The sequence below is a fragment of the Cucumis sativus genome, chromosome 3, assembly GCF_000004075.3.
Source record: "Cucumis sativus cultivar 9930 chromosome 3, Cucumber_9930_V3, whole genome shotgun sequence".
NCBI classification, from domain to species: domain Eukaryota; kingdom Viridiplantae; phylum Streptophyta; class Magnoliopsida; order Cucurbitales; family Cucurbitaceae; genus Cucumis; species Cucumis sativus.
The window spans coordinates 8778816-8892246 of NC_026657.2; the positions used below are offsets into that span (position 1 = coordinate 8778816).

Below are 113431 nucleotides of genomic sequence, written 5' to 3' on the forward strand. Positions count from 1 at the left end.
AGATGTGGGTATCTTGTTGGCTTGTTGTGAAGGTGAAACCAAAGTAAATGAATAATAATGTCTCAACGACTAATTTCCTTTACTTCCAAACCAAATTCAATACCTTCTTTAAGTATTGATATGTGCGTGTATTGACGTTAGAACGTTAAAAATTTTACTTGGCAAAAAAAGTATAATATGCTCTTCAATTCTAGTATATGGTCATTCAATAATTCTTAAATTTAGTTCATACTATTAGTTGATTGTAGATTTTATCATCACTTTTTATGTTTTATCAGCATTTTTATCGTACATTTTCAGAATACATGATAATTGTTATGAATAGCGTAAAAAAATAAAATTATTTACAATATATAGCAAAAATTTTAAACCAGCTGTAGAGAGTTTAATGATTTTTGCTATATTTTGTAAATAGTTTCAATGTTGTGTTATTTTTGAAATTATATCTATTAAAATTCTTAAGTATTGTGTGTTTTTTTTTTTCATGAAAATTATCATGGTTATTTAATCAATTTTAATAAAAATTAAGATTGGTGGATTAAATTTAAGATTTACTAAAAGTAAAATAGATGGGACAACAACATTACACAACCAAAGAAAAAAAATATGAGAGTCAAGAAAAGATACTCATAATTGAACCTCTTTCTACTGAACAATGTTGGTGTTACCTACATGAGGATCGGAACATGTATGCATATTCGCGAAAATACATTGAAAGTCTAGTTCTTAATTGAAGCCAAAAATTTTAAAACACAACCAAAGTAGTTTTTAAAACGTAATTTAATTTTGCTACAAATTCAACTACGAAAGAAGTACTTCGTATAACTAAAATATTATAAATGTTAGAAAAATATATAAATGTCTATTATCTATTAAAGCCATATGTCTTAGTCTCATACCCTAAAATCATCTCCTCTATATATGTTGAAATATACAATATTTCGTATAAATAGATAGCTTTGGTGATTTGTAGAGATACGCTTTAATTGGATCTCTAAACTAAGTAGATAGCAGAGAAATTTGAGATAGTTTTCTTAATTTTCAATATATATATTATATATATTATTTTAACATTATATTTTCTCTATTTTTGCATTATGATTGTGCCCCACTTCACAATATAAAATAATTTAGATTTTGAATTTGAATTATGTGAACCATTTTATACGTACCCAACCATTAACAAACAAAAAAATATAATACATAAGGTTAGAACCCAAAAACTCAATATTTTAAAGAGCCACAATCACTAAAACAAAGACGTAATATAATAAAAAAAATGATTTATTTTAAAAAAAATGTATAGTCTCTTAATAAATCCATTTATGTTCGTAAATGTTATAAATTTATAATTTTTTAAAAATATTGCAATAGATTCATTTTGTTAGTTACCTATTGTAGGTAAACATAGGGTCAATGTCCATCGGTATTTGGGCCCTAAAGGATCCAATGCAACTTAATTACCTGATAAAAGGCTTTAAAAGAAATAAAAAGAAAAAGGGAAATGGGGTGAGAGAGGCTCGAACTCTCGACCTCAGGATAACTCTTTAGCTATGAGACCTACGCGCTAGCCAACTGCGCCACCACCCCACGTTGACTGGAGCTTTAAATTTTACTTACTTACATCTTTCTACCACCAACATATAAATTTTCAAGTATTTAATCTAAAAAATAAATTGGTAAACATTCTCGATTGTTTTGAAGTATATTTGGAACATTTTTTTCAAATAAACTCTTAATTTCGTACTTTCAATATAGTTTTTCAAAATTAAGGTTTTTATCAAATATTTATAACTTTCATGCCAAAAACAAATAGTAATAGGTATATGTTTCCGACTTTTAAATTTTACATTCGAAAACTGAAGTCAAATATAATTTATACTATAATTTAATGAATAACATACTATAATATTAAAAAGAATTATTCTAAGAGACTGGAAATTTATAAAAGTGTTCAAAATTTTTGGAAGAATATTATTGAAAGACGGTACATCGCAGTGAAAAGATAATTTGAATGATGAAATTTATATAGGAAATCAATGAGAACAGCAAAAAATATGGACATTTTTATGAAAGTCAGAGTTTTATATGCTTCCTTTCAAGTCCAATTACCCCATCAGGCTCATGGAGTTCAACCACTCGGCACACGTAATATTTTGATTACTTTAATGACAAATTTTTAATGGAATTTGTTCGAGTAGTCAAATTGACACGCACCGACCCTCGGCGGAGATGATATATTTTTGCGTTTATTCCAACGATTACTTGGTCAGTTGACTTTCTAAGAGCGAAATCAAAACTAAAGAAGAAAAAAAAAAGCCAAATCGGAGATGGACATCAACCAGCTACCGGCGGAGTGCCTTTCTTCCATTTTAGCCTTCACATCACCAAAGGACGCCTGCAGATCTGCCGTCGCGTCCCCGGCTTTCAGATCCGCCGCGGATTCCGACGCTCTTTGGATCACTTTTCTGCCGTCCGATTACCGGCAGATTATTTCTCAGGCTTCGTCTTCATCTACGTCGTCGTTTCTGAATTCACTGTCCAAAAAGGCTCTCTACTTTCGTCTCTCCGATCATTTGCTTTTCATTGGCTCTGGAAATTCGGTAAATTCATACTGCTTCATTTATCCAAACCTTGACTTTGAAGACTTAAAACTAAATCTCTATTTTGAGTTCAAAAAATCTTGTGTTTGAAAAAACTTTCAATTACATGGATATAATGAGATATATAATTATATGAATTACTTATGGAATATAAGCTAAAACTCTTTCAAGGACCAATCAATAATAATGTAGGCTTACACTTTGATATTTAAGCCTTTTAAAAAATAGCAAATTATTGAAATTATTTACAAATTATTACAAAATCATCAAAACCCTCTACATCTATTAAAGTTTTTTTTTTTTTTGCTATATTTTTTTATTCAAAACTTTTGAAAGAATAATTAAAGATATAAATATTGTTTTCACACATATTGGTATTAAATGTTGTTGTTGTTATTTAGTTACTTATAAAATAGAGTTATTGAGAGTGAGATTAATGATTTGAAACAGAGTTTTGTGTTGGAGAAAGAGAGTGGGAAGAAATGTTATATGATAGGAGCAAGAGATCTGGACATTATTTGGGGGAATTCACCCCAATATTGGACTTGGAAATCCATTCCTACATCAAGGTCCCTATTTCTTTTGTTCCTCTCTCTATTACATAGTTTCATTTGGTAATTTCATAATTGTTTTTGTTTCTTACTGTAGCTTTTAAGTACTTTTTATTTAATTTAGAAGTAAACATTTGACAGGAAAAAATCATTTATTGGCACACTTGGAATGGGTTTAGTTTCAGTATTTGTACTGATCTCAAATAATATCCAAATTTGTTGATTTTGGAAACACGTATTCACATTTTGTTAGTGTAAAAAACAAATTATTATTACAGTTTTGATGACAATTTGAACTTATAACAAAATGTAACAACAAATAGAAGAAAAACACATGTGATAATAAGGTCTAAAGCTTATAAGCCTACAGGTTTCGTGAAGTGGCTGAGTTACAAGTTGTGTGGTGGCTTGAAATCAAAGGAAAAATAGAGGCCAGAAGTTTAAGTCCCAAAACCAAGTATGCAGCTTATTTTGTGTTCAAGCTTGTGGAAGACCGTTACAGCCGCCGTGGGTTTCAAATAAGACCTGTTTCTTTAGAGGTTCATTTTGAAGGGGCAGAGGTTGAAGAAGATGGAAGGAAAAGGGTAATTTTGGACCCTCCTGAAGGATCTCTCGTAGTTTGCGAAGAAAGAAGTGATGGATGGATGGAGGTTGAAATGGGTGAAATCTTCAATGAATTAGGAGACGATGGCACAATTATTTTCCACTTGAAGCAAATTGATAACTTTATAAGTAAAGGTGGGTTAATTGTCGAAGGAATTGAGATTAGGCCTAAATATGATTAATAATAATAGTTTAATATTGCATGAGAAACTATTTAATTTAATGTTCTTTGTTGTTGTAACCGAGCAATTAGAAAGAGATTATTGAAAGATTGATATACTTATTAAACTATATGTACTTTTTGATTGGTTGAATTATGAAAATTTGAGTTTGTATATGTTTATTTGTTGTCAAATCACTGTTAGATTCGTGATTGAGTCAGGAATTGATAGGAAAAATCTATTATATTATAAAAGAAAAAGAAATAATCGTGACAATATTATATATAAAAAGAAGATTTTCTAATATAGTAAAATAAAAAATATATTTATAAAGTATAACACAACATAATCTAAAATTTTGTTACGTACGTCAATTTGTTTAAAAAGAATGAGAAATGATTTCAAAGTCTTTTATAGATAAAATTTATATTTCAAATTTAGTTAGTTTACTTTGAAAATAATAAATTTAAATTGTACTAATTTAAATTATGAAGGTAGGTGTATTATACGTGTGTTTTTTTTAATACATTCGTAAATCATTTAGAGAAATAAAAAAAAAGGAGTGATTGACAACATTTAAAATAGCTTTTTTAGGTGTGTTTTAAAGGTTTTTAATAAACAAATATTTTTTTTTATTAAATTTAATCACTACCTTATTATTTATATTTTGTTTTTTAATTAATTAAATTAAAATTAGTTGCTAGTGTTGTAATTTAGTATATGAGTTTTAACTTTTTATAACCTCCTATGTATCATAAAAAATAATTATAATATTTAGTTATAAAAATCTCCACACATAAGATTGATTAACTATTAGGGTAATGTTTGTTAATTATGTATCATAAATTATTTAAGTCATGACATAATCAAAATTAACAATTAACCTTGATATGATTTTTAAGACTGAAAATCGTTACAAATTTGATAATAAATGTACAGTAAATAATTATGTGGATTAAATTGTTATAGATCAAAAAGAATTTAATTAAATTTATTATTACAGTTTTGATAACAAACTTAGGTTATAAAAAAATGTAACAAATAAAAGAAAACACATTTGATAATAATATTGAAATTGTGGAAGTCTAAGCTTATAAACCACAGGTTTCCTGAAGTGGCCGAGCTACGAGTCGTGTGGTGGCTTGAAATCAAAGAGAAAATAGAGGCAAGAAATTTAAGTCTCTCAAAACCAAATATGCAGCTTATTTTGTGTTCAAGCTTAAGGAAGACGGTTTCCAGCACGATGAGTTTGAAACAAGACCTGTTTCATTAGAAGTTCATTTTGAAGGAGAAGAGGTTGGAGAAGATGGAACGAAGAAAATGGTAATTTTGGACCCTCTTGAAGGATCTTTTGTAGTTTGTAGAGAAATAAATGATGGATGGATATGGAGGTTGAAATGGGTGAATTCTTCAATGAGTTAGGAGACGATGGCATAATTATTTTCCATTTGAAGCAGATTGATGGCATAGTCAAAGGTGGGTTAATTGTTGAAGGAATTGAGATTAGACCTAAATATGATTAGTAATAATGATTTAATATTGGCATGAGAAACTATTTAATGTAATTTTTCATTGTTGATTTGTAACTGAATAGCTAAAAAGAGAGGTTGGATGATTGATATACTTTGTTAAACCATATAATAAAATTTGATTATATGACAGAAGAAGAAAGGATTGTAACAATATTGTATAGAAAGAAAGAAGATTTTTAAATAGAGTAAAATTAAAAAAGAAAAATTTATGAAGGATAACAAAGTTTTAAAATTTAAATTATGAACTAATATAATCTAAAATTTTGCTATTTCATGCCAATTTATCTAAAAAGAAAAAAAAGGAATGAGAGGGAAAAGAGAGATGACTTAAGCTAATATCATATTAAATTTAGATTATAATCAAAATTTAGTTTAATTTGACAATATTTGAATCAAATTACTGGAATAAAAACATTTAAGAAAAATTTGTACCATAAATTTGAGTTGTTCTAATTTAAATCGCACCAAACTCCAAAATACAAAAAAATATTATATGAAAACTAAATCGAACCACATATTTGTATAAATTGTATTAAAATTGCTCCTCATAAACAATTCGGTTTAAATCCTAGAGAATCAGTTTCTAGGATTGCTAAAATTGCTCCACATATTTCTAAAATTGCTGCACATATTTACCTTATTGTTTGCAGTTGATTTTACAATCGATTTAAAACATTAAACTGAAGCATAAGAAGTGGTTTTAACATAACACAAACTGTATGCAATCTCGGTACTGTTTTGATTCAGTTCGATTTTCAAATATTTTATGAACACCCTTAAACGACTCTAATTGTAAGTGTGTTAAATGTTTATTTAAAATATATTTTTAAATGTTTAATTTAAAAACACAAGTCATTTTCGAGAGAAAAACAAAAAAAATTGTGACGATAACCTTTAAAAATAACTTTTTAAGTGTAATTTAAATAACTTTAATAAAAATGGTTATTTTGGAAAGCAGTTTTTATTAAGCCAATCAAAGTTAAACTCCTCCCTGTCTTTTACTTGAATAACAATTATTTAATCCTACCGTTTCACCGACCTCGGTGGAGAGGATACTTTTGGTAACACAGAAAACAAAACTAAAAAGAAAAAAAGGCCAAATCGGAGATGGACATCAACCAGCTACCGGCGGAGTGCATTTCTTCCATTTTGGCCTTCACATCACCGAAAGATGCCTGCAGATCTGCCGTCGCGTCCCCGGCTTTCAGATCCGCCGCTGATTCCGACGCTATTTGGACCACTTTTCTGCCGTCCGATTACCGACAGATTATTTCCCAGGCTTCCTCTTCATCTACGTCGTCGTTTCTGAATTCACTGTCCAAAAAGGCTCTCTACTTCCGTCTCTCCGATCATTTGCTTTTCATTGGCTCTGGAAATTCGGTAAATTCATAATGCCTCATTTATCCAAACCTTAATTTTGATTACTTAAAATTCAATTCAATTTCCTTTCGTCTTAAACTAAATATCTGTTTTTGATTACTCTACCAACTTTTAATTCCTATCTTATAGTACTCTAACTCATTCAAAATCTCGCGTTAGAACGAACTTTCAAATTACACACGGTGGATATGAGCAATATAATTATGGATTACAATATACTTTTGTTGTTGTTATTACTGACTTACTAATAAAATAGAGTTATTGAGAGTGGGATTAATGATTTGAAACAGAGTTTTGTGTTGGAGAAAGAGAGTGGGAAGAAATGTTATATGATAGGAGCAAGAGATCTGGAGATTGTTTGGGGGAGTTCACCCGCATATTGGACTTGGCAATCCATTCCTACATCAAGGTCCCTCTTTCTTTGCCCCCTCTCTCTATAAACATATATACTCTCATTTGTTAATTTCATCATTGTTTTTGTTTCTAAATTATGTGCTTCATTTTTTCCCCACAATTTTCTTATTGTAGGTTTTAAGTACTTTTTATTTATTTATTTTAGGAGTAAACATTTGACAGAAGAAAAAAAACATTAATTTATTCATTTACGTTTTCAGACCAAATTAATTTACGCCCTTGGAATGAGTTTAATTTCATTACTTAAATTTGGATCTTTTTAAAAAATAATCTAAAATTTAAAACATAAGTAAAAAAATAGGTTCGTTCGAGAACTAGTTTTAAAAATGAGTGAGTTGAGGTGAAGTTGTGTAGCACGTACCCGATTTCCATGAAGTGGACCCCACATCTTCTATTTTTTTCTTATTTTTATATATATACTACATTGTACCTCACATTTTTATTCTCTCATTATTTATATATGTGGGTCTCACACATTTTATTTTTTCTCATTATTTATATATATATATATATACTCACATATAATAATATATATATTAAACGTTCAAATTCTAAAAATATTTTTTTATTAAATTAATTTATTATTTTATTTTATTCTTTATTTATATTTAAATATCTCAATCTTTAATTTTTCTTATTAAATTCAATTTTTCTAATTTAATTTAATTATTACTTAATCGAAATTATACATTTTTTTTCATTTTTCAATATTTAAAAAAAATCAAAATATTAACAAAATATGTTATTAAAAATTATATTAAACAAATAAAAATGGTAATAATTTGAGTAATTTCAGCTTCTTTCAATTATTACTGTTACTACTTTTACTTGTTTAATATATTTTTAATAACATATTTTGTTAATATATGAGTTTTTTTTTTGTGATATTTAAATATAAAAAATAAAAAAATAAAAATTTAATTTAATAAAGAAATATATTGTTAGAATTTGAATGTTTAATATATATATTATTATATGTGGGTATATATATAAATAACGAGAAAAAGTAAAATGTGTGGGATCCACGTATATAAATAATGAGAAAATAAAAAAATGTGGGATGAGTGTAGTATATACGTAAAAATAAGAAAAAAATAGAAAAGGTGTCATGGAAGCCGTGTACCCCATACACGATTTCACCTCAACTCACCTATTTTTAAAAATAGTTTTGAAACTAACCTATTTTTGACATATGTTTCAAATTTTAAATTAATTTAAAAAAAGATCCTTTAAATTTAGGTTGTAATTTTAATAAATTGAACACCAAACCAACAATTTAGTCTATGGGTTTAACTTTTTACCCCTTCTTAAGAAAATATTTAATTAAAAAATTCTGCACACAGGTTTTAGAATTGGTTAACTATTAGTGGTAATGTTTGTTTATGAATCACTCGTATTTAAGGCGGCACAATTTTGACAATTTGATATACAAAGAAAAATTGTTAAAAATTGTTACAAATTTGATAATACATAGGTATAGTAAATAATTATACGTCGACTAAATTGTTATAAATAGAAAAAAAATTAATATTATTGTTATAGTTTTGATAAACAAATTTAACTTATAATGAAATGTAATAACAAATAAAAGAAAAACACACGAACACATTTGATAATGATATTGAAATTGTGGAAGTCTAAAGCTTATAAACCACAGGTTTCCTGAAGTGGCCGAGTTGCGAGTCGTGTGGTGGCTTGAAATCAAAGGAAAAATAGAGGGTAGAAATTTAAGTCCTAAAACCAAATATGCAGCTTACTTTGTGTTCAAGTTTAAGGAAGGCGATTTCCAGCACGATGGGTTTGGAACAAAACCTGTTTCATTAGAAGTTTATTTTGAAGGGGAGGAGGTTGGAGAAGATGGAACGAAAATGGTACTTTTGGACCCTCCCGAAGGATCTCCTGTAGTTTGTAAAGAAAGAAGTGATGGATGGATGGAGGTTGAAATGGGTGAATTCTTCAATGAGTTAGGAGACGATGGCATGGTTATTTTCCATTTGAAGCAGATTGATGGCATAATTAAAGGTGGGTTAATTGTTGAAGGAATTGAGATTAGACCTAAATATGATTAGTAATAATAATTTAATATTGGCATGAGAAACTACTTAATGTAATTTTCATTATTCTTCTTGCAACTGAATTACTAAAAAGAGATTGGATGATTATTTTGTTAAACAATACATGAAAATTTGAGTTTTCGTGAGATTCATGAACCATCAATTTTATGTCAAATTAGAAATTGATAGAAAAAACAATAATATTACTTAAAGTAGATTTACACCATAATTTTGAGTTGTATTAATTGAACTATGATAAATGCAAAATTTTGAAACTGTTTTAAACAAAAAATGATGGGGTGAGAGAGGCTCGAACTCTCGACCTCAGGATAACTCTTTAGCTATGAGACCTACGCGCTAGCCAACTGCGCCACCACCCCTAGATGCAAACAAAGCAAATTTTTAAATATTTTTCTATTAATCAAACATTTTTTTTCCTGAAAAATTACCTTAGACAACAACAAAATTGAGAAAAAAAACCATTTATTTGTTTAACATTACAAATTTGACAAATGTGATGTAGTTTTTTTTTAATTTGGTATTTTAACAATTTTGAAAATATAAGTGAGATAGACTTTATTATTATTGTTATTTTTTGCTATTTTTACAAACTTCCATTTTTTTCCTTTCTTTTTATGCTATTATTATGACCATACATTTTGTTTTCTACGTTATTTAAGTTTAATCTCATCCTAACGAGTAAAATATAATTCAATAATGTAATTATAAAACTTATCAATCTATTTTTACGATTTAAATTATTTAATAATAAAACAATAGTGTAACTAATAGTAAATGTGTTAAATGTATATTTGAAATACATTTTTAAATATTTAATTTATAAATTTAGAAAGCAAGTGATTTTCAATAGAGAGAAAATATTTGGGATTGATAACCTTTAAAAATAACTTTTAAGTATATTTTAAATAATTTTAATAAAAATGATAGTTTAGATAACGATAGATTTGTTGAAAAGCACTTTTTGGATAAGCCAATCATAGTTAAAATCCTCCTTGTCTTTTTCTTGAATAACAATGATTTAATTCTACTGTTTAAAGAAAATAAAGAAAGAAAAAGGGACTGTGGTCAAGTCAAGCTAACACCCACCAACCTTGGGTGGAGAGGATACTTTTGCTAACACAGAAATCAAAACTAAAAAGGAAAAAACCCAAATCAGAGATGGACATCAACCAGCTACCGGCGGAGTGCCTTTCTTGCATTTTGGCCTTCACATCACCAAAGGACGCCTGCAGATCTGCCGTCGTGTCGCCGGCTTTCAGATCAGCCGCGGATTCCGACGCTCTTTGGACCACTTTTCTGCCGTCCGATTACCGGCAGATCATTTCTCAGGCTTCGTCTTCATCTACGTCGTCGTTTCTGAATTCACTGTCCAAAAAGGCTCTCTACCTCCGTCTCTCCGATCATTTGCTTTTTATTGGCTCTGGAAATTCGGTAAATTTAAACTGCTTCATTTATCCAAACCTTAATTTTGATTACTTAAAACTAAATCTCTGTTTTTAATTTCCTATCTTATAGCACTCTAAACCATTTTATGAGTTCACAAAATCAAACTTTCAGTTACACATGGTGGATATGAGCAATGTAATTATGGATTACTTGGGTAATTGAATAAATCTGAAAATAAAATCTGTTGTTCTAATCAAGTAGTTTTGTTATTTACAATTGCTATTATTTAGTTACTTATAAATTAGTTCTTGAGAATGGGATTAATGATTTGAAACAGGGTTTTGTGTTGGAGAAAGGGAGTGGGAAGAAATGTTATATGATAGGAGCAAGAGATCTGGAGATTGTTTGGGGGAGTTCACCCGAATATTGGACTTGGCAATCCATTCCTACATCAAGGTCCCTCTTTCTTTTTCCCCTCTCTCTATAACATATATACTCTCATTTGTTAATTTTATCATTATTTTTATTTCTAAATTATGTTCTTGATTTTTTTTCTCACAAATTTCTTATGGATCTCATACCATAATTTGAAGATCCCATATAATTAATAATATAGATAGGTCCTAAAAATATAGAAATTTCTAATAAAAAAATAAATTTTAATTCAGTACATTTGTGGAATTTTGTAATAGATTTGAGTCATTTTTTAAAAATTTTGAATTACGGTAAGGTTTAAGTACTTTTTATTTATTTATTTTAGAAGTAAACATTTGACAGAAAAAAATACAAATTTAGTTCCTAATTTTAATAAGTTTTAAATTCAATCACTATTGATATTCTATCTTTAACTATTTAAATTAAAATTATTTAGTCTATGCGTTTAACTTTTTAGCTCTTATTATGAAAATATTTAATTAAAAAAATCTGCACATAGAATTGGTTAACTAGGAAGGGTTACAAATTTGATAATACATAGATATGATAAATAATTACATGTCGACTAAATTGTTACAAAAAAAAAAAAAAGGATTTAAAATTGTTATTACCGTTTTGATAAACAAATATAATAAAATATAATAACAAATAAAAGAAAAACACAAGAACACATATGGTAATGATATTGAAATTGTGGAAGTCTAAAGCTTATAAAACCACAGGTTTTCTGAAGTGGCTGAGTTACAATATGTGTGGTGGCTTGAAATCAAAGGGAAAATAGAGGGTAGAAATTTAAGTCCTAAAACCAAATATGCAGCTTACTTTGTGTTCAAGCTTGTGGAAGACAATTTTTGTCGCCATGTGTTTGAAACAACACCTGTTTCATTAGAAGTTCATTTTGAAGGGGCAGAGGTTGAAGAAGATAGAAGGAAAAGGGTAATTTTGGACCCTCTTGAAGGATCTTCTGTAGTTTGTGTAGAAAGAAGTGATGGATGGATGGAGGTTGAAATGGGTGAATTCTTCAATGAATGTGGAGACGATGGGTCGATTATTTTCCATTTGATGCAGATTGATAGGCTGAGAAAAGGTGGATTAATTGTTGAAGGAGTTGAGATTAGACCTAAATATGAGTAGAATAATAATTTAATATCATTGCATGAGAAACTATTTAATGTAATTTTCATTGTTGTTGTAACTGAATAACTAAAAAGAGATTGGATGATTGATATACTTTGTTAAACCATATGTGAAAATTTGAGTTTATGCGAGATTCATAAATTATTAATTTTATGTCAAATTAGGAATTGGGAGGAAAAAACTTTTATATTACAGAAGAAGAAATAATTGTAACAATATTATATAAAAATGGTTAAATAAATTTATGAATTGTAGTATCTAAAAAAATGAGATAAAAATAAATTAGTTCAAGATTAGAACAAGGTAAATTTATACCGTAAATTTGAGTTATATTAATTTAAATCAGAAACCTATTTATAAATAGTTTAAATGTGTTTTTAAAATACACTTTCAATTGTTTAATTTTAAAAGTAAGTTATTTTAAAAAAGAAAAAAAAAACGACCTTTATAATAGTTTTTCAACTTTATTTTGAATAATTTAAAGAAAAATAAGTTTTCCTTTTTAAACATTTTTTACAGGAAATCCCGTTTACAAAATGTTTTAAAAAACAAAAAACGATGGGGTGAGAGAGGCTCGAACTCTCGACCTCAGGATAACTCTTTAGCTATGAGACCTACGCGCTAGCCAACTGCGCCACCACCCCAAGATGAAGATCAAAATAATTTTTGAGTTATTGTTTTAATACTAAAATATTTGTTATTTGTCTTATAAGTTTTGACTATTTATATGGTGTTCTTTAGTTGAAACTCAATTATGTTAAATAGACTAAATTCTTTTGACAAATAATATATAAAAGATTGGAGTACGGTTTGAATTTCCAACCTTCGAATAACTTGTTAGCTAACTACACCACCACCCTCAAAATATTGGATATTTGAAATAAACAAGTTTATTGTATTCTTATGCTATTATTTTGTTCATTTTGGTATTTTGGTCTCCAAAATTTAACATAATAAAACATTTTGAACCTATTCGTTATTCTATCATTACTGTTTACATGATAAGAAACTGTGTGACTTCAATTTGGGAATAACGTGTTTATTATTTGGATGTATTTAAGCTACGTAGGTTAGGTGGCATGTGCATTAGATGAACATATATTAAATGCTATAACATTGTAGATTGAAAATCTTAATTCTTCATGGTTGAACAAATATTTTTAGACATTGAAGAAGTAAAACTATACATATTCCATATGATTTAATTATTTTTGCTTTTGGGTCAATATGAATCATAGTTTCTTTTCCAATTGTTAGACTTTTACAATAACGTCGAAATATCTATTATGATAAACTATCATGAATGAGTTTAGTGATAAAAAGAAAACGCAATCTCAAGATCAATTGTTTAATTTATAGTATCTATTTGCCAAGAAAATAAATTTCTATGAGTTTATTGCACAAAACTAGCAACACAACTATGTATTTGAGTTTATTTTAAAAAAAAATGATATGCTGTGTACAAGTTTTCTTTTAGTTTCATTCACTTCAAATGTTTTTATCTCTTTTAACATTCATTACTTTTAACCGAAGATCAAACTCCTCACCTCTAAAATGGAAGATTGTGTCATTTATCATTGAGTAACTACTCTTGCATTATTAATTTTTCATAGCGGTTGTCATAGCATATGTTTGTTCAATTTGGCTATTGCTTTTCATGTACCATATGAAACAAAGCAGTTAGAAATGGTAAATTCAGCACAAATCTATAAAATAGTTCTAAACTAATTTTTTATACGAAATTCCATCCTCAAACAATCTTTTATCATGGTACTGCACAATCACATAATAGAGGGAATACATCTTCACTTAGATGAGTACCATCTTTTGATGTAAATGATGCATGGAAATCGTTTATCCTCACATCTAAAGCTTCAAAAATTGTATAGAGATGTGTTTCCATTTCTACTTCTATCCTCATCCCACTTCCCTCAACCCAAACGTAGACATAGAGTTTAATATAAAAGGTCAATAACTAGCAGAAACATGGCTTTTTTTTCAAAAAGAACTTGAAAAAGATATTCAAACAGAAAGTGAATATTTACAGTGTTTCCAATGGGAAGAGAATGAAGCCCCCAAAAGAGTCAATGCCACTCTATTCCTCCAAGTGTCGTGGACCCAACTCCTTCCCATACTTCACCAAGGCCAACCTCTTCACTATCAACACCCTCCATGTTGCTGTCCCACCAGCCGGAGCCACTTGCATCTGCCCAACACGCAAAAACAAAATATTGACATGAATTACGATATCTTTCAGAATGATTTCGTTGAAAGAACTTAGAAGATGTCAAATACTTACAGTGATTGTAGAGGGGTTTAGGCTTTTTGTTTCTAGCAATAGGAATCGGCTCTGTCCCTTTTTGGTCGGGTTTTGGGTCGCCTCCTATAACTACCACATTCATCTTCCTCGTTTGGCTCTCACCTGATGATCCAAGTTAACGAAATTCAAGTTTCATCAGCAATTCAGACACAATAACTCCAAAGAATCAAACAATACAAAGTTACCGAATAAGCTTATTACATGGGGTGGTAGAAATAATCCCTTCATTTGATTTCTTTCTTTTTCTCGAGTCTAATATACCATCAGTATTGAAAATATCTCTTTCACTTGCACTGCCTGGAACTAAACATTCACATTGGTTTGGTTCAGAACGCTTGAACTGTTCGAAAAGCACCTTTGAAATAGCCGATTCGGTCTGGGAATCCGTCCCACAGTCAATAGCAATAGGTGCATTATTCGAATTCCTTGGACCCTGCAACGAGGAGAAGGGCGTGGACTTCCCCTGTGTATAAAGAAAATAATCAATAGCTATCACGATCCTTTAAAATTCGATTTTGCCCCTCTTACCCTTGTTTGTGTCTCGCATTATGCTGCAGTTGACATTTCCTTCGAGAAATAGTGTAGAAATCAAATCGTCAATGAAGCAGGAATCGCGAATTGCCATTAAATTCCATCAATTTCACCTCCTTATTTTGATTTTCTCGGTCGATTAGGACAACCAGACCAAACAGAATGCACTCTAAAACCCTAGTACTGACGAATTTTCAGCAGCAACCAGAGCAGAAAATGAAACAAACTCGTTACCTTCACCGTCCTCTGCGGAACGGAAGTCTCCGGCAGTTTCCGAGCGAGGAAGTCTGAGAGCGACAGTTGCGCATTCTTCTTCGACAATTTGCTTTGCGAATCATCGTTCGAACTCTTGAAACTATTTCGAGCAAAAGTTAAAGACGTACAACAAAATTAACAAGCGAATAAATTTGTGAAAAAAAAGAAAAGAAAAGGAGCTGTGATCGAGAGATTACGGATTTGAAGAACGGGAGAGAAAAGACGATGAAATTGAGCGCTGGCCGAAAACCCTAATCGGAGGACGTTCGTTGCTCATTTTGGAATGTCCCGTTTTCGAATTTCCCTCTTTCCTATCTTCACCTTTTTAGCGCCAATAATTTGAAATTTTCACTTTCATTAAGATATAAAAGAAATTAACATAATTATTAGAAAATAGAACTTTTCATTAAATATTTAGGTTCGTATAAAATTAGATGTAATGAAAATTTTGTATAAGCTATTTTTTATAGAGCGTAAATTGTTTGTTAATTTTTAAAATTTCGTGCAATATAATTTTCTATAAAAATAAATAGATATTTAATCTAATTTCATAATATTTTATAAAACACTACAAAAAAAAATATATTATGTTAGGTAAATAAATATTACTAAACTGAAATTTAACATATAGTTTGTACTATTTATTTGGATGATTAAGTTTTAACTTTCGAATATGTGTGAAATATTTTTTAAAAAAATCTTATTTCGTATTGTTTCGTTTTTAGTTGTTTTTTCAAGAAGCCAATTAGAGCTTTTGACCTCAAAATTATATATTTTTATAACAATATGATTTTTTTTATGAGTTGGGTCATAACTGTTTCTTTTCTTTTTTTCTTCCTACGTGTTGATGTAGAATGGTTGTTCATTCATATTTTTTTTAAAAATCCTTTTAAGACTAAGATCACACTATAAATATTTAACCAAGTACTACAAATTATGAAAATGATAAAAGTAATATTTGTAATCATCCAAAATAAAATTGTCACGATGCAAGTATCTCTTAATAATCTTTGGATGTACTGGACTAAAGCAATATAGCAATATGTATTTTTCTAACATTGAAAATTACTATAATAATTTTCTTTCATGATATCTTGTCATTAATCTATACGTTCATATTGAATTTTTAATGTACCGAAGAGTGTAGGGATCTCGATTCTTCCCTTTAATCTTATTCTTTTTATATAACATATATATATCTATAGATATACATAAATTCAGCTTAATATCAATATAGTAGTTAGCTAGATGGTAAATATATATCCTAATTACTCCTTTGGTTTGAGGATATGAGTTTGAACCTACTTAAACACATACTTAGTCTAAAGATTAATAGGGATGAATGAATGAATAAAAAAGATGATCAATATATAGATATATGAAATGACGATAGTAATTGGAATTGTGAAATGGCATAAGGAGAGAGAGAGAGAGAGAGAGAGAGGCAAAGCATGAAAAAAGGGAGGACGGCAGAATCTAAAATTAAGGGGAATTCTTCACCGTTCAAATAATTATCAAACTGATTCAACCTCGTCCTCTTTCTTCTTCCAAATTTCTATCACAAAATCCGACGTCCTCGATTCTTTTATCCTCATTTAGCGATATTGTCGATTTGCAAGCTGTTTTTACTTGCTTTGCAATTCAGAAATGGAAACTTTCATGTTGTTGCATCAATCTCCAATTCGACGCTGATGATGCATTTCTACCTGTAGCCAACAAAACAGGAAGAACAAACAATTACCTGTATATTTTCATATATATATATATAAATGGCGACTTCAAGCCCTAAGAAATCGGTTTCGAACTCACCGACTTCCTCCGGCCGACCACCGCAGGCAGTGAAATTTTCTCGCCGGACTGCAAGTGGCCGATTCGTAAGTCTTTCTCGCGACGAAGATCTAGACATGTCAGGCGATTACTCTGGCCAAACCGATTACATAAACTACACTGTATTGATGCCTCCGACTCCGGATAATCAGCCAGGGGGAGGCGGAACGGGTTCGGATTCGAAATCAGACGGTATGGCTAAGAGTCGATTCGGATCGGAGGCTCGAGGGTTGGTTAGGCGAGTAGGAGATCCAGAGCCGAATGGAGGAGATGGCGATGCGGGGAAGATGGATCGGAGAATGTCGGTAATGAAATCGTCGAATAATAATAATAAATCGATGCTGTTGAGAAGCCAAACTTCGGATTTTGATCACAATCGTTGGTTGTTTGAGTCGAAAGGAAAATACGGAATCGGAAATGCGTATTGGGAGGATGGTGAACAAGATCATGGGTATGTTAGTGAGGGGATGAGTATGGCGGATTTCTTGGACAAGCCATGGCGACCGCTCACTCGTAAAATCAAAGTTCCCCCCGCTGTTCTTAGCCCCTACAGGTATCTTCATGGTCCTCCCTAGCTACTTCATTAGTTTGTTAGCAATCTGAAATGTACCTTTAATAGCTTTAAACAAAAGCTATAGTTTTTTTTTTTTAAAAAAAAAAAACTCTTTCTCATTTAGATTGCAATATGAATTAAACAAAACCAATTGTCCTTTAAATCAGGCTGCTGGTGTTCATTCGAATGGTAGTATTGGCATTCTTCCTTGCATGGCGAATTCGAAACCCTAATCCTGATGCAGTATGGCTATGGGCAATGTCTATCGTTTGTGAGATATGGTTTGCTTTCTCATGGTTATTGGATATACTTCCCAAGCTCAACCCTATAAATCGAGCCACTGACCTCGGCGCGCTTCGAGAAAAGTTCGACCAAGCCACCCAGACCAACCCGACTGGGCGGTCTGACCTCCCCGGAGTCGACGTGTTTGTGTCAACAGCCGACCCGGAGAAGGAACCGCCACTCGTCACGGCCAACACCATCCTTTCAATCCTGGCCGCTGATTACCCAGTGGAAAAGCTCTCGTGCTACATTTCAGATGACGGTGGCGCCATACTTTCCTTTGAAGCCATGGCGGAGGCTGTTAAGTTTGCTGAGGTATATATGCCATTTCCTATTTTGAAATGAAATGTTTTAGTACTTTTGCATGGTGTCATTTTCTCTATCAATCATCCCTACTTTGACCAAAGAATATGCCCTAAAAAATTTGAAATTATTTATACCCAACATAAGTTTGAATTTAGTTCTTAGTTTCTACTGTTTGATAAAATCCAAAAAATAATTCTTAAAAGTATACTCTTCACAAGAATTTTATAATCGTAAAAAATTCAATTATTTTTTCACCAAATTTACAAATATAACCTTATTTCTATTATCTTAAGTACTTAGTTACTGATTTTTTTTTAAGAAAAGAAAGTGTGTGTGTGTATGAATTATGATTGTGAAATTGATATATTTTGATGAGAGATACAGGTATGGGTACCGTTCTGCCGGAAGCACAACATAGAACCGAGAAATCCAGACAGTTACTTCAACGTAAAAACGGATCCGACGAAGAACAAGAAGCGGCCGGATTTTGTGAAGGACCGGCGGTGGATAAAGAGGGAGTACGACGAGTTCAAGGTAAGGATCAACGGGCTACCGGATGCCATAAGGAAGAGGAGTGAAATGCACAACAAAAGAGAGGAAGACAAGGAGAAGAAACTAGCTCGAGATAAGAACGGCGGCGACACTCCGGCTGAGCCCGTCAACGTCCTTAAGGCCACGTGGATGGCCGATGGTACCCACTGGCCTGGAACTTGGCTTAACCCATCCCCTGACCATTCCAAGGGTGACCACGCTGGCATTTTGCAGGTTCCATATCGATCTTTAATTTTTTAATTTGATCATTCTTTTGGTCTATTTTTTAAAGTTTAAACATTAGATTTTTTTTTCTAAAGTAAACAGAATCAGAATTAAAATGAAATATACATGAAAAATGCAATTATCTGAATTGAATTTAAACAATTGATCGTTATTTTTTGTTGTTGAGTTATACTTTTAGTTTACACATTAGATGATGACCACTAAATTTTACTTCAAATTTGATTTGAGTTTATTTCTTGATTTTGAAATTTATTTTTCATGGTCACAAATATTTTAGTGTAACTTTTGACGGATATATTTAAATTCTTAACCCAACAAAAATATCTTTTATTTGATTTTTAGTTTTTTTGTTTTCGAAAATAAAGCTATTAACCACCACTTCCACTCTTAGTTTCTACTGTTTGCTTACAAATTATAGAATTGTTTTCAAAATTCATTAAAATTTTGAAAGCTACAAAATGTAGATTTTAGAAAAACTTACTTTTACTTTCGGTTTAGGTAAATATTCAAATATTTACATAGAAAATTCGATATACATGGTAGGAAAAACAAACACAAAATTTATAATACAAGTTATTATCAAACTGAGTTTTAGTATTTAAAATATTTATCAATATAACAAGTTCTCGTAGGTTATGTAACATTTTGCAATATATATAAATATTTGTTTTATCATTTAAAATATTTTTTTGATTTTAAATTTGGTTTGAATTATAAAAACAACATGCAATTGATTTATATATATACATATTTTAAAACCAATAATAAACTTTATTAATGTTATTGATAGTTAAAACTCTTAAAAATGAACATAGGTAATGACAAAGGTACCAGAAAACGACCCAGTACTGGGGCATCCAGATGAAAACAAGTTGGACTTCACAGGAGTTGACATTAGAGTTCCAATGTTTGCATACGTATCACGTGAGAAACGGCCTGGCTATGACCACAACAAGAAGGCTGGAGCCATGAATGCCATGGTTCGAGCCTCAGCAGTTCTATCAAACGGCCCTTTCATTCTCAATTTGGACTGTGACCATTATCTCTACAACTGTCAAGCTATGAGGGAAGGAATGTGTTTCATGATGGATAGAGGTGGAGACAGGATTTGCTATATTCAATTCCCTCAGAGATTTGAAGGAATTGATCCTTCAGATCGCTATGCCAACCACAACACTGTCTTCTTTGATGGTAATTCTATACTTACATTATAACCTTCCCTTCAATAAACTAAAATTTGAAGCTCGTGTTGATTTGGTTCACAAACTCATAAAATTGTGGTTATGATTTTGTGTCTAATCTTTGTCTCATAGTATTGATCCTAAAATTGTGGTTATGATTTTGTGTCTAATCTTTGTCTCATAGTATTGATCCTAGTCACAATTTTTTAGCAAAGAGTGATTTTGATTCTGAAAGAAGTTAAAAGTATTTATGAATACAACAAAATCACTTTAGAATAGAACTTTAGTTACATGTCTATTTGTGTATTTAGATAGTTTCATTTTAACAAGGAACTTTGACGTTTAGTCCCATCAAATACGCCTCCAGACTCTTGATTCTCATGGTCTTTATTCTAAACATGCATGTCAAATACCCTTTAAATGTTTAAAAAGTGTTTTAAAACGCTTAGAAAGCAACTCCAAACACACTCAATTTCCTATCTAGTTTCATTGCATATTTCCCTACTTGATTAAAAGCTTTTCAACATTTGTTTCAGGTAATATGAGGGCATTGGATGGTCTTCAAGGCCCAGTCTATGTGGGAACTGGCTGCATGTTTAGGCGATACGCATTGTATGGGTTCAACCCACCAAGAGCAAACGAATACACAGGCATGTTTGGCCAAGTCAAGTCTGTAGCCAGAACTAATTACCAACCACAATCTGAGGAAGATGATTCTGACTCTCAACCTTTGACTTCACACCCTGACTTGGACCTTCCAAAGAAATTTGGAAGCTCTACCATTTTTACAGAGTCGATCCCTGTGGCTGAGTTCCAAGGTCGTCCCCTTGCTGATCATATCTCTGTCAAGAATGGTCGGCCCCCTGGTGCCCTACTCATGGCTCGTCCACCACTTGATGCCCAAACTGTTGCTGAGGCTGTCGCTGTCATCTCATGCTGGTAAGCTTTTGAGTTTAATAGTAGTTTCTAGCAATGTCATATTCAATTCTCTAATACAAAGTGTCTAAACTTTCAATATTGTTTATATTAATTTTCCGAAATTTAAAAAGCATTCCATAAATGATAATGCCTTTTAAACTTTCTTTAATGCTCAAGAACCTATTATACTCGTTGAAACTTAGAAAACTTATGGAACACCAATTATACTCAACGCAACTTTCAAGCTAGTAATTTAACCTCTAAGATTAACTAATTCTCATTCTAGTTGAAGATGAAAGCTAAACAACCATAATAAATTAATGATAATGTCTTTTTTTTTTTTTGGAATATAGGTATGAAGACAAGACTGAATGGGGAGAAAGAATTGGATGGATTTATGGGTCCGTGACAGAAGATGTGGTAACTGGATATAGGATGCACAATCGTGGGTGGCGGTCAGTTTATTGTATCACCAAGCGTGACGCCTTTCGTGGCACTGCGCCAATTAATCTCACAGATCGTCTTCACCAAGTGCTTCGATGGGCCACTGGTTCAGTTGAAATCTTCTTCTCCAAAAACAATGCTTTTCTTGGAAGCAAACGCCTCAAATTCCTTCAACGTGTGGCCTATCTAAATGTTGGAATTTACCCATTCACTTCCATTTTCTTGGTCGTATACTGCTTTCTCCCAGCACTTTCCCTCTTCTCAGGACACTTCATAGTGCAAGGCTTAAACGTTGCCTTCCTTACCTATCTTCTCATCATCACCGTTTGCCTTTGCCTTCTATCTCTCCTTGAAGTAAAATGGTCAGGCATTGCCTTAGAAGAATGGTGGAGAAATGAGCAGTTCTGGGTCATTGGTGGAACCAGTGCCCACCTGGCTGCAGTCATTCAGGGACTTCTCAAAGTCGTAGCTGGGATCGAAATCTCCTTCACCCTTACATCCAAATCAGCAGGGGATGACGAAGATGACATTTATGCTGATCTATACTTAGTCAAATGGACGAGTCTGTTTATAATGCCACTAACAATCATGATTGTTAACATTATTGCAGTTGTAATTGGATTCTCAAGGACTGTGTACAGTGTGATACCACAATGGAGTAAGCTGGCTGGAGGTTTATTCTTTAGCTTTTGGGTGTTGGCTCATATGTACCCATTTGCCAAAGGGCTGATGGGCAGAAGAGGAAGGCTCCCAACTATTGTCTATGTGTGGTCAGGGCTACTTTCGATCACTGTCTCTTTGCTATGGATATCTATCAGCCCACCTGACGCTGATGGAACTACTCAGACATGATTTTTTTTTCTAATTTTAATCAATGGGGATATCAAGAACCATACGACTTACATTATACTCGTGGTTCACCCCTACTAATTTACGAGGTTTCCTCACTCCAAAGCTAGCTCCAAAAGATAACAAAAGTTTCCAAGTAATTAAATTTTCCACCTGCTTCTCTTCTCTTTAGTATTACCCAGTAATACTGCAAGAGAAGTGATGATTTATGTTCGGGACAAAGAATATAATTGTATTGTGTATATTAGTACTGGTTTAGCTGGAGCTTTTGTAGTGATAGACGTTTTGATCTATGATGTAAATTTTTAAAGATATGTTGAGATACAGAAGTGAAAAGTATGAATCAATACTAGCGTCTTCTCTCTTCTCTCTTCTCTCGTGGATTTTAGGTTTTTACTCACAATCTGTAATGTTCTAAAGGATAAGTGCGAAATTTATAATCATTAGGCCTTTGTCTCTCCCCAGAGACAAAAGAAGAAGAAAAATCAAATCGCTGCAAAAACTATTCTACTTCCAAAAAGTACAAGTTCTTCAAATTCATTTTCAAACAGGATCTGATATAGATTCCTAGAGAATATGCAAATATGTATATATACATATATGTAATTTAAAAGACAAATATTAACTATCAACCTTGCCAATAGTAAGTGTAAGAGGCCAAGAGCAGAGGATATGTTACAATTAAAGCTTATATATATGTTTCTTTTCCCTTTTCTATTTGTAGTGTAAAATTGAATAGGACTCTAACAGGATATAATGATTGATATACAAGATAAACAAACTGGAAACTTACGTGCACTGCTACCATAAAATAGCCGCTGGATAGGATGAGTAAGTTATTTATCATAGAAGAAAATCACGAACCCGAACCGGTCTCTTTATTGCATTCGTGAAACCCTACACATGAGATCTTTCAATAAAAACACGTCGCAACAACTAAAGATAGAAAATTAATTTTCAAAACTTCCAAGCAAAGGAATTTTATTATACACAACTTTTGCTTCAATTTCTTTGAGACCTCAAAAACATGTCCATGAAATCAAAGACTTCACGTTTCAATATGCATTTGAAATTAAGGGGCGAATGATAATAAAATTAGATAACAAGTCTAATAAAAGGCACAAGATATCACTGAAGAAGATTTGGAGGGAATATTATCATATTTAAACCATAATTGTTACCTCGTTAAATTTAAACAGCAATGGACGAAGATCTCTTTGCAACGTAATTTCCTTCTTGTCGATGGAATCGGTAGTTTGAGAGCCTTTACTGCCTGGTTTTCGGAACCTGGTTTCAGAAACTATATAGGTTAAGGTCCTTCTATGAAACATTAAGCTTACAAATGATAATAATTTACAACTTGATACAGTAACGTTAGTCAAAACAAAGCTTCAGAATTTACTTAACAAGGACAAAATAAAAGGTACAAGTTTACAAAAGCACTGCAGGAAAATCGATTTCAGCTTCTACATCAAAATTGTTTTCTTTCATCGAGAAATAGAAAAAAAATGACTAAGCAGAGCTTTTTGTTATCAATACCAAAAAATCAATGCTTAATCAAAATTAAATATAAAGCATAAACCACCATATTACAAACAATTAGAAAAGAATTTACTGCATCTTTCTTTATCAAAGATAATCTTGCCAGAAAATAAAAAAGAAATAGAAAGTTATAAAGCACGAATCAAGTTCTCTATTCTAGATTTCCAGAAAACAGTAGTAGGCTCAGAAAACATTATATACCTATCAAAAAAACTTGAGGATCCCAAGGAGGGGTTTTTCCGGACACCGGAGGACTTTAGATTAACACCTGGAGCAGAGTTCCCATCGGAAGCTGAAGTTGAGGTACTTGGATGGTGCTGCGTTGAATATGATTTTTGACCTTCTGTGTTGTTTTTAGCCGATAAAGCTACGCATTCCGTTTTCGTGAGTCCACCTTTTGAAGATTTGTCCCTGGTGCCTTCGTGGTTTACCTGCTTGGCATCTGATAGAGGCTCCAATTTTCCATTGCTCCCTTGCAAGATTTTTTTATTCTCAACCTATGCATGCAATAGATGTGTCAATCAATCAGTCTCAAAAGGCTAATCGCTAGACTAGGTACAAAGTTTTATAGTGAACACTTTTAAAGGTAATTCTAAAAAAAATGCTTTCAGTTATACTAGCTGGTAAAAATAACCACCCAATCCTAATTTTACAGAAATTTAAGACGCCAAATGATGATTCAGAGAAGCTTATCCCAGACAATTTGTGAATATATGAAGAGAGGACTACCAAGAAGAAACAAATAAATATTTAATTATATACTATTTTGAACATTACGATCAAGTTTGCAAATGCAATGGGGAAAGTAAAGGATATAAAGAATTTCAGTAGACAATTATACGTAGAATAGTTTATCTCACCTCATGAACCAATAATTGCTTCACAGCTAATGCAAGTACGTTATGGCAGCTTTCATAGTCCTGAATGATCGAGAAAATAAAAAAATTTAGACCAACAACGATAAATTAAAAAGAAAATAAGCCACCAAGAGTATGACAATAACTCGGACCTTAAAGCAAACAAATCCATCTATGGGGGGATCTAAAGCAAAAACTGAACCATCTAATGTTGCTTCATGTCTGGAGCTATTGGAATGAGGATCTGTTTTTATTTGCTTGTACGAGATAGCATAAGACACCATGACATTAACTAACTGAGTGAAATCATCCTTCTCTTTTTCCGACAGTAGGTGCATTGCCCTCTGTAAAGATAGACCACATGTTACCAAAAAGTAATAGCAATGAAGAGAACATAAAGTACCAGCAAAAATTAGAGATAAAATTGTTATGTACTATTTTTATCAATAAGAACATGGATAATAACAATATTTAAACAAAATAAATAAATATCCAAGAAAACCACTTCAAGAATAACAAATACAAGAACCCTGGTAAAGGCTACAGAGATCGATACAAAAGGAAGGGAAAAAATTTTCAATGTGTCAACAAAAAAATCATTGGAATATTTTGTTAGACAAGAAATAGATTTGTGAGATGTAAAAATAACTGTAAATAAAGTGCGACTAACAATGTCACACAAGATGAATATAGTTCCAAAACTCCCTCACGTCCCTCTTCTTCTTAGTATTTTTCAATCCTCTTCTTCCATGTTTCCCTAAAGCAGTCACTATTGTAATTTGTAATCAAATAAGGCCCTCGCCCTTTTAAATTTAAACTATGTGGTCACAGCATTCATGGAGATGTTTGGGGAAAGCATTTTGATTGGTGGGATTCAAATCCTATTTATGTTTGAGGCAAGGTTTATGGCAGTTGGCAATAAATCTTGTCTTTACACCCAATTTGATAAAACTCTATGGCATTTTAATCCCCCTCTTCATTATCTTTCATACTACTCTCACAAATTCTCTCCTTTCTGGAGACATGGTAAGCAAAAACATCAAAAAGAGATAAAATGTCAGTTAATTTTGAGAAAAAGAAAAAATATATAGTTTCGCAGAAAAAATATAGAATGCAAACACCAAAATAAAATGTCAGCAATTACCGGTTTAAGAGTTCGAGGTGATATAATATGCAATAAAGGCGAAACCAAGTCTTCCACAAATGTCTTAGAGTTAATATGCCTTGAAATAAGTGGAGGAACTCTGCAATGCCAAGACCTCAAATTTTCCATCTTTTCCAATACCAGTGCCCGACATCTGGTAGCACAAGAAGTAAATCACCACTGATTTATAAGACCAAAGTGTCCTACATTTTTATCATTATTGAGTAGACTCGACGATACCTTTGATAAGATTTAGGCCATTCAATATTTGGTCTTTGAACTTGAGCCACCAACCGATGTATGGTAATTATGGAAGAAGGCTGATAAACTATAATGATTTACATACACACACACATATATAAAGGGTTAGAGTGTAAGATAAATAATTATAAGGGCTAAAACTTTGCGTTGCATTATAAATTAAAAGAAACTTGAGATGCTAAAAGCTTTTCACCATTAAGGATCATTTGATGAGTCTGCATGATATACTGGTTCATGAGATCTGAAACTTCAAGCATTTCAAGGCATTTGACCTTCAAAGTTCAAATATCATAGCATATTTTCAGAAATCATCTTCGTAGTTGCAAAAACAGAAATAACTTTTTTAAAAAATATAAAGAATTTCTTTAACTTACAGTCTTATGCATCACTGGGTCATGATAATTAAGCTGCAAAATATTTTCATGAATCCCATCCAAAATCAACTCATAGTCACCACTGCATATTTAAGGACCAAAAATTACAGCATGTTCTAAACATGAGATCAAAAACACAGGATGAAATAATTTCAATACTCACCGATATGATAAAAGTGAGTACAAATGTTCAAGTTTATCACATGTGTTCCTGGATTTACTAACTGATCTACTTTGAAGCTTCAATTTTCTTGTATGAAAAATCTAACCAAAGATAAATACGGTCAAAGACAGATATAGTGAAAATGAAATTAAAGACGTCATTGCCCAAAACATAATATGGAATCATTTGGTAGCCATTACCTCTTTCCAAATGTCAAAGACACTTCTAGATATATCCTTTTGTCCAACCACTTGAGAACCTACCTCCTCCTATTGATCAGAAAGTTCATAAGGTTCAAACTTTTTACCCAGCAAAAGAACTTTATTAACCAGCATGTTTATAGGACCAACTGAGTGAAGCCTTTTAGAATTGATTACTGACAAAGATATATTAAGACATTTAAAGGAAAAAAAAGAAACTAAAGAATTACCACTGCAAGCTCAACTTTCAACTTTTTACGGAGTGAAAGAACCTTATTGACTACCATGCATATAGGGAGGATCAATTGACTGAAGCTTTATAGATTTGATCATGAATAAAGGACAATAGTTCATCTCGTTCAAGGTGAGACACCTAGATGAAGATCAACTTTAAGGGATGTACAACGCACTCTTTACTGGTACTGTCTTTCCTTTTTAACATAGAGCAGAAGTTGGATGAATGTTTTCTTTAATTTTGCAAAAAAAAGAAAGAAAAATTACTTCAATCCTTGCTCACTATCCAACTTTATCGTTTATGCTGAAATAGCACAGGGAAAATTGTTCACAATATGTAGGCAGGTCCTCAGGAACAAATTGTACCTCTATTCATAATTTTCAACTTAACCATGAAAAAGACTGCAACTGAAATTGAAAATATCAGACTCAACCTTGCCCCATAAAAAAAAACAATCCATAAAAGAGAATAATATAAAAGCCTTGCTGTATTTAGGGCTAAAGAAAACAATCCATAATGGAAGATGAAATGCAAATATCTTACTGCGGAAAGGGTTTCTCTCTTCTTGTAGAGAAACTGAAGAGTGTTCAGACAAGACCGAATGTCACATTCTGTATAGTAACAAAGATCATTAAAGATTAATACAATGATTGGAATACTGATTTAGTTCTTTAATGCAAAAAATTGTAATGCCAGTGGAAGCAGGAAATAGATGCACAGCACAAAATGCATGCAGGCTAAAAACAAAATATATTTCACCTGTAAACTGTGCAAGTGCTGAAAGAGCTGCAGAACTCGATCTCATTCCCTCTTGGTTACATATGTACTTGAGTCTAAATTAACAAAATTTAATGAATGAACAAAAAAATAAATCATAAAAATTTTCAAAAATTAAGACTGAATAGATATTTTAATCCAAAAGTTATTATTATTATTAGAGAATCACATCTAACAGTAATGAGTGAATTATTTACCTGCTCACTATACGACTGATGGTTGGCTGAACAAATACATGAACCCTGAAATAAGGAGCAGTTAATGCATACATATATTTGTTAAAGCGTAAAGAGTACAAACAGAAAGAACTAAAAAAAAACAAATAAAAGTAAAAAAACAATTAGCAATACATAAAGGCTATGAATACTGTTCTTCCTCTCTTTTCTTTAATAGGAAAGTTTCAATTACCAAATCATAAGAGCTTAAACCTACTCTGTAAGAATTACTAATTGCCAATCTGGCCTTAAATAACAGCCTTTTTCTCTAGATATGGTAGAAAAAGAAATAAACTGATGGATACTTCAGGCTCACTGAATCAACTATGCATGAACAGAAAAGTTAAAAGTTCAAATTTCTCAAACACTAGTACCTGTAAATTTGAACAGTACATACAAAGACAAGACATCAAAATTGCAACTTCTATATCCAACAAATAAAAATTACTCCCACATATAATTCATACAACAATCCAAAAAATAAACTGTCAAGTACTTAAGAACCTTGGAGAACCACACCCCAAAAGTTAGCCATTGGAGTGGCAGAGCCAAGCCACTTAAGTACCACATTGGTCATTCCATTCTAACCAAAGTGGGACAAAGGCATCCCACACTACCTTCATTCCTAATAATACCCCATCCCCCAAAAGCTGACATCCTAGCAGCCCTTCACTCGGCCACACCCGGTCAAAACCCATTCGCCGGTTCCACTCCAAAACATCGACAACCGGCTCTGATACCGTTGTTAGGTACTTAAACACCGTGGAGAACCACACCCCAAAAGCTAGCTATTAGGGTGGGAGAGCCCAGGCCACTTAGATACCAATCATCCCATTCTAACCAATATGTGACAAAGGCATCTCATACTACCTTAGTTCCTAACATAAACAAGTACATTCCAATTTCCATGATCAATTTATGTCAAGGTGGTGAAGATACTAATTTTGTACAAAATATTATCGGTAAAGAATATCAATTCCTTTTAATGTTCTAAAATTACATTTGAAGGACTTACTTTGCCACCAGACGTAATGATCTCAAGGCGGGTGCATATAGGTCATTACATATACATATCACCTGTACATTTTTAAGTATGATTAAACAGAGTTACATGGTTAAGTGGAGGGTAGGGGCAGTAGAAATAACAACTTTGCCTCACAGGTCTAATTAAAGAAACACTTCTTTGCCCTTTCTTGGAAGATCTTTTCCCTGGCTGGTCTTTGGAACCATTTTCCCTTTCGGCTTTTTTGTCTGCAGAGACCTGTAAAAAACACATGATGATAATGTATAAGAATATTATGTCATTCAAAATAACGCGTGAAAAAATAAGAACCTTTGTAATTACGAATACAAATCATTGCATATTAAGGTTAGCACACAAAATTTCCAGCCTCAGCAAATAGGATTCAGCAAAGAAGCTCTAATTTTCAAGCATTTTTGGTTCAAATTTATTTTAGCAACCTACCTTTGATATCAAACAATATTAGAGAAAACAATGTCATGTTATTCGTACAACTAAGGGTACAATTTAGAAATGAAACTACAGTTCGGTGATAAAAAATTGAAAAGGAAACTCGTGATCAGTCTCCTAGAAACTAATTAATTACCAAAAGAAATATAGCATAGATTTATAGTCTAATATTAAGAAATAATAGTATAAATAAATAAATAAATAGATCATTTTATTTTTAAAAATTGTCTTGCCATAACCAAACAGATGTTTTATTCTCAACAATTTTACTGAATAATTTTTATAAGATACAGTTACATGGATAAGACATTGCAATAAAAAGGGAGGAAGGTTCAGCCCAAGCCGATGTTACTAAAGTCTCTTTTCTCTCTTCCAAATGTTACAAGGAAATTTAAATTTAAAAGGGCATAAATCCTTGGAGTGGGTTTCACCAATCCATACATTGTCCCAAAAATTGGTGGTAGCTCCACTTCCACATGCCTAATTCCTTTTTAGGAGAGGTCCTCTATCATAGACAATTCTTTACAACCCTTGAAAATGGGAGGGAGAAGAAGCCAAGCTAAAAAACATGTTTGATTAAATTTATTAACGTTCATGCCACTAGAACCTTCCTCCGTAACAATAAGAAAAAAAACCTCTGTTTTCTTATCTGTTTCAGCAAAATAAGTCATAAGATCTCATTTATAGAAAACTTTAATAAACTATCCCTGGGAAACAATTCAAAATATGTTTACCATCTTTAGAATGACATCCACTGCACCCTTGCCATCACCAAGGGCTCCATCAATTTCATCAATTACCTGCGTCAGTTGAATTGATTATTAGTAACTTCTAAAAGAAAAGCACTAAACAGCATCTCCTTCCTTATTCTCACTTTACAAATTTAGGCATTCAATATGTAAAAACCAACCAGACAATTAGGCCTGGCATCTCCTAATACAGAGTTCATCTGAATGGCATCAAGAATTTTGGATTCAATTGTTGATGACGACCGATCATCACTAGCATTGATCTATGTAAAAAGTTAGGACCTAGTTAAAACTAGCAGAAGTTTTACAAGAAATAAGTATTGAACATCATAGGTACAAATATGATATCATGGAAAAGCGTACAAATAAAATAAAATAACCCAATAACATTTAACCCAAACTGAAAAATAAAGCATGTGAATCAGTTCACATCCCTTCATGATGATGATAGCATGGCATGTGAAAGATATAGAGTATCAAATACTGACATATACATCAACAAGTTAACCCTTGGGCCTCAACTAATAAAAAGATGTTGCATTTGTATGTATGAAACTGAAAGGTAATGGCTTTAGGATAATAAAATATTAACAAACAAAGACCAAAAATATATGCTGACTTATGAAATAAACTTAATTGCCTTTTTCTGCATGAAAAACAACAACAAACCTCCACCACATGATAGCCACAATGTTTGGCAGCTACGTGAGCAAGTGTAGTTTTGCCAAGTCCTGGTGGACCACAGAGTAAAAGAATCTGCAGTAATAACAAGATTATTTTTTCTAATTATAACTCAACAAAAATGTGGTATGATTCATCCCTCAAGGTGTGAGGTAGGGATGGTACAGGAAGATAAAACTACGATGCTGGTGATATTTCACAAACAAGGAAATTGAAGGAGTAAACTACACAAATTAGACAACATGTGCTATTATAAATTTATAAAATAAGCTTTTCAACTTTATGCGAACCCAGTTAAATAAACAAATTAATGTACAAAATAAGGAAAGAATTGCATATTGGGAAGTGCCACTAGGTTTATCAGAGATACTTGTTACTTGTTAGTAAATCAAGTTTCCCTATTACACCACTAGAAGTGGCTGCATACTTTAGTGTGCTTAGACGTGCGAAGTGTACCAAACATTGAACTTGAAAAGAAAAGGGAGGCAGGGAGACAAGCAGCGCTAAACTAGATAAGAAAAAGGTGAGAGGGAGAGCGTAAAGAGGGGGGAAATGGAAGAAGAAGAAGATTAAGATGGTAAGATACTAAAGCCTGCAACAACAAAGAGATATGGCCATCGTCTAATAAAGCTGGAAACAAGTACATCTTCCTTTTTGGTTTATGTTTTATGAAAGCTAGTACTCAACAAGAACACCTCTAATAGGGCTTCTTAAATGTCATCAAGTAATAACTTCAAATCATAGCACAATCGAAGGACACTAACTCTGGTAGAATAATCCAACCTTCAGAAGTTCAAAACCGAAACATACTGTATGATTTTCAACAACATTTCAATCATCAATTTTATTTACAATGTTGATACCTTGTGTTCTGGTGGACTTGGAAGTCTACTTTTCTTGCTCCATGTATCCTGAATGCCTTCTGTAGTACCTTCTTTATTATCTGAAAAAGTAGAATCTCGAAAATTACCAGCCTTCCATCCTGGAAACTTATTCTTCCTAGTAGAACTCAAGCTAGAGAGCTTATGATGCTGAGCCATGGAAAAGTGTCGCCTTAAAGAAGATAAAACTTCATCTGATGTAGTTCTAATTTCAGAACCAAAAACACATGAATCCCATTGTTTGAGCCATAGAAGAACCTGCATACGAGACCATTTATAAAGATATAATTTGAAATCAAAGATAAAGGTATTCAAAGCAATTAAATTTCTAATAGATTTGTGCAACAGAGAAACAAGAATTCAAATGCTCAAAGATGTAATAACATAAAATACATACCTCGCGATTTGTTTGTTCATCACTAAGAAGCTCTGTAAAAGAACTTGGAGAATATTTGTCCACCCAAAGTCGCTCGTGCATCACTGGTTCTTGAGGGGGCATTGCATCAAGCTGAGTGTCATAACTAGCCTCCAAGGTCTATAATTCATAAAGTGACTCGTCAGACACTGATTGTGATTAAGATAGAGTAGAGAAAATATTGATGAGAAGAGAATTATCAACACTAATTAATCTAAATATACTAATTATCCTAATTCTCTCCTCATCAACTGTGGTAGGAAGACAGTGTATCTGTTATTGGTGTGTGTGTGGGTGTGTGTACAACTTGTAAGACTTCAACAACCTTTTTCACATTTTCAAATCCTCACAATAAAATGTAACTTAATTCAACTTACGAACTCTCGTGATCACTTGTACAGTACTTTCACCGAACAAAGACGTGGGGTTGCTGATAAATGATAATACACCCATATTAAACTAGCGATGGTGGTTATTTTTGGTATCTTGAGTGAGCACAAAACGTTGATTTTCTATAACTTTGCGTACCTTGGTCAAAGCCTCCTTTTCCGCTCTTTCCAGTAAAACATTGATATTTTCTTGCATTATACCTGGAAAGCAGACTTAGATAGATTAACCAAAATGATGAACAAATTAACCATTTCAACCCCGAGTGTGACTAAAATACTTAAAACTACCAAAAAAAAAAAAAAAAAGATAGTGGTACCTCCATGACGCTCTTTCAAGTCCAATTTCTTCGATTCCTCCTTGTCCCCAGATCGACTCAACTTCACATAAACTCTTTCATCGCTATCTGGTGCCGTTATCGGAATAAAATCGCCATCTATTTCCGATACAAACCTAAAAACCGTCTTTTCCTTCACTGCCAAATTCGTTTCTTCTTCCGCCATAGAATTGTTTTCGGTAGGCGGTAAATATCGAAGCCAATCCTCCTCGTTCTCCACCTCTGGCTTGTCAGTCCTGCTTCTCTTCCCTCCTGAAGGCTCCACGTCGTCCAAAACCGAATCCCTCAGTACATCAGCATCGTCCGATCTCAGTCGCTTAAGCCCATTCTCTGAAGAAGATTCGGTGACCGAGTTCAATGCAGCACTGGAGAAATCGGGCGAGTTCGATTGCAGAATTGGACTGCCTGATGACTCTTTGTCCCGCTTTTCTTCATCCACCTCGATTTCGTACACTTCAGGTTCCAAATAATCTTCATAGAGATGTAAGTCTGATTCAAGAAGTTCGAGCTCGTCGGGAAGAGGAATGTCCATATCCATTTGGCCGTTCTTTGACAACAATGATCGATTCGCCTTTCCGGTGACTGGCAAATGAACTCTCGTCTTTGACGACGGCGGGAGATGGAATGGGAATTAGAATCTTCATAGATTTATGGCGGGAACCGCTACAACCGGATCGGATCCTTTTGTGCCGGTCGGGCCGCCCACTTCCTTTTGCAATTTGGAGCTGATTGTTACTCTTTTTTTTTTCTTGTTTTAAAAAATATTTTTTTATTTTAAGAAAATTTTCAAAAATATAACAAAAACATTTATTCCTTCTCATTTCTTTTTTGTGCGATCTTATTTTTATGTCCATCATCATCGTCTTCCACTTTTTTTCTTCTTCTCCAATTTCCTTTTATCTTTTTTTCAAACTCTTGTTTTGTTTTTTTTCAAGCTGTTATGTAAAAATCAATGGTTTAAAATTATGTACCAAAATATTAAAAAAAATAATGATTAAAATATTAGGTGTGTCAAATCTAAATGTACCAAATTTATATGAAAAATTTGAGGTTAATTAAAATTTTGCTTTGTATTTTTAAAAGTTGTAAAATTATATATATTTGACAAACTAATTTGAAGGGCTTTATTTTTTTAGACATTTTTAAAAAAGAACAAAATAAATTAAAATATTTACAAGGTATAGCACAATTTTTTATTATATCAATAATAATCTTCTATCATAATTTTGCTATAAACTATAAATATACTGTAATTTTTGTTATTTTTGAAAATTCTAGATAAAATAATAAAAAGATTTGTAATTATTTTATCTTTTAGTTATTGTAATAAAAAAACTCATTTTATATATAGATATATATATATAGCTACTTACGAGTAATTTAAAAGCTAAAGCATGTGCATGCCTTTGGCAACCATTTTAAAATCTTGGTGAATCATATGGTAAACTCTAGCCAACGTCATGGCCTCCAATCACTATAAATATAATTTACCTTTTGTATTGATAAAAGGATAATTATAATAGGTGATCATTTGAAAAATAACAATTAAGGATATAACAGCATTTAAAAAAAGTTGCAAATATAGTAAAACTATTGCTGATAGACTTGTATCACTGATAGACTCATATGATCTATTGGTGATAGACCAATTTTTACAACATAATCTATCAGTGATAAACTTGATCATTTATAGAATTTGACAAATTTTACTATATTTGCAATTTTTTTAAAAATGTTGTTATATACTTAAATATTTTGAATTTAATTACTAAATTTGCAACTATCTAAAATTTATAATAAAGACAATTACTATAAATATAACTATTTCAATTCACTCCACACTATTAAACTTAAAAATATAAAAAATAAGCACAATTCAACTCACATAATTTTGTTCATATCAATCCGCTTTACATAAAGTATAAACAAAACAAATAGACATTTTAAAATACAGTAAAACGAAAACTAAAATATTTATAAAAAAACATAGCAAAATATCAGAGTTCAAATGTAATAAACAACCATAGACTTTTATATATATATACACATACTTATATCTATCATAGTAAACCAAAATAAAAATATGTGTTTGAAGTACATATTTTAATAACTCATACTATATTACATATTGTGTACCACAAACTCACATTATAATAATTTGCACCATAAATTCATACTCTATTATAATGTGATTTAAAATAAAATTTATTAATTAAAAAAAAATCAAAATTTAAAAATCAATGGAAACGGGAAGAAGAATTGAGCATTGGGATACAATTGAAATTCAAAAAGAACCGCGAGGAGCGTTTAATTTCGGATTTATAATGACTATTATTATCGTTATTAAAATATAAGAAAATATATTTGTTTCGTACGGTCCGAAGTCTCAACAACCGACGTTCGTAATGCTCCCTTACAGTTCCTAACTATATTTAAAGGTAAAGGTGAATTTTGGGAAACCTCCTCTTCCTCCAATATTTCGAACCCCAAATTTTCCGTCTCGCTCTATATACCCGCGCACTCGAACAAAATTTTGGAAACACCAATTTCCGGTAAGCATTTTTCTGCCTCCTTCTCCGATCTGCTTTGATCTTCTCCGTTGTTCTCAGCCTCTACCTCTCTCTCTCTGTTTGTTTGTTTGTTTTCTTTTTCTTATTGTTTTATTGGCATTGTATCAATCTTCTTATTTATTGATCTCTGATTGTTGCCGAGTTAGGGTTCTTTTGGAAATGGGGCAACAAACGTTGATCTACAGCTTTGTGGCTCGAGGAACGGTGATCCTTGCTGAGTATACGGAGTTCACCGGGAATTTCACTACCATCGCCTCTCAATGCCTCCAGAAGCTTCCTGCTTCGAACAACAAGTTCACCTACAACTGCGATGGCCACACCTTCAATTATCTCGTCGAGAACGGATTCAGTATGTTTCATTTTTCTGAATTTACGTAATAGTTTGTTTTGATCCAGATCTTGTTATGAGTTATTTTTATTGAGTTTTCATTTGAGAGATTCGTTTTTGGCTTTTCAATGTCTTATGGTCATTGTTACAGATCTGTTGATTTAATCATATGAAGGTTTGGATATTAGTGCGTTAGTTTGCCGTAGTTCATGATATCTCGAGTCACATAATATTTCGACATTTTGCTTCTCCTGGATCGGTCGATTTTGTTTATATATATATTTTAGTTCAACGAGTTGCTTATAAACGTTAATATGCAGCAATAAACCATTTTAACAATTCGCATTTTAACAAAGAATTTTTAAAAAATGAATTCATTTTTTTGGTTACCTTGAGAGAAAACGGAGCACGAGATCGACTAATTGATATGGAGGAAGTAAATTTCGTTCAACCGGAGGTAAATGCACTGTTTAGAATCCAGCCCGATCCAACCTGAACAACAGTACTGAATTAGAAATGGTGGTATCCAGCTACCAATGCAAAGGGCTTGTCGTCTTTCGTAGCTTTATTTGCCAATTTTTATGAATTCCTTCCATTTCCCTTTAGTGAATTGGTTTGGGTATTATTAAGATTGCTTGCATTAAAAATCTGGTCATGTGGTTCAGGATGGTAGCCTGGTAGGAATCTGTTGGTGGATTTCATGATCTCCTCATAATTTTTTGTAATTAGGTGACTATTTTCTGCTCTTTATAATACATCTATGATAAATTTCAATCACGAAATTCTTTCACGACTCAATTTACTTCCAGCTTTCTGTTTCATCATCGTCGGACTTCTATTCGACTAGTGTTTGTTAATTGTGTACTTGACATGTCATGTTGCTATAGTTTGTGCAAGGATACAATTTAACTAGCCCAATTTAAATGTGAATCTGCAGCTTATTGTGTAGTTGCTATTGAAGCTGCTGGTAGACAAATTCCCATTGCCTTTCTTGAGCGAGTCAAGGAAGATTTCAACAAGAGATATGGTGGGGGGAAAGCTGCAACTGCTGTTGCCCACAGTCTGAACAAAGAATTTGGGTACTATTCTGATGTTCTATTCTTATATATATAAATATACTTAAGAAAACAGATAAACTAGTTAGCGAAGAATATAAGAATTGTTAAACAATATAAAAACTATGAGAATGAACTCCTTCAAAAGAAATTAGCCATTATATATATCTTATCTAGAGTCTGCATTCTTAGTACCAGGAGTTGAAGTTGCATTTTTCACTTGGCTTTTGTAAAACATTGATTACCGATGTGTTTTGATACAATTTTCGAACTCATTGACAAACTGATTTCCATAGATCGAAATTAAAGGAGCACATGCAATATTGTTTGGATCACCCTGAAGAGATCAGCAAGCTTGCTAAAGTTAAGGCACAGGTTTCTGAAGTCAAAGGTGTTATGATGGAAAACATCGAGAAGGTAAAGAGCAGCAATAATCGTTGGTTGAGTTTGTTAGAGTGAAGGATCATTCTCAATAATTTGAAATGTTGTTCATGTACTTTGTTAATTCTTAATATACGTATGATACTCTTAAAACTGCAAAGCTTAAAATAGTTCCAGCCCAGCAAATTGGTTTTTCCTGGTGAGTTCTGAACTGAAAGTACTACCAGAAACTTACCACCACATCATGTCAAAACTTTTCTCACATGTTATATTTTGTTACTCTACTTAGGCTCTCTGGTCTAAGCCTTTCTTTCCCTCTTTTTTGGTGGGGTGGGTGTGAATAATGAACTGGTAGTCCTGAAATAAAGCTGGAAAATTTCTCCACTTTCCCATATTACACACCCCTAGATGTGCAGGCGTATGAATTATATAAATGTTTGATTCAGCTGTATGTCACCCCTTCTTGCTTGCATCCAGGTAACTAGGATACCATGAAAGCTACTGTGAGAAATTTTAGTGTGACTAAACTCTAAAGGGGGCTTTTTGGATGATATTTAATCACAAAACAACTACTTATCTATCTGTTTGGCAGGTTCTTGATCGTGGTGAGAAAATCGAGTTGTTAGTGGATAAAACTGAGAATCTTCGCTCACAGGTGGGTTAAACAAAATTTCCTTTAATTTGATGCTAATTAAGTAAAATCGATGTTGCTTGATCATTTTGTATTAGTCTCCATCTCTACTTGGCAATGGCATTGCCCATAAACCCTACTCCCATTCCTGGAACAACCTCAGAGCTTAGGCTTCCATTGCATTTATCTATCTGTCTTTCAAAGACATTATCATGCTTCCGTTGCATTCATCTTTTTGTTTTTCAAAGACATTATCATTCTTCCATTGCATTTATCTATCCGTCTTTCAAAGACATTATCTTGAGAATCAATGAATAAAATCAACTAATTTAAAGCCAGAATTATTAAATAACCAAAAGATGTATTGCTTTTTTGTTTTAAGGAAGTGGTACCCATACACGGATGCAATTGGATTTGTTTCAACACATATAAATTGTTATAATGTTTTATGCATATTTCTGTTTATTTCAGGCTCAGGATTTCAGGACACAGGGAACTAAAATGAGGAGGAAGATGTGGTTTCAGAATATGAAAATAAAATTGATCGTTCTCGGTATTATCGTTGCCTTGATTCTCATCATTATTTTGTCCGTCTGTCACGGCTTTCAATGTTAAGTTCCGTCCCGATTTCCCTCGACACTGTAAACTGCCTTTGCTGCATTGGATGATCTCAGTAGATAGATTCACATACCCAACTCTCCGATCTTTGATTTTGGCGTCTTCCATTTGTTCTAGGCTGTATCCAATTCCCATCCCCTCTCTGCTAGGATAGCCTTTTAAGAAGATGAGTAAGGGAAGAGGGTCTGTATTTTGGTTTGATGTATAGATATAAATATCCAAATGCCTTAAATCTTCAGGTAGACCTCTATGTGATCCATCTTGTGTGGATCCTCTGAGTTGTAATAGATATACAAACTTGAATTTCCCTTTTAAATGTTCCTTTCTTTGGTATGTTATGTTTTATATAACTGATGCTAGTTTTCTTTTTTCTCTTCTTTTTTTGGTGTTCTTTCATCATATCATCGTTCTTAAAATCAATGGAAGTGATTTTGCAAGATCTGATCGACTCTTTTCCAACTAGCATTGACCTTTTATTCTACTGTTCTTTTGCAAGATAATCAGCCAATTCATTATCACTTATCATCTGGACCAATGACTTGGTAAGCTTCTTCTGTTACAATCTCTTGATTTCATTCTCTTTTGGTTTTTGATTTTTTTTAATTTATTCGGTTAGGTATATAATTTGATCCTTAAAACTGTGTGTTTTCTTTTTCCTTCTCTCATTTCTTTGATGTTTCAATTTTCCTTTTTTTCATTAGAGAAACAATCAATTTTGAACAGTTTGCAATGGAGTTTTTGCTAAAAAAAACACTGTTGAAGGTTGGTTGATTGAGAAAATTAAGTAGTACGAACCATACTTTTTTAACTTGAACATTAATTTCAAATGTTACGGTATCATTTTTCTAAAAAGTTCAATTTCAGGGATATTGTTGATTAAAGTTTTGATTGAAAATATTGAGAGAAGATAGAACTTTCAAAACATTGGGCAAATAATAATAATAATAATAAGGTTTATAGAAATTACTTTAGTATTCAAATTTTGTTACAGAACTTTAAACTTCAAGTATTACTTAAACCTTTCCAAAAAGCATTTGAAAGTAGTCTTTTACCATCTAAAGTGGTAGATCCTTTACTTTTACAAACCTCTGATTTCCATCAACAAAGGGAGTCTTTTGCCTCGTACCAACAGCACCCTTGAATGGATGTTGTAATTAGGTTTTAAATCTTCGTCAATATTTGCATCCTATAGGTTTTACATTTACATTTTAATTAAATTGTGAAAATTCAACAATAACATTAGGAAAAAAAAAAGTAGTATGAAATTAACTCAAGTTTCAAATTCAAATCTTTTCATCCTTTGTTTAACAGAGTATTGATATCTCAAAATTTTGTTTAACAGAGTATTGATATCTCAAAATGTTGTAGGGTCTCGAACCAACAAAATTACAAACAATTCCTTCTATTTCAAAATTATTCTTTGTCATCAATGTTTATATAAAATAGGAGAACTTCAGTATCAAAATGTTTAAGCCTTAATAAAAATATGAACAAAATTGTTGACGTTGATGTAGTGCATTATTGAACAAAACAATTGCACAAACAAAGAAAAAATGTGATCTCTCTCTAACAACTATACAACACACAAGAAGACGAGTCTCTTTCGTCTTCTTAAATCTTAACCCAATCATTCACTTTTCTTCTTGTACTGTCTCTATCTCTCACGTATACTAAAATAACAAAAAGAAGAAATTCATTCTAATGGATCAACAAGCCAATTGATCTCTAAATTGAGAAATTTCTTCAAATATCGGAAGCCTTCTACTAGATCTCAACGGCGACCTTTGGTTCGTCACCAACTGATTGATGAATCCATCATCATAATCTTCACTTCCCCCACTACTCAAACCCATCATCAACAACTTGTTTGCCGATTCCGCTTCTTCCAATTCCTTCATTAATTCTTCAGCTCGTTTTCTTGATTTTTGGTCGTTGGATCCTCCAACTTTGTCATGTAGCACTTGTTCTAGCACCGCCCTTGCTTCTGAATATCGAGCTTGCTTCATTAAACATAAGCTTAAGTTGCAAGCCTTGTTAGCATCTGGATCTATGATTTGTGCCTTTTGATATACAACTTCTGCTGCTTTGTGGTTCTCTTGCTGCATATATGCCCATCCTAAGTTCCCCTGCAATGGTCCTTTTTCAGGTCTTCTAAAATTTCAAATTTAACAACGAACTCTCATCATAAATTTGGTTGAACCTCTTTCTCTATGCCTTTCATCGATGGCACCATCCCTTTCATATAGAAACGTAGGGAAGAGTACCTTTTTGGTACCTTAGGCTCTCGTTAGGTTTTTTTATAATTGTTAAGCTTATTTTTCTTAAGTAAAAGAGTTGGCTTTTATCCAAATTGAGGGGTGTTTGTACGTACCAGTATCCTTGAAGTCTCTTGCCTAATGGTGACCTGAAACTTCTTTCCGTGAGACCGAGCTGTCTTTGTGGCCTTTCCATTGAAGGCTTCTCCTTGATTAATCATTCGAAGTTTCTGCTTCAACAGATCTATCTGCTCCTCAACTCTTCCACATTTCTGCCGAACATGTTGAGATTATTAGAACACACAAATTTTCATTAATGCTTTCCAAAAGCAATGGTTGTTTTGCTTTCCGTGTTTCATTTGTTTCATTAATTCCTCAAGTCATGCAAGCTTTTGAGGCATCTCGACACAAAATTCTAAGTTCTAGCCTCAAGAATTATCGTAAAAGGCATCTCGACACAAAATTCTAAGTTCTAGCCTCAAGAATTGTCGTAAAAGGCAAGCTAACTAAGAATTTGTGGGTTCAATCCATGAAGACCACCTAGTTTCAAGAAAAAAAATATTAAGGTTAGAGTTGTGACAATCAGGACTACTTTTACTGTTGTGGGTCAAAAACATTGTAAGGCAAAAATCAACCATCATCTCTATTAAAGATAATAGTGTAGTAGCGATGACAAAGATATCCGTTTAGAATTTTTTATTAAGTGAAAATTGTGGGAGTGTATTTTCGTTTTACATTTTTATGTGACAACCATGTCTGCCAGTGCTTGATCTTACCAATATAGTGTTTTTATGACGTTTTTTATTCGCTTCATACCGACACAAAGCTCATGCCTCGCCTCGAGTTGTGACAATCAGGACTACTTTTACTGTTGTGGGTCAAAAACATTGTAAGGCAAAAATCAACCATCATCTCTATTAAAGATAATAGTGTAGTAGCGATGACAAAGATATCCGTTTAGAATTTTTTATTAAGTGAAAATTGTGGGAGTGTATTTTCGTTTTACATTTTTATGTGACAACCATGTCTGCCAGTGCTTGATCTTACCAATATAGTGTTTTTATGACGTTTTTTATTCGCTTCATACCGACACAAAGCTCATGCCTCGCCTCTTCGAGAGGAAAAGCCTCAAGACTGCCTTTAGCATTTTAAGACATGGGTTAAGACATTATTATATCCTCGGCTAGAAGTAGCGAAAATCAATTAAAGTAAATCAATCTTTTGTTTACCTTGTACAAGTCAATGAGAACATTGTCCAATGACTCTTGAGCTTGTTTGGAGCAGCGATCCCTGAAAGAATTTATAGCTTCAATGGCTTCTTCTGCTCTGTCTTGCTGTTTCATGACAACTGCCATGTCTTTAAGAGCACTATCTACCCTATCTCCTGCATTGATTGCCTTCCAAAATAGAACTATGGCTGCTTCTGGATCCTTCTGAACGAGCTGAATTTGCAGAAACAATAAACAATCCGTTACAAAGCTAAAGAGAAACATAAAAGCATAGTCAAGATCGGTATAATCTTCGATTCTGCTTCCAACAATTCAAGTCTTCTGAAGTTAGGGTGAAGATCATTCATGAACGAAACGGATATGCCAAGATTGGAAATGTATGTGTTCAAATATAATGGCGGATTCTTGAATTCGGTTGTTTATATTAATGATATATATCTCTTTCATTATTAATGTTTTATAAAGAGAATAACTACTCCATTAACACCACTATGAATATTTAATTCCCTAAAAGAAACTATCATTTATACTTCAGCAGATTGAAGACAAACGAGGTATAGCAGAGCGCCAAATCTTTCCAAATTCGTCCGTGTTTAAAATATTGATACTAATGAACAGAACATCTTTCCGTGATCAATCAACTGAAGATATTCGAATTCAATTTCCTTCTTCAGAAAATCCTTTTTCCTATATCAAAACAAGTTCGTCAACATTCGAAACGGATCTTATCCAGACTTCGGAGAAACAAATTCAAAGCCAAAACCAGCATAAACTCAGTCGAAGTAGGTAAAATCAAACACATTCATAGAAACAATCGTAATTGAACGAAACGAAACATCGAAAATAAAAATAAAAATAATAGAGAATTATGATCCTTACAATTCGTTCTATGAACTTGATGAGTAATTAACTTCCAAGTCTAATAAATATTGCCGTTTCTTCAAAATACCTGGACGTGTTTAGCTCGAACATAGGGACTATCACCAGCAGGAAGCTTATGAACAACATGAAATGGAGTTTCCAAGTTTTGATCTCCTTTCTTCCCGTCGTCGTTCATCGTTCCTATCACAAAACGCGTAGTACATACAACGAACGAAGATCAGAAATCTCTCTCTCTCTCTCTCTCTCTCTCACTCTCAATAAACAGAAAAGAATTATACTCAAATTGTCGCTCGAAAGAGAGAAACGAGAGGAACTTCAGGTCTCTGGATAGGAATGGAGGTTTGCCAGAATGGAAGCCTTCGAATTCGTATCAACATTTTTGCGCGTTCTTGTAAGGGGATGAACCAAGACGATATCCTGTCCAAATTCATTATTCTATTACATGTTTTGAAAGCGAATCATTGTTAGACACGTGGCTTTGTATTTGAAATTTTCAAATACGAGTATTTAGCCTTAACAATTTCTTTTTAGTACAAATGAGTGTGACAAACCTTCAACCTTAGATATTAAATTAATACTAAACTAATTTGATTGTCCACTAAATTCTTTATACTAAATTAATTTGATTATCAACCAAATTTTTAGTATCTAGGTAGTGTATAACTTTTTTACTCGATAAAAATTCTATTTTAGTTTCTAAATTTTGTATTTTGTTCTATTTTGGATAGTTCGTTATATTAGGCTATAGATTGATTAAGAAATCTAGCTAAAATATAATGGAGCATTTGAAAAAATAGCAAACAAAATTTATGATAATAGTATATATGTCACTATATTTTCTATATTGCAAAAATATCAAATTTAAAGGTTGATAACACTATAATGATCATGTGATAGCTCTCTAATAGTAGTCTGATATCACTAATTATGGTCATATTTGTCATATTCGCAATATGCAAAAAAAAGTGCTATGAGTTGTTCTTTTCAAATATAAATTGACACACTTGAATCAAATAATGCAAATTAAAAACTATTTTGGTTTTTGTAAAAAAAGTTAAATCTTTCCCATTCTAGAGGGTTAACATCCAAACTAAAAAATAAAACATTTAAAAATAAATTTAGCAGACAATGCGCCAAAATAGTTGACAGAATAATTTTTTTTTTTTTGTAGTTATTTGTAATCTCAAAGACAAAATGACTTTTTTTTTTACAATTTATCTTATAGTATTTAATTAAAAATTAAAACATTTGATTTTTTTTTACAATTTATCATATAGTATTTAATTAAAAATTAAAATAAACAAATTTTTAAGAGTGATTTATCTTATTTCACCACGTGGTTATGTAATCATTCAAATATATATGTCATATTATGTAAATGGACTTAATGTAATCTTAAAAGTAAAGACCAAAATGTAATATTTTTTAAAATCGAGGGACCAAAGTAGATGTTTCCAAAAGTTAAGGGACCAAAATAGAATAATATACAAAATGTATAGACCAAAATAAAATTTAAACATCTTTTATACCGTCTCTAACTAGTCCCACACAATAAATATTTAATACATTAATAAATATGTAAATGAGTTAGTATGGTATGGTAACACCATGAATTTTTCTTTTGATCATCAATTGTTCATTTAATATTATTAAATTCCACAGTAGCTTTAATGAATGATGACGTAACAATCAAATTAAATTTGAACCGTAAAAAATTTTCTAGGTGCCACATGAGTGTGAATATACTAGCTAAAATAATCATAGTTCAACTAGATATTGCATAGGTGCTACGCGACAATCACCTTCTCATTTATTATTTATCACACTAACATGCATTTTTATGACAAAATGATAATAAAATTTCATACATCGTTAGTAGTCTTGTTTTTTTTAAAAAAAAAATAAAACAGTTCTGATTGCACAGACAAACTTTTTAAAATTTTATCAAACTATAATGACTATTTTTGAAAAAAAACACACGGACCATTTTAAAGGTTATTTGATATTTGTAGAATCATTTTGCACCAAACAATATTGTTACTATGACCACTTTTTCAAAACAGGTAACCTATTTTATAAACTGTTATCGTTTTAAGACTCTTTTAATTCTCTTGTGAATAGAGAGTTATCATTGTATTAAACAAAGTTCTCAAATAATATAAACTTGAATGGATTCATGGAAAGAGCAACTATCTTCACCCTCGACTTACAGATCGTCGTAGCTTTAATCTTTTAATGGACTTTTTGTTTCAAATTTGGTAAAAGTAATATTAACATTTCAACTTTTGCTAAATTATATCATTAAAAAAGAATGAACTTTGACAAAATCCAAACAAATCCTAAATTACTTTTATGTACGTTTGCCTAAATTGTTATTATCTTTAAAAGTATCTAATAATTTACAAGAATGATGTTGCAATGAATGTTTCTATCCTATTCACTTCCATCTTAATTTAATAAAAAGAAAATGGAAATGCACTCAAAGTTGAAAGATATGTATTTTTTTTATAATAAAATGTTAGTCGTGATTCGTGCCAATTTAAGGTATAGTCTATATTTATTGGTTTGATTAATTTTAAATTTGTTAAAAGGAGAAAGCTTTTACTTTACCCTTTTCCACGTCAATGAAACGACACCTCCCTCATTGTCGGTGATATTGGCCGACAGTCAAAAACTCAAAGTCGACATGCCGACACGAGTAATCAAGACCCCAAAAAGCCTTACCCACGCCAGACTTCGATTAGACAATCACCACCTGATTTTGTTCATATTATCAACACTTTTTGCTCTTCATTTTTACTATTTCATCTGTACTAACATCACAATTTTATTGACAAATTCCATCAGGTTACCACATCAGCATGATTGATTAGAAGCAGTATGTAAGTAAGAGAGCAATGTTAAAAAGTGGAAGTAAATGGTGTAAAAAAATTCTACGAACAGTGTTATTCTTTCCACCCCCACAATGATTTACTAGAAGAATTTCCTAAAGTGCATTTCAAGGGTCAATTAGAGCTTCTACACAAACATGACCAACCATTTCCACTGACTTTTCCTTTTCATCTTCTTTTAAAGTAAACACAAATTGATGAATTTAAATGAGTAAACTATTTCCTACCTCTTTTATCTGTTCTTCTAATTTGTTTTTTGAATGAGCTTCACACTGCTTAGAGAGAGACTGAACTCGTGACTTTGATTCAATCAATCACGGCGACTTCTTCCTTTCTTTGCTTTGTTTTTTTCCTGCATCTTCTTTTTCTTTGCTTCTGCAGTAACCCAGGTGTAATCGCAGGGAATGACGAATGGGTCTTCGAGAGTTTCTATTCTACTACTGCTAGAAACACTGGTTGATGTGCCCGGGCGTTGATATGGGGCTTTTATCCATTGAAACCAAGATGAACTCAAGGTACTTGTCACGGAAGGGCTCTCCCTGCGTGCTGCAGCTGTAGGACTCGAAGGTGGTGTTGCGAATTCGTCCACTGGCTGTAGTTCTTCATATTTTGTGAAGGTAACAATCACTCTGATGGTTGGAACCACAGGGATGGCAACCTGTAGAAAAAGAATAGCATCACAACTAACTTAACTGAAGAATGCATTGACCCGTTTAATACTTCAAGTTAATTAAACAATTTAACAAGAACGCCAAAATAATTGGCTAATAAAGAATCATCAGTTCCCAATCATCACTTTAAGTCTTTACCAATCAAAGCAGGAATAATGTAAGAGGTTTTATGGGGTAGGCATTGGAAGTCAGCTCTATTAAATGATCGGTAACACACAACAGATTCACTGAGCTAAGGAAGTAAAAACGAAGCTAAATGCATAATGCATCCCAGATTTTCAATGTCAATGCCGATGTGAGTACTTAATAACCCAAACAGCCCAGGTTGTTTTCATGGGAAACCAAACTCCAGTGTTTTCTCTTGTAAACTTTACTCAATTGGCAATCGAAGTTATTACAATAAAGATTCCATAAATTCCTAAGTTCTATTGAGTCATGCAATTCCCATAACACTCATCACTGTCTGTAATGATATTCATTCCCTATAACCAGGTGGGGAAAAAAGTTTGAACTCGTTGGGTATTTAATTTAATTCACAGCCTACCTGTGAGCTATCTAATTGTGTACTTGAAGATGAGACATTAGGTGTAACACCAGATAAAACATTACCGGTTTGAAATATCAGGCTTTTGGATGGTAGTTTACAAGCAGTAAGAGAAGGCTAGTGAGTGAAAAATCTAAAATATTCAGATTGTGCCACACATCATATACATACATTATGAATGAATACTAGAACCAAGCAAACAGTTGCCCAAAAAGAATATGGAAAACAAGTACCATACCTTGACCGGAAAGGTTCCCAGCGGGAGTTTTGTGGTAAGCAGTTCTCTCAAACGACGAACTGCCTTGACTTTGTTAGCTAAAATATCTAGCAATGGCAATAGTTCTTCAGTTTGTAGAGGAAAGTTCGGAGAAAGCCATAGAACGGGTCTCAACCCTTTCTTATACTCATTTTCATGGCTCCCATCCTTGTGCCGATTTTTGCTCTCAGACGTCGAAGAGGTAGATCTGGTATCCCTTCCTCTTCGGTGTTCAGAGACTGTCTCTACAGAATGCCTTCCAGGCCTGCTGCTATTATTTTCAGGAGGACAGTCCCCTAGAAGATCACTTACCTTATCATCCATAGAAAGGGAGCTTCTTGGAGGAGCAATCTTCTTTTGCCCTTCATTTTTGCTATCACGTTTTCTCCATCCCCCAAACCACCCTTTCTTTTCCTGTCGAGTCTCTCCATTTCTACATCCATTTACATCCTCAACAGGAACCTCCCTCTGCTCAAAACAACTGTGCCGATGTGCAACAATCCCATCACCATTTTCAGAAGTTAATTCAGAAGAATCTAATTTAAGTGCATTCTCAAGTTGTTTTCGTTCATCCTCAGTTAAAATGTCATCAAACTCCTCACTCTCAGTTTCATTTTCATTGCACGATGAGAAGAATTCGTCATCTGTCATTGCCCCAGGGACCCTCCTGGATTTGATACTAACAACCACATTATGCATATCGTATACTTTAGCTTTCCAGGCACCTACCTGTTCAGTTTTCTCCTGGCGCCTCCAAGTCAACTGAGGCAAAAGAACAGCCTGAGTGACATCAATTCCAGGTCTAAATATATTAGTCTGAGACATTGCTGTCACTTCCTGTCTAATCTCTTCTTCAGTTGCCTGAGCACCAGCACCGTCCAAAGCATTCATTACCTCCTTCTCCTTGTGTGAGATCATACAGAGTGACCCAGAAGGTACTTTCCCATCCTCTGTCCCATCGCCAAGAAAAAGAATACTCTGATCGGCACGTTGGATCCTAAATCCATCGAAACCAGCCAGTGTCATATCTGCCCTCAAGTTAGCACCTCTTTTCCAGATCTTGTATGTATCCGAAGGAGCAATCCGAGAAATGAAAGGGATCACTGAACTCTCAAAGTGGAACGTAATTTCCATGTAGAAATCCCTCATTCTTCGCATAGTCTCAATCAAGCGAGGCAATCTCCGACACCATTTTGCCCAAGCCAACGGCTGGTAATGCCGGACTATTATCATGGCAATCCCTTCTTGTCTACTGCAAATTGCTTCCTGAAGTGCACTCCAACCATGCTCGTTCTGCAAGCTCCAATCTGCCCCAGCAACCATAAGCATTTCGGTAGCAGTCTCATCCCCGAGCTTTACAGCCAAATGCAGTGGAGTATCCCTATTTGGAACATCTCGACGATCGACCACGGCAGAAATAGCATCAGCCTTGTTTTCCTCAGCTAACGAAGCAGCCTCGGTGTGAATCTCAGATGGATTACAAAGCCGTGGAAGGCCTGCAAGGATTTTCTTGAGATTGGTATAATCCCTGGCGGCCACAGCCTTGTGTACAGGGCTATGTGCATACTTCGAAACGTCGATACCAGCCATGGCTCAAGAGCATTCAAAACCAAGAGTCATTCACCTCAAAAACTCAATAGAGATCGATGGGAAGGAAGTCCACGGTTTGGAAATTGAACTCAATAAGCACACAAGCCAGGACATAATGATTACGGAGTAGTCAATTCAACCAAATCCAATAAACCCCAGATCATAATTAGCCAACAAAAAAAAAAGGAATCTCTTGAATCCTTTCCGGAGTTCCAGCAGACCCAATTGACTACACCAGGCCGTCACGAGAAGACAAACGACAGCCCCACCCAATGGAGAACGTTGACACAAATATCAAACAAAGAAGAAAGGTTTCTCAAGTGGGCCAATGGGTATATCCTTCAATTCAAGAAAACTTACCTCCTCCTCCTCCTGTTTGCTTCTTCCATGACACCCTCTCTCTAGAGACCAAGATTGCAGGAAAAGAGCCTAAACCCCACCCTCTTTCTCTCTCTATCCCTCTCTCTGCAAGTAGAAAAAGAACATAAGATCCTTGTGATCCAATCCAGATCAGACAAACCCAAAAACATGCATGTGGGTGCGTGAAGCACGAATTATAAATTAAAGAAATACAATCAAGAGCAGTAGAATCCGTAAAGAAACGGATAAAAATATGTTAAAGGAATCAAGAAAAGAATACAAGAAAGGAAAAAAAAAAAAAAAAGCAGGAAAACCCCACCATCCAAGCAAAGGGCAAAACCCAACAAATAACGTTTGTATCAAAAAGAGGATACAATAGAGAAGAAAAGGGGTTTCACAAACAAGCGTTTGGTAGGCAGACAAACAAGAAATAGGAACAGCGAGATCTAAAAGAAGAGAGAAAAAGAGTTGTAATTGAAGGGGATTTTGGAAGGGTTTTTGTCAAAGAGAGAGGCGCATTCAAAAATCAAATCAAATCAAAATGAAATCGAATATCGTATCATCATCATCATCATCATCATCATAGAATAAAGAAATTGATGTAAAAGCGTTTTATGGGTATTGGTTTTTTACCTTCGAGAAGTGGAAGTTTATTAGATAAGAAGAACACAGAGAAGGGTAATACGAAGTCAGAAGAAGACAGAATGTCGAAAATGGAAAGTCGCCATGTGAGCCAGAAAAGGAGGAACTTGCACTTCCACTTCCTCTTTCTTCCTCGTTTCCCCATTTAATTTTCTATCAATTTGACCAAAAACTAAGTAACAGACGAAATTTTTAACACCCTAATTCCTTTTTTTATTATTTGCTCTTTTTTATTATTTTCATCAAATGAAATATTATTTATTATAAATAACAAAATTATTAAAGAGTACCTTACATAAATGTAATCAAAATTTAAAATATTTATAAATCATATAACTAAATAATAAAATTCAATCACTTATATATTCTTTTCGATTTATTAGTCCCAAGTCATCTGGGTACAAGAAAGGCTCAATATCGAATAACAAAAGGCATAAATTTTTTATTATAGGTCATCTCAATGCAATTAAGGTTCGATATCGAATAATTAAAGGCATAAGTCTTTTCTCTCGTGACATCTCGAGCCAATGTATATCTGAGATCAAATAAAATAAATGCATAACTTTTTCATCTCAAGCTTTCCCAGTGTAATTAAGACTCGAGATCAAATAACTAAAAACAAAAGTCTTTTATCTCGGGACAACGTATGCCGAAGATTTAATAAAATAAAGACATAAATATTTCGTCACGGATTATCTCAATGCCGCTAAGATTCGAGATACAATAACCAAATGAATAGTTGTTTCATTATGGGCACATAGGAGCATGGTATGTCCAACATCATGTGTCAAAATCTACATTGTTGTTAATGATCATGTATCGTACACATGTGGCCGATTTATCGGTGTTGATTATGGTAATTTTGGTATTTTACACAGTAGTGCGGTGAAATTTTTGTTTTTTTCAATTTGTTCTACATATTATGAATATTTTGTTCATTTTGTATATTTAAAAAAAACTCTAAATATTTATAAAATATAATAAAATTTTAGACTATATAATTAATAAAGATTTATCAAACAATTAACAAGACTCTAAATATTTATAAGATATAATAACATTTTAGACTATATAATTAATAAAGATTTATCAAACAATTAAGTATATATTAAGTATATATGGTCTATTGATATAATCGTGTTTTTACATGTATCTTACTATATTGGAAAACATTCATCATTTAAGTTAAAAATTCACTACAAACATCAAACATGACTTAATTGTTCACGACACATATTGTTTTAAAATATTCAAATTTTGTTCATATAATTTAGAAACTTGTAGAATATAAATCACTATTTACAATAAATGGACAATGCAAACATAAATTTAAAGACTCAATTATTTGGTTTTTTATTTTAAAATTTTAATCTTCTATGCAATATTTTTATTTTTAAGTATTTTTTACAAACTTATATTTTTTCTAAATATGTGCCAAATTTTCAAGAGTCTCTCTATATATATATGCACACACCTACGTTTTTTTTTTTTTTTTTGTTAATTCTGAATTTTTTAAAGTTTTTATATGAAGTTTATGAATATCCAAACAGAAACAGTCCTTTTATATATAGATTTATTACATTTTAAATAAAAACCTATAATATTTTTTTATGCACCATTAATTTAGTTGAATAGATAATGTAACCATTTTGATGACTTTAATTTTATTGTAAAGATTTCTGAAAATACGAATGAAATGGCGATTTCGATTGATATTTTTTTCAAATATTAAAAAAAATCAAAATAAAACAATAATCAACAATATGATTATTTTGGTGATTTCAAACTGAGTTAACATGTCTATTGATCCTTAATGGTACCTTATTGTTTTTCCTTTTTTTTTTTTGGTATTTACTAAATTTTTCTAAAATTTAACAAAAGTTTAATACTATTCATTAAATACAGTAAAAAGTAAAAAAGTTCAAAACAAAATATTTAATTTATTGACAAAATATAACAAAATCTATAATTTGTTTCAATATCTGGTTATTCATAACAATTAATATATATATATACACAGAGTAACTCATAGCAAGATAAAAAAAATCATCGTGTAATAATAATACACACCCTTGGATGTTTATGAATGTTCATTGATACATTTTTCTCGATAGAGAGTAAACTCAGTAAAAATAATTAAATAGACTATACAAAGTTGGATAGATTTTATTATTACTTTTGTAATTAGTTTTAATATTTTGGTTTAAATGTGTTTAATTTTAAATAAGAATTATATCAAATTTTTAATAAAATGTTATTAAATAAGAACGAAACGCACCATTTTGAACAAAGACATAAAAAGGACGGAATATGTAAGGGTAGTGAGGTGGATCGGCACCGGTTTGAATTTTGGAATTGACTTTAATCCAAACAAAGAAAAATCGTATTTATTTTAATTTGAACTAAGGATTAGTCGGAACCAATCAACTTCGTCGCCTGATTTTCGTGCGTCATTAAAACTAATTTAATTAGTTGTCACTGCTAATTATGTGTATTACTAAACGGTAAATTATAGCTTCCAATTTTCCAATAAATACAAAGCAAATAATAATAATTAAAAATTACAAAAACCACTTTTGAATTTGAAATTTGTTACAATAGTATCTTGAATTTGATCGATCAACCCCTAGTAGTTTCATAATGATCGCAATTAACCTCTTTTATTAAAATAAAATTTATTAGTGAATCTTTAATGTGTGATTAAATTAAAAATTCGTGAATGTGATTGTAACAAACCACAAAATTTAACGTGGTTTTTGTAATTTTTTAATAATAATAATAAATAAATAAATATAAATCTACTTAATTAATTATTATTATTGGGTGAGGTGAAGTTAAATGAGACAAACTTAATAATAACTGGTTTGATAATTGATTTTAGAAGTGGGAGGTCTAATCTCCCTCCATGATTAGTGCATTAAAACAATCAATAATAATCGTCTAGTAGTTATCCTAAAATGAAAATAAACGGTAATAACAGTAATATAATAATTGTTTGGTGGTTTCAAAAATTAATTAACTTGAAATAATAAGATTCTATCATCGTATTAAAAATAAAAAAAAATTAAGATCGAGAAAAATTGATAGAATATCAGAGTTCATAATTTAAATTACAGATTTTAAGTGGTAAAATTAAGAAGAATTTGTAAAAATAACAAAAAAAAATTATGATAATAAAACTTGTAATACTTATCTTTTTAAAATTGTAAAAATAATCGATTTAAAAGACGATTATGGTCATATTATTTGGAGTATGAGCTGTTTTTGCAATTTTCCAAAGAATAAATTAATATTTGCCCAATTATATATATACTCCTTGAAAAGAAATAAATAAGTGAATGAACTTTAAGAAGCCCACTATGGAAAGCCCATTTATTGGGACTTTGTGAGGGTGATCTGAAAACACCGCTGGAGAAACGTTTCATGGGAAACACTCGTTCAAGCTGAAACGATAGTTTTACTTTTACGTGAGATGTCTCTTTTTTGTCTTTTGTGTTTTGCTTACCATTGAGCACTACATATCTAAAAAATCAAGTTAGAGCGATCAAATCAAAAAGTAGTTGATTATAAATAACTAGAGATTTGGTCGGTGTGTTTGAAAATATCAAGATTGATAGCATGTTTTAAAAAAATTAAAGATTTAAACTTATTTAAACCAATTAATCGACTGACCAATAATCGGTTTGTACATATTCATGATTGGTATAAGTTTGAAGATTTACTAACTAGACAATAGTCGATTTAGTAATTTTTCGAAAATCAACTTCCATGCTCCCCTCTAGTTTTGTTTATACATAGTTCTATAATTTCAAAATATCATATAGTTTAAGTTAAACTTCAAAATCTTATAACTATAATCCTAAATAATTCAATTTAATTTCAGTTTAATTCATTTAGTTTTTAAATATTATAATTTTACTTTTTAAACATTTAAATTGGTTCATACATTTTATCAATTTTGTGAATTAATATACGTCAACGCTATGGTCATTTTTTGATTGTGTTTATTGGTTTGTTTGTTTGTTTATCAAATTAAAAAAGACAAATTTATATTGATTTGTTTTTATTTTATCAAATTCAAAATATATTGATTTGTTTGTTTGTTGAATTAAAATAATAATAATATAATTTATTTATTTGTTTATTTTGGACGAACTTGAAGTATACAAACTTGATAGGTGTGGGACTCAGACAACTCAGTCCTAACTTGATAATTGCTATCCGCTTCCAACGGACTTACGGAATTTCTATCCATTTCCAACCACCCTCCACCCATTTATTTATTCATTCATCAATTCCTCAAATAAATCTAGTTTTTATTTAAAGAAAAAAACAATATATATATATACATGTGTAGTATTTAATTGTATAAATTGTAGTTAATATTTTAAAAACTTGTATTATATATATATATATATATATATATATATATATATATATATATATATATATATATATATATTGTTGATAACCCTCTTGTTGATTTTTTAAACAAGCATTCTTTTTCTCTTGTATATATGTAATAAATAAATAAATAAATATATTATATATATATATATATATATATATATATATATATATATATATATATATAATAGTTATGCAATAGTTTTAAGATTCTTTTTCTTATAGTGTAACATTTGCTATTTATCAAAATTTAGATGTAAGATGTGAGTGAAGTGGCAATAAACTTTCTTGAATTAAAACCACTATATGGTGATTTAGGGTTTAAGGTTTGTTGTCGGGGGGAAGGATGAAAACATGTTAGTTAACACGAACTATGTATATTTTTTCTTTGTGAAATGTAAGTTTAAAATATAATTAAGATTCTTCGAGTCATGGTGGTTTGCTTTAAGTTCGAGACTTTGTCTATTATCCGTGTTGTGATGGAGTCTGATTGCCTATAGGTTACTAATTTTTTCAACAATGTTGTTGTTAATTTTTACAAAGTTTACTAAATTTATGGATGAAGCTAAGGTTAAAGGCTAGAAGCTTGGTGCTATCTCATCTTCTCACGTTCAACGCAGTCATAGTGCTTTTGCACATAGAGCGTTGGAGGATCGAACATCTTCAATTTTTTATTCTTCTTAACCTTAATGGTTTATTTTGACTTTCTCCATCTAATATATGCATAATTTGTTTTTTTTTTTTTCGTCTTTGGTCCTTACATATTCACACGTAATTATACAAATTAGCTACAAAAATATACGTACAAAATTGATAGTTAATAAATAATTATGATAGAGTTAAAATACCAAACATTTATTAAAATGTATTCAATTTTAGTCCTTAACTTATAAAAAAATAATTTCAGTTATTGTAATTTTAGTAAATATTAAATTCAGTCTAGCTAATTTAATTTTTACTAAATTTGATTAAATAATTCACAATATTTTTCGTGCAACAAAGCCATGATAAATCCACATTTTACTAAAAGGAAATTACACACAAATGCTTTACCACTGCTTCTGTCCTAATTTTATTTTCAATTCAGTTTCTTTACAAACACATTTTTATTCCCCTGTTTATTATATTTATTTCCATTATGGTAACGTACGATGTCAGATTAAAAAGGGTTTTATAGAATAATCCTTTTTAATTTTTTAGAAAAAAAACCATAATTGCAATTATATATTCAAACTTTCCATATCAACAATTGAAGCATTTAAATTTATAAAAATGTTAAAATTGGATCTTTTAAACTTAATTACAAAGATTACAACTAAGTTTGATAGTCCAATTTTAAATTTTGGATAAACTTGAAGGTTTTAATTTTTAAAATGTAATTGCAATTATAGAGGTAGTCTTTTGAATTCGTCTTTCTTTTAATTTTGGTATGAATTGTTATTGGTAAAAATGTAAAAGATAATGAAAATGGACGTGCTTTAATGGTTCTACGACTTCTATTTTTATCCTCTTTAAACATCTAACGTTTTGGTATAACTTGACTTGTTATAGTTTGATAGTTTATCATAATCACCACGATCCACTGTAGATATTATAAGAAAATAAATTTAAACCTCTAATAGCTGGGTAGAATTGATCGGATTGATTGGTTGTATATCAATTTAGATTTTAATTGTTCATTTTTTTTTATAAAATATATTTTATCCAAATTTAAGTTTTCAACCTCTAGTATTTTGGTAGAACTTGTTATGTATTGTACAATTATTCAGTTGTGTAGATTATCTCTTGATCAAATTAATCATGAATCAAATAATAACTTGTTTTTCTCATTTTTTTCATACATTTTTTAATTAGTATTTCTTCCCCTCTATTTATTTCTTTGTTTTTTTTTAATTCATATTGGTAATTAATTTTTAATGCAATAATTATATATATATATATATATATATGATAATTGATTAGTTGTTTTATTACTAGTGGATAAATTGTATAACGTACCGATCAATGTGTAATAACCATTGATTAGGTGAAGCTCTTTAGAGTCCAAAATTATATAATTCTCACCCACTCCTACCTAATTAGCTATAATATTGTTTCTATTGAAAAAAACAAAAAGAGAATAATTATCTCTAATAACATTGTTAAATATTAAAATTATTAACTTTATCCTCTTATTTTAAAATTCGTAAACTTAGACTAACATGAACATAGTTTAACTATAGATTACTTTAAAGTGTAATTCAATATACACCATCCACCACATGGTAAAACACTTTAATCTTGTTTTGAAAACTTGCCTAATTAATAATAATAGATTTTGTATCTTGTTTAACTAAAACAAACAAATATTTAAAAAAGTCTAAAAATAGGGTGACCACAACTACAATATTATTACTACTGTTGTTATTTTCTTTTCAAAAAAAGAAACTTCAGATAAGGTTGATATTTTCACAAGTTGTGTGGTTCTCTATAGCTAGTGATCAGTGCTCGTCTCCACATCTACTATTACACAATAAAAGACAAGGACTCTTCTCTTCCACCCACGTTTTTTATCCTTCTCACCATTTCACTTATCTCTCTTCTTTCATTCCCTCCAAAAGGCACTCATTTTTGTCCCACATCTTTTTAAAAATGTTTATAACGTTTAGAAGAACTTTTATCACTGCTGCCCATGCTCTTATATTTCTATGACACTTTCGTTGTCAATTAGATTCTTGCAACTAAGATAGTATTATTGATGTTCGAGATGATAATTGTGTAATATATAACTACTTAAAACAAACGTTAAAGTATTAACTTTTTGTTTATTATCTACTTCACAAGTTTTGTGCTTTTTTTAACGAATGGTTGGTGGTGGAAGAGAGATAAGGTCTAAGTTTTTTAAATTTATGATAAAAAAGGTGAACAAAAAGTAGTGAGAAAAACAAACGTGATAATATTGCTAAACTACTTAAGGTTAAATTATGGTAACTAAATTGTTAGGAATGACAAACTTTAATATTTTAAAAATAGATTATATATATTTTTTTGTAATAATTAAAACATTTGTTTTACCATACTTGAGTACAATGTGAACCTCAAAATTAAGTCGACAGTAAAAATTGAAGGCAATTAAATACTAACAGTACGAATCTAATTTTAAAACAAATGTTGTTTTCACGTATAATAAACAAAAGCATTTATCACATCTATCTCAAATATGTTTTATATATTTATAAATTATTTTAAATATATTTGGAAGGTTTTGAATAATTTCACTCTAAGGACTTGAATGTAAAAGTAGAAAGTTTAAGGAGCCATTAATTAAATTAAAAAATATGAGGGGTTTAATGTAACTGGTTAACTAAATGAAAGGAATCTTATTAAAAATGAAAATAAAGAAAATTGAAACCGCTCTCGCAAAGCAGAAGATGGGATCAACATTTTATCGACTTGTCGTTTACTGAAATTCGATGTCAGCACTTTTCTTCTTATTGTTCTCAAAGTAAGCGCTCTTTTCTCTTTCTCTGTTGCCAACTTGCCATAATCTCCCTTAAACCCTCATTCAACAGCCACCGCCGCCGCCGTCTATTTCCGGCGTCAAAATGCAGTCGGCGATCATATCTCCTTTACCACGCTCCATCCCCTTCACCACAATTACACCATCTGTCTCTACCAATGTTCAGCGAAGCCGTTCTCTGGTTGTCAGAGCTTCGATTTCTAATGTCACTACGCAATCTCCGCCACCGTCAGTGGTTGTAGACTCTCCATCTCCTAGTTCAACTGCTGCTCAGAAGCTCAACAAGTACAGCTCTCGCATTACCGAGCCGAAGTCGCAGGGTGGGTCTCAGGCGATTCTCCATGGCGTTGGTTTATCCGACGACGATCTGAACAAGCCTCAGATTGGGATTTCGTCGGTTTGGTATGAGGGAAATACATGCAATATGCATCTGTTGAAGCTCTCTGAGGCTGTTAAATATGGAGTTAACGCAGCTGGTATGGTTGGGTTTAGGTTCAACACGATTGGTGTTAGTGACGCCATTTCCATGGGGACCAGAGGTATGTGCTATAGCTTGCAGTCAAGGGACTTGATTGCGGATAGCATAGAGACTGTTATGAGTGCTCAGTGGTACGACGGTAATATCTCCATCCCTGGCTGTGACAAGAATGTGAGTTTTCTCTGAACTTCTCCCCTTTTGCGGCTGTTTTTGGCATAGAATCTGACCATTTTTTTTTGTCTTGTTTACTCGTTTTTTAGGACTAGTTTTGCAATTTTGAATTGCTATTTTTTCTTCCCCTTCCATTTCTCTGGTTTTCTTATGCCATTTCTGATCGATTAAGCTCAATTTGTTAAATTTGTTCTCTGTTCTTTGTAAGATTATGAAAACTATTGTGCATGCGGTTTATTTGTTTGAGGTTTTCACTCCTGAAACCTTAGCCAGGTAAGAAAAAAAACAGGTTAAAGCACTTGTTTTAGTTTTCAAAATTTGGCGAGCAGACGTTTTCTCAGGGGGAAAAAGGTTAAAAGACAGAGAACGATTTTTAGGAAATAAGCATGATTGTTAAAATCTCAAGAATTTATCTATCAGGTCCTCATGGACACTCATTGATATTGATGATTGATCTAGGAGGTAATTTTTTTGGGGAGAATATATTAGTTATATGTCAGCAAAACTGACCTTATCGAACCTGGTGATTGGCATCAGCTTCATTTTTCTTTTTCTGTTTCATAGCATGCTGTGTTTATTTTACTTCGTTTTCTTTGGGAAAACGAAACATATTGGGTACTACGAAAAGTTAAAAGTCAAATTACAACAGAGTTTTAGTAGTTTTTCTTTCCACATTACAATTATGTGCTGAAATTTGCCTATTTTACAGATGCCGGGTACAATAATGGCGATGGGTAGGTTGAATCGACCAAGTATTATGATTTATGGTGGAACCATCAAGGTTTGGGCTCGGATTTTACTCATATCCATGACTTGATTATAATCTTTTAATTGAATCTTATGTTTATCAAGAAGCTGGTGTCGTGTCTTCCATTTAAAACCCTACTTAAAATTATTCACTTGTAAATGGTCTGTATCAAATTTATCACAATGGAATGTATCAATTCGTGTCTTGACTCTCTGATCATTCCACCTTTTCTCACCATCTTTGTCCGTGTAGAACTACAGTAGATGATCAGTTTGAGAGCCTTCACATTTTAGTGAAATGCAGCTGACTCTATGAGTTTGTTGCTTATAGATGCACACATCCACATTCTATAGATATGCCAACATGTGTTTATCATCTTCCTACTTTTTCTTAGACACTAGTATTTTGTCCTCATTTGAATTCAAGTTAATTAGTGTAAGTTTTTGAAGTTGCATGAAATTAATTTTCTTCCCTGTTGCTTTTGTTTGCAGCCTGGTCACTTTCAAGGCCATAAATATGACATAGTGTCTGCATTTCAGGTATGTGCTTACCAAAGACAAAATGCAAGAAAATTTTATTTAAAAATCTCAACATTCATTAATTTATTATATTAAATTATTTATGCATTAAAATCTTGTAATAAATATGTAAAAATTCTTGAGTACAACATTATTTTCAGAGACAATCACTTTAGAATGACATAAACATGTAACTCCTGGATTTAGTACCGCATGAAAGTTCAGGCACACATATAAGAACAAAAATGAAAATGGAGCCGTGGTCAGTTACATCTTTGAGAAATTAAAAAAAATAGACAGTGGATCATTTGAATGTGTTTGTTCATGATATCAATGATGTTCGATTGAAAACAAATCTTAGTAAATAATAGCTGCTTTCGTCAGATTTGTTCTTCAAACTTTTGAAACTTCATTTTCACATCTTTTACTTGTGACACTTAGGTATATGGAGAATATGTAAGCGGGTCAATAAGTGATGAAGAGAGGAAGAATGTTGTCCGCAACTCCTGCCCAGGGGCTGGGGCTTGTGGTGGTATGTATACAGCTAATACAATGGCGTCTGCTATTGAAGCCATGGGCATGTCTCTTCCTTACAGGTTAGATATATCTCCAGGCCACTATGTTAGTTTGGTGTGCAGCTCTGAGCATTGAGCAAAGGTTTTCTCAAGATTTATCTTATTCCTCTTCTGATTCGTGTTTCCTAAAGCTCGTCAACACCGGCTGAGGATCCACTAAAGATAGACGAATGCCGTTTAGCTGGAAAATATCTTCTGGAATTATTGAAGATGGATTTGAAACCACGGGACATTATTACGGAAAAATCTCTACGAAATGCAATGGTTGTTGTTATGGCTTTGGGTGGTTCCACTAATGCAGTGCTACACTTGATTGCTATAGCAAGGTGAGGAGAGCTTGATTTAAAATTGTTCCTCAACTTTTGATTACTTTACTAGATATCTCTGGGGGTAATGGCTCGATTCTTGGCAGGTCTGTTGGTTTGGATTTAACCCTTGATGATTTTCAGAAGGTTAGCGATCAGGTTCCTTTACTTGGCGATCTTAAGCCTAGTGGAAAATATGTAATGGAGGATATTCACAAGGTCTGGATTTTATTTTCATCTTATTGCCAGTTATCTAAAATGCTACCACTAGGTGCTTTTGGTCAGCTGCATGTGCTGGTATAATACTGTCACCATCACGTGTCATGATAAGTATTGAACGTTTGTTTTGATAGATTGGAGGAACACCCGCAGTCATCCGCTATCTGTTGGAGAACGAACTTTTAGATGGAGATTGCATAACTGGTATATTTTGGCAAACATGACCATGGGATTTGCACTTTACTTCAGTGATTTCTGTTACTCATGTTATTTTAATCTTTTTTTAGTCACGGGAAAGACGCTGGCGGAAAATGCTAAACTTTTCCTACCTCTATCTGAAGGGCAGGTAATTTGGCTTTGATATTATCGCATCCACGATTTCAGAAATCAGATCATTCTTCTAAACTATTTAAGTAACTGTGGACCTCGACCGCTGTTTCTGGTTTTTGGTTCAGCAATTTCTTTCCTCACCCCTGTCCTGGACTCTCAACATATAAAAGAGTAATCCCTTAAAGTAGATCCAAATTCTGAAGAACATTGACTACAATAGAGGTGAAAATCTGAAGAAACACTTTATAACTACCTCTTCTTCTGCTTTGAATGCAGGATATTATCAAACCTTTGGAGAATCCCATCAAGAAAACAGGGCATCTTCAAATATTATATGGAAATCTTGCTCCTGAGGGTTCGGTGGCTAAGATTACTGGCAAGGAGGGGCTATATTTCTCTGGTACCATTTATTGAATTTTCAAGATGCTTTGTGAACTAGTAACGTCATTTATGGTTAAATTTGATAAAAAACCACTCTGAATTTCTTTTCTTAAAGAAAGTAAGAAAATCAGTTCTTTGGCGAGAAAATTGCCTGTATTGTGGTTCTGAAGCTCATTGCTTATTCGAACATCTTCTGCTTCTGTGTCACTCTCTACTTTCTGTGTCTTTGGTTGGTAGGTCGAGGTGTTAGAGATGAATTATAAATTTTACTCAAATTCTTAAAAGACCATTTTTTTCCCTTTTCCTGATGAGTAATAAAAGGTCGAAGTCGCCTTAGGGTTAAAGGTGCAAAGCAAATCCCCCAAACCGAAGGAAGACAAGACATTGTTTATCACTCTAGCAAGTTTCTTCCTTTTTCTGCTTCTCCACCAAATTCTTATAACTTAAAAGATATTGCAATGAACGAAAACAAAAATTTTCTGAAAACAAATCATTCTACCTAAAACAATATCTGTTTTGCAGGTCCTGCTCTTGTTTTTGAAGGTGAAGAATCGATGATTGCAGCGATAACAAAAGACCCCTCAAGTTTTAAGGTACTGATGATGTCACCCCCCTCCCCCCTTTCTCTTTATGACTAAGTTCCGAACTATTATCGTTGGGTAGGTCTTATCTGATATATCGTTGTTTTGGCCTCTTTTCGGCCAATAATCTCATCTGATATTCATGCAATTCTTAGTTAGGGGTTTCAAATTCCACTTACTACATAAGTTCATGTCATATATTTGCATACTAACTAATGATAAGTTATATAAATCTATGGTTTTCTTTTTATATCCCGTTTATCCAAATATAAAAAGAACTTTAGGCTTCTCATTTTCAGGATTCATAAATTTATGCATTGAGAGGGCAAGTCTTTATCCCTTAAATTTATGGAATATTTAAATTTTAGTAGTGCATATATAGATACATAACACGCACACATATATACACATTTACACAGAGGATGCTAGCACGTTTTTATTTGCTGTTTTTGTAATCGAGATTAAAATTTTAATTCCTTAGGGGAAAACAGTGATCATCAGAGGTGAAGGTCCTAAAGGGGGACCGGGAATGCCTGAAATGTTGACACCCACTAGTGCAATAATGGGGGCAGGTCTGGGGAAGGTATGGTGTCCCAACTCTAAATTTGTGTTTAAATTTGTAAAAATTTGCTGTCAAAGTCATGTGATGGTAACGAAGATGATAGTATATCCTTTGAAGTCAACTTCATCTTTACACTGCCTTTGACATCTACAGGATGTGGCACTGCTGACCGATGGTAGGTTCTCTGGAGGTTCACATGGCTTCGTTGTCGGTCACATCTGCCCCGAAGCATTGGTGCGTTTTGTTGCTCACTTTTGTTAAATTTCTTAACTTCATTGAAACAGTAGAAGCTTAGAGTAGAGAGTTCAAAGATTTACGTTGATAATAGTATATTATATAGATTGTGCTTTCATTGCAAAACCAATTGACATTAGGAGGAGTAACCTATAAAGAGTGGGATGTGAAATTCTAAATATGTCCTTCAAGATGGTGAACCATTCTTGAATTGGACCCCTATTTTTGTTTTTGAACTATCTGACCATTTGGGCTTCAAGAGCTCTGAAATCATATTAGATAATATAGGATTCCTCATTTAAGTACCCATCTATCTTATAATCAAATAGGGATCCTCAATATGCAAACTCGATATTCGGAAATATCTTGACAAATAATGGGGTTCTTCCCAGGAAGAAAAGTTTTGGTTTTATATCCAATTATACCGATGCATTATCGTAAATATTTTGCTAAAACATAATAACATTTCTAGTCCTAGAAATTACTTCTGAAATATAGTTCCAAAAACACTTTTGAAGTGAAAAATGTAATATTGAAGTTTAGACCTTTGGATTATGAACGCGTCTTTTTCTTCCTGCCTTTAAGGCCCATTCACTGGTCAAATAGAGTTTTAAGTGCTTCCGTATCCATTTTCAGGATGGTGGTCCAATCGGTTTGGTTCAAAATGGCGATATCATCAATGTTGATATTGAAAACCGAAGAATCGATGTTCAATTATCCGATCAAGAGATGGAAGAACGAAGAAAAAACTGGGTTCCACCTGCATACAAGGCTACGAGAGGCGTTCTTTACAAGGTTCGTGCCTTACCATCTCTATGATTCACATGTCCAAAACTCTCTTTTTTTTAAAACCATTTTTTTTAACGAGATCGTACTTTGTTTTCAGTACATCAAGAGCGTGAAAGCAGCATCGAAAGGGTGCGTGACAGATGAGTAAGACTAACCTGTAGGCTGCAGTTAGAGTTACACCAGAAACAGTTCGTTAGAAGCACTTCTTGCTTTTTACAGCCAATTTTCTAGAACACCCTTTGTTTATCCTCTCTTTCCCTCTCTCTCTCTCTACCATTTTGTTTCTAAGTCATTTTGAATCATTTGTTGAGGAAGACAGTGGAACAGGCCGTGCATTTGGTATATCGATTTAATGTTAATTAGACATTTTTATCTAATTTTTAGAATCGAGTATATATCAAATACATTCGATTCTTTGGTTTGTACATGCATTAGGATGAATGTTTTTTTGAAGCGACATTTGTAAAGATTATTGTGCTTTATGCTTTAGGGATAAGAAAATCGCAAAACTAATGTTGTTTTCTTGGACAATATGTGGGTAGGTGAACGACTTTGAGATCGATAGGAGTTGAGATGTGCTCGTGTTAGCTGTAAAATTAATGCTTTGATATGCCTCGATGTTATTATTGAACGCAATATAGTAGGTTGAGTACAAAATTAATAATATCATGAACAGTATTAACACTAAAAAACCACAAACAATTGCTTATTGTACTAACACGAAGAACTACCTGTTTTACTCTTAAGTATGCTGATGAGTGTGAAATCAAAAAATGGTTCATCGAACCGTTATGGTTAATTATAATTAACGATAAAGTCATGTTTTACACTCTTAACTAAGTCATAAAAAAGCACTATACTTGATTTTGTAAATATTTTTATCAATTTTATTGTTTTTTTTATAACTTTTCTAAATTATTATAATTAATATACTCTTAACTAAGCTGGTAAATGTATCCAAGACAAATTATTCAACTTTTAAAGTCATACATTTTACAATTTAGCTTTTAGACACATTTTGGTTTTCCTTCTGTTAAAAAATATTGTTCACAATAGTTCTTAAAATGAAGTTAATGCATGGAAAGATAACTAAGAGCTTGTAATATTAGCGGGGAGTCTATGCTCGTTTCAATCAAAAGTAAATTTGCAAAATTTAGGATTTAGTTTTTAACACTACTATAGATTTAATTGCTACAAAAAAAAATCCACAATGTTGCCTCCTGTTCTTGTTGAAATATTTGAAATGAAATTTGAGTCGGATACCTCCCTCCCTATGAGGGAAAAGCTATTTGACAATACTTGGAAAAAGAAAGAAAGAAATATAAACATCTTTAGGTTGAAAGAGAGTTCTAAATCATTATGCTTTAGAGATTAATAATATAACTCATAAACCAAATTACATATTTATCTTTAACATAAGCAGTCTTAACTTAAAATGGAGAAAGAGCTTCTGAACATGTATTATAATTAGGAGTAATATCTCAGTAATAAATGGATATTTTAAGTTTAAATTATCATTTCTACTAAAAAAATCACAATAACTAATACACCGATACACAAATTCCCCAACAAAACCACCCAACATCAAATTGTGATTCTATGACTATAATTAACTAATCTATTGATTACATATATATATTTTCTAAGCAATTGGGGGGAAGATTTGAATTTTCCTTTGAAAATACTGATAACTTTGATTAAATGAAATTAACAATTAGACAATATAAAAATGATTTAATTATTGTTCTTAAAAAACTTTAATTATGGTCAATGAAACGAAAGCCCAGACGTAATTTAATTGGGCCAGAGTTGGTGTATTGGGCCTTAGTATTAGCTAGGCTCAAATTCTAATATCCGGTGCGACCCGACCCGGTTCGTATCAGGGAGCGGAGAGACGGTGGGTTTTGAGAAGGGAAAGAAAGAGAATGGAGGTGATTGGATGGCCTCACCATCGTCTTCTTCGTCGTACTTGAATTCAACCTGTGCGCTTCTCGCTGTTCTGGATTTCGACGAGAAACACAACGAGGTTCGATTGTTTATTTTCTTCGTTAGGTTATATTTTGTGAGAAATTTCAATTGGGTGTTGTTTTTTTTCGTTGAATGACGTATGCTCTGAAAATTATTTAATATGTTATTTGATTCCCCTTCCAGATTACCAGAACGTTTAGTTTTATGACTATCTTGCCTCTGATTTTGACAAATATAATGCTGAATCAGTTGGTTTTTGAAAATCGATTAGAAATAACACACAAGATAAGAGCTGTAGTAGTTGTAGGATGTTGTTCTCTACCCATTGTTCTTTACAAAACATGTATTTATTGTATTATTATATGCATTCTGATAGTTGAATGAAGATCGGTTTCTAGGTTTTGTAATCGCTTTAATTTATGTCTACCATAAGAACAAGGGGTGGTAGATGGATTTCTTGCGTAGAGTTTGTGGTCGGCAGTTAATGTCTTACCATAAGAAGGGGGAGGGAACTGTAAATGATACCGTGCTATAAGGGAAATAATGTAATTTAGGTCTGTTTGGATTGAGGAGATAAAAAGTGTTTTTCTAAAAAATATTTTTATTTAAATTCTTTTGATAAGAACTGTTTAAAATACACTGAAAGTATTTCAAAAACAATTTTTAGTGGCTGCCGAACACTTCAAATTTTTTTCAAAATCTTATTTTCTTTCTTTTTTTCTTTGATATTTGTAAGTGTCTAGACTAACTTACGCTCACTTCGTCTAATCTTGCATAACAAGTGCCTTACTCTACAACATTTAGGTGTCAAGAAACTTGTAGGATTTTGGCTCAAAATAAGTTATTTTCAAAATTAGACACTTCTAAACCAAACGCACCTTACTTCCGGATTTGGTAATGATAGAAATACAAATTCTTACTTACTACACTCTTGTTTACTAGGAAAAGATTGACCTTCCTGAAAATGTATGCTTCAATATGATTTAAATGAGGGTAGATCAATATCATAGAAACCTCCAATAAATACCCACATGCAACCCAACACATGTCTAAATCATGAATCCTTGCACTAGTATACCTTTCACTCTTTGAAAATTGTTGCATCAGATTTTTTGGCCAGTATCTATAACAAGTTTGACTCTGTAGAAGTTAATCGTGAACATGGCCTTTCTTGTAGTGGCAACTTTTGCAGTTTACTGTTATTTGTTGATTTGGGCTGCCAACTTTGGGTTTGTTTTGAGTCAATAATTGGTTTAATTTTCTTTCACAATCAAGACCAACCATGGGCTGATTTTTGTTTCTGTTGTATCTATGCTTATTTTACTTCTTTTTCTAGATGCTAAATGCTAGCCATTCCGAATTAGTGAGATGAGAGAGCACTTAGGTGTGAGCTTATTGTAACAATGATCTTTTTATTGATATATGTTAAATCTTCCTAATATTCTCCCAACTAATGAATGCACGTTTAAATTCTTTGTATTCTGCTTTTGTTAGTAAATTTACATGTTAGTGTAGTTTTGGGAAAATCTACTAGCCTGTAATTGTCAACATGGTTTCACTACCCCTATTTCCTTTTTGTCTGTCCTTATTTTCATTTAGTCACCATTTAATTTCCAACTGTCTTTTTTTGAGTCTCCTAGTCGGGTGGTATTATAATCGACTGGCCATTGATCTTTCCCCCCAATGCAGAGCATGAAGGAGATGGACACGGAATGGATTGTGGATGTTCCTGATACACCGGATCGGTTAGCTGCCCGACAAATTAGTGGCGGACAGTTTGTTCAGACAGAGACTGGTTCTTCTTTATCTAATCGTTTGAGAAACCCTGATTTCATGATGGAAAAGGGAATAAATGGCATGAAGGGAGTGGGGGTGCTTGCCAGTGAAAATGGACATGATTCGAGACTAGATAGGAGTTCCAAAAACATTCCTTGTGAGGATTTTAAGGGTAGTAAAAACACCATTATTCTATCACCGGGAGAGAATCCTCATGCATTGCAAAACAGTCTTTTACTTAGAAAAGGTGGAAGGGAAAAATATTCATTTCAGGGGCCAAAACGTTTTATATGCCCTCGCCGTGTGGATAAAGGGATAAATATATCTGTTGACTCTCCTTCCAAACCCCCTCCTTGTCAAGAAAATACTGCAGTTCCACAAATGAGAGAACATGATCTCAAGTATAAACCTCAAACAGTTGATCGTCATGTGGCCAAGGATTTTAAGATTGAGAACACATCAAATGAACAGTCTGCAAGTTACATGCCAATTGCTTCAAAGAAACTCAACGTGAACATTAAAGGGAAGGAGAAGGTTGTTGAGGAATCATTCCAAGATGTTGGTTTATCCATGATTAATAGAGATGGAATTGAAAAATCCAATAACACCAACAATCGACATGAGAAGCAAGGTTTGGGTCCTCGTCAGTTTGTTAGTTCACCTAGAGCTACTGGACATAAAAGATTGGTACGGAATGGTTGTATCTCACCTCATAATATTGCAATAAGAGCAAAAAGTTTATCTGAGCAGTGTGAAAAGAGTTCTAGAGAAGTTGACAAGAGCAATTTGGGGAACATGCCATCAAGCAGTCCATCTTGTCCAATAGATATAAATGATATAGTTGCTGAAGACAATTTTAGTAACAAAGATAAAGGAAAAGGGATTATGCGTCAACCTTCTCTATCACATGATAAGGATGATGTCAGAGTTATTTTTTCATCTAGCAGGTAACAAACAAAGTGTCCTTACACTATGCTTTAAGATTAATTTTTTGTAGTCAGTGTTGACATGATGCTGAATTTTGTGTTTTCCTTATATTCTGACGTTGGCTGCCTATGAGGCATTGAAGTGGACATGATGACTGTTTATTTATCTCACAAATATTGCCGATTGTTTTCTAAATCTTCTTATTTTCTTTAAACAACCTGACAGTTGCAAGCTCTACTTTCCTTAGAATCACAAAATAATTTTGTAGACACTTTGAATCCCACTACCTTCATTGTTAAAATTTTACTGTGTCATGGCATCTTCCATAGAATTCTTGTAAAGCTACTACTCACTGTCTCAAAGTTGTTGCATGTTGCCTTTATCATATTCTTCATATTCATTTGGACTGTGGAAGTTCTTAGTGTCACTGTACCAGGGATTTTGAATCACATGGATTTGACTTTCACTACACTGTACGCTGTAGTGCAATGGTCTGGCATCAGCAGACTATGCAAGTCTATTCCATGTCTCCATTCAAAACACTACAGTTTTGTCATGAATGAAGACTTGGCACACTACTTTATGACTACTCCTGCCAGTGTAGGAGTCTGCATGTTAAAATGTTTTTTTTGGATTTACTGCAACTGAATGTAATTGGATATTGAACCCTATCTAAATATCAGTTAAAAAAGATATGGCATCATTTAACAACTTTAGTTGATGTCACATACTAAAATTTAGCACGGCCTTCAAAAGCTATCTGTCCTGATATCTTATTTGCTTTCAGTGACACAGGAAAGGATGTTGGAGCAAATCCAGGCAGAACTTCCAGATTAGGTACATCTGAACATTGTGAAAAAGTAGGTGTTTGGAGAAGAACACATAATCATTTGAAGAACGGGATTGTCTTGTCTAATCCATCTGGGAATTCTTTTAAGAAGATAGATAGTGTTGGAAGGCTGTCTAATGGAAAAACTGAGATTGCTATGGAGAGACAAATTCCTAGCAGGCAAGAACTCATAGCAGAAGCTGATTGTGGAGGAAGTGCTGATACGTCTCAAAGGGCTTCCCCCAAATTAGATCAGACTAATGGACCAATTCATGCGGAAAGCAAATTAAACAAAAAACAAAAGAAACATGAATCAACTTATCAAATTAATTCTTCACGCCGCATTCCAGATGTCGTGTGCCTTGGTACATCTGGGGAGTCTTCAAATTCAAGGTCAACTAGACTGAAGAGTAAAATAGTTTGTGATAATTTGAATGAAGTTATTGAGGTTGATGAGTTGTCGCCTGAAATGAGACACCCTGTCTCCCAGACTGGTGGTAGCTTAAATGATGACACCTCAGATGTTAGGGCAAGACAACTTGAAGCTGACGAGATTTTGGCTCGTGAACTTCAGGAACAACTATATCAGGAGATACCTATTGGAGGAGAAGAGGTGGTTAATTCTTAGATAAGCTATGTCTATCTTTGCTTAATCAGCAACTTACCATGACGGTGTTCTTAACCCTTTTATTTTATTTTATTTTTTTTGTTTCTTCTGGCAGATTGATGAACATTTAGCCATGGCACTGCAGCAGGTGGAACATGGCCTTCTTGCACCGTCCCGCCGGAGTCATAATGTATTATATTCTTTTTTGACTCCTTTTTTCTCTTCCTGCGATTGCAACCTCTTTGGTCTTTGGAAACATTGTCATCTGAAATTATCCAATTTCTCCATTTGATACTACAGAGATAATTCATTCTTTCTGCCTCCCCCCCAGTTGAAAACTTATTACCAATGCTTCCCCACAATGTTAATCTATGTCTACAAAGTTACTCAACGTTTTGAGGGGGTTGGAGTGTCATTGGCATAGCTTTGAACTAATTTATGTTAAGCATTTTCCTACATTCATTTTCTTCACAGGTCTGGTGGAAAGATGGCTAACATGTTTTCTAACATAGTTTGATCTTTCTTATTCATTATTTTTGTTTTCTTTAAATTTACATGCCTGGTAAAAGATAATTTAGCCATGCATTCTTATTTATGATGCTCCCTATTCATCTGCTATCTAAAAGATGATTAATTGTTCTGTTCAGAGTCAGAGGGGCTCGCTGGTAGCACAGGCCAATCGACGCACTCGTTCTCAATCTTTACAAAACCCATCCAATAGAACGCGAACTCGAGTAACCCACTCTGCACGAATGGCACAGATAAGGAATCAGTTTTTTGGTGGCTCTCATAGAGTGTCCACTAGACAAAGGAATCTTAATTTTCCTATGCATATGGATTTAGATATGGTAATTCCTATAATCTTTTTTGGTGCTAGGTCGACCAGCTACTTTTTTTTCTTATTAACCAACATTTTTTTCCTGTTATATGGACAAGATATTAGATTGTTGATGGTATGATGATTGTATCTTTCCTATGGTTGTTGGTAACTTACCATGTCTAAACACTAGTAACTTGTTTTTAATACAGAGACTTGATATATTGGAAGCTCTGGAGGCTGCAGTTGGAGATATGGATGATGTCAGAATGAATAGGGACATCTTGCATATGCAGCGTGATTTCAACGAGTAAGATTTTAATCTATTTGTAAATGATCTATAACTTAAACTTAGGTTTCCAGTTAATGTTGCTAATTTGTTTTAATATATCTTGGGTTCATTTGTTCAAATTTTTGTAATATTATTTCATCTCAATTAATATTTGATTTCAGGCAATGGGTCTTTAGAAATCTTTTAACCCCACAGGTCACAAGTTCAAGTGAGAGAGAGAGAAAGTTTTGACATTTTATTATATATATATATAGAGAGAGAGAAAGGATTGACATTTTATTATCCTTTCAGTTAGATAAAGAATACTTGGCTAGAAACTTAAAACTTAGTTATGAGGTGATAAAATGAGGAAATAAAAAAGCAAAAGGAAAAAAGAGAACTCAAAATGAAGATTTACACGTGGAACTGATATTCTCAGATATGAAATGTTAGTTATTGCTATAATGGACCAAGGAATGGGGATTTTTATTAAAAGGTGGTAGTGAAAGGTCATGTCTGAACTATGCAAAGTTCTATAAATGTAGGTGACCTGTGTGGAAATAAGGTAAAACTTCGGCAGATGTTTACAATAGTTTGAGAAACAAAGGATTTTGTTCAAGCAGCAAGAAGCCTCAACAGAACATCCTAAGGGACTAGGGGATAAGGCATCCTCTTACCTGAAGGAAGGGTTACCAAAGGACCTTCCAGTCTAAGCCAAGTTAATGGTGTTTAGAGTATGGTTACAAAACAACCTACACTTCTATAATATATCAAGTCTCTGTATTCAAAGCAAGTAACCAATTGCAGCCTGTATGTTTCTTTTATAAAATACATATGGTCTCTTTAAGAAGTGCCTTAGTGGTGAGGGTTCGAGCTCTTAGATGAAAAACTTAGTAACTTATCATCTCTTAGAACTAGTCTCCCAAGTCCTAAGTGTTCTAGTGATAAGGGTCTTGAAAGATCTGGAGCAATCCTTCTAATTTCTGGGTTAATACTCTCAGATGGAAAAATTACCAACCTAATGTCTCTTAGAACTGGCCTTCTGTGTCCGAAGCCTGCTAAGGTGGAACATGAACATAATTTAGAAGTAAGGAGATAGGAATTATTATGAAATGCTGCCATCCCTGGATGTTTTATATTTTGCAGTTTCTTGAAATCAAGACATTACGTTTGACCAATCATTGTTTGTTGTTTTTTGGGATAAGAAACCCCTATGATCAGTTGTTTAAGAATTGTGACATTTTTTTCCTCATTATTTATGTCAGGAATGATTATGAAATGCTGCTATCCCTTGACGAGAACAATCACCGCCATGCTGGTGCATCTACTAACCGGATTAATAGTTTGCCACAATCTACTGTACAGGTAGGTCGCATGTCTGCCTCTCCTTTCTAGTTGCATTTTTTTTTTCTTCTTTTGATAAAAAACTCATTCTCTGAACTGCCAGATCTACTGATTTTAGCTGCTCTTGGCAATGTTTTTTCCTCTCTTCCTCAGACTGACAGCACACAAGAAGCTTGTGCAATTTGTCTGGATACGCCAACCATTGGAGATGTCATTCGCCATCTACCTTGTTTACACAAATTTCACAAAGATGTATGCACCTTAATAAAGAAGCCCCATTCTCCTTTTCAACCCATAATCACTAATCATCTGTTTGCTGTTTCAGTGTATTGATCCATGGCTACAGAGACGAACATCGTGCCCGGTTTGTAAGTGCTCAATCACTTGATATTGGTTGATTTCCGGGCTTATTACAAATCTGCACGCCCTCCTACATATTTTTTTGGATGCAAGGTAAATAAGATTTATTATTTTCATTTTATTCTTCTATCTTTTGGATGCCATAACGTAACAGATACTATCATACTGAGGCGATGGTTCGTCTCCTGCCCTAGTTTGGTTTTCCTTATGCAGCATATCGCAGCGATGTTAGAAAATAAAAAGTCATATAAAGATTTTTTACTGGATGGCATTGGTTGTCATAGAACGATGCTCTCCCTCTGTATTCTCTCTAATTTTCCCTTCATCTCGTCGTATAGCTTGTTAGAATGTATTGCACTTGAGCTCGGACAGTCGGAAGCGTAAGACTTCAAAGATGCAATTCTCCATTAGGGAACAATAAAAAATTCTCAGCCTGAATGAGTGGGCATGATTTTGAATGATCTGCTGGAGAAGGTTCTTCATTATATGTATATCTTTGGCAGATTTATATAACTTTTAAGCTAAGCCATTGCCATTGAGCAAGAAAGGCTAATTATCATGTCAAATTTTTGGAATGTATTGGTGGCCATATAGCTGCTTGGAATGCCCAAAATTTAACAGGAAGCTATGCAGGTAATTTGCATAGTGTAATTGACCATTTCATTTGAAGGTGCAACTTTGTCTGTTCTCTTTCTTTATTAGGTATAAATTTGAGAGGAAATACCTTAAAATTTTTGGTTTATATCGATTTAACCCTTCCATTAAAACGTATATTATTGTATCAATTAAACTCCTAAATTTTAAAAGATGAATTGATTTAAACTCTAGTTATAATTTCTTTTAAGAACAGTACATGTATTTGTTTTAATTGTTTATTTTGTTTAATACACATTTACATTTGAAGAAGTGTAATTTGATATGATATTGTCAAACAAAATATGAAAGATTTGTAGATAGATATGCTTATAAAGGATGAAGATTGAATTGATACGTTTATTAGTTCAAGATCATTCTCGAGGTTAAATGTAATGATTCATCTTGAACGTTAAATCTAGGATATTCAATTTACGTCAAATCTTGGGTATATCTATATATAACATAAATTTTTTAAAGCTAGTAAATGGTTAGTTTTTGGCTTTAAATTTTAAAATATTACAATTTAATTAAAGAGATAGCTAACACTCCTACCATTTAATTAAATAGATTCTAACATTCCTACAATTGAATTAAAGAGATTTCTAACATGCCGTAAAATGATTCATGCAATTTGTTTCCTTTAGCTGCTTAGTGGGAGTATCGTACGGATCATGCGCCATTTGTTTAATCAAATATTATATTATTAGTTTAAACTTTTGGTCATAAATTTAAAGTTGAATTACCGTTGTGGTTCTTCTATTTTCACTTCATCTTATAAATACCGTGGACTTCTTTTTTTTTTAAAAAAAATTATTTATGGATAAATTGTAAACGAGCCTTGATAAAAAATATAATTAAATTGCTTTTGATCTCGTATCGGATTTTGATGATCAAACCATAACAGTCAATTAGTATAATAACAATGACAATAAGTGTCAAAACTCACAATTTTTTTTTATCTTAGAACTGAATTGAGTCCAATTCTATTTATTAATAATTCTGCACTTTTTATTATTGTTTTGAACGTGAACTCATATGTCATGCAAAACACTAGTAAATAATATCAAAAATAATATAAAGAAGCTCATTTTTCACATTACTACTAATTTATTATTTTTAGATTGGAATAAATGTGAACTTAATTCAAAAAGTAAGAGTTAAAATTATATTCTAAAATCTAACAAAAAATAAATTTAACAAAATATAATAAAATTTTATAGAAATAAAATTTTATATAGACATACATTAATATGTTTATGTTAGTAATATTGATATAATAATAAAAGAAATCAATAAAATTTAAAATATTTATTACATTTTATAAATATTTTAGTTAATTTTAAGGGAAAAAAATAATAAAAAGAGTGGTGCGGCATGTTGGCATCTAGAAAGAAATATTCTCCCTCCCTATTTTTTTATTCTTTGGCCCTCAAGAACTGGCAAACAGCCATCGCTCTTTTACATCCTAAAATTCAAAAAAGTTTCGTGAAAAATATCCGAATCCCTTCGAAGAACACGAAAATGAGTCGAAAAATCCGCGTAATCTGCAACGACCCAGACGGAACCGATTCATCATCAAGCGAAAACGAAAGAGATGAATCAAATTCTTCAAAATCCAAACGCATAGTACGAGAAATTCACTTCCCCCTTTTCGCTTCTTCTAACTCTTCATCTGATTCTTCAATTCATGATGAGGAAACCTCTCACACCTCTTCTCACCACACCAACAATGGCGGAAAACCCCAACAGCTAACAAACATTAGGGTTTTGACCAAAACCCTAACGCCCGAAAGAACAACCTCCCGATATAGAGGCGTGAGGCAGAGGAAATGGGGGAGATGGGCTGCTGAAATTCGAGACCCCTTTAAGAGAGCTCGAGTTTGGCTTGGTACTTATAATACTGCTGAGGAAGCTTCTAGGGCTTACGAATCGAAGCGGCTTGAGTTTCAATCTGCCATGGCCGCTGCTCCTAAAGCTCCGACGAGGTTCAAAGGTTCTCATCTACTGGGTTATTGAACGTAGAATCTTTGTCCTGCGGCGGAGTTGGCGGCGGGGGGAGGAAGGGGTGGGAGAAGAACCGGCGCGACGGGAAGGGGAGAACTATTTTTCTTTTCCTTTTTTGAATGCCATGTCACCTTTCTTTTTACCGAGTTAAATGTTGCCATGTCAACTTATTGTAAAACTGAAATTTGCCACATCAGCTTATTGTAAAGCTTAGTCAGCTTGAGAGTGTATTACATTTTTCTTCTTTGTTTCGAGTTCAATGATGCTGAGTCGGAATTCGAATGACTTTGGAGATTATGAGAACTCTCACTCATTTGAAACAAAGTTGAGAGCTAACAAATTTCTCTATAATTCTTCATATTCTTTTAATGACAAATTTATAAAATCACGCATACCTCCAAGAATAAGGTATCAACTTACCATCTTAAACATCCTCATCGAATGACAAGTTTTAATGACAATTTTAGAAGCTTTGATCTTTGTAAATATATTATATATATCATTTGACAAATCCGTATCTTTGCACGTGAAACAATTAGTTTTTGTGATGAATAATAAGTCATTTTTCACAAATATAAACAATTTATAATAGTTACTTCTACCTAGCAAATATGTGAAACCATGTCACTTTAGTCACTTTATGTTAAAGCACTTTAACATAAACTAAATACTTATGATACCATGATATGACAAATCAAACCAAACAAAGCATCTTATAACTATTACCAATAGAGAAACATAATCTTGAATAAAAATCTAATTGATATCGAGAATAACCTCTTTTGATGAAACTTCTTGGGATGCATACACCTCAACCTAACCTACTCAAAGAGAACCAATATTCCAAGAGGACAAATGTTAAGCTCCTAGATCATACACAGGGAAACAAATGTTAGGCCAAACAACTTCCAAATAAACTTGAAAGCTTTGTAAAAAATATCAAATAAGTTGTAATTGGGTTGCATAAGGGATGCCCATGAATTTCAAACTTGTCACACAACCTGTAGTTCGATTCAAAAGAGGCATAGATGACGCAATCAAGTGAGTCCAGTAGATAAATGGAATAGTTGCAAATTTGATAATTAAATTTAAAATAATTAAGTAGATAGCAACGTTTTAAAAAAATTACAAATATAGCAAAATTTGACAAATTCTATTAATGATAGAGTTTCACTGATAGATCATGTTGTAAAAATTGATATATCACCGATAGATCATACAAATCTTCTATCAGCTATAGTTTTGTTATATTTGTAAATTATATTCTTAATTATTAACACAAACACCAATCTATTTCTGTAATCATCCCGAAGAAAAAACATGGCAAGATAAAGATCATTTCTGTCTCTAAACTGAAAATGTCACACGAAGAGTGAATACAATTATAAAAGAATCACAAACGTAAATTATAATTGACAAGATTAAGTCCTTCAAAGAACCAAAGCTTGAACAAATAGTGCAACTTTCCGCCCGACTGAAAAGGTTCCAATAGTTAAAAAGAAACTTTCAATTCGCTGGTATTAAATTACAGGTTAGTCGCAACTTATTTCTGTTGAAGAATCGGAGAAGAATTGAAATGAATAGTGGAACGTTAACGAGTGCTGTGTAAAAAAGTTAGAAATTTCTCTTTTTTTTGTTCTTTTTCTTTTCAACATAAAAATCCGATTTTTGCTAATGATTATAAGAATAATTAACCTATTATCTCAATCAACAATTTGAGCAAAACGCTCAATTAAACTTGAAAAACAAAAGCCTAAAGATCAATTCACCTGTTGAATTCAAACCAAATAACTAGCGACTAGTTTTGCAAAAGATCAACTTCGAACCCCTTTTGGAAACAAATCAAAAGACACTAAAAAAACTCGGTGTGTCCAATATGGAAACAAGAGGGTGAGGGAAATGCTGGGATTACAACCAAATAAATAATCAAATCTTCATTATAACTATAGCCGCCTTTTATTGAGTGATTCGTCCTTTGTCTTGCACTACTGAAAGGGCTATGAAGTTCTGTTCTAACGAGCATCCTTGGACAGAAGATTGACACCTCCTTCAACTTTCTTAGCATTGCAAAGTTCGTCAACACAATCACCCCTCTCAAATACAGCTGCCGCCCCCATTCCCGTGCCTACAACAATGTTGCGGTTTTCAAGTCCCAAATATTTATTTATCAACCATGGTGTCGTGGAATATTAACTCCGAAAATGCTAAAGAGATAGAGGCAGAGGGAGAGAGAGTGTACCTATGCACATTGATATGACTCCAAAACGACAATCTTTGCCACGGCGTTTCATCTCATGCAACAATGTAGCGACACAGCGGGCGCCTATGGTAGAAGCAAATTAATGAGCATACGCTAAAAGAATCATCATTTAAATGATGGAAGGATATCAAGGTAGATCTTGTGACAATGTAATGCCAATTTTTGTTATTGGTTAGAGTCGTCTCCCTACCATATGAGCATCATCACTTGCTAGAATGATCCAATTGCGATTGAAGAAAATAAAAGAGAAACATATCTTCCAACTCATCACGATCTTATATTTGAAGCGTTGGTTCGTAGAAATTATTTGTGTTTGAAACATACCTGTTGCACCCAATGGGTGTCCAATGGCGATTGCTCCCCCATTGACATTAATCTTTTCTGGATCTAGCCCCAACTTGTTACGACAATAAACAAATTGGGATGCAAATGCCTGTAGGTTAAAGGTTGTGCGTTAAGTAAGCCAATATGCACTGAATAGGTTTGAACTTCAAGCCTTAATAGTGATGGAAACATAACGTACCTCATTTATCTCAAAAAGATCAATATCGTTCAGTTCAAGTCCAGCAGCCTTGACAGCAGCTGGAATTGCTACAGCCGGGCCAACACCCATGATAGCAGGATCCACACCCACAGCAGAAAAGGTCCTGCAAACCAACAACAGCAAATGTTGAGAAAAGAAAGTACTTCGTGGTCAAGAAATCCCAAATTCAAATGGTCATTGTTATCACCCTCAAATAGTTCAAAAATCTTTATTTGTGGGAAGCCCGTAATCAGTACCCAAAAGAAAGCATTTATTTTGCCAAACTATGCTTAATCTTCCTCAATGTTTCGTGAAGGAGTGCATCTCGAGAGAAATTATGGACAATGGAAAGCATGCTGCACTACTCTATGCACAAGACAGTATTGAAATAATAGTAGAGACAAAATGGGGAAAAAGAAGTTTTTGAGTATCTAAGACGATTTCCATGCAACTAGTAAAATTACTCGTGATGTTAGTAAAAATAAGTCTCGAGATTCATACCTGAAAACACCAAGAATGGGGAGCCCTTTTCGCATTGCAACACTTCTCTTCATGAGGAGAACAGCTCCAGCACCATCACTCACCTGGCTGGAATTACCTACACAATACCAAAACCAGAGGATCATTCATTAGTCTCTGCCTCATCACCAAAAATAGCAGAGCATTTCCTTACTGATCAATTCAAATAGAATCAAACATCATTATACCTGCAGTGGTAGTCCCATCTTTCTTAAACACAGCCTTCAATTTCCCCAGATCTGCTTGAGTTGTGTTAGGCCGAATCCCATCATCCACAGAGATTGTAACCGGTTTTTCTTGACCAGTTTTAGGGTCAATAATCTGTTTGAAATAAAAAGATTAAAACCCTAGCAACATTTGCCTTACCTATTATTAAGGCAATATGTGAAAAACTACTCTAAATAAGAAGATTACGCAGTTTCGAATCTTACTATTTACCTTAGTAGAAACTGGGATAATTTCATCCTTAAATTTTCCACTAGCAGTGGCAGCTGCAGCCTTCCGGTGAGACTCAATCTAGACACACAATGAAGGATTTCAGAACAAAATATACATCTAAGAGCCATGAACAAGAACTAAGATCTATTGTACTTACAGCAGCCTGATCCTGCTTCTCCCTTGACACCCCAAAACGCTGGGCAACATTTTCTGAGGTTACACCCATTGGAAGAAGGCAGTTCTGTGCATTTTCTATTGATTTCACCTGTCATTTTTAAGAAGAGATTCAAATCTTTTAAGATTCCAGCTTGATGTACACTTGAAGGACAATCTGGAACTGAAATCAGATTCAATGCAACAAATATAATTAGAGCAAGGGAAAGAGAGTACTCTTGGGTTGACAGATCCTTCCCAAGCCATTGGATTAGTAGTCATAGACTCCAACCCAGCTCCAATTCCTTAAAAACGAGTAATAAAAAGAATAAGTTTACGTACTAAACAAGGGAGTTATAGAACTTCATTCAACTTTTCCATTATTTGCTTACCAATATCATAAAACCCTGCTCTTATAGCTGCAGCTACATCAGCAACGGCCTGCAGCCCCGACGAACATTGCCTATTAACAGTTCTAACGGGCACAGTTTCTGCGACAAAAACCATCTTATGCATTGATAATGTAAAGAAGAAGACATAGACAAACATGAACAATTCTTCTTGGGAAAATATATACCAGGGAAGCCGGCATAGAAAGCCGCCATCCTACATTCACTAGCTCTCTGAGAGCCTGGTGCAAGTACAGAACCAACAACAATATCCCCAACTTCACTTGGATTCAAATTAGTTTTCTCTATCAATGCCTGTAACAAATCATCATGATCATCAAACTTCAGTGATGATTACTAAATCTAAAGCAACAAAAACGATGAAACACGAAAGCATGGTTTTACTTGTATTCGGTTTAACCTATTACGTTGAATGCATAAAGAGAAAAAGCCAAAAAAGCCAAAAAAAAAAAACCTTCAAAACAGGGGCGAGCAGATCATCGGGATAAGTATCCTTGAAGCCACCACGCTTCGATTTGCAAATGGCAGTACGGTACGCTCTAAGAGAAAGAAAACATAGATTTCACAAATACAACTTAACAAACAACGTTGAATAACCTCAGACAGCAAAGTGCATGCAAGAACGAAGCAACTTACGCAACAATCACGACATCATCTCCAAACACCGATGTCCTTTGATACGAAGCACTATCCCCAGCTGCACAAACCGATGCCTAACAACAAAAGAAAAGAAAAACCAAACCAAACACCATCAATAACAATTCAAAGAGCGGAACCTCAATTGAATAAAGAGAATAAAGAAAACTTACAGAGAGCGAAGATTCATTTGTGTAAGCGGAAGAAGAAGGCCGGAGATGATGTAGCAAAATGCTCTGCCTGTTGATCGCCTTCTCCATGAGGTGTGAAGTTGTGGGAGGAATGAGATTGGCCGGAAAAGAAAATGAAATGGGAATCAGCGGCCATTTTCAGGTAAATATATGGATCGGAAGAGGCGGTTTGCTTGGGAATGCGTGCCGTCTCAGGATAAAAGATAGCTACGGGAATTTCTAGAATAACGACGCCATTATCGCTTATCTTTCCGTATGATTAAGATCATTGCATCACATGTGGACAAATGTAACAAAAATAGCCCAAATTTCAATAGTATTTCTAACAAATATGTGACTTTTACATCTGTCTCATTTTCTAGGCGTTTTTCGAGGGTGTAACATAGTTGCACGTTTAGTAGCCACAAATAACAGTTTCTCATGCTTGGATTCTTTTCTTTCTCTACTTTGGAGTATTCTATGGTTTTAAGGGAAAAAAAAACTAAATATGTAATTTCAATATTGTCAAAATCTATAAACTTAGTTTGTTTTGAAGTAATTTATTACTTGAACTGAGGTCATTTATAAATAGGCAAACATATAAAGATATTCGACATTCTAAAATTTCTTCATTTTAGGTATTTTTGTTGAGGTGTCATTTACTTTAAAAGCTCACATATACATGACGATAGTAGTTTTTACGAATTACAATAGATTCTCGACGAGTTCTAACACTAAAGAAGTGATACAAACATTGACAAAGAAAATAAAAAAAACTAGAATTCACTATATAGGAGTGAAAATTTGAAAACTGGTTGGTTTTTGTTATAAATAAAAAGTTGGAAGGAAGCCTGTTCGAAAGCTCTTCCATGAACAAAATATGATTGAGAATTTTATATGTAAGCAAAATATATATATATATATATATAATATATTTGTGATAGAGAAAGAGAAGTCTAAACTTAAAATTAGACTCAAAATGTTTGCTATGTACTCGTGGATATTTAGACTCTACTATATAAATTGAAAGAGTCCATGCTATTGGAAAGACAGTGTATATTCATGGATATGATTTGTGTTTCAAAGGACAAGCATAAGCATTAATTAACGAAATAACTAATATATTTAGTTTTATATTTGCTTAGTAGTTAATTTAGATTAATCGGTATTTTAAAATTAGTTAGTCAATTGTTCTTCTTGAGAGTGGTAATAGTAAGCTTTTGAATATCATTTTAATACAAAACTTGCGTTCTTTCGTCATTTGGGATGGATTTCTCTTGTTTGATCATGAACTTGGCCTAATTTCGTATTAAACACACATGAACAGGGCGGTGGAAATATGAGATTTTGGCATTACAATTAACAATATCTACACATTTTTGAAGTTATATCAAGTCATAAAAGTTAGATCTTTGGCTTGGTTCAGCTTATTGAACAAGGCCAAATTACAAAGAATATCTTAAGCTTTGAGGTCTTTTCCTTTCCTCTTTTCTAATTTCAAAGGGATGGTGACTTACTGGAGGATGTTGTGTTCTTTCATCTACTTGCTACATTTGGCCTCTTTCTGATCTGAAGCGCTACCGACATGCTGCGAAGTCTATTTGTTATCTCTGTGAATGATGGTCTTGCTGCAGGTTCAGGAGACCAACACTCTTCCATTAGCTTTTTCCATTCGGGATCGCAGCGTTTCGGAATTGGCGGTCTAAGAGTATTACTTACAATTCCACCTGCTCAGCAAAGTAAAAAACAACATGATCGTTCTCCTTATTTGAACAGCAAAGCACAAGACTATGGTTGGAAAATAAGTGTGTTTGACAATTATGAGAACTAAGTTGATAGAACCCCACTATATAAATATAAACAATAACCCGAATTACAAGATAAACCATGTTTTTGAGGTACTACTCCTAATCTTGAGATCACTCTCGAGCCCTACTTCACTCACCAAAATATTGCCTATCTTCTTCATTTCCCGTATCCCTCTATTTATAATCAAGTATAACAATCTATTTGACTAATAACTGATATACGTTTTTAATACTCCAATAATACCCTAATACCACGAGCTGTGTAGAAACTCCATGTTTAACCAATGAAAGAATTTTGCAATGGTAAAAACAGGGATTTAGTTGAAATTAATTTCAAGATACTTCAAGAAGAGAGGAGTAAAGGACGAAAGAAATTTTCATGAAAAGTACTAGAACAAGCATGGACCTGAATCTCTTGAGAAGGTATTTTAAGAAATTAGTAGGAGGCTATGAAGGAAAGTTTACCGATGATGGCACCACAATGCATGTTAGCATATGGCTCCTCGCCTGTCAAAATCTCCCACATTGCAATACCGAATGAGAAAACATCAACCTATTAAAAAGAAAAATGACAATAAAGCAAAAATAGAATTATATTATCTTCTAAGGATCTAAAAGTATGCATTTTAGTTTTCCTCCAAAATAGCAACATTTACACAGCTTGATTTAGTTGAAAGGAAGTAAAGATCTTCATTTTTTTGGTTACCTTCTCAGAGACCTTAGAACTGGTACTGTCTAACAATTCTGGTGCCATCCATGGAAGAGTTCCACGCACACCTCCAGAAACAAGTGTATTGCGTTTAATTCTTGACAACCCAAAATCTCCAACCTGAAAGCCAGCAAATGACACCCAAACAAGCTCAGTGTGACCGGATGTTGAATATGAATTTCAACTACGAGACTCCATTTGATAATCATTTGGTTTTTTAAAATAGTGCTTGTTTTTTCATCATTTATTTACAATGTGGTTTTTTCTTAAGAAACATTTGTGTTCGATTACTTTCTGTAGTTCTCAAATCTTGGCTTTGATTTTTTTAAGGTCTAAATTAGCAATAACATCTCAAAGAGTACGGTATTTTGTAACCAATACATTTGTAAATGTCCATTAAGACGACATGTTATGAAATCATTGTAGGTGCATGAGATGTTAGATATATTAAAAATTACCTTGCATATAGGTCGTTCAGGATCCCTCAAGTTGACCAACAAATTATCACATTTCAGATCAAAATGAACAATATTTTTCAAATGCAAATATTCCATTCCAAAAGCCGCATCCATTGCAATTATAAGCCTTTTCCGACGATCAAGCACTCTGCAGTGAGAATGCTAAAGTTTCAATATCCCTTTCGACAAGAAAAAAGAGAATCAAAATGTGAAGTTTGGACCAACTTACTTATCTTTCCTTAGAAGGACATGCCTTAACGAACCGTTTACCATGTACTCGGTTACAGTTGCCAATGTTCCATCAGGTCCATCAGGAACCACCCCATAAAAAGCCAAAACGTTTGGATGGTGAAGGGTCGATAGAATCCTTGCTTCCCTCCAGAAATCTCTAGTCTAAGCAAGCAGAGAAATTTTGGTCCCATTTGTGAAAAAGTTGGGGACCAAGGGGAGGGTGGAATTAGATTGTAGGAAATATGTTCATAGGCCTAATCAATAATGGAATGCCTTTGAGAAAATAAAATATACAACTTTTACTTTGAAACTGCATCCACAATTTTGTAATTTTCTAAGAAAATTTTCGTACTATATTCACCACTTAAGAACCAATTGAGCACAGGACTTAGTTATATATTTAAAAAGCTCACATTTCAAATTCTGTTGAACTCACCAGTCGTTCTTGCTCTGAAAAACTGCCTGAGAAGCAACTCTTTTTTATTCTCTTAATAGCAACATCTGTTCCCCTCCATTTTCCATGAAAAACGGTACCAAATGTCCCAGATCCCAACTCTTGCAATTCTTCAAGATCTGCATCCTTTATTATCTGCATATCAGCGTATGAATCGATCAATAAAACATTATGTGAACTTCAGCTTTAGTGACTGAGTAAATATTCCAGTTAATCCGCTTCAATGACTGCAACCATCATCTTTCTGCTATACTTACAAAATTCTTATTAACATCTTTGCATGGAGTTACTAAGAACAAATGAAGTACACGTGTGTGAAAAATGCTCAATACTATTAGTACAACAACGTCATTTAGTGATGCATAATTTACAAATTTAGGGGCTCCTTAAATGGACAGATATTTTAAAAAGTTGGAGGTAACTTAAGTGGATGAAAGAGTTCAAGATATGTCATATATGAGAATTAAATCTATACGGAAAGGTATATCTGTTACGATAAAAAGAAGCTTTGAACCTGCAGGCCATAGATGCCAGCTTCGATTTCAGCTATTGCTGCCTCACTCATAGACTCGTCCCTTGAACTAAGAATACTGTCGGCATCCTGAAAAAGGACAATCGTGTTAAACATTAATGAACTAGAATACTGCCACAAACTGAAATTCACAGGAAAAGTTTACCTCATGGTCAGTTTCTGAACTAGAACTCAGAGCATCATTTCCTCTTGAAGATGGAAATTCATCGCTGGCCTCATTTTCAACCCGCGGGACAATTCCTGAAGCCAAGGGTATGTCAGGAGGCAGACTATGAGTTACATCTTCAACTATTACAGCTAAATCCTCATCCTCATTGCCATGAGAATCATCTGAGTGTGATATAGCATCATCACAGTTGCTCTTTCTTCTGCTATGGGCTGCAACCTTGCAGTAATGACAGGTTACAAAGTTCTCATCGCCTAGAGAAATCTCTATACCTGAAGCAGAACTATCCCATGTCTGATAAATATATAGCAAAAAGAGATAATTAGATTCATATAAATTCGAGTGTAAAGGAAAACTCTTATTTGTAAAAAGAAGATATACTTACTGGTTTCTGATTAATGATCTTTACATCGTCGAAAGCTTGAATTGTATGAGGTAGTAGATCGGAAGAAGTGCACGATAGTGGCTGGCTCCTTACTATATCAGAAGTAGTTGGTTGATCCTTGGTAGAATATTGGCTCTCCTCGAAATCTTTTGGAGCAGTTCTTTCAAAATGGTAAACGAGGGAAGGGGCACCCGTGGTATCTGCAGAATTTTCTAATTCAATACCTCGTTCAGCAGAAGATCTACCTCTAAGGTTTTGAACCTCTTTGGGGGGGCAACCATTTTGTCGGTAGCCAGCATGTTGCAAATATCTGTATTTTTCTTCATCATTAAGTGATGGAGCATAAATAATTCCATTGAAATTATTCTTCTTTCCATCAAAATTGCATTCTTCATATGTTTCATTATCACTACCAGATGCCAACTTTCGATGATTCTCATATTTAGCATATTGAAATTCCACGCCATCTCTCTGTTTCCACAACGTTGGCAAATCCTGCAAGGAACTTGACATTGCAAGTGAAGGTGACTGATCACTATCATTGAATGAGGTTAGTGGATAGGGCCCTCCATGATTCGGCTTTTGATCCTGCTCCAGCAGTAGGGGCTCAGAATGCGAATGGATAATTCTTTGTCCCATATGGGTGGTTCCAGATCTTAGCTGCATCAAATACTCCGCGTCAGAGCATAGTTGTTCATAATTAACTGCCCGTTCCTTCAGCATAGTTTTCATTGGATGTGTATCACTTAGACCCCAGATGGGTGCAGGAACAAAATCCTCACTGGAGCTTCGTGGGAAATGAACATTAAGAACTTTGTATGTCTCATCAGTTTCCGCAGTAGATTTTTCATGATAATAATTCATCAACGGAGAACCATGGTAAAGATAATTGTGACGGCCCATTGCATCAACATAATAAACTGAATCACATGGATGTTTTCCTGAAACAATTGGAGAGAAGTTTCTAGCGTCTTCTGCATATGTTGCATCCACGTTCCTAAAATCTTTTTGCATTACAGTAACCGGAGAAATTAAAGGTGATTGATTTAATGACTTGCGTGGGACTTGGATGGGGTTTAACAATTGACCACCTGGTCTAGGTAACATTCCCATCAAATTTGGCATTAGTGAACTGACATCTTTCACGTCTGTAGCATGTGACGAATCAGTACGAAAATTGGGACTATGATCTGAGATGGCTCCCACCTGGCTATTCTGGCTTGTGAAACTCTGCCCACTGGAGCTCCTTTGAAGACTCGGGTCTAGAATACCGTTCACAGCCGCAACATATTGATAATCCACATCAATTGGTGGAACTACCCTTCCTTCAATAGAAGTAGGACTCTCACTACAATCATTCGAAGAAATAAGAAAAATTCTAAGTCTCTGAGAACCTTCTGCGTTTTCCAGCTCCTGATATTCCTCTATCATATGATGAAGATCCTCATCAGAGCAGACAGAGATAAGTGAATCAAGATCTTCACCAGGAAGCTGGTACTTTATTGTGTGGGCATATTTACAGACAGCGTATGTCTTTTTGGTAAGTTCTTCATATGAGATGTTTTTCCTAATGGATATGATGCGCGTTTCTCCCGCTACATATCTAAGCTTCCCATCATTAGGCCTCGGTAATATTCTACCTCCAAAACTACAGAGAAATTTCATCTTGTCATTGGCAGAGAAATCTCCAAATCCAGCCCCACAAGGATAACATGAATGAGGCGAATCCAATGGATACAAGGCCGACATCATGGGGCCAATTTGAACTCCTCGATTAGTTTCGTCGGCATATGCGGCAGATGCTTGTCCAGTACCATTGTTATATTCCCACTGACATTTGCTTGTGGTATTAGGATAAACCTTGTTGTCCTTTTCAGCTGCATAAGCAGTCATTGGCGTTGATGACATTTCTGAACTACTTTCAGAATTCATCCTCTTGAGTCCAAGAATTCCACTAAGATCCTCATACACCAATTGGTTGCTCGGATTGAACCCAAAACCTTTTCTCTTTTGCTGCTGTTGTTGTTGATCTCCATCACTCATGTCAGAAAATCTTCTTAACGCAACACGATCTCGCATAAACTGTGGAGAAAATACCTCACCCGTCTGTACACAAACATCACTCACACTATGATCCGCAGTAATCCGTACATCCGAAACAACACTTGGTCTTTCCATGTATAATTGTTGGCTTAAAACGCCATGTACTTCCCTAGCCATGATCTCAGAGACACAGATTGTTCAACACATGAACAATTTCACCCCCTTTAAGCTATCTTCTCCATTCTTCTTCAAAACATTTTTAAAAAAAAACCCTACAAATTCCCTAATTCCACACTCGAAATCCCCAAATAACCTATTTTAGATTCTCGTTTCGTTTCTCCTAAATTTACAAAAACACTCCCACTCAAATATCCATTCGTTTCTCAACAACATTTGGAATATACAAAATAAATATATAAATAAATAAATAAGCTAAAACTGTTGAAATGTACCTAAGATTCTTCAAACAAGGCGATCTCCTAAAAGAATTCCAGCGCTCCCATTAATTAATCAACTGTAGAATGAAGATACAGAGAATCAAATATGGAAAATGGTCAAGAACTCATTGAAGATAATGATGATCATGTTCCATGAGAGCGTGGTGGTGGTGATGGGGTGAAGAATTTTAACCCTAAACTAGAAAGGATTGAGGAGAAATTCAAAAATTGGAGGTGGGTGTTGGGAATTTGTGAAGGTTGGAATTGAAACGGAAAAAAGACGGGAAAATGAGAGAGAGGGAAAGAACGGAGTTGTAGGAGAAGAACAATGGTCAGAATAACGCGGCAAAATCACAGGGACGGAACTTCCCAAACCGCCAAAAAAAACTAATTTATGAATTTCTCCCTTTTTTCAACTCAACCCCCCCTATTGTTTCATAAAAATAAAAAAAATTGTTTTTGATATTTCATAACAAAAAAAATTCGTTTCTCAAATTTTAGATTTTGTTTAAGAAACATCTCTCTTCTATTCGATTTAGATTTGCAATATGAACTTTGACCTTTCATAAATGTTCCAAATAACTAAAGTTATAACAAGCTTCAAATAGACGTAGAATAGTATAGTAATGCTAGAATTTTAATTTTTGTTCTTAGTCGCAGTTAGGTCTTGATATTTATCAAATATTTTAATAGACTTTTACTTCCCATTAGCTTTTCTAAGTTAAATTAAAACTTTTTTATTATTTAACTTAAATGTTTTAGACTTACAATAATTTAAATAATTTGAAAAGGATAAATTTAGATTTTTTTTCTTTTTTTTTTTTTTGTCAAATAAGTAGTTATTTTGAGTTTAAAATAATTATCAAATTGAGTCTAAATTATAAACATTGTTGAATAAAATAATCATATAATTTTCTTCAAGTCCAACCAAAGATTTCAATTTCTAATATTTTGGTGAAAATTTTGAGTTAGTCTTGTACAACTATACATATCATGATATCATATTTAATAATAACAATAAGCCAAACATTATTTTAGTTTTAATTTTATGATATCAAATGTGTATCAAATCAAAATTATGAAACGTGGAATTGGCAGTAGCCCGTACGTGCTTCCCACCCAATTTATATAATTATATTGTATGATCACAATTTCTTTTCTTCTGCTTCAAATAAATTTAGATCCAAAGTTTTCTTCGATGGTGAAGTTTGATAAATGTATAAATTTCATAATAATGTAAAATAATCAGTCTCTAAATTATACTTTTATTCGAGCCTTGTCAAAACGTGGGTGTAACATATTTAATAAAATAAAAACATTTTCGTATTGATAATTATTTAATTCAAAATATACTTTTTATCAATATATAGTTTAAAAACTTTTTGTCGTCATTCGTCAATATCCAATTATTGACATAAAGTATAATCTAACCGATTTTGATAAAATTAACTTTTCCATAACAGCATTGAAACAGTCGAGATTCACATATATCTAATTTAGAACTAATTTTTCATTCTCTGTGTTTCAAATATATACATGTTCTTGTTAAAGTATTGATATATCTTTCAACTAATTAGTGATTTGACAAAATATATACTTTATGTAAAATATCAAACTCATGTCATTTACTCTTCCACTGATATGGAGTTTGGATTTACTGATAATATTCAACCCCACAAGACAAGAAAGGAACTTAAGCTTTGGGTTCATCAGCGATTTAACATTCACTCGACAACACTACCAATTCCTTTTATTTGCTTGAAGAAAAGATAAAAGAAGAAAAGGGATATCCTCAAATGGTTCACACAACTCAAGTTTTTATAATATAATGAACTGTTTTCTTCTTTCTTTTTTTTTTTTTTCCTCCCTCAAAATCACACACACCAAAAAAGACAAGAAAAGTGAAATTCCCAACAAACAAGGTAGAAAGAAGGTCGTCATAAAAGAGCACACCGATAATAACAATACAGAGTGATAAGAAAGGAAGTTGCTAAGCAATGCACAGAAGACTATGGTGCTAACTGCTAAAGAATGTGTTATGTTCACCTAAACGACTCTGGGCGCTTTGGCTTGCTTTGAACAACAGCCTCAATCTTCTCCATTACTGCAGGAGTTAGCAATGGGATCACGTCCACAGCTTTCATGTTCTCCTGAATCTGCATATGTCGAAAAAAAAAGGTTGTTTTACTCGTAACTCGAAAGGAATAGAACAAAAAACTCATTTTTTTAAGGCTAGATTACAAGGGATAGCCCCTAAACTTCTTTGTTCGTTTAAAAAATACCATACTCTTTCAAACGTTGCAATATCATCCTTGAATATTCGTAAATGTTCAAAACTGACTGGAAAAGTGTGTTTGAATGTTAAACAGAAAACGAGATTTGAGACATTATAACAATGATTCAAAATGAAAGTGGGATCTAAACAAAGTCATATCATTCCAAGTCAGCACCAAACCCGTTCCAAGTTTAGTCCACAAAAGTGCAGCAGATTTCTATTCAAGAGTGTTTTTTAAATATTTAGGAAAGATCAAAGGTAATATTCCAACTTTGAAAAGAATAAGGGTACTTTTAAAACAAAGGTCACAGTGAAAGAGTAAGTTTTAAATAATACTATTAATAATAAATAACAACAATAATAATTTTTTAAAGATCAAGGATAATTTAGACTTTTGCAACATGTTTATCCCCAACAGTTAGTAATTGCTTATCTCAATACTAAGGATTCATTAATCCCATAGCTTATGTGAATTATAAACAAACCTAAGCTCGCGAAACCCACTTTCACGCTATATTTTAATTTTTACAAATCCTAAACTTCCTACTACATACATTTTACACAACTAAAGTATTTATAGTCTATCCTTGCTATCCAAACACTACACAACACCAAATTTCGTAACGTCGAATCTCATAATATCACACTTCTTGAAAACATAATCTAGACATGTCCGTGAGTATCCAGGCCACCGTAGGAAGTTAATTCCTAGGTTAGGTAAGTAGCCATTATGGATCGAACTCATGACCCCTTAGTTAAGTATTGACCTTTTTACCACTAGACCAATTCATGATGATTGGTCTCACCAATCACTATTATCAGTTAACTAAATGGTTTCGAAATCTGCAATGCACATTCAGATATATCCTCACAGTTAAAAGATCAACAATTATAGAAATACACATTCTGAAAGCTCATCCTTTTTTGATAGACTTATAAGCCAAGAGAATAGAGGAGGTCCCACTGACTCAGGTCAGCTATATCCTCACAGTTAAAAAAGAATGACCAGTTAAGATCTCTCAATAACTAGCAGAAGATGACCTATAATTATTTAATAAAATTGTAGCGAATATATTGTTTCTGATGTAGACTAGAATAATTGGTTTTTTAGAATACCAAGTCCATTCCATATGACCTCACTCTGGCTTACACATCCAATTAGATGCACCAGACGAGACATAGGAAAGACTCCCAGTTAGCCCAGCCATGTTCAACTGATGAACTTTAAGATTTGAAGCAAACATCGTGACAAGACTAGATCTGAAAGTAAAGGGTGCGCAAATTCAAAAACCAATATCCACATAAAACTGACCTGAGATTCTTTTGTGGCGCCAGTGATAACTGATGAGACATTAGGATTAGCAGCACACCACGCAATTGCTAGCTGAGACAACGGGACGCCTAGCTCATCCGCAATTGGTTTCAACCCATTGACTTTTCTCAACACATCATCAACCAGAGACCGATTTGCAAGATTCTGCAAGCATGCAGAATAAAAGGCTAAGTTTCCATGTTCTCATCATTGGATTAAGGGAAAAGCACAAAGTTCTTTTATAATTAGCATAGGATATCCAAGTGAGATGATCACTTGCAGACGTCAATCCCAGTAAGAAACTGATTAAAAATGAACTTATTAGCTAAATCATACTAAAGGATGGCACACTGTCAGATCCAAACTTGTCTTACTTTGTAATTTTCCAAAGCAAATCGGCTATCAGGTGGTATACTTCCCTTGTTGTATTTTCCAGTGAGCACGCCCGAAGCCAGTGGACTCCATGTCGTTAGACCTATGCCATAGTTGCTGTACAGAGGGAGAAACTCGGACTCAACCTGTATCAATATAGTAACACGTCTGAGTCTCATCTCCATGACAAAAGAACAGAAACTAAAGAGGAATTTCGCAAGATGCCGGATTAAACTGTTCACGGATTAAGTAAGTTAAAGACTGTTTTCGACAAATTACTGAAAATAGGCCTCGACTTTAAAAACTGCACAATCTCCAAATGGAAGCGGAAAAGAAAGAAAATAATTTTACCAATAAAGATACATAGGACGAAGCAACCATTAGGCTACAATCTAATCCCTAATATTTTCAAACTTTTGATTTCATCTTGTACTCATCGTAAGGGTTCAATAGTATTTACCATTAAAAGTGATGATGGGAAATGAAACCACTTCATTAATTGTTATATAATTCTTTTCACCGAGTTAGGCGTGCCTACTAATAAATCAAAACAACTATCCATTCCACATAACTCAACTCAACCCCAAACAACCTACCCAATTCGAAATGTCCTACCACTATCCAAAAGTTTATCCTTTATCGGATAGGAATAAAAAACTGTATCCATTAAAAGTACTACTATAGGATAAACCAATCACCGCCTTGGAAATTAGTACTATTCAATATCTAACAATCACCACATTGTTACTTTTCAATATCTAGTCCATTCGCAGTCAAGTTTTGAATGAAAAAACTATATTGCAATAAAATTGAAAAATAACATAGATCAAGGACAGAAATCTGTATCTAACCCATATGTAAAAAATCCCACCCAAGATCTTCAACTGAAAACCAATTGCAGAAACCCTCACAAAACACCCGATCAAACAGTAATCTCAAGATTGAAAATCGTCTTCAGAAATTTTGTCTACTGTAACTGAAAACTCCATTTCTACGATCTAAGAGAATACATCCGAAAACGATCGATTAGCAGCAAAAACAAGACACTTACCTTATGCCGAGATAATAAATTATACTCCGGCTGCTCCACAATCGGCCCAACCAAATCCAATCTGTCAGCAATCCCCCAAGCCTCAGTGATCTGCTGAGCCGACCACTCACTAGTTCCCCAATAAAACGCCCACCCCTTATCAATCACATAGTTCATCGCCCTCACCGTCTCCTCGATCGGCGTGGAGGAATCCGGTCGATGACAATAAATAACATCAACATACTCCATATCCAATCGCTTCAGTGAAGCCTTGGTACCTTCAACAATATGCTTTCTAGAAAGCCCCTTGTCATTGGGACCAGGACCGCCCCAAAAGATCTTGGTGGAAACGACTATATCGGAGCGCTTCCATCCAAGCTCCCGAATGGCCTGACCCATGATCTCCTCAGCTCGGCCATTGGCGTAGACTTCGGCGTTGTCGAAGAAATTGACGCCATGGTCACGGCAGCATTGGAGAAGGGATTTGGCCTCCCGTACATCGAGCTGGTTGCCGAAGCTGACCCAAGCACCGTAGGATAACTGGCTGACCTTCAAGCCGGACCTGCCCAAGTTCTTGTACTGCATCGTGGCCGGAAATGAAGGACGATCGGGGAAGGGAGAAAGATAGTGAAATGAGATTTGGAGAAAGGGGAAAGGGAATCAAAATTCAGAGGATTTTGATGAACAAAAACACGTGAAGACGGTGGTTTCTATGAGAAATATCTTAATCGAGGGTTCAAACTTATACTTCACAACTGACTTGCTGAACTGACGTCTGCTGTTTGTATACATTTTATATATGTGTGTGTGTGATTCTTTTTAAGAGAATAAGATAAGTATGTAAGTCTGTGTTTTTAAAATGTATTAAAAAAAAAGTGTTCATCAGTCTACTTTTGAGAAGGCAGTCCATTTGAACATTTACTGAATCAACTATAATCGAATTTGTAATGGTTTGATGGAAAAATTAGCTCCAATTTAATCGCTACTCACTTATAACTCTCGATCCAGAATTTATACTCTATAAAATTCATGCATTATTGATTTTTAAGTTATTTAATTAAATAAACATTAACACTGAAAATTCATCGATAAAAAGAACCACGAAACAATTAAATTTATAGTTGTCCAATAAATGGGGTTAGTAGCTAAATTATGCAAATATAAATTTGTATTATTGAGCATCAAATTTTTAAATTGATAAAAAAGCAAGAAAACGAGTCAATTTTGTGGCAATTTATTCCCATAAACTTTAATTATAATAAAACTTTACCGAAACTAAATCTTTTTTAATTATATAATGACTTAAAATTGTCAATTATAGACAATGCTCTTGTCCCAACAAATTTAAGGAATATCTTTTGTAATAAAAACTAAATTGTTACGGAATTTAAAATATAATTATCAGAAAATTGTTACTCAAAGTTATATTTTATTACAATTAATTAAATAATCGTAATAATTTTCATGTAAAAAGTTATGATGGGTGAATATATTTTTAAAATTTTCAGTCAAAATGCTAACAATAATTAAAAATTAATAAAAAGAATATACAATAAACTATTAATAAAAACTAAATTTAATATTTATTAAATATTTAAAATTACAAAAACAAATTCAAAATATGGAGACAAAAATAATATTTTAATATTTTTTAAAATGGTAATACATAATTACATATAAACATATGATATTTAACTATATTTATAAATATTTTCACGTACTTCTGGCTATTTAAAATAATCTTCCTATTCAAAGTTGCGAGGACAACAAACTATCCTTCCCTCCAATTATACCCTCAATTTCTACATTTTGGACACGCTTCTATATTCGTTTACAAGATCGTTTATGGTAACAATTAGTACAAATATTTAAAAGACTAAATATAAAATTAAATCATTTACCAATTTAAATAGGAATAGTGAGAGCATTAAAATTGAATTCCTTGCTATGTTTTGTAGAATACTCATGCTATGAATGGATTTATGCCACTTATTCAATTAAGCTCTTAGCTTATAATTTAGTAAACGAAACAAAACCAGATACGACCAATCAAATTTCTAATCAAGATAAGGTTTGAATATTTAGTGATTAGTTGATTTGAGAAAAAAATATGTGAGAGTATGAAGATTTGAATCTCCGACCTCAAGAAAAAATGTGAATACTAATAAGTAATGTTTACGTTGAAGCATAAATGTACTCTAATTTCGTATTAAGATTATTGTGCTAACATGAGTATAACAATTAGTTTAGACATATAACCTCAACCAAGTAGTCATAACTTCGAATCTTATATGTTCGGCTTAAAATAGATACAATAATGAATAGCTAACATCAACCTCTTTTCTTGGATAAGAAAAAATATATAGCACCTTCCTTAGAGATAGTGGAAGAACCAACAATGTCCTTCAATGGACACTTGAAGGGAGCAAAAAGAGTGAAGCAGGATGCGGTCTGAAACTTCTTGAAGCTAGCTGCTCCACCATCGACATTATATCATGCCGACTAACTTCAGGTAACCTACAAATCATCTGTAAATGTACGTTTAGATTGACTTTTGTGCTCAAAGAAAAATATTAGAGTAAAAAATGTGTCTTAAAGCACTTAAATAGTCCATCCAAGCAGGGGTTTGTATGATAGACAAAAAAAACTGAGCCGACTGACCAAACTAAAGTAGATAGATTGGAGAATAAGAGGGGTTGAGTGGTGTCGGTTTGAAAATTTTTCAAATCGAAATTTTTTTAAAAAGATCTCTTAGTGTTAAACCGACCGTCGAATATAAAACCAATCGATTAATCGATATTTACTCATTGATAGTCGAAGTCGGTTTAAACATTTACTAGTCGAAATTTTGACTTCGACCAACTAATGATCACTTCTATGTTCAAGTAGATTTGTAAAGAAGAAATATAGTGCCATCATCTGTTCAGGGAATCCAGACTGAACCATGCACTCCAATTTGAATGGAAAGGATTTATTTCCAACTGATAACTAAGCTACAGCATGATGGGGACTGGTGACAAAATGAGAGCCATTGAAAGTGAAGAGACAATTAAAAGTGAATAATTGAGTAATATTTAGAACTGTAGACCTGTCAACAGTTGTTATTTGGGAAAGAAATGGGAGAAGACATTTATGGTGCATATTTACCTGAGAGAGGTCCCTAGTAGCTACGTGCTGTAGAATGTGGAAGCACCCATCGAGGGAGTAATGAAGGATTCAACTGTTAAGGAAAACATAGATAAGATAAATGAGAAAAACAACTTGAATGTCTATGCAACATTTTTTTGAATTCTTTTTTCATATTTGTGCTAGCTTATGCACATCTCATGACACAAATCTCACCCTGCAACGTTATATATTTAGAAATTTGCAAAATGTCAATTGTCCTAAATAGTCACAGTGAGCTTTAAACTCATCCCTCAAAATCTTCCAATAGGCTCTAATGCCACCGAACTAATCGTGATAGTTACTAATTAACATATCACATATTTCAATTGTGTTTTATAACCGGATCAAAATCAAAAGACCTATAAACATTAAAAATTCAAGATAGTTGTATTTCATTACTATGAACATTAAAAATTCAAGATAGTTGAGTTTCATTACTAGATTCAAAGCAAAAGCTTCAAAAGACCTATAAACGTTAAAAATTCAAGATAGTTTTGATACGGCGACCTTGGTCGTCGGAAGGCACAAATCAGGTTGTCGAACAATGTATATTCGATCTCCATGGTTTTCTTTCTTGTACACATCTTGATTCCGGTGCCAAGTCCACAAAGCATGAGTTGAATTTTTTACCTGAATTAGAAAAATAAACAAATTTAGTATTCGGCTCTTGCATTTGATAGAGTGACATTACCTCTCAAGTGAAATATAAGTGTGATGGAAGAGTAAGGCTAAGTTACAAGTTTAGTCCCTGAACACACAAGTTCATATCTATTTAGACCTTAACTTTTAAAAGTATCAGTAAAATTCTTAAACTTTCGATTTTATATCATATAAGTCTAAGAACTTTAAAAAATGCCCAACAATTTCTTGAACTTTCAATATCATGATTACTGACTTCCTAAACTTTAAAAAGTATCTCATAATTCCTTCCACTTTTAAATTTTGTGCCTCATAGTTCGTTTAGATTATCAATTTTGTATGTAATGGATCCTTAATAAATTCAACTTTTTTTAGTTCACGTACAAATGAGCTATTGACCTAATCAACATAATTTTTTTAATTGAATATATCAAAAACCTACTAAACACAAATTTGAAATTTTAGAAACATATAACTTATTAGATACAAAATCAAAGAGTTCAAGAACCTATTAAAAACTTTTGAAAGTTGCAGCATCAAACAAACCCAAACCTAAAAATTCAGGAATTGAACCTTTAATTTAACCTAAAAGCCCTTTTATGTTAATAGTATAAGATTATTAGAGTGCAGTTCAGCAGTTTGAGCAGATGTTTCCCCTTTTTTCATGACATTCTTTTCGAGTAGACAAGTTGGTAGAATCTAACTTGAAATTATCTTTGTAAGAGATTATATAAAGCTAACTTAACTTGACAAACGGCAGTGTTTCTTTAAAGCTACTATTGATTGAGTATCAAAATGCTTTTCAAACATAATCAAGAGATTAGAAAAATTGGATTCTGAGTAAGGACAGAATGTTAAACAAAAGATTGTCACCTCAAGCGTTCCATGACCAAAGCTGCTTTCTCTAAATGCACTCCATTCAGGTTGGGTGTTCCAACAAAACTTTCCTTCAGCTGGACCAGAAGAATAGTTCAAACGACACACTCCTCCAAATTCTGGAATATTATCACGAGCTGAAGGACATTTTCCAGGGTCATCAGCATGATCCACATCAACCTTCTCAATGTTTCCACCATCTCCAACTGTTATGTAAACGGGGCCACAAGGATCCAGTGTATAGTTGTATACTCTGTTCATACGTTCATAGGCATGTACCTAACGAGCAGAGATCATTAGATTAATGGCTCGCACTCTATTAAATATTCATCCAATAACAAAGAACAAGTAATAGCTTTTTTATTCTTCTTTAGGTTCAGGAGGGAGATTCCAAAATGACCAAAATGAAATTGAAGTCCTAAGACAGGGTCAATACTGAAGCAAGTACAACACTCGATGACGTGAAGGCAATCCACAAGATAAATATAATGGTTAACTATCAATGGCCCTCCCCCATTGAACTAGCAATACAGGACATTTGTGTGAGGTTATTTCAGGCCATATTGTCTCTTGGGAGGGCCGGTGGGATGAGGATCTAGCAACTTAACATGCACATTTCTGATCCGAGAAAATCTTGAAACTTACATGGCCAGAAAAAACAATATCAACACCATGCTCGTAAAGAAGGTGTTCCATCTCTTGGCGCATGCATTCAAATTCTTGGTAATGAGAAGAATAGCTATTGTACCATGGAGGATGCCAGGCAGCTACTAACCAAGGGGTCACCGTACGGTCTATTTTATCCAAATCTTCTTTCAGCCAAGCAAACTGAGCACCTAGAATGAGAGCCAGGCCATTGAGAATTTCACAGAGGATTCTTATTTGACCGGAAAAAAAGAGGAGCTATTTTCAAACACTGACAGAATGCATGTTATCTATTACCGGTAGCATTGTAATCGATATATGCTCCCAACATAAGAAAATGAATTCCTCCAGCATTGAATGAGTAGTAGAAGCTACTCTTCGAGCCACTCTCAGCAGAGGGCACTGCAAATCTTGTCAAATATGATTTGAAAGTGATCCCAGATATTTGGGGCTCAATCTCATGGTTACCCTCGATAACCATCATTGGAACTCGTGAGATTACTGGCTCCATAAACCTGATACACAGAATGTCCCATGTAAAACCAGAGTATATAGTAATGTAAGAATTCTAAAAAAACAGACCATTCTTCCTCCCCTGTTCATTACTGTGTATTCTATTTCTCTAATCTCTCATTCTAGAATAATAAGATTTCATGATTCAAATTCTCATAATATTTAGTATGCGGCATGTACGCCATAAACAAAAGATAATTGTCCAATTAAGTAAAATAAGAAAACGTATTGTTTCTTCAAAATGTACCCCATACCACATTTTAAAAAGCAAAACAAGTAACAAATATTATTTTCCAACATTTAAAAACAGGAAACAAGATATTGTTATGCGGGATTTAACCTGCCCCACGCATCCCAACGGGGTTGATATGTCTCCCTAATGGGAGCATCTGGAAATGCACATGAAAAACATGAAGCTCCTTTGCCACCGGTTGTGAGGTATTGATTCGCATAAACTAAATCTCCTATCATCAAGATCAGAGAAGGATCATTCTCAACTAGATGATCAATTGTTGTTGTTGAATTGCTCGTAAGTCCCAAGTCTCCAACAATGGCTATTTTACGAGGATATGAACTTTTGCTTGGCAATGGTAAAGTCTCGAACATGTGTTCTTTACTCAAAGCTGGAATAGAGCTATCTCCACACTGATAATAATACTTGGTTTCAGGTTCGAGACCTGCAAGAGAATTAAAACATACTTACCAAATTAAAGGGAAATAATACTTTACTCTAAGAGCAATCTCTGATAGGAACAACATAAAAGCGGCCGCCCTAATTAAACATAGTGTTTTAGAAATTACCCTTATTTTCATTATGTCCAATTAAAGTCATGAACCATTTTCAAACAAAATTACATATTTTTTAAATCACCAATTCAACTCAAAAGCTTAAGCGAGTGAGTGAGTGCAAATTTAATATAATATCTAACATTTTCTTTCACTTGTAGACTTGAATTACGAGGAAATATCCAACCAATGAAAATCATCATTAAATGGTGAAGAAACAACAACTTAGTGGCTTGAACTCAATACATTGCATCCTTCTCAAATATCATCTTAAATTAATAATTCAACCCAAGAGTTTAAGCTAATGGATGAGAGTAAATTTAATATAATATTTAACAATGTTTCATAATAAAAAATTAAAAAAAAAAACTTGTATTAGTTGATCCCATCACACCATACGACTTGTAAATCAACAATTCAACTCAAGAGCCTAACTTAGTGGACGAAGATTTTAATATAATATCCAACGATGCTTCATAATAAAAAATAAAAAGCATGTTTTAGCTGATCCCATCATCATACCATATGACTCTTCAAACTGACCTCTTCAACCAACGAATGAGATGAAACTATAAGAAATCCAGATTGTTTCAGGCACTAAAACGATTGAAAGAGTTCCAACTATCATAGAAAAACTATTTAGAAGAGCTTTTGTACCATCGATTCTGACATGGTGAACAATGCCAGAGGTGTAATTAAGCAGTCCTTCAAATGGATATAGCTGACTGTAAACAGTCGAAACCCCTCTTCTCATATTCGTGTACTTTCCGCTTACTTTTCCATACCAAACCTCACTAGCAACAGAAGATGGATCCAGTGCAGTCACATGTTTGCCAATCTGAGCATCCCCTGAACCAATTCAAACAAACCCACATTCAAAATCCCATCAAACGACACAAGAGAAACCAGTTTGAACCTTACGAGATGGAAAACACATCAATAATACTCTGCTTTCTCGCTCCAATTTAAACAAACTTACTCTCTTACGCACACATAGAAAAACCACTCTTCACAATCAATACAACGAAATGAAAATGAAGTAAGCAGAGTTTAAGAATCAAATACCCGTAACCCAAGAGACCCACATGGAGGTAGGAGTGGAAATCGCAAGCGATATCTGTTCAGGAAAGTTTGATGAAACTTTCTTTCGAAGCCTTGGATGATCCATGGGTAAATCATCGCTTCCACGCCTCAAAGACGGATCAAACCAACGAGTAACGGGGAGAAATGGGCCATCGAGAGTGGTGGGGATCGGTCGATCATCGGCCACAATCAAGCCAATTATGAGCAAAAAAGTGACAGAACACATCCATTTCATGACGGCGATTTCCCTCTATAGCTTCTAGACAGAAATGGGGCGATGGAAGAGATGAAAATGGAGATGAATTGAAGAGGGATTTGGTATATTCGACATTAATGAGAGTGGAATATGCTGCAACTCTGATGGCGATTATTTTACACTATCTCACGTCTATGTGAAGAAGACGAGCGCGCCAATCGAACATGAAATGTTATTGTATTCGTCCATATCACACGCATCAATATTTTGAATAACACGGAAAGGCACATTTTGGATCATTTTGATATGATAATTAGTTCTCAAGGAAAATCCTTAAGTTTTGTTTCAAATATTCTAAAGTTTAGTAAATAACATTAAACTAAAAATAAAGTTCGAAAATGCTATTATTAATCTCAATTTTATACCAATTTTTTCACTCAAAATTTTAAGTTAAAATCATAGTTGAAGTATTTGACTATAAATTTTCTATGATTTTGAGATTTTTTTATTAAATTAATTATTATTTTAATGTGTTTTAAATGTAAATATTTATTTTAAAATTTTAAAAGATTGTGTAGAATTTGATATTTTAAACTTATATTTTTAGATATATCGATATCTTAATTTACATAATTTTTATTATAATTGATATTTATGGAAATTTTATAAAAACAATAAATTTTAAAATATCTATTATTTATCTTATATTATATTAGGTCATTTTTATGTTTATTTTTTATAATCTGTGAATTGTTCTACTTTCCGATGAAAATTATATTGATTCACCTCCTCTATTAGTATCAATCAAGTAAAAATATGAAAATATCTACAAAAACTTAGACATATCAATATAATTTTAAACGTCAATTTTAACTTAAAAACTGTTGGTTTTTATTTTAGTTGCTAAAGGATGAATGTAAATTTGAATCAACGAGAGTATTTGTTAAAGTTGGGAGTATTATTTTTTAAATAAAACTTTGACAGTTTACCTTCAAAACTAACTGTAAGTATTTTTGAACTATTTTTTAACATTTAAAGGCATGTCAAGAGTATTTTTTACATAAACCACAAAATTGATTAATTTTTTTTATAACTTAGCTTTACAACAACAAAGTTTAAATATACTTTTTAGTTGCAACAACCAAAACAAATAAAAATATAAAGACAGTATTTAAATAATCACATGAACAAGAACAACGGTTTAAAGGCACAATTTCATGGTTAGAGTTTGATTTTAAAAAAAAGGGTTAATAGTATGATTTTTTCACACACACACAAAAAAAAAAGTTGTAAGAAGTAATTGATTTTGGTGTGAGATTTTTTCTCTTAACAATGTTGAATATATTTACTCAAGTTTTTTAAATTTATGAATTTGCTCCACACCAATTGAGATTGGTTAACATTTTTGGGTGTTTTTTGAAAATAAATAAAAAGACAAAACTATTATGAGTGTAACAACTTAAAACGATTATCATCTAAATTAATTTTTACCTGTTTAGGTTAAACTGTAACTTGTGATTTTAATATTTTAGTTGATCGAAAAATTCAATTTAATATTAAAAATAAGGTTATTTTCAAAATAATAAATTATTGAAATTATTTACAGAAACATAACAAAAATTTACATATATATATATATATATTCTATTTATAACAACACCCCTTGAAAATACTATATGTTATATTTCGAAGATCTTTTGTTACTTTATACATAACAATAACTAAATTGGGCTGGGCTAAGCCCACGAACTAAGAATCTCAATAAATACTAACCAGCCCAAGCCCACATTATGCTCATCCCTACATTCGTAAACATCGCGGCCCAATTGTTTTCTTTTAGTAAAAAATTGACCTCAACCTCCTAGAAATGGTTAGATTGTACCCTCATGAGACCTCTAAATAAAACAAATTAAAGCCTCAATTTACACCATTGTTACAATACCTACTATCATATAAACTTAATTTTAACGCTCGTATAAGTTTGGTAACTCAATATTTAATGATTTAAATGTCTTCTTACAAAACGCTTAATCGTTCGTGATTATATGCTGTAAAATAAGGTTATTTTAGATTTTTTGTTGAGAAAATAAGGAAGAATCAAAACTATTTGTAAAAGGTTTTTTTTTTTTTTTTAATAATTGAACGTATAGAAGTGGATTGATTTTCACAAAATTTAGAATTTAACAGTGCTATAACTTGAAAGGTTAATATCATTCAAATGTAAAGTTCAAAGATAGTAATGATGATAATTAGTTAAGAGTCTTAGGCATCCCATGTGCACGTGGGCCAAGCCTTCAACTTCCTTTCGTTGTTCCTCAATTTTAGCATTCTCAATAGAATCAAAATATTAGAAATAGAAAACAATAATATTTCCTTCTTTTTATTAATTTTTTTAATTGTTTCAATTTCGATGTAAAACTTTGTTTGCATCTAAACGTCATCTCTGCAAACAAACTACCGTATTGAGTATACTCTCATTTGATTTGATCACTCGTGATCTCTACATAGTTGCTGAGTCGACCACCTGTCACACCGGTTAATTATCTCCTTTCTTTGAAATCCAACTTGATACATTCCAAATGGACTTGGTCGATATTTACACAATTGCATTTGTTTACAATCGTTCGGGGATCCATCCTTTCCCTAATCGATTTAGAACCTTTTTTATATTTTAATGTCTTCTTTTAAAAAAGAATTACATTTTTGTTCAAGTTTGCTTTAAGTTGCATCTGGGTCTCCAAGTTTTCAATCCCAATAGTTTTACTCGTAACCTTTGTATCTTACACCATATTTTGTTATGGTCCCTTTTTTTTTTTTGTTAGTTACTAACAAAAAAGATGACATTATAGTACTTTTTAAAATAACAATTTTATAAAATATTTACAATTTATAACAAAAAATTTAAATTCTATCGCTGATATGATGTAGTGATAGAAGTCTATCGGTGACTATCATGAATAGAATAAAAAATTGTGCTTAAAAATTATATTTTACAATTTTTTGTAATTAATATTTTTTTAACCAATTAAATTATGCTCGGGTTTATAAAAAGAAAAATACTAAAAGTTTAAGGAAACACTTAAAAAGTTTTCAAACTTATGAAAATGACCTATCAAATAAAACTTTGAAAATCATTCGCTTTTTTGTAATGTATATTTTTAAATAAAATATAATATAGAGTTGTCATTTGATATTTAAGAGTTTACGATTATTGCATGTGCTTTTTGTTTTTAAAAAATACTTATTTATTATTCGTGTCTCGGGTAGTTATATTAAACGCACGTTAATTTTATAATATGAAACAAACTTAAATTTATGTTAATTATCATTAAACTTAACTCGTAGTAAAATATAGAAATTGAAAAAAATAATTGAAGGCCTACCATAAGTTTATGTGGTTTTTTTTTTACTCCTTTAACACTTAATTTTTTTTTAGAAGAATTCTAAGTGTTTTACTTAAATACGTTGAAGAAACTAGTGATTGAAAAAATTAGTAAAAATCATGTTTAAATATATATATTTAAAATCGAACAGTTACCAAAATCAAATCTAACTGTAAATTTTGATTTTTTCTATATAAAAAAAAGTTCGACAGATTTGAGTTTGATTTAATCCGTTTTAAATTTAACAACGAACGTCGGAAGTGTAATAATTTTTTAAAACTTTCCAATTTTATGTTTATTAAGTTGTTGATTTATTAATTTCACATTCTTCTAAACTTACAAAACAAGTCAAATACTAAATTAATTGTCTTGTTAAATAAAATCATAACTTTTGATTTGAAATATCATACAACACAAAATTAAAATTCTAAAGCTTTATTGAAAACTTCCAAATTAGTAAAATAAAATAGATTTATTAAACCCAAATTTAAAAATATATTTATATGAAAACATAAAATTAAATGTTTTAAAAATCCATACTAAATTTGTAATTTATGGACTAAAAAAACAATAGTAATTTTTTATAAGTTTAGAAACACATTTAATCTCTCTTTTAATTTGAACTTATAGTATTCATAATTTAATACAAACATTATTGATATAAAAAGTCAAAATACATTTGATATCAATTAAATTTGTGTATGTCTTCCAATAAATAGTTCTTCCCATTGGGAAGTTGGAAGATAAATGAATTAATAAATTGTAATAATTACTTGATGGAAAAAGAACATGGGGAATAATAATCTTTAATATGCCCAAAAATTTCCAACTTTCGAGAGTATTTATGGATGAAATAGTGGAACTGAATAATGATTAAATATTAATTTATTAGAGTAAAATTATATTAAAAACCACACTTTAAATGTTAAAAAAACATTATGCAAAATAAATAAATAAATCATTTGAAATTATGTATATTTCAACATTAGTAGTTAGTGAAGAGTGATTTAACTACAAACTAACACTGTGCAATGAAATCAATTGAAATATTTAGCTCATCTATATAATGATTTATTCATATCATATAGATAGATGTTTATGTATAGAGCAATTAATACTGTTTTCATATTATTTTAAAAATATATTACTTTTCAATTAATTATCAAGATCCAAATCTTTAAATAAGATTTTTTAAATAAAAAAAACAAATATTAATTAACATTTTTACATAAATATTTATTTTCGTAATTTTAAAAGTTGTTCGAGTTGAACTCTATTTGTACCCTACAGCATCGAGCAGGAAATGCAATTCTAAGTAGTAAGTAGTATTTTGACGTTATTTTTTATATACTTTAATTTGATATTGGTGTATAATAGAGTGGACGTGGTAGCATTTGAAAGGAACTAGAAATGATTGATTTGTGAAACAATTTTATAGTAAAGTGAAAGTAATTATAAAATAGAATTATTTGATATACATATTTTGTTTTATTAAAAGAAATTAAGAATATGGATATTATGAAATAGAGAAATAAAGTGCCAACTAAGATTTGAGAGAGAGTGGGGCCGTTGGGGTTGGCCACGTGAGCGGATCCTGAAGGCGCATTTATGTGGTTAGTTGTGGGTCCAAGTTGTTGACACGTTATCTGGTTGGCCATCACCTCCCCCCGCAATATTACCCCTTTGACATCCACCTCATCCCCCTCTCCTACTCTCATCCCCCTCTCCTACTCTCATCCATCCGCAAATCTCTGCTTAACAAACGAAAACCCTCAAATTCATTCAGTAGATTTTTCTTCCTTTTTTCTCGTCATAATTTCAGCACAACACAACACTACATTGATTAGATTAGATTTTCATTCTCTTTTGAACTGTAATTTATTTTAATTATTTAGTTTTATAGATGATGAATATCATTGAATATAAGAGATGTTAAGTTGTAATCTAAAAGAAAATTGATGAGCTTAAACGAAGAATTAGTGTTAATTCTCATCACTTGACAATTAGCTAAAAAAACTGAATTTAATGGATAAGGTAATTATAAAATCAGCCATAACTTTACTTGAAAATGTTTGTTAGGATGAGCCATTGAATGGCTTTTCTCTCCATGACATTTATTATATTATTGGTTTCAAGTCTCATTTAATAGACCTTTCAAATGACAATCATATATAAATATATACATAATTTACATGAATAATATTTATGAAAAATAGATTAAAAAAAAAGTTGTAATGTTTGAAAAGGGGGGAAAATAAAATTAAACAAAAGTATATGGATATTAAATAATAATAATAATAATAATAATAATAATAATAATAATAAAGAGAAGTGGGGCTTTCAATTGGTTCCACAAAGCACATGGGGGCAAACATGCAAAAAGGGCTAAAATGGTCAATATTCAATCAAATTATGCCTTTTTGCATGGCACGATGATGATGATGAAAGATATGATCTAATCCACACCACAAGATTAGAAAAAGTTCAGGACACGTGTCGTGAAGTGGAGCCAGAAACACCCAGAAAACTATCGTTGCACCCACACATGATCGAATGATAGGAATTTTGAGGATAGTGTGGGGGGGGATTTTTGTAAAATTCCAAATGATTGGTTCTAAATCAAATATGGTAAAGCACTTCTTTATTTAAATTTAATACTTATTATATATATTATATATATTATTTGGTGTTAGTAAAATGACTTCCCATGTGCACAATTTATGTTGGTTGGGAGCAATTGGGGTCATCTTGTAATATCCATGTTCTTATTGGGTATAACAACAACCCTCATTTTCATTAATATTTCTCTATTATTGTTATTATTAGACTTAAATCTTGTTTTGATTTGTCACCTCTCCATATCTCTATTTTGTTCTAGAGTTTAGATTTGTTTATTGTTCTTTAAGCCAATTACCAAAATCACCTTAAGATGTGATATATATGAACTTTATAAATTTAAAAGTCTAATTTTAACGATAATATAAGTTTGAGAATCCAAATTATAGAAGGATATGGAAGAAGTTGTTTAAAAAGTAATTAAAGATATTATTTAAATTGTGTTATTGTTAATATTCTTGAAAGGTCAATTCATTAGAACAACCATATCTTTATTGGCTTTTTTTCTTAAAAGACCCATATATGATTTGAGGGTAATCTTATCTTGTATGAATGATTTAAGTGAATTTTAAATGTATCTTTTTGTATAATTACAATGTGGGATTGGACCAATTAGTAGTTGTGATTAATGATAGAAAGATATTGATAAATATGCTGTTGATATTGTGATCCAAATGTATTCATTATTTCATATTTTAATATGATTTAATTTAATATAAATTTGGTTGAAAGAAGTTACGAAAAAGTCGTTAGGCATGTTTGAATTTAATCTCTATAATTTTGATTAAAAAAATCTCTTTCCTATAATCTTTACATTATGAAATATTTGTTAGGCATAAATGTCTTATCAAATCATAGAAATATTAGAAACCAAATTTGAAACTTAACTTTAGAATATTGATATGCATATTGAAAAAAAAATGATAATATTGAACAACGTTTTAGTAAAAATTTGTTAGGATGACAATCATGATCACATGATGATGGACATTATGTGATGTTAGTACCCCACTTCGCTTTTATATGATTGGTATTAATCATATATAAAATCTCGATGATGATATATCTATTAGAACAATGTACTAAGTGATCGAGTTATATTTTTTGTAAATGTTTTTGTTTCTTTTTACTTATATGGAAGATGGATTTCAATTTTGTATAACTAGTATCGAGAAATGAGATTAGCACGAACCTATCTAGCTCGAATTATCGATATTAAGGTTTGAGTTTTAATAATCCATCAACCTCAACCTCAACCTCAACCTACATACTGTTAAAAAAATATATTTGAGAGACATTAATTGTTGACATTAGAAGATCGTGTGAGTTGAGAAGCATATATTATTTAAGAGCTCTTTAAAAGCCTTTCAAATATAGATCGAGTGCTAGTTAAAGTTTCTCCATCCATATTTGATGCTACTGTCGTCATGGTCTAGACGAATGAGTTTCAAAACTAATGTTTTATCCGATGTTGGAGAGTAATTAGTTTACAGTACACTTCGCACTGGAGTTATATCGAATTTACTTTTAAGGCAGTGGTGTTTCATGCACGACCAAATAATTCGGTTATAGTATTATGACGAGTAACAATGTGTGATCAACATTTGAAGTACGTTATCGTAATTTATCGAATTGATTATATAATAAATTAGTATAAAGTTTTAATTAAATTGAATTAGATATATGTCAATTCATCTCACATCATGAAGAATTGATTAACTTAAACCAAATCAAACAATTTATGATGGCTCTATTTTCCCTTTTGGCTTAGAAAATTAATTAAGTTTAGGTCAATACTCTAGTAATTAACTACTTAAATTATCACTTCATGAGTGTGTCTATACGGACCTACTTCTTAAAATTTCATCTATTCAAACTTACTAATGATTTTGACATCTCAACAATGTATGACTTTAAAATTTTAACCCATTAAGTAAGAAAATTTTAAATTCAAATACGATCACGTAGTTTTTTTTTTCTCTTTTGAACCAGTTGATTTTTTAAGATTTAGTTTATAAGCATAATTTCGACCTACGAGTTTCTATTCTTATTGTCTACGTTTTAGGGATGTTTTGGGTAAACGATTTCTCTCTCTGAATCTCTACACTTTCGTGAACTAAAAACTAGGATAGGATCAAAAACTCCGAACGTTCAGCGTCTCATCAAGAAATCGAAAATGTTCAAGATGTAGCAAATCAAAGGACGGATCAAAATGTACTAATTTAGGGTAAAAATAAGGTTTTGTCTCTCCTTGTTTTTCCACTTTTGGGGCCAAATTTTTAAATGACAAGAGACAACAATGGCTATTGATTGATATATGAGTTTCACCAAGTAAATCGGCCTTTATATATTATGCAGACTATATATTAATTATTTCATTTTGCAATCTCCCCCCTTAAAAGTTATTCATTTGCATTTATTTCTCTAACTTTTCTTTTTTCTTTCTAAATTTAAAATTTGTTGGTTGAGTTCAAACAAATGCTAATGGCCTATGAGTTTAAGAAAATTCAACCATAGGCTTTAAATGAAAAGAGCCCCAAAGTTTTTTAATTGCTTAGTCTTTAATTGTATAGTATGAACTCATGAAATGTGCCTTTGTCAATCTACTACACTCCATAGTGTTTGATGCATTTGATTTTTAATGCATGCCAACTACTTGTGTTTATATATATATTATTTTTCTTGAGAATCTCGAGAAAGTTCGTTCTTGGACAAGCTATTGTGTAGTTTTGATGGAACATGGGAGTCCTTACATACTCTAATAATATTTTAAAACCACCAAAGCAACGTAGATTTTAGTTTAAATTAGGATGAAATTACCGCATTTGTTACCACTCTTAGAAGAAAAAAATTAGTTCCAATTGTATATAAAGAGTGAGATTTGAACTTTCATTAAATACATATATCTTAACCAATTGAGTTATATTCAAGTTGATTCAAAATTGGGGAAGAATTTGAAGTTGCATTTCGAAAATTTATTAGAAAAAGAGAAGAAATGTGGGTAATTTTGAGACAAGGCATGGTGGCCAAGATGCTAATTATTAATTAGTGAATGGGAGGCAGCTCAAAAGCCCTCAATTAGTTGTTGTTGTTCTTTTAAAGAGATGAAAAGAAGAAGAAAAAAAAAAAGACTCAAGAGACAAACCATAGATCATTTATGCTAATCATACTTTGCCTTTAATTATAATTAGCCCATTAATTAGACCATTTTCCCTTTAAACTTCTTCCATTTTTAAACAATCTGTGAAATTAATTAGAAATTAATTAGTACAGATTATGTTTAGATATTATTAATTTTACAGACGGTGTTTGCATTTTGTTCCGTTGAATCGAAATATTTTCAATCTTATTTGATAACAATTTCGTTTTCTATGTTTTGGGATTTTGAAATTTACGTAGATATGATTTTATAAAAAAAATAAAACTAAAATTTGAAAATGATCATTTTCTTTTAGTTTTTAAAATATCTCGACTTTTTATAACAAAAATAGAAATATTGATGATAAAGTATAGAAATGTAGAGGTCAAATTATTATCAAACGAAGTCTAGCTTTTTTGTCTTTTTGTTAAATTAAACTACGAATTCACTATTTAAAGTTTTACGTTCAATTTATTTAGAGCTAAAATGATTAAATTTGTCTTTCATTTTTCATTTAAAATAAGTATATAGAAAATTTATGGTCTGATTGATAACAAATTTGAAAACAAAGGATTCAATCAAAACATTGATGTATTTTATGTTTTCATATATCTTCAATGGTATATTTAAATTTTGGATTATAGTTTTTTAAAAAATGTTTAATGAACCCTAAGTTTATATTATTTTATTTACAACATTTTTAAAAATAACACAACATTAAAACTATTTACGAAATATAGTAAAATTCATCGAATTATAAAAAAAAAGGTTATAAAAAAGCTCTGAAATTTGCACGGTTTAAATTATAGAATTCAAAAATAATTTAAAAAAATATAATTTAAATTATCTATCAAACGTACGTTGAACGAGTAAATCTAAAAACATAAAACACAATGTGAATTTTCTACCAAACAATAATGATTAAAATAATGGTTGGTAATAAAAGTTGATTGGCCATCCCACATACTTGAATTATTGTTGGTAATAAAGGGTTTATTGGCCTACAAAATCCATCAATTAACTTTTAATGTATAGAAATAAAGAGAGAGATTTAATTGAGTGGAAATAAAGCCTACAAAAGTAAATCTTTACCTATTGCCTCCTCAACCCCCCAATCACTTGAAAGATAATTACCAAATTTTAAGCCTTGATGGGTGTTTCCAATTCAATCCCCTTTTTTTTCCTTTTATTAAATTTATAATGTTATTATAAATCTAACATTTTTAAAAATAATAAAATATTTACAAACTGTAGTAAAATTTTGAATTATATTACTGATAGTCTTTTATCACTGTAGCATATCAATAACTAACAGTGATAGAATTTACTATAGATGGTAAATATTTTGTAAAATCTACTCTTTTTAAGAAAAAATCTAAATTAATTATTAATATTTTTTTCATTTTAGAAAAATCATGATAAGTTACCCATCAAATTGTAAGACCATATTTGTAAAGAAAAATGTTGCCCACACCTAAATTACAATGTTGTATCTGTAGAGAATGATATAGTTTAATCATAAAATGTGAATCACTTGAAAATCAAATGGATATTTTCGAATATAGCAAAATGAACCATAATGTTTACAAAATATAGTAAAGTTTCATATTTTATCAATGGTAAACATTGATAGTTTATAGAAATCTATCAGTGTCTATCGTTGATAGAATGTGAAATTTTGTTTTTTGTATTTTTTTAAAAATATTTGAACAATTTTCTCGTTTGCAATAATTTTTCAAAATCGAATTTGTCACATCATACTAATTTTAAATTTCATATCAACATTTTGATCCAATTGCAACTTGAAATTAAAAGCGTGGTCACCTTAACTTAAACTTTAGAAGGCATTGCATTTGTGATCATTTAAATCGTGGTTATAAATATTGATAAAAAAGACATTATTCGAATATATGTTCAATCAATTATAATATATATATATATAGCAACCAAATTGTTGGAACAATTTTAAAATTAATAAAAAAGCAAAATATTTAAAGTTTCTATCGGTCATTTTGCTACGAACGGTAAATATTTGGTTAATTTTTGCTATTTTTTACAATTTTCGAAATTTATTTTTTCTACAAAATTTTTGTATTTAGGTGATGAATGGAAAAATTGACATCATAGTTGAGTACTTTGTTCTTCCTTTGAACTCAAATTCAATCAAAATCTTAATTACCTCTCCTAGAACGTGAGTAGAATATTAAGAGATAATTTTTGGTATTTTTACTAATAGTTTGATTCATTATACTATATTTAAAAAAAAAAAAAAAAATTCTTTTTTCTTTAAATAACCATCATAATTAATTGGGAGTGAAAGACTTTGAAATGGGTGAGAAGAAAACTTGTAGATTTGAGAGAATTATATGTCATTTTAATTTAATTGATATATTACTATAAACCTTTTTATTTCGATTCTAAAACTTTGTTTTTCTTTTTTCTCTTAATTTTCATATACTTTTTATTTGAATAACACTCTCCTCTTCTTGATTTTAATGAAAACAAAAATATTTTTACTCAAAACAAACTAAATAAGAATATTACACTTTTTAAAAAAAATTCAACATTTTCTCAATGGCTTTGCTATTTTTTTTTTAAAAATACCCAATAAAGTAAAACTTATATTTTATCCAAAAAAACATAATTAGTGTTTTATTTTTCTAAAGTGGATTTTCTTGTAATAATGGTCATAAAAAAAAGTCTTATAATTAAAGTCAACTAAATTTAAAGGTAATTGCACTCAACAAATACTGCCTAATTTAAGGGAAGAAAGAAAACTATATTATCTTTTTTTGTATATTCCCTCTCACATAAGCAAACATTAACTTAGGTTAAAGAGTATAATTTGCTCTTGTAACTAACTAATTATCATTTTAAAATTTATCCCATGTTAGGTTCTTATCTTCTTCTTTTTTTTTCTTTTTTTAAAAAATTTCCATTTTCTTAAAAGTTACTCTATACAATATTAGCAAAAAAGAATTTTAGGGTGAGAATTATTTATGTCATTTAGATAAAAGAAAATAAAAGCATATATTCTTTGTAAATGTGTAAAGCATATATAGGCAGTACCTCACGTACTAGTAATTATTTTAAATGGTAACATTATTAAAATAATATATTTATAAATATAGTAAAATATCATCGTCTAAACATTCGTAAGGTTAGATATCGAAATATCTATTAGTCTCCATTTTATAACCTCGTTTTACTATATGTTTTAGTCTATAGGTTGTAGAGTCTTTTTCTATTAAAAAAAGAACTAATTTTTTAAATTTTAAATAGACACCATATTTTTATTTTATTTTATTTATATGTTAAATGCTTAATTATTATACTTTTCTATTTTTTTTCAAACTTATACTGAATATATATCATTAGTATAACTTTACCATTATTCAATTTCAATATCAACACTGAAAAGAATATAATTAAAATTGTTAAAAACATGAGACATTGAATTGAAACTTTATAAACATAGAATAACTTTAGGAAGAGATAAAAAAAAACACTTTTTAAATAAAAATTGATTTTCTTCAAACACCTTTTAGAAAGATCAATAAAGTTGTAAATTTCTATGAATAAAAAGTAATGTTTATAAATTTCTCATTTAAAACAATT

At 32.3% G+C, this 113431-nt stretch overlaps 16 protein-coding genes and 3 non-coding genes across 23 annotated transcripts; 8 read left to right on the forward strand and 11 right to left on the reverse strand.

The window, feature by feature from the left end:
- Positions 1–1505: 1505 nt before the first annotated feature.
- On the reverse strand, positions 1506–1590 carry TRNAM-CAU. The gene is given in 2 exon segments: positions 1506–1541; positions 1553–1590. It is a non-coding gene; the product is annotated as a tRNA-Met (tRNA).
- Positions 1591–2103: 513 nt separating this feature from the next.
- On the forward strand, positions 2104–4096 carry LOC101216130 (putative F-box protein PP2-B12). The gene is made up of 3 exons (XM_004133958.3): positions 2104–2603; positions 3054–3172; positions 3525–4096. The coding sequence occupies exons 1-3, from the start codon at positions 2331–2333 to the stop codon at positions 3937–3939; spliced, it is 807 nt and encodes a 268-aa protein (XP_004134006.3). The 5' UTR covers positions 2104–2330; the 3' UTR covers positions 3940–4096.
- Positions 4097–6472: 2376 nt separating this feature from the next.
- LOC101204758 (putative F-box protein PP2-B12) lies at positions 6473–9446 on the forward strand. Its single transcript, XM_004134330.3, has 3 exons — positions 6473–6830; positions 7121–7239; positions 8902–9446. The coding sequence occupies exons 1-3, from the start codon at positions 6558–6560 to the stop codon at positions 9311–9313; spliced, it is 804 nt and encodes a 267-aa protein (XP_004134378.3). The 5' UTR covers positions 6473–6557; the 3' UTR covers positions 9314–9446.
- Positions 9447–9593: 147 nt separating this feature from the next.
- Positions 9594–9678, reverse strand: TRNAM-CAU. The gene is given in 2 exon segments: positions 9594–9629; positions 9641–9678. It is a non-coding gene; the product is annotated as a tRNA-Met (tRNA).
- Positions 9679–10372: 694 nt separating this feature from the next.
- LOC105434826 (putative F-box protein PP2-B12) lies at positions 10373–12412 on the forward strand. The gene is made up of 3 exons (XM_011652581.2): positions 10373–10750; positions 11043–11161; positions 11863–12412. Exons 1-3 carry the CDS (start codon positions 10478–10480, stop codon positions 12272–12274), a joined length of 804 nt encoding a protein of 267 aa, XP_011650883.2. The 5' UTR covers positions 10373–10477; the 3' UTR covers positions 12275–12412.
- Positions 12413–12836: 424 nt separating this feature from the next.
- Positions 12837–12921, reverse strand: TRNAM-CAU. Its single transcript is given in 2 exon segments — positions 12837–12872; positions 12884–12921. It is a non-coding gene; the product is annotated as a tRNA-Met (tRNA).
- A 1063-nt stretch (positions 12922–13984) lies between these two features.
- Positions 13985–15729, reverse strand: LOC101216371. Its single transcript, XM_004133959.3, has 5 exons — positions 15581–15729; positions 15363–15483; positions 14799–15060; positions 14577–14699; positions 13985–14483 (listed from the first exon to the last, which is right to left on the reverse strand). Exons 1-5 carry the CDS (start codon positions 15658–15660, stop codon positions 14362–14364), a joined length of 708 nt encoding a protein of 235 aa, XP_004134007.1. The 5' UTR covers positions 15661–15729; the 3' UTR covers positions 13985–14361.
- A 1243-nt stretch (positions 15730–16972) lies between these two features.
- Positions 16973–22779, forward strand: LOC101205005 (cellulose synthase-like protein D1). Its single transcript, XM_004134331.3, has 6 exons — positions 16973–17763; positions 17931–18360; positions 18736–19116; positions 19944–20319; positions 20846–21248; positions 21581–22779. The coding sequence occupies exons 1-6, from the start codon at positions 17153–17155 to the stop codon at positions 22521–22523; spliced, it is 3144 nt and encodes a 1047-aa protein (XP_004134379.1). The 5' UTR covers positions 16973–17152; the 3' UTR covers positions 22524–22779.
- LOC101205243 (chromosome transmission fidelity protein 18 homolog) lies at positions 21102–33841 on the reverse strand. 3 transcript variants are annotated; one of them, XR_004215585.1, is made up of 24 exons: positions 33192–33841; positions 33014–33075; positions 32468–32605; positions 32053–32328; positions 31178–31264; positions 30670–30771; positions 30494–30559; positions 29448–29549; positions 29304–29365; positions 28271–28315; positions 28056–28129; positions 27840–27907; positions 27062–27130; positions 26862–26962; positions 26699–26780; positions 26518–26596; positions 26304–26391; positions 26064–26217; positions 25072–25263; positions 24923–24982; positions 24264–24559; positions 23702–23807; positions 23314–23417; positions 21102–21232 (listed from the first exon to the last, which is right to left on the reverse strand). XR_004215585.1 is itself a non-coding variant. In XM_004134332.3 (23 exons), the coding sequence occupies exons 1-23, from the start codon at positions 33745–33747 to the stop codon at positions 23364–23366; spliced, it is 2919 nt and encodes a 972-aa protein (XP_004134380.1). In that variant the 5' UTR covers positions 33748–33841; the 3' UTR covers positions 23032–23363. The 3 variants fall into 3 exon arrangements, 1 of the variants encoding a protein (XP_004134380.1); XR_004215586.1 differs by having other exon boundaries at positions 21130–21245; XM_004134332.3 differs by lacking the exon at positions 21102–21232 and having other exon boundaries at positions 23032–23417.
- Positions 33842–35602: 1761 nt separating this feature from the next.
- On the forward strand, positions 35603–39165 carry LOC101216615 (putative vesicle-associated membrane protein 726). Its single transcript, XM_004133960.3, has 6 exons — positions 35603–35761; positions 35926–36128; positions 37045–37186; positions 37459–37579; positions 38136–38198; positions 38646–39165. Exons 2-6 carry the CDS (start codon positions 35939–35941, stop codon positions 38787–38789), a joined length of 660 nt encoding a protein of 219 aa, XP_004134008.1. The 5' UTR covers positions 35603–35761; positions 35926–35938; the 3' UTR covers positions 38790–39165.
- A 1079-nt stretch (positions 39166–40244) lies between these two features.
- LOC101216846 (protein SULFUR DEFICIENCY-INDUCED 1) lies at positions 40245–43520 on the reverse strand. Its single transcript, XM_004133961.3, has 4 exons — positions 43226–43520; positions 42277–42489; positions 41164–41319; positions 40245–40918 (listed from the first exon to the last, which is right to left on the reverse strand). Exons 1-4 carry the CDS (start codon positions 43331–43333, stop codon positions 40499–40501), a joined length of 897 nt encoding a protein of 298 aa, XP_004134009.1. The 5' UTR covers positions 43334–43520; the 3' UTR covers positions 40245–40498.
- Positions 43521–46056: 2536 nt separating this feature from the next.
- Positions 46057–50263, reverse strand: LOC101217083 (ankyrin repeat domain-containing protein 13C-B). 2 transcript variants are annotated; one of them, XM_004133962.3, is made up of 3 exons: positions 50104–50263; positions 47503–49575; positions 46057–46707 (listed from the first exon to the last, which is right to left on the reverse strand). In XM_004133962.3, exons 2-3 carry the CDS (start codon positions 49108–49110, stop codon positions 46360–46362), a joined length of 1956 nt encoding a protein of 651 aa, XP_004134010.1. In that variant the 5' UTR covers positions 49111–49575; positions 50104–50263; the 3' UTR covers positions 46057–46359. The 2 variants fall into 2 exon arrangements, with proteins under 2 accessions (XP_004134010.1, XP_011650885.1); XM_011652583.2 differs by lacking the exon at positions 50104–50263 and adding an exon at positions 49790–50091.
- A 7701-nt stretch (positions 50264–57964) lies between these two features.
- Positions 57965–64336, forward strand: LOC101217323 (dihydroxy-acid dehydratase, chloroplastic). Its single transcript, XM_004133963.3, has 14 exons — positions 57965–58667; positions 59377–59448; positions 59907–59954; positions 60375–60529; positions 60640–60834; positions 60921–61032; positions 61167–61236; positions 61320–61378; positions 61639–61762; positions 62266–62336; positions 62806–62907; positions 63040–63120; positions 63757–63915; positions 64007–64336. The coding sequence occupies exons 1-14, from the start codon at positions 58104–58106 to the stop codon at positions 64055–64057; spliced, it is 1863 nt and encodes a 620-aa protein (XP_004134011.1). The 5' UTR covers positions 57965–58103; the 3' UTR covers positions 64058–64336.
- A 1460-nt stretch (positions 64337–65796) lies between these two features.
- On the forward strand, positions 65797–73539 carry LOC101205482. Its single transcript, XM_031882874.1, has 9 exons — positions 65797–65935; positions 67567–68600; positions 69368–70022; positions 70132–70206; positions 70664–70864; positions 71046–71143; positions 72370–72469; positions 72602–72700; positions 72774–73539. The coding sequence occupies exons 1-9, from the start codon at positions 65849–65851 to the stop codon at positions 72834–72836; spliced, it is 2412 nt and encodes an 803-aa protein (XP_031738734.1). The 5' UTR covers positions 65797–65848; the 3' UTR covers positions 72837–73539.
- A 1278-nt stretch (positions 73540–74817) lies between these two features.
- Positions 74818–75796, forward strand: LOC101205719 (ethylene-responsive transcription factor ERF118). Its single transcript, XM_004134334.2, has one exon. The coding sequence runs from the start codon at positions 74819–74821 to the stop codon at positions 75458–75460; it is 642 nt and encodes a 213-aa protein (XP_004134382.2). The 5' UTR covers position 74818; the 3' UTR covers positions 75461–75796.
- A 1396-nt stretch (positions 75797–77192) lies between these two features.
- LOC101217710 (3-ketoacyl-CoA thiolase 2, peroxisomal-like) lies at positions 77193–80677 on the reverse strand. The gene is given in 14 exon segments (NM_001280761.1): positions 77193–77573; positions 77688–77771; positions 78033–78141; positions 78232–78355; positions 78733–78829; positions 78939–79071; positions 79189–79266; positions 79346–79453; positions 79579–79646; positions 79734–79832; positions 79919–80045; positions 80206–80290; positions 80388–80464; positions 80561–80677. Coding segments are annotated over 14 exon segments (1389 nt in total). The 5' UTR covers positions 80648–80677; the 3' UTR covers positions 77193–77460.
- Positions 80678–81883: 1206 nt separating this feature from the next.
- LOC101205945 lies at positions 81884–88143 on the reverse strand. Its single transcript, XM_004134335.3, has 9 exons — positions 85301–88143; positions 84895–85209; positions 84732–84818; positions 84200–84352; positions 83762–83925; positions 83533–83680; positions 83072–83194; positions 82831–82918; positions 81884–82284 (listed from the first exon to the last, which is right to left on the reverse strand). The coding sequence occupies exons 1-9, from the start codon at positions 87518–87520 to the stop codon at positions 82094–82096; spliced, it is 3489 nt and encodes a 1162-aa protein (XP_004134383.1). The 5' UTR covers positions 87521–88143; the 3' UTR covers positions 81884–82093.
- A 1353-nt stretch (positions 88144–89496) lies between these two features.
- Positions 89497–93541, reverse strand: LOC101217950 (probable voltage-gated potassium channel subunit beta). The gene is made up of 4 exons (XM_004133966.3): positions 92791–93541; positions 91742–91885; positions 91368–91532; positions 89497–89936 (listed from the first exon to the last, which is right to left on the reverse strand). Exons 1-4 carry the CDS (start codon positions 93352–93354, stop codon positions 89823–89825), a joined length of 987 nt encoding a protein of 328 aa, XP_004134014.1. The 5' UTR covers positions 93355–93541; the 3' UTR covers positions 89497–89822.
- Positions 93542–94943: 1402 nt separating this feature from the next.
- LOC101206188 (purple acid phosphatase 23) lies at positions 94944–100934 on the reverse strand. Of its 2 annotated transcripts, none has more exons than XM_011652585.2 (9): positions 100462–100934; positions 100054–100245; positions 98951–99287; positions 98395–98612; positions 98098–98288; positions 97450–97731; positions 96445–96567; positions 95917–95989; positions 94944–95286 (listed from the first exon to the last, which is right to left on the reverse strand). In XM_011652585.2, the coding sequence occupies exons 1-8, from the start codon at positions 100712–100714 to the stop codon at positions 95930–95932; spliced, it is 1656 nt and encodes a 551-aa protein (XP_011650887.1). In that variant the 5' UTR covers positions 100715–100934; the 3' UTR covers positions 94944–95286; positions 95917–95929. The 2 variants fall into 2 exon arrangements, with proteins under 2 accessions (XP_011650887.1, XP_004134384.2); XM_004134336.3 differs by having other exon boundaries at positions 94944–95297; positions 100462–100933.
- Between the last annotated feature and the right edge of the window lie 12497 nt (positions 100935–113431).

Excerpts from the sequence above, each read along its gene's own strand:
- LOC101216371 (XM_004133959.3), bottom strand. The coding sequence starts at position 15,660 with ATGAGCAACGAACGTCCTCCGATTAGGGTTTTCGGCCAGCGCTCAATT. Across the intron at positions 15,484-15,580 it reads CTCTCCCGTTCTTCAAATCC|TTTCAAGAGTTCGAACGATG; the intron begins GTAATCTCTCGA and ends TGCTCGAAATAG. Across the intron at positions 15,061-15,362 it reads TTCCGCAGAGGACGGTGAAG|GGGAAGTCCACGCCCTTCTC; the intron begins GTAACGAGTTTG and ends CTTTATACACAG.
- LOC101205005 (XM_004134331.3), top strand. The coding sequence starts at position 17,153 with ATGGCGACTTCAAGCCCTAAGAAATCGGTTTCGAACTCACCGACTTCC. Across the intron at positions 17,764-17,930 it reads GCTGTTCTTAGCCCCTACAG|GCTGCTGGTGTTCATTCGAA; the intron begins GTATCTTCATGG and ends CCTTTAAATCAG. Across the intron at positions 19,117-19,943 it reads ACCACGCTGGCATTTTGCAG|GTAATGACAAAGGTACCAGA; the intron begins GTTCCATATCGA and ends AAATGAACATAG.
- LOC101216846 (XM_004133961.3), bottom strand. The coding sequence starts at position 43,333 with ATGAACGACGACGGGAAGAAAGGAGATCAAAACTTGGAAACTCCATTT. Across the intron at positions 42,490-43,225 it reads TTCGAGCTAAACACGTCCAG|CTCGTTCAGAAGGATCCAGA; the intron begins GTATTTTGAAGA and ends CTGCAAATTCAG. Across the intron at positions 40,919-41,163 it reads AAGAGACTTCAAGGATACTG|GGGAACTTAGGATGGGCATA; the intron begins GTACGTACAAAC and ends GGACCATTGCAG.
- LOC101204758 (XM_004134330.3), top strand. The coding sequence starts at position 6,558 with ATGGACATCAACCAGCTACCGGCGGAGTGCATTTCTTCCATTTTGGCC. Across the intron at positions 6,831-7,120 it reads TCATTGGCTCTGGAAATTCG|AGTTTTGTGTTGGAGAAAGA; the intron begins GTAAATTCATAA and ends GATTTGAAACAG. Across the intron at positions 7,240-8,901 it reads CAATCCATTCCTACATCAAG|GTTTCCTGAAGTGGCCGAGT; the intron begins GTCCCTCTTTCT and ends TATAAACCACAG.
- LOC101205482 (XM_031882874.1), top strand. The coding sequence starts at position 65,849 with ATGGCCTCACCATCGTCTTCTTCGTCGTACTTGAATTCAACCTGTGCG. Across the intron at positions 70,023-70,131 it reads TACCTATTGGAGGAGAAGAG|ATTGATGAACATTTAGCCAT; the intron begins GTGGTTAATTCT and ends TTCTTCTGGCAG. Across the intron at positions 71,144-72,369 it reads ATGCAGCGTGATTTCAACGA|GAATGATTATGAAATGCTGC; the intron begins GTAAGATTTTAA and ends TATTTATGTCAG.
- LOC101206188 (XM_011652585.2), bottom strand. The coding sequence starts at position 100,714 with ATGAAATGGATGTGTTCTGTCACTTTTTTGCTCATAATTGGCTTGATT. Across the intron at positions 98,289-98,394 it reads TATCGATTACAATGCTACCG|GTGCTCAGTTTGCTTGGCTG; the intron begins GTAATAGATAAC and ends CTCTCATTCTAG. Across the intron at positions 97,732-98,097 it reads ATATTGTTTTTTCTGGCCAT|GTACATGCCTATGAACGTAT; the intron begins GTAAGTTTCAAG and ends TCTGCTCGTTAG.
- LOC101216615 (XM_004133960.3), top strand. The coding sequence starts at position 35,939 with ATGGGGCAACAAACGTTGATCTACAGCTTTGTGGCTCGAGGAACGGTG. Across the intron at positions 36,129-37,044 it reads TCTCGTCGAGAACGGATTCA|CTTATTGTGTAGTTGCTATT; the intron begins GTATGTTTCATT and ends GTGAATCTGCAG. Across the intron at positions 37,580-38,135 it reads TGATGGAAAACATCGAGAAG|GTTCTTGATCGTGGTGAGAA; the intron begins GTAAAGAGCAGC and ends TCTGTTTGGCAG.
- LOC101205719 (XM_004134334.2), top strand. The coding sequence starts at position 74,819 with ATGTTGGCATCTAGAAAGAAATATTCTCCCTCCCTATTTTTTTATTCT.
- LOC101217323 (XM_004133963.3), top strand. The coding sequence starts at position 58,104 with ATGCAGTCGGCGATCATATCTCCTTTACCACGCTCCATCCCCTTCACC. Across the intron at positions 59,955-60,374 it reads ACATAGTGTCTGCATTTCAG|GTATATGGAGAATATGTAAG; the intron begins GTATGTGCTTAC and ends TGTGACACTTAG. Across the intron at positions 60,530-60,639 it reads GGCATGTCTCTTCCTTACAG|CTCGTCAACACCGGCTGAGG; the intron begins GTTAGATATATC and ends TGTTTCCTAAAG.
- LOC101205945 (XM_004134335.3), bottom strand. The coding sequence starts at position 87,520 with ATGGCTAGGGAAGTACATGGCGTTTTAAGCCAACAATTATACATGGAA. Across the intron at positions 84,353-84,731 it reads CTGGCATCTATGGCCTGCAG|ATAATAAAGGATGCAGATCT; the intron begins GTTCAAAGCTTC and ends GCTGATATGCAG. Across the intron at positions 82,919-83,071 it reads GTTCTAAGGTCTCTGAGAAG|GTTGATGTTTTCTCATTCGG; the intron begins GTAACCAAAAAA and ends TCTTTTTAATAG.
- LOC101216130 (XM_004133958.3), top strand. The coding sequence starts at position 2,331 with ATGGACATCAACCAGCTACCGGCGGAGTGCCTTTCTTCCATTTTAGCC. Across the intron at positions 2,604-3,053 it reads TCATTGGCTCTGGAAATTCG|AGTTTTGTGTTGGAGAAAGA; the intron begins GTAAATTCATAC and ends GATTTGAAACAG. Across the intron at positions 3,173-3,524 it reads AAATCCATTCCTACATCAAG|GTTTCGTGAAGTGGCTGAGT; the intron begins GTCCCTATTTCT and ends ATAAGCCTACAG.
- LOC101217950 (XM_004133966.3), bottom strand. The coding sequence starts at position 93,354 with ATGCAGTACAAGAACTTGGGCAGGTCCGGCTTGAAGGTCAGCCAGTTA. Across the intron at positions 91,533-91,741 it reads TTGCTTTGGAAAATTACAAA|AATCTTGCAAATCGGTCTCT; the intron begins GTAAGACAAGTT and ends GCATGCTTGCAG. Across the intron at positions 89,937-91,367 it reads GCGCCACAAAAGAATCTCAG|ATTCAGGAGAACATGAAAGC; the intron begins GTCAGTTTTATG and ends CGACATATGCAG.
- LOC105434826 (XM_011652581.2), top strand. The coding sequence starts at position 10,478 with ATGGACATCAACCAGCTACCGGCGGAGTGCCTTTCTTGCATTTTGGCC. Across the intron at positions 10,751-11,042 it reads TTATTGGCTCTGGAAATTCG|GGTTTTGTGTTGGAGAAAGG; the intron begins GTAAATTTAAAC and ends GATTTGAAACAG. Across the intron at positions 11,162-11,862 it reads CAATCCATTCCTACATCAAG|GTTTTCTGAAGTGGCTGAGT; the intron begins GTCCCTCTTTCT and ends ATAAAACCACAG.
- LOC101217083 (XM_004133962.3), bottom strand. The coding sequence starts at position 49,110 with ATGGCTGGTATCGACGTTTCGAAGTATGCACATAGCCCTGTACACAAG. Across the intron at positions 46,708-47,502 it reads TGGGAACCTTTCCGGTCAAG|GTTGCCATCCCTGTGGTTCC; the intron begins GTATGGTACTTG and ends CTTTTTCTACAG.
- LOC101205243 (XM_004134332.3), bottom strand. The coding sequence starts at position 33,747 with ATGGATATGGACATTCCTCTTCCCGACGAGCTCGAACTTCTTGAATCA. Across the intron at positions 29,366-29,447 it reads GTGTTTCTTTAATTAGACCT|GTGATATGTATATGTAATGA; the intron begins GTGAGGCAAAGT and ends AAAAATGTACAG. Across the intron at positions 26,963-27,061 it reads TCTTTGACATTTGGAAAGAG|ATTTTTCATACAAGAAAATT; the intron begins GTAATGGCTACC and ends ATCTTTGGTTAG.